Source organism: Ambystoma mexicanum, chromosome 5q (assembly GCF_040938575.1).
Source record: "Ambystoma mexicanum isolate Mex_15411 chromosome 5q, UKY_AmexF1_1, whole genome shotgun sequence".
Lineage (NCBI taxonomy): Eukaryota > Metazoa > Chordata > Amphibia > Caudata > Ambystomatidae > Ambystoma > Ambystoma mexicanum.
In genome coordinates, this window is record NC_090933.1 from 696,699,783 (window position 1) to 696,843,961 (window position 144,179).

The window sequence follows — 144,179 nt, forward strand, 5'->3', positions numbered from 1 at the left end:
TTAGTGAGGTTTGGTCCAGGGGGGGCAAAGTTATACAGGGGGTCAATTTTTTTTGTGTCCATTATGACATAATGGGAAAAAACTTTGCACATGCCTACAGCTCAAACTGCTGAACGGATTTCCACCAAATTTGCAGCAGGAGCGGTGGCTTAGTCCCAAAAGCGTGCTTTTGTTAATTTGGTGTAAATCCGTTCAGTAGGCTCCACGGACACACTTCCCTGTTTGCTCCGTGGACAGGACACTGATTGGCTAATCGGCTTGTGTCATGTCCGCAGACAAGCACCGTGTTCTCTGATTGGCTGGGATGAGGCGTGATGTGTGTCACGTTGTTTTGACATTTCCTATGCTGCCAAGAGGTTTACGGCGCAGTTTGTGCCATAAGGTTTTAAAAATAGATTTAGCTTTCACTTGTGTCAATTGAAGAAGATCTCTGAAAACAACATCCAAAAAGATGTTTGTAGTCTGTTTTGAGGACCCCTTGCAATCTGAGGTGAATCAAAGCCAACATTAGGTTGGAGACCATGCTTACCTCATCTTTTAGCAGCATTTTCATTTGTTTGAAAACTCTGCATTTTCCATTGCAGCTTCAGTGGAAAGTTTGTAGTAGTCTAATTTGTTTTGGTGTTCTACTGGAAGGAGTAGTAATTGGTGTAAAGTGACAGCGCCTATGTTGTAGGCAGCTAAACCTGTGAGGGCAGTTACAACAGCTGACAGTTTGTTGTTTGTCAATTGTTGAAGGAACTTGCTGATGATTGTGATTAAGAATGTTTTGCCTGAACCAGCTTCACCACTCACGTATAGCAGTATAGGTTTGTAGTCTTGGCAGGTACAGTTTTTATTTTCATGTTCCACACCATGTTCAATTTGTTTTGTTATTTCTTGGGAAATGCTACACTGCTCAATGTTCAGTTGTGATTTTAGTACAGCAAAGTCTTCTGTAGCTTGTTCATACTGACAGATGGTGTTTTCTACTTCTATCATGGCTATTTCTGCCTCATTTGCTATTAGTGGCTGTCCAAGTGGTTCTTGGCTTCCTTTTATAGAAGGGTGACTACTGTCGGGCATGTCCACTTGTAGTTGGGCCTGGAGTTCTTCTTCGTGTTGCTGTTCATTGTGCAACATAGTTTGGTACTGTGTATAGTTTATGTCTGTTATAGTGCTTTCATTTGCTTTGAAAGCGTTTTCATAGGAGTCATAGTATCCAGTAACTATTCTTCTTTTCTCCATGGTTTAAAAAGTTGTAGCAGGGACATGTACTACAGTTCTTTATGGTGAGGAGTTTTTAATGACAATTTGATATGATTAATTAAGCTGCATTTAGTAAGTTTCACTGAGCTGCCTTCACAATTTACCACACTGTATCTACTTTCTTTTCATCTGGTTTAACATTATTTTTGTATGTGAAGATTTGGGCTACATGGTAGAGACACATGGTTTCCAAAGTGGTACTCCTGTTTGGGTAGTATGTGTCTAGTAAAATGTCTTGGCTGTTGGGATCATTTTTGGCTATTGTTTCTATGTTCGCATATGATTTGTAACTCTTTTTCAAGATTTAGCAGGACCAAGACTTAGCCATACTATATTGTCAGATTTTCCATACAAGGCAATACCGGTTAAATGGTCTGCAGCGTCATAGCAGACACATTCTCTATGAGAGAGCATTTTTATGCCTAAGCTGTACAATTTCTGTAATAGTGTTTTGTCAGATGATATGTCATCCCAGAGGTCCTGAAGCTCTGTTTTCTCTGCTTTGGTTAAGTAGGCTGTGACATATCGTGCAACTGCAGTGGAATTGTCTGCAATGCAATGCACATCTATGTTTGCATTCCATAGGAGGGCAATGATTGTATTGTAATCATTGATGTATTTTGATTCTTCTGTTCTTTTAATGTAATATATGTTCTTTGGTGATTCACCTTTGACACTATGTCTGACCGAAGACATGAAGTTGTTTACTTGACCTGATGCTGAAACTGTTCTAGGGAAACCAAAGCGACATTTGGTGTAGTATTTTCCTTTTTTTAATATTTACGTCGGCACTATTTCCCACATTTTTGTGTCTTTAAAATTGTTGTTTGTGAAGGGATTTGACATGTGACATATTTTTGGATGTACTGCAAAACAGTTGCATCACTGTCCTGACCAAATTTAGGAGCATCTTTCATCCATAATAGCATGAGGATTTGTGGTGCTCCTCTGGCTTGGTATTCTTTTCTCCAAAAGAAGTGTAGACCTTCTCTGAGGAGAAGAAGAGTCTTATTACAAATAAAGTGTAGCATAGCAATGAAGTGATGAGGGAAATATCTTGATACATATACAGGATTTAGAGTGCAGAGTTCTCCTGGTGTTTTTATATCTATGTTTGTTTTATTTTTGTTTGCTATGCGTAGGAAATCGTGTAAATCTTCCCACGCATATACTGCACAACTTAATGTAACAAACCAAGTGGGTGGGCCAAGGTTTCTTATCATGCAGCGTGCATCTCTGTGATGTCGGAACCAGTATTCTTTTGTACCACACATGTTTGCTAAAATATTTGTTCTACTTCACTGTAAAACCTCATCTTTTTCTTGCACTTTTTGTAATAATTGCGTAGCTGACATATTTTGAAAATGGGTACCTGATTTTAATGTGTGTGCAACTCTGTAGCATAGAGTTGCTAGTTCACTTTCAAAGAGAAGGTGGAATATGTATTCCACATTTTGTCTGAATCTGGGGTCGTCAGAATACATTTGTAGAGACTGATATTCGGATGCTGTTATCTGTGTGGGTCTATCATCGTACCTTCCTCCGTTTGCAGTAGGAAAGAGTAGAGGAAAGGCCCGTGCTTCTATACGTTTTTCCCATATGCTGATTGGAGAACCTTTGGCTTGTCGCATTGGGTCGTTTTCAGTGCATCATCTATAGTGTCTTTAGAGTGTAAAGGATGAATTGTATAATGGTCTAAAATATTGGATTCTGTAGCAGGATTTAGAAGTTCAAATTGACCAGTTTCTGGTTTCTTTTGAATTTTTTCAATGCTTTCTCTCAGGATTTCTTCAATATGAACTTCTCTGTAGTATTCATTGTTGTTTTTTTAGATATTGCAGGGCTTGTCTAACTTTATGTAAGTCCACGAGTTGTTCCCAAATTGTTTGGTCTTTTGTAGGTATGCCATTTACTAAGACAATTAAAGAGTGATCTAGTGGCCGTTGCACTCCTAGAGTGTGTACGTTTTCTTTGAGATCTAATGGTAAATAAACTACATTCCCACAAATGCCTTTGACTAATTCAGAGGGTGGTTATTTTGCTGTTTTTGGTTGGAGGCGTATTATTGCTTGAAATGGGTAGACTGTTTGAATTATGATGCTCTCATATGAATTTCGTTGTTGCAGGGGTTTTGGTAGTGGGAATAATTCCAAGTTATTTGTGATAGCACGTGAAGGTGTTTGGTTGTTGTCAGGTTTTGCAGTGCAGTAATTGCAAAGTATTAAGAGGTCAGTAATGTCGTATTTGTTTTCTGCTACAAGGTAGAGAGGTAAGTGCAATCATTTGAAATCTTCATTGTCTTCTTTTTTGTACATTATGTCTATAGTTTTAGTGGTACTTTTATAAGAAGTCCTGTGGCAACACACACACACATGGTTTGGTACTTCAGCGGAGGTACTTTTAAACTTTAGTATTTCTTTTTTGTAAGTGTTTAATAGAAGGTTGCTATTTCTACAGTAGTTGCTAGTTTGTTGTACATCTATTTCATTTTGTAAGTGGCTTTTAATTGCAAAACATTTTTTCTGGATATGCTACATTTCTTCGAGTAGTTGCTTGGCTGTACCATGTAAAAGATTATTTACATTTGCTAGTGCTAAAGCAGAACCTATAGCATAGTAGAGTTTTTGGACTAGATTTCTTATAGTTGAATGATGTGTTGATATCATTTTGAAATGATGGAAGGTGCTTTTGCAAATAGGTCCTGAAATGCAGGCTAATGAATATCCTTGTAGTCCTGTGTATTTGCGCAGCATCCATATTTTGTAGTAGTTTCATTTTGATTTTATCTTTGCTTTTTACATACTGATTGAGGAACTGGCGTAAAGATTTGAAAGACCTTTTGGCAATGTTACACATTGATGTGCACTGCCATTTGTATACTGGACGTTTTGGTTGACTAGAATGGGGAGGTGATTCTGCGTTTTCTGGGGATATTTTTGTGAGCAGAGCTTCTTGTTCCATAATGATGTTATTAAGTTTTTCATACCCTCGTCCACTGCTATGTATGGCGTTTGGGTTTGTTTGCTTTTGTTTATATGCTTCTTCATTAAAATATGGTTCTGTGGTCATGGTGTGACTCCATTCACCTACACAGATGTTTAAGAAGCTATTTTTGTTGATATTCTGTTTATTGAGAAGTCTTTTTTGTAGTTTATTAGTTAGTTTTGTTAGTGGTTTCATCCTGTTTAAAACTAAAATAAATAACTTTCTTTTGAGAAGGATTGCACTGTCTACGAGAGCTTCTAGGATTCATTTTCTACAGTAGGTTTTAAGGGTTGTGCATGATTTCTCTCCTGTTTTTAAAAGGTTCTGAAGGACTCTGTGGCGGAACATTTTTTGTAAGAAAAATGTTTAGGTATGCTTACTTGTCAAGATTCATAGGTGCACTGTTAGAGGAGGGAACGTTTCTGTACTGGAAGCTTGTTTTGTTTTGCTTAATGACAGTACAAAATCTGCTAGAGATGGGTGCTTATTTTTGACACTTTTATTTTGATTTGCTCTACTTCTGCATTGCTTTCTACGGAGTTGCTTTTTGGTAGGCATTCTTTGGGGTCTGTTGGAGAAATAAAAAGTGTGGGTTGGGCTGTTGTGCAGTGTATGCATGCTTTGTGCATGAGTGTCTGAGTATGACGGTAAGTATGATTGTGGAGGTGTGTGATGGTGCAATAGACAGCTACATCAAGTTGGGAAGGCTATTCTTGTATTTGTGTGTTACTATACTGGGCTTCAGTTGACAATATAAAGTATGCAACTAGTAAGGGGAAGCACTTATACTACATCTAATGGTAAAGGGTTAATATATTTGTTTCTTCTACAATACTAAAATGCTAGTCTGTTTGCGGAACAGTTAGAACATTATGTTATTTTTGTACTTAATTTTTTGTATGGAACGAGTACGTTTCTTCTAAGTCCTTGTTCATACTTCAGATGCTGCTGCTTTTCAGGAGAGTGGTCTTCACTGAAATTTTAAAAGAAAGAAGTTAGTGAATATGTGTGTTTATAGCACATTTGTTAATGTACACAATTGTTTTGCACTTTCCTTTGCCTATGTGCATCCTGTATATTTTATTTAGAATCTCTTAGTTGAATATGTTTTTCAAATGAGTATAATAGTAAATGTATAGAGCACACTTGTTTTTTTATGTTATGTAAATGGATGTTAGAGACAGAAGAAAGAATCATATGCAAGTTTTGCTATTTTTACACAGTAAATGGCATAGATTGTACATAAAAGCATTCAATGTATGGCTTTGTGAAGGTATGGGAAATAAAGCAGAAGTATTTCATATAGAGGCAGTGGTGTTGTTTGATCTGGGAGCCTTTCTAATGATATTGTCTGTGTGTGTGCTTGAATGAAGATGCATGCACTCATCCTGGCTGCATGTAATTTTGTAATACACTGGACAGTCTTTTTGATAATTATACTGTTATTTTTCCCATCTTATAATATGAAACAATATTTTTTTAGATAGGTGTGTGTGTGTAAACAAACATTTGGAGAGCTGAAAGGTTTGCAATTGACACTTCATCATAGCAAATGGGAGAAATGACAGTAAGTTCATTTTTACAGTTTATACAGGGTAAGTGGCAGTTACACTGTTCATATTTTTATTTATATTATTTTACATTTTCAAAGCACTTACGCAGCCCACGGGCATCAAGACACTGATACCGGAATTGTTTGTTTTTTAGTTGACTAATTATTTTGTCTTACTTGTGTATTTCTAACATGCTTAAACACCCAGAGGTTTCTAAGCGCAGACCCGGAGATCGAATCTGTTTTGCTTCAAGTCGTTTTGCTTCCAAGGCACGCATGTTGCAGCTGAGCTATGCTCTCGGGATGTATTGTATTACTGGACAAGGTGTACATGTACTGTGTAAGAAATATTCATACCTGTAGTCTGTGTTCATGCATGTGGATGTGCATGACTCTGCAAGTAGAAATATTGGGGAGTTTTATAGTAGTTGTTGCTGTAGTGCCTTTGCAGTCACAGCCATATTGTTCTGAGAGTGATCAATAGTACATCTAAAGTGCTGATCTGTGATGACAGAGATAGATGTAGAGTTCTTGGATGTGATTGGTGGATGATTGTGTGACTGCTTAACAGTAGCCAATGAGGAAGCGGTGAAGAGAGTGTACTGGAAAGGGTAGAAGGGCTGCCCTAGTGTTACTTACACGCTCTGCGGACAGCACGGTTGTTCGCAGAAGGGACATGCCACATCTGGGGTTTCCGAGAATGAAGTGGGAGTGTATTTTGAGGATTAGCCAATCAAGTGGTGAGGTTCTGTTTCGTATTGAGAGGGGCTGTGTGTAGTGAAGATGGTGGAGGTGCAGAAAGTCAGGGTGTTGGTGGTTGGAGATATGTTTGTGAATGGTTTGGAGCAGTATGCTAAATCTAGGAATGTGGCAAACCATATTGACTAGGAATGTGGCTAACCATTTTGACACACAGGAAGTGGATGTGATGTGGAACACTGTGCCCGATTTGAATTTGCAGGCAATTCTGGTAGTTTGTCAGGATATGGCTAGGTTGCATAGTCCACATGTAGTTGTCCTACACTGTGGTTCTGTGCTGTTGGGCTATGTCAGCGCCCCTACTTTGTTGCAAGATCTGAGAACCTTGGTTCAGGCAATCATGAAAGTCCTTCCAAATGCCAAGGTTATGTGTTCTGCTTTGTTACCTAGAGCAGTATGGGACAATAGTTGTGTGTTTTATTCTCAGCAAAATGCAAAAGGTGTGCAATCAACCAAGGCATGTTTGCTTTCATGCTTAGAGCTAGTATGTTCTTTTGTAATAATGAGAACATTGATTCTGGTAATGTTGTTTATTTTAAGGAAGATGGCATTTCTTTATCTTTTATGAGAAATGCCATGCTGTTTTGGAACATAAGGGTTGATTTGGAGAAGCTAATGTGAAGATTTTTGTAGGAAAATAAGGAAAAAAAGAACAAAATACAAAATAATTTCAGAGCCAACCTCAAAGGGGAAATGGGGCACACTATTTACATTTTCATTCCCTACGCTCACATTTTTTGATTTGTCCGCAGACATTGCGGTTGTTTGCAGGCAGCGCGTATTACATACAGGGATTTTGGGGTTGCGAGGCATGCAAATGAGACTGAGCAGAGAAGGGATTGGTCAATAAGGTTTTCTGGGTGTGTTGTGTAAGGAGAGAGTTTGTCAGTAGGTGTTTTCCTCAGAGAAGAGCAGATAGCTATGGCTGTGTGTTTCAGAAAGAAGATTGTTTGGATTTTGGGAGATTTGTGGATAAATTGGTTGGAGGTGCATGCAGATCGCTGTGGAGTGGCTGCACATCTTGGATTCTCTGATCTAGAAGTGCACTGGCAAGGAGTGTGTGGAATGAAGTGGGTGGATTTGGTACCTCTCTGTGCTTCTTTGGTGACACAGTGCCATCCAGACATTATTATTATTCATCGTGAAGGGAACAGTTTAGGACATGTGTCTGGAATCTCTTAGCAATTTGCAATGAAAGAAGGATTTGTATCAAAACTCCAGAGTAATGTTTTCCCGTATTGCGCAGAGATAAATGTGGCTGCGTTCTTTTTCATTTGGTCCACAAATAGAGAAAGCAAGTCGCAATGTTAACAAGGCTGTTTGTGCCTTTTTGAGAGATGTTGGTATGTCCTCTTTTCAGAATGAAAATATTATGTTTTGTAGCACACACATTTTTCGCAGAGATGGAGTACATCTTACTTATGCTGGCAATCAGATTTTTCTGCAAAATATACAAAATGCATTGCGACCTTTTTTGGAATTACAGCAATTCATTTTGAGTAGGTGTTCACCATTTGAAGATTTTGAAACACAAAAGCCACAAAAAGGCTCTTTTCAGAGCCACCACTTCCTCCTAGAGAAAAATGCAATGGTTGTGACAGAGCAGAACTGCACAGTTTTTAGATGTCCGCGGACTTTTAAAAAATGGACAGGACCCTGCACTATTTATTTGTCCCTTCTGTTTTTTAACTGTGAAAGGCGGCTCTGAAAAAGAGCCTTTGTTTTTCTTTTTTTATTTTTTTATTTATTTATTTATATTTATATAGCGCGCAAGTAACCCACAGGCATTGAGGCGCTGTTACTTGCAAAAATCTTAGTTACAGGCATATAGTCATTCATAGGTACAGTATGAGTTCGACAAAGCATAGAGCTGACATTTTGGTTGGTACAGTATGTCATTACAGTACAGTTTATGCATTAGGAATATATGAGATGTATTCGACTAGTGCAACGCATCTTATGTGAATAAGATTGTTTTCAAGGTTTTGCGGAAGGTGCTGAGGGAGGACTCGCCTCTGATTGTGGGAGGTAGGGCGTTCCAGTGCGTGGGTGCGAGATATGGGAAGCTTTTTTCTTTTTTTTAAACACAACACACAAGGAAAGGAGTGGAAAGGAGGGTAAGGAAGGGACACCAACTACGGGGATAAGAAAGGGCAGGTGGAGAGTAGTGTGGGCCTTATTCAGGTAGTTCGCAGACCTTCTGATGCTCCTTGAGCGCAGTCTCGAAAGCAGTCCGAAGGTTCTCGCCCCTGCAGAGTACTGCGTAGCAGTACATGCACAATATTGTGACCCTTGAAAGGTAATGGTCAACAGCATCATGAATGGCCTGTGAGGCAGCTGTGGGGATGCACTGTCCCTCAGGAGTGTCTTTTGTGGTGACAGGAGTGGAAACGGAGGATGCTGCAGAGGAACTCAAGCTACTACGTTTATTGCAAAGTACAACCTTACGAATAGCCCCACTGTGGAATGACTTTAGGTGTCGCTTCATTGATGTAGTACCAAAGCTATATGATCCAGCCTTGCCATGACTCAGCACCATGTGGCACTGAGTGCAGATCACCTTGTTCGCTTGAGCTTTTCACTTTCCATCAACTGTGGTAAATAACCGCCACACCCAAGACTCACGATGAGTGCTAGTAGTAGGGACTTCCACTACCTCATCCTCTTCATCCTCTTCATCCGTCTCCTCTGCATCCTCACGCCTGTTCCCCTCTGCAGGCCCTTGGGTATGTGGTGCTGGTGGAGCGGGTTGGGGGTGCTGATGCCGAGGCAGTAGCAGCCGAAGCAATTTGGGATGCCATCTGGAAGGTTAAAAATCAGGAACTAGGAACGCAGAACCAAGAACAGCAACCGGCACAAATGTCCTGCTCTAAATCTAGGAAATCCAAAAGCAGAATGAGGATCAGCTCTGGGGTGTGGTCTTTTATAGGGGTGCTGGTGCGCGCTTCGTGGACACCCGCGCCGTCCCCAAACACTTCGAACACCAAGAACGGGCTCAAAAAGTTCCACAAAGTATGTAGATCGGCACGGACATTCGGGGTCATTACGATCTGGGTGGTAAGGGATACCAGTCACCGGTAAGGAGACCAGTGCCGGTAATCCCATACTGTCCTATTCCAAGGTCCCTCGGTGGGGACCGTAATGAACGTGCGGTCTGACCACATGTCCCATACGGGTCCCGCTAAGGGACCAGGGCGCTAATAACGGACTTGCAAGTCACAAGCCCGTTATTAGCGCCCTCCCCATTCCCATGGAGCCCTATGGGGGCTCAAATGGGAATGGGAATGGTTTGTTCAATGGGGATTTACCGGTCCCACCAAGGTCGGACTACATCGGTAAGTACCCATTGAACAACACCAGACACGGGCACGGTATGGGAGGCAGCCATGGAGACCACCCATCTCGTAATGAGGCCCATTATCTGTGATATGTGCAATGGAGAACTTTTGCTGTAAAATACCTTGGATTGCTCAAAAAAAGCAGTTTTTATATGTTCGGGGGCCCGGACAGTGTTCGCAAATAAAGACACACGCTCAGCGTGCGTGCGGTCACATGATGACAATACGGACACGTTCCCAAATGGGACGGCTGTCCACAGGACACCAAATGTGCAGTGACAGTTGTGCGCATGTGCGGGGGTATTCTACGGACAGTGTTCGGGTCCCCGAAGTAATAAAAAGTGCAACACAATCGAGGTGGACAGTTGCAGGGATGTGCTCTGTTCCGAGATTTTGCCCTGGCCCCAATGGCACAAATGTCAATTTTATTTGGAGTTGAATTACTCTCTATGTTCAGTAAGCAAGAGAATGCTAAGTCCACTTACCGTGCTGATGATGCGTTGGGACGCCATGTGCTCAGAGCACCCGATTAGGTGTTGAAAGGCCACTGCTGGACAGAGTGATTGAGGATGGCGCTACATGGTCCCTGGCATGAACAGTCGCTGCAGCGGGTGGTCCCCCGGAGCTCTGTTGCTTGCTCCATTTCGGGTCCAACTGGTGATGTCATCCATATGGAGTGGTTGATGGCGATTGTCAGTGTTTGAGTTCCTTGACACAACGTTGTTATGTCAGCAAGACTGGGACTAGTAGAGAGGCTGCAACAACGTTCCCAGTGTAGTGACATATTTCTTTTACTGTTCGTTATTCTGAGGAAGTGTCTCATCTGGTCAGAGGCCTGCGCACCTCATCTGATGCCATTGTACAGATCGTTTTGGGACATCTTGTGGAGAAGTCCTGTTGGTCTATTCAATTTTGGAGGAAGATGATCTTTATTTATTTTCGTCACCAATTTGCCCCACGCATATAAAGGGTGTCCTGTGACTGTGTCCAACCTGCAGATGGCTTGTCGATCTGGGTGCTCTGCAGGCCAGCACAGTGGTCTGGCACTGCCGATGAGTCGCCATGGTTGGGAAGCTATGTTCACAGTGGAAAATAAATTAAGTGCAACTATTTTTGCGCGTGCTGTTGTGTGAGTGGGAATTTCACAAAAATGGTACTTTCATTTTCATTGAGGAATTCTAGGTTGTCTGATGCGGTTTGTTTTGATGTGTCATTGAGGAAGTTTAGGTTTACTGATACGGTGGCCTGTGCTGATGTGCCATATGGATGTCTTGCAATTGTTAGTTTAACATGTATTGAGGAATTTCAGGACTGACAGATGCTGCCTGTTACAGCATGGACCTACATCGACTGGACTTGTAAAAAAATTGTATTGTTTACAGTAATGTTGTGTGGTCTGGATGAGTGTTAAGGCTGTCTAAAATAGATTTAATGTTTTGAGGATTTGCAGGTTGCCATTACAGAGACAGTTTTAGTGAAGTTCCCTACATAAAGTATTTTAAAGACTTTTACGTAAAGTTCTAGATGGAATGCATTTTTTACCGGATGTGTTGATTATCAAAGTTGTGTGCATTCATTGTGTGCTTAAGGATGTGTTGACTTCACGGTCTACTTATTATTTGGGTGTTCATTTTAGCGATCATTCCGCACTTCATTATTCTGTGCCCTACACTTTATGTGTTTTTTGACAGAGATGTGATTATTAAAGGTGCGAGTTGGACTGGTCCCAGTGGTAAAAAGCTTGCCATGGGCTTGCAGGTTTTATGGTTAGAGTAGTTCCACTGGTAAAAGGCACTCATTGTATTGCTTACTGGAGTTTTAGGGATTTTGCTGGGCTTTTTGATAGGCTTGCTTAAACCCAGGTTTATGGTTTGACTGGTGTGGGGTCGTAGACCAGCTGTCCGATGGTGGAGGTTTTGTGTTGCCAATGTAACGGCAAACCTATCCATTTACAAATGTTATCATCGGCAGCAAGGTATGGTACTAACATACCGATGGTGCCTGCCCTGAGAACATCCAGGTGTTGAGCAGTGGCACTCAACACCTCTTTGACAGCTTTTCGCATCTGGGAAGTAGTTTTGCTCTTGTTGGTTGCGTGTTTGTCTGGCCAACAAACTTGCACTGGTTGTGGTATAGATTGGCTGTCCTGGGGGGCACAGTGGTGGTTGCAATGTTGCATGGGTCATGCCATTGTTTTTTGTGGTATTTGTTTCAATTTCTGTTGGTGTGTCTGGAGTTATTGTTGGGTGTTGCATGTTATCTGTTTGTTGTTCTGGAAAGTTGATTGACAAGCAACGACCCTGCCATGTGTTGGGATTCCGGTGAATTGCTAGTTACGTCCTGGTTGATTTGCTGGTTTAGTGGCTTGCTTTTGTGTCAGTGCCCGCTGTGGGCCGTCGTGCTTAGGGGTGGCAGCCTGAAGACCTGTCAGTGGCAGCGAGGGGTAAAAGGTGGTCAGTGTCTCAGGTGGTCTGGAGTGTTCGTCTGGTTGCCCTTGGTGGGCAGGTTAGTACTTGGGGGTGGCAGCCCCAAGATTCATCAGTGGCAGTGATAGAAGTCGTTGGGTGTCTGTTCTGTGGATTGGAATGTTGCATTGTTGGCCCAGCCAAGCCACCAGTTAGTTAGCTACGTCCCCTTGGTCGGTTTCTCTTCTGTGGTCGGCCGATTAGTTGTGTTGGTTTGGATAGCACATATGTGGTTGTGTGCAGACTGCCACATGTGCTTTGGTGAATGAAGGAGAGGAGGTGTATTAATTCCTGCCTCTGTGTGTGTCTGTGAGTGAAGGAGAGGCGATGTGTTATTTCTTGTCTTGTTTGAATGATGTCTTGTCTGAATGATGTCACATGTAGAATGTTGTTCTGTGAGTGAGTGTTTCACCCATTGCAGTTGAAACCATGTAGCCTGTGTGGTGGGAGCTAGTGGGCTACCCTCTCTGCTCCTGTACTAGTTCCTACATATGAAATGTAACCTGAAGTAACGTAATAAAGGAACTTGTCTACGTTACCTGTGCTGCCACATGAAGTCTCAATCTTAACATCACGTCCTCCCCAAGTCCTTCAGGGCCAATTAATTAATAATCTTCTTATATACAGAGAATACCATTCCCATGATACCAAATTCCAAACGTATAAAGACCACTGTTATAGATTTAAGCAGTCTAAACAACATTTAAAAATTCTCCACTCTAAAATCTTAATTTTCTTTAAATGTGTGTCTGCCCATATTTCCATAATGTAATTTTTTACAGGTGCTATTTTAGTGTGTTATAATAAAACAGTTGTCTTTGGCGCATAACCTCATTGCCGACCAATAAATGCACTCAATATAAGAGCTTGCTGAAAGGTCTTACTTTCAACATATTCATAATGTTTGGTCTATGTTCATTTATCATCTATAAATACTCCGAAGTATTTATACACAGCAACTTGTTCTAAATTTATTCCATCTAGGTTCAATACATACTTCTTCAATGCACCACTACATCGATTAAAAACCATCGTTTTTGTTTTATTTATGTTGATACAAAGACCTGAGGGGTACTTGCCAAGGGCATCTAACTGCACTTGCAGGCCATGAAGAGTGTAATCTAAAAACATGCAGGTAATTGCCATATCCCAGCCAACTCACCTTTGAACCACCATACTTGGCTTGGCATGCTTTATAACCTGATAAAGCCTCATTTAGAGCAGCCAAGTAAAGGTTAAAAAGAGCGGGTGCCAGGATACAGCCCTGCTTCACTCCCCTTGTTGTCCCACTCCAGTCATTGACCTGGCTCCTTCCATCTAACCAAATTCTTACTCGGTGGCTGAGTAAAATGTATTATCACTGAGAGTAGGCCTTTTGGTATTGCCCACATCTCGAATTTGCCCCAAAGACTGGTCCGTATCACAGTGTCGAATGCTGTTGTAAAGTTTACGTAAACCATGTACACCGATTGCTTCCTGAATTTCCAGGCAAATTCCAACAGGGAAACAAGAACGAGTATATTATGAACTGTGTTCGCTTTCCTTCTAAATGCAGTTTGGGCACCAGGCAAAGTGTTTTTAGTCTCTGCCCACACTCTCAGGTCATCCATTAATATTCTGGCAAATAATTTAGCCGGGTTGTCTAACGTGGATAAAAGCCGATAATTTCCTGGATCACTCCAACACCCCCTTTCTATGCACCAGTAGGATGTAACTATCTTTCCATGTCTCCAGAACTACTCCACTACAGCCAATACCAGTAAATACCCTATGTAATGCTATAGCCATTGAAAAGGGTGCCGCTTGATCAAGACCTTACAGCTCCCGCCGGGATTGGCTGCACGCAAGCTTTTTAGCTTACTTATCCATCTGGCTAGTTTATTAATACTCACAGTACAGTTTTGCGTACATCCGTCACCTATGGAGAAAGTCTCATTAGTGCCTGGGTTGCCCAAACTTGCCTAAATAAACTTAGTCCAGGCCCCCTCCTATTCGTCAATCAAAGGAATGACACAGCTCTTAGCTCTGTTAATCACTTCCCACACTCCCTGGAAATTGTTATCTGTTAGATCATCTGCTAGTTACTTCTGCCTACTATTAGCCTGCTGATTATAATATCTTCTCATTCACTTCCAAAAGCTCCAAAATCTCTATCCCTACGGTATCCCTACTTTGGGAATTCGCTGTTTCTGCCATCACTTTGCTGGTGTTATAACACATCTTAATTTAAGCTTTTTGTATATTTCTATCAAAGCTTCCATTGTTGCGCCTAACCCCGTGATGTCTCTCCTCTTGTGACTTATAATGTCTTTGCTCTAGTAGACCATTAGTAATCAAACTGACCATGTTCCCAAAATCTTCAATAAGATCTGTATATCCTTGTGCAGAGTTATCAGCACTCTCTCAATTAACTTACTTTTTAGTTCTAATCTCCATCATCTCTGAACCCTCATGCCCGGTCTGATGCCTACTACCTTCGATAGTATCACTCCTACCATATTTTTCTTTAGGAATGTTTACCACTGCACATACAAACCCTCTCCTAAAGACATTGTTCTTATATCTCAGGACAAGATCAATAACTTCATCAGAATCAAAACACATGTTAACCGTTGGCACCGCTACATTTTCCATCACATCCGCTAATCTGATATCCTCAACATGTATTACTCTAAGGGGTACCACGCTATGAGCACCTCTAGTACCACTCTCCTTTTTAATGGCGAATGCCTCTTCAACTCTGAAACCACCTTTAACTGCAAGGCCCTAAAACTGTTAGCCCACACTTCTTTGTCTGCCTTTTTTGGCCCAATTGTTAAGACATGCCTTAGTTTTTATACATTCACAACTGCTAACATAAGTTTTTTATTTTTTATTTTCCATGATCACGTCCATCATTTTGAATACAAATACCTCCCACATCCACAAGATATCATTGTGTACACCCAACTGTGCTCTCAGCTCATTCTTTTTTCATGCCACCCTTTTCTCTTCATCCGGACACTGACCATTCTTAACCTTGTCTTGGCACTCAAGAATGACATTATATCCCCTGGTGAAGACTCCCCCTCCATTTGAATAACCCCAGCTTTATTTAGAGATGTGTCTACTATGCAAAATGGTGCATCTGCCATGCTACCCAGGCCTATGACTTTGTTCTTCTTCTTATTGTATTATTCCTTTAACCAATGTGTTCTTATCAATTCCACTCTGCTGAGCTGCCCCAGTATCAGGTTGCACATTTGATTCCTAAAGCCCTTAGTTAGCTTGGCTCGATACTTTCTCCTAAAGATCTACTCTTCGATTACGTCTGCCATACATCACCTCTTAAGATAAAAGTTTACGTTACATTTTTGCACCTTTCTTTTTCCTGCTGTGCCCACCTCGGCACAAAGGAATTGCATCCATAATGTTAGTTGACGAACCCACAAATACTACATCATGCTTGGTTTTAGTGATCCCTTCAATACCAATATTAGTGCTGCTCCCTTATTCTAGTAGTCCTCAGGTGCTAAGACACAGGAAAAAACAATAACTCTCTCCACCAGCTATGGTAATAATATCTGCTGCTTCAGTGCACCTCCTGACGACTTTCATGCTTGGAGGCACAAATGGCCCTTAGGAGAATTGCTTCTGGGTCCAGTTCACCACATCACTTTACTGGGTTGAACCAGATGCCGACAGCGTTTCACTTCTACTACCATATGTGGTTTGACGAAGAATAAAAGCGTGAATGGGAGATTTGGCTGAATTTCGGCCTTTCGAAAATTCTGAACAGCCAAAAAGTTCTATCAAATCCCCCATTCGATGCTAAGGGCTGCGGGTGCTGCGGGGGTGTCCCCTGCACCCTTGTTCACGATATTGTGTGAGGGGGTGTCCCACGCAGGCGATCCCAAAAAGGTAAAAAAAAAAAAAGGTAAAGGACCCTGCAATGCTGGTTCCCGATCACAAAAGTGAAAGAGAACAGGCGTTGCAGGGACACAGTGAGTCGGCAGCACACAGGGAAGTGTGCTGCCACAAGGTAATTAGGGGGATGGGGATGATGGGGATGGGGTTGGAGGTGTGGGTGGGGGCCAAGTCAGAAATGTTCAGGGGAGAAAAGACTGAAGGTTATTTCTAAAATATTATCTTTGGTCTTTTCTCCCTCGAACGTTTCCGTCACGGCCATCCAACCCTGATCCTTTGGGTTATCTACATCCCCATACTGTGACCATGCACTGCATCCATTTCTTGCAATTTGAGACATGAGCAATTCTATACTATTATGAACAAAGTGGTGGTTATATGCTGTTGCACACACTGTTAATCTTTAAATCATCTGTCTAAGCACTGCCATATGCAGCCTTTCCTTGATTACCCACAAAAAGGTGGAGCCACATTGCGCCATTCATGTATTCTAAAAATGCTCACCCTGAGGAAAGCGGACTGCATCTTTATGTGCTGCCAAAACTAGTTGGTGTTGGTTTTGTATGAGGACTTTTGTACTAAAATCCTAAACATTGACGGCCATTTATACCTAATGTTTTGTGCATTGGACACAATTTCAGCTTGTTTGTACCTGTTGTGAGGGGTCAGAAATGTGAAGCAGAAAACCTTGTGAAGGTTGTGAAGGTTTTTCAAAGATGCATTTTATTAACTCAAAAGGTTGGATACACGCCTCAGTATCGCTACCCTGACAAGGATGTCCCTGCCTAAAACATACTAAAAGAAACACTCCAGTCTCTCCATATAATCTGGGTGAAATCCCCTTCCCCAGAGTCAAGCAGAATGCTGCTCCACAGTTCCAAAAAGAAACAAGGAAATCCTGGTTTACAACAAAGTTCTGACACAGTTCTTTGTAACTCCAACTTGACAACAGAAAGTTACAACACTCCAGTGGTTCAACAAAGAACGTTCTTTCTCTTCCTCTTCTAATAATAAGATTCAAAGTAATCTTCTTCACTTATGCACAGACTAGTTCCTCAGTTCAACAATGACAACGTAATTTGTCTTTGTCAGGATGCATTGCAAGAAACTATTATTTCTGACAGTAAATAACACCTCTTGTAGCAGCTTTATGCAGTTCTTGCTTCAACGGTAACAGTTCATCAAAATGATTTGTTAACACCACTTAATAGCACTTCATCAACTTCTAAATGGTTTACTTCCATCCAAAGCCAACTACTTCTATCACACCTGGTTTACGCTCAGGCCAAGCCTACTACTTCGGGTATACACCCTTGCTCAAATGCTAATGTACAACCAGCAAGTGTCTCTGGGCTTAATGTCAGTTTACATCAGCTTTGCAGTGTTCATCACTTTACAACATCAAACTTTAAGCCATTGTTCATGGAAGGCATGATTCGCATTGATGCTATTTAGTACTCGATAGTACTTTTCAAGATCTCTGCAAGTTATGCTCCTCTCCTTCTGAACAACCATTTCCAGAAGGGCTGCAATGTCAACCTAATACTGATAAGGATATGATTTTATTCTTCTTCCTCCTTGGCTTTGGTAATGTGGGTTTATATCAATCTTTTTTATATGCTTCTTCAAATGTGGGCAATATACCTTACAACATTTGGAAATATTATGAGTTCCCTCCTGCCTTTTGCAATATCTGTTAGTTTCGGGCAATGGTTGTCTGCATTCGGTTTCAAAGGTATTTCCCCCGCTTGTTGCTGGATTCTTGGTAAACACCCTTACTTAAAGACACAGGGGGTCATTATGAGGTTGGAGGTAATGGAAAAACGATGCCGGTAAAGCATTACTGGCATCGCATACCACTATGGGCTATTGTGACCTAAGACCTCGGTATTAACGGCACTGTTAATAACGGTGCCGCTAATAGCAACAAGTGCACGGGCATGTGGCCCATCATCCCGACAATACCCGTTTGCCGCAAATGGGTGGATATCACAAGTCAGGCAGACATGCAAAGACTGGCATCATGAAGGCGCTAATTGGGGATACCGGCATGCCGGTAATACCGGCATCGCAAACCAACCGTTAAATGCTATGTGCAGTGTTCCCAACTGCCACAGGTGCACACAATCAGCACAGGTGGAGGCAATGGAGTCTGAGCCAGCACAAAAGGAGCACACCCAAACACCACACCCCTTCCCAAACCAAAATGATTCCACTAGTAGTAGCAATACTGGGGCTGGAGGACGTGCTTGCATTGGAACACCAGCTACCACAACAACAACAACAACAGCAGGCACCACAGAAGAGACGCAGGAGGAGAAGGAGGGTGAGACAGGCTCAGCATGCCCCACCAATGCAGCCCCCAATCCCTCGCATCAGAGACAGTCCATTCAACCTAACCCCTGAGCAGATCCACACCCTGTACCGTCTTGACCGGACACCATCACCACCATCGTGGACATGATACACAATGACATTGTCAGCCTCACTGAAATACGCACCTCCATCCTCCCTCTACTCAAGGTAGTGTTGGTGCTCCACTTCCTTGCCACAGGCACCTACCAGCACACAGTGGGGCACATGCATGGCATATCAGAACCCTTATTTTATCGCATCCTTAACCAAGTGCTGGATGCCCTCCTCAAGCACACAAGGGACTACATATCCCTACCACGGACTCCCCAGGAGAGCTATGACACAAAGTTGCCTTCCATGCACTGGCAGGCATGAAGAATTGCATAGGTTCCCTCGACTGCACCCACATGGAGTTGGTGGTCCCGCATGCCATGGAGGTGGTGTACCGCAACCGCAAGCAATACCACTCCATCAATGTGCATATGGTATGTGAAACCAGCCAGATCATCACACATTGTTGTGCCCGATATCCCGGATCAACTCATGACTCAATGGTCCTGCACAACTCCACACTACCACGCTACATGGAGCGACATGCAGGACGACGTGCCTGGCTGCTTGGTAAGTAGCATGACAGGAACATGGCAGTGAAATGGGGGGTGAGATGCAGACACCACCATGGTGTCGATGTTGGTGTGACAGCACAATTTGCACATCTGTAAACACTGTGCCCCAAAGCATCCCAAACAGAACATGACAATCTAATCCCATAGGACTGAAGTAAATTCAACACCTATCACAACATGCCAAACAGTAATCCACCCCACATCCTACAACACGTGCACCACTCATCAGCGGACCTCAACCTCCGTAACACCATCTAGCAACATGCATGGCATGTGCACTATTTTGCAGTCTCCAACGAATCACCACACCGGATAAGCCTCCATGGGAGTGCATTGAACAAAACCACCAAGGGAATCCACTGCCTGTCACAGGGCCACCACAACCAAAGGAGTGCAGCACGTCACAAGGTGAAATATCAGCACTGAATGCCCAATATTGCAGAGCCTACTGCCAACACTACCAGTCAGTTAAACTCACAGAACACAACACATCACTTATTTGACACAAACAAACCTGTATACATCCACAATGCATGAGCAACATCAAGGGAGTGCACACCGTGTATCATCTTGAAGATGCAACCCACACCATTATTCCATGGCACAGGAAACATTGAGGGCATAAAAATGGCGTGCATACAACCAGGGACATGTGCATGTGACTAATGATAATTTGCAGGCATGTGTGACTAGTATAGCTGTCTGTCATGAATCGACTGACATATACCTTTTTTTGCCTCTCATGCAGGTGATAGTGGCTATCCCTTGAAGCCGTGGCTCCTCACCCCTGTCTGAAACCCACAGAACAGGCATGAGGAGGACTACAATCGTTCCCACATCCGTACCCGTACCCGTGTGGTCATTGAGCAGACCTTTGGCCTGTTGAAGGCACGGTTTTGCTGCCTTAGCCGGTCGGGTGGGGCACGTTTACAGACATGAGAAGGTGACCAAGATCATCATGGCATGTGTCATGCTGCACAACATGTGTATCCGATGGAATGTTCCCCAGCCCCCTGACATTGAACTGCTACCACCTGGTGATGATGAAGGGGATGAAGAAGATGTGGCTGCACATCATCGCGGTGCCGATGCACAGGAGGGACATGTTGTGTGTCAGTCAGTGATTGCACAATATTTCTGACACACATGGCTACAGAGGCTGTCATGATGGTTGGACAGAGGGCACTGGTTTTGGGACTACATGTACACTATGCACTATGCACTGCATATGAATAAATGACACATGCACAATGAGAAATGTCCACTCAAGATATTTGTTTTAACACAACAGGTGTATTCAACTGTGCAACAAAGATGAAAGTGCTCTAACCCTCCACCACACACACTCCCCTCCCACTCCCCCCACATCTCCCCCACACACCCTCACCCCTCTCCCCCTCCCCCCACATCTCCCCCACACACCTCACCCCTCTCCCCCTCCCCCCGGAACTCCCCCACACACCTCACCCCTCTCCCCCTCCCCCCGCAACTCCCCCACACACCCTCACCCCCTCCCCTCCCCCCACAACTCCCCCACACACACCCTCACTCTCCTCGCCCTCCCCCCACAACTCCCCCACACACCCTCACTCCCCTCCCCCTCCCCCCACAACTCCCCCACACATGGGGCCTCATTATGAGTCAGGCGGAATGGGTTAATGTGGTCCGCTAATGGATGCAGGCCCGTTATTCCCATTCCGCCTGATTACGAGGTCCCCTCGCAGGACCCGGTAACGACGCCTGGTAAAACCAGGCATCGTTGCCAGTCCCGCGAGGGGACCAGGGAGCTAACAACGGGCCGGTCGTAATGAGCCCATTGTTAGCTCCCTCTCCCATTCCCATTGAGCCCTATAGGGGCTCGAATGGGGATGGGGAAGGTCCGGCCCGGGTTTCCTGAGTGAGGAATTACCGGGCCCGCCTAACTCGGAATGGCCCGGTAATTCCCCATTCAGGGAACCCAGACCCGGTTTTGGAGGCAGCCATACCGCCAATAGTGGCATGGCTACCGCCAATCCTGTAATGAGGCCCATGGTGTCCAAACAATTGTCTTGTGCCTTCATCAGGCTGGCCAGTCTACATTCTGCCACTCCCAGCACCTGGTGGTGGCATATCCGGCCGACGCAGGGTGCGCGCCGATCTGCGTAGTGGGCTGGTCTGTGTGGAGCTTGAGGACGATGGAATGGCCACCTGATCCATATGAGGGGCTGGACATTCAGCCTCCATTGCATCAGAAATGCGACTGAGGGGCCGCAGGGATGATACCTTCTCGCACAGTCTACCGGTGCAATCGGCAACGATTTTATCAAGAGAGGCGGTATTATCGCACCACTACTGCCTTGCTTGGGCATTGTCAGAAACAAATTGCCGCACCAGGGCAGTCAGCTCCTCCTGCCGCTGTGAAGAATGCCCTGCCTGCTGCTCCCCCGCCGGTACACCAGTGAAGGTGGAATGTGCTTGCATGTCTTCCTCAATTTCAATTGGGTGCCCTATGGGATTCATGGTCCCTTGTATGAACTCCTCCACAGACTGCTCCTGGGTGGTGCCGTGGTCGGAGTCGACCGATGTGAGCTGGGGGGAAGGTGCCAGACTTGGTGTGCCAGGCAGGTTGGAGGAGTCGTCCTCCACGGGCACCCACACCTGTACCCGCACCTCGTCATCAGTCCGGGGTGTGGTAGCTGCTGCCTCCCCGAAAGAACTGTTGTCTGCAGAGAGTACACCTTCTACTAACTCCTGTGCCAGTGTCACTGGAGTTGTAGGTACGATGTTGAAGGGCGTTGGCAGCACCAGGGCCGTGGCATCCTGAGGCGGTTTGCTCTTCGGAGCCTGCCGTGGCTTTTGTGGGGCTTTGGAGGTGGAGGGCCTGTTGACCTCATCCCGGGCCCTCTTCCAGGGTATGGACGGCTTTGGGGTTGAGTCCTGGGCCTCGCTGTCAGGATCTGACCCTGTGGGGGTTGAAGAGAAGGACATCATGAGTGATGGTTTGAGAAGCATCATGCATACATTTGTATAATTGATCATCTACACATTTGAGGGGAATAGACAGTGGAGTTTGGATGATCACGTTGCTTGCTATATGGGTGGGTAATGCAGGCATCTGTCAGGGTCACTCATGTTGGGGCGGACGTATGGCATGCAACATGCATATCTGTTGTGGCCTGCATGCAGTGTGACTCTTGCCATTGACATCTTAGTGTGGTTTGTGTTAGGTATGGCATTGCCTTGCTGCAGGCATCTGAATGTGACTGTGCTGCGGACAACAAGTAGGCTTGGAATGTGTGTGTATTAGGGCATGGCTTGCCTCTTCAGACAGACACATTGGTGGACTATCATCAGACTATGCATCACAGTGTTTTCTGAGGACACTCGCCTCCTTCCGCCGATGATGTTGCGCCGCACTCCATATCACCCACGCCTTCAATGGCCTCTACGCCAATCATGCTGGCAGAAATCTCCTCCCACCAGTACAGCTTTATTGGAGAACTTGCTCCTCCGCCAGTTGCCATGGCCTGGCTCCTGTTTGCGGCCAGGATATTCCTGACGCGCAGGCGCAGGTCATCCCACCTCTTCCTCACATCCTTAGTTGTGCGTGGGGTGTTGCCAACAGCGCTGACCCTTTGTGCAACTAGTGCCCAGGTCTCCTTCTTACGGATGACTGCCTCCCTCTTGAGGCTCTGAGCAAAAACAACGTCCGCATTCTCGGACAATGTCTCGGCCAGCATGGTGAGCTCTTCTTCGTCGAAGCACTCCTTGCGCAGGCAGGAGGCGCCTTTGTTAACTGCCTTGGGCATTATATACCTGTTGTGGATTGATGTGGTTCCACAACAATATACTCCTGCTGCTGGGCGCTGAGGATGGCAATAGATTGTGTTTTTAAAGATGGCCGCCGTGCTCTTTCCCGTTCCTGTGCGATGACGCTACTTCCGGTTCTGCTTATTAGCGGTCACCACTAATAGCGGTCACCGCCAATTCCGTTTTGATTCATGCCAGTAGTGCTATCTGCGGTTTGGATGATGCTGCTAAGGGCCAATTTCGGGACTTTAGCGGCATGCCATTTATGTCGTTAGCGGCATGGCGCAAAGCTCGTGCTCGCGAAGTCATAATAGCCCTCTATTAGCGGGCTCTTACCTACATGGACAAGGTATTAGCTCCATGCCAGTAAGGACAGTTACTTGCCTCCAAACTCATAATGTCCCCCACAGTCACATGGCTTTAGAAAATAATGTTTTCTTTGTTTTCTTATAGTTCAATATTCACAATTGCCTTTAATGTTACTTTCATTTGTATGTGAAAGCTTTCTATGCTGAAAATCCCTGTGTCTAGCAGGTGTGCTGTCTCGGAGCATTCGGGTGTCACTTTCAGCTAGTGAACTCAGCGGGTAAGGTGTGAACATCCAATCCCCTTGCTGCTCACAGGTATTCGGCATCAGTGGCTCCTTGCAACCTGGGATTCTGCTACTTTTGATCACCGCCACCCGTGCAACTTGTAAACAGAGCTCTCCTTGCTCTGGAGGCTTCCTGGTGCTAGCCAGCTACCGGGGAGAGCCCCTTGGGAAGAAAGCTTTCCATACATTTGCTTCCCGCTGCGCAGCATCTGCAAGTATGACTTCTGGAGGCAGCCTCCCATTACCTGAATAGCTTTTCCATTGTTTTTTCACAGCATTTGTCTTACTCTCACTCCCCCTTTCAAATGAGGATTGCACGCTCCAGTTGCTTTACGCTCTTCTAACCTGGAAAGTTGTCCCAGTCATTAGTTACACTGCTTGTTTATCTCTCAATCCACTATTCATGGGGGTTTTCCACTCTTGGATTTCTCAGGCTCCCATAACCTTAATAAGCTTTCCAACATAATTTACAATGTTCACACCTTGCAGTCGTAGGGTTTCCATCAGTTTTCTCAGGTTCTGAAACCTGGTTGGCTTTCCCCATGGCTACATATCTCTGCAACCATGGCCTGATGTGCGCAGAGCTTGGGGATCATAGCCAACACAGCCTGTTTGTGGTCACGCCACCAGACAGAATGGAGATCCCTCCATCTCTGCCCCTGTTCCGACCTGGGATTCTCGGTCGAGTAGAATGTCAACCCACAGATGTTGGTTAGTTCTTCTTCCTTTTTGTTGCTTCCACTGCCTCGGGCCCTCCAGGACGTGAATATTGCATAGGCTCATATAAACATAGCAGTCCGCCTACCACCGCTGGAGAACGCCTCTGCTTTAATCTGCCCTTTTCTGATGCATGTCACAGGAATAGCTCAAAAGGTATTCTTTTTTATTGTCCAGGTCAATCAGACTGTGTTCAGCATTGCCTACAGCCAAGAGAGGTAAAGAAGGAGTCTTGTGAAATCCTGTTTTTGTGGGAGATATAAAAGTCTTTTCTATATCCCTATACACAGACAAGGCGGTTTGTACTGGGATTTCTACTCTGGAGTCCTTATCCCCAAGAGGGGAGCCACACCCAGTGAGGTCCACTTGTCCAGATCCCTAGGGAGGGTGCTGCATAGCCGCTCACCTCATTAGCCTCAAAGAGGGTGGCTCCCCTGTAGGGAAAACGGACAATTTTTTCCAGATTATTCATAGTGGTTAATGCATGTGAAGGGTGAATTTATTTTTGTTGTGTGCAGCTGTAGTGGTGAATTAATATAATACATCTTCAGAAGTAAATAGTATGCAGAATAGAACTGAAGACATTTCCAAGTGTGTCTTCTTATTCTGTGCAGTTGTGAACGACATTGCTGCTTAGGACATGCTATTTTGGCCTTTTTCCAATAATGTATGTTGAACAGTATACCATCTGCACATACATGGACATTACTTCTCTGGATTAAAAAAAAAGGTTAAGAGAATATTCAAAAGCACAAACATGCAGGCTAAAAAACGCATGCTGAATATTTTGGCTCTCTAAACTTCCATGTATACACATGAATGAACCAACTGGGAAATTATGTCCAGGATTTCTGAAATTTAGATAATTCTGAGATCCGAATTCCTGGGGGGCATTGTATTGATCTAGTTCTGGGTCACTCCTTGCCTTGTGTCAGATCTGCCTATTGCTTCCTGTCCCTTGGGCCTGTCTTTTTCATTAATCACCACCTACAGATAGTCTCCAGCTGGTTGTTTTTAGGTTTCTCAAGCTTGTATGATGATAGAGTAAACCGAAAGGTAGGCGTGGTAACACAATTTACCTTAATCCCACACCGTGTAATCCCAAGTGATACTGGGAGAATCCTGAGTGTCAGCCCAAATGGAAGGAAAGGACAACGACCAGAATGCAAACTCCCGGGCAGACACACAAGGATAGAGATGAGTATATAGCAGGAACCAAATGTACAAAACAAAACATGCAATGGTGTATACATCCACCTAGGGCAATAAGGAACTAGTCGGGAAAACCTAGTTGGTGACTGAATCTGTTTCCCCCTAAGCACTGAGTCCATAGAGCAGAAATCCTGCACGAATGACACGAGTCACAAAAAAAGGAAAATGAGGAACACAGGGCGTTAACCCGCTGGCACAAGGGCGAAACTAAGGACGGAATGAGAAAGGAGGTCCAATCCAAGACATCCAGGAGTAGGCAGAAGTCAACACACATCACATGCTGAGATACAATACAGACGGAATCCAAATACAGTCCAAAAAACCAAACCATGTCAGAGCATGAGTAATCCAGATCGGGTAAGGAACAGGCAGGAACAGGAGAGCTCAGGTAAGTAAGGAGGAAGGAAGTGGGACAAGTAGAGACAAGAAGCAAGAAGCATAGCAAAATAGGAGCAGGTATGAACACAGGCACCACTTACTCTTTAAGGAGCACTGTGGCACGTTCCTTGTTCCCTCTATTACAGCTAGAGCATCTGCAATAGCGCGGATCCATCCTGGATCTTTGATCCAGTGTAGCATCGGTCAGCTGACTCGATGCTATGTGCCGACGTCGCCACAGAGCACTCCGGGACACGTAATCCCTCCAATCACGGAGTCTCTATGGAAGTACCCTGCAGCACTACATGAGTGTGTTGCTGACAGCACTCCCCTTAAAGGCTGATCGCAGGATGGCCTTAAACCAGAAATATGGAAAAGCCTGGTCACCAAAAGAGGAGTGTGAACAGCAGGTGCGACCTTCAGGCCCATAAACCTTCCATTCCACAAATAAATACAGCTGTCCATGACTGATTTTAGCGTCCAACATAGCTCTAACCTCATATTCAATGGATCCGTTGATCTCTATCAGGGCTGGTTTAACTGGGACACGAGTATGAGACATACAAGGCATCAGTAATGACACATGGAAACAGGGTGGGTCCTCTTTTATTGGGGTAGGATTAGGCGAACAGCTGCCGGGTTGATATCTTTGGCAACCAAGTACAGACCGACGTACTTTGGTAATAGTTTACAGTATCCACGTAAATGTAGGTGTTGAGTGGATAACCAAACCTTATCTCCAACATCATACTCAGGGACTTGGTCCCATGTGTGTCTGTCCATTTCTTTTGAACCACCTTGGATGTTAATAGATTGTCTGATACATTTGTTTGCACAACACACAAGGAAGGAACGAGTTCAGAAGCAGCTGCATCCTTGGTGCTAAAAGGAAGACTTTCAGGAAGCATTCTAAGATTATAGCCATGGAATGTGAAAAATGGCAAGGATCCAATAGAAGCAAGTGACGCATTGTTGTATCCAAATTCTTCTGTGTTAAGGATGCTCAAAAAGTTGTTCTGTTTTTCTAGGGAGAATTTCATTGTGCAAATTAATTTATGTTCAGAAATTCAATTTAAGGTGACATCAAACCAATATGACTGCATTTAAGAGCCTCACATAAATCAGTGAGGATTGTTACAAACTCTTTCAAAGCACCCATCACAAAGAAGACATAAATAGCATGGCAAAAGCTCTCACTCTTGCATGAAATCAAACCCTTCATTCCAAGAATTCAGATGAGTCATCCAGGTTGTGATGCTCTACCACCTGGATGACCACGTCACCCTTACTGGAAGGTGCCCCAACCATTCCACTGGACCCTCTGAAGGCTGTCCAGCATGCTGCAACATAGCTCTGCAGGACTTATGAAATTCAGCCACATTTCCCCCACACTCAAAGAACCACTCTTATTACGTATTCAAGTTTGTACCACAGCCTGCATCGCCTACAAAGCTCAAATTTCCAAGACGCCATCGTACCGATCTGAAAAGATCACCATCTCGGGAGATTAACACAACACTAGGAGCAAATACATTGCCTGATTGGAATCAAATAAGGGCACGAAGTAAGAACACCAGAAAACAAGCATTCACCTGCTATACTCACACACTCTGGAACAAATGTCTGGCTAACATCAGGATGGCTCCCTGCCTCCAGTGATTCAGGAAAGAACTGAAAGTCCTGCTGTCCAAGGAACAGTCCACCTATACATGCAGACCATAGAACCAGGCAATGCCATCCCTCCTCCATATTCCACTGCCTTTATTGTTCAGCACTCTGTTGATTTGAATCTAGGCTTGCACTATATAAATAACCTAGATTCAAAGATGTGTATATGAATTATGTCCACATTGTGTAAAGGTTACTAGAGCAGATCTGAACAATTAGGGTTTGTCAAAGGCTTTCTCCACACATTCATGCAAGTGCATAATTATTTATTTCATATTGGATTCACAGCTTCCTTAACTAAATCATGGAGGAAAGTCATTGTCTCTCCCTCCCAGGAGTCATTCCCCTCTTTTTCCTCATTAACAGAAATCTCCTCCTTTCTGTGGTTCTCAGTCAGCTTGATATTGTGTTGTAAGCTCTCTACCTGCTCCTATTTCCTTTAGAGATAGTAGTGCCTTCAGTGACAGATTTAATGCAAAGTGTCCCATGTGTGCAGGTCATAGAGGTGGAGGATGAGGTGGAATTAATTGTTAATTGAGTGCACAATGATGAACTTTAGGGCAAATGTTATCTTTTTTACAGGTATCTGTGTGTAAGGGTCTGACTTTAGCAGGAAACAGCTTCCCGCTAACCCCAGCCATCCCATCAGGTTTTTTCTCTCAATGGTGGTAATATTGGATGATCAAGCCTGAAACTAATGTTGGCAATGTAGATGCTTCAAGGCAAAGGGCAAGAGAGAAATACGACTTTTCAAGATCAAATAACTTCCTAGAAAAATGGGTCTGAGAAGGTTTTCTGGATCCAACGTTTCTAATTTGTTATGTCATGTTATGTTACTTTGCATTTATATAGCGCCTTATGTATATAGCGCCTTATGTACCATTGGTATGATCTGAAGGCGCTGGTAGGTTGAACGCCTTTGGAAACCATAGTTGAGAGAGAGAGAGAGAGAGAGAGCCATAAGGTGCGTGTGTGTACCGGATATGTGTGCAGCAGGTGTGGCACTCATATGATAGCTGCTTCTTAGCGGTAGGTGTGGTGGCTGGGAGATCAGGAGTATGTGTTCGTTCTGGCAGGGTAATACCAGACTGATTCTGGCTGCGTTAGGCCACAGGAGTACGCCTAGGTTGGTGGGTTTGCAGCCAGCTGTGTTTAGTTAGGATGATGGGAAGTATGTGGCAGGTGTTGGTATGAGAACAGCTATACCGAATGTGTCATAGTATTGCTGTGTTCTAGTTGAGTGGTGGTGTATAGAAGAGAGTAAGCGTGGTGATGTGATATGGTAGTTTTCAGTAGGTGCTTGAGATCGAGCGCCTTCATGCTCCATGCACTCCTACCGTTTCATGCACACCAACCGTTTCATGCACACCAACCGTTCCATGCACTCTAACCGTTCCATGCACTCCAACCATTCTTGCACAATGTCCATTCCATGCCCTCTATTTGTCCATGAATTCCATCTGTCGCATGTACTCAATCAGTTCTATGCACTCCATCTGTTCAATCAGTTCCATGCATTCCTTCTGATCCACGCACTTCGTCTGATCCATGCATTCCATCTGTTCCACCTACTTCATCTGTTACACCCTCTTTATCCGTTCCATCCACTTCATCCATTCCACCCACTTCTTCCATGCCACCCACTTATTCCATAAACCCACTTCATTCGTTCCATGCACTCCAACCGTTCCATGCACTCCACCGTTCCATGCACTCTAACCGTTCCATGCACTCCAACCGTTCCATGCACCTCAACCGTTCCATGCACTCCAACCATTCCATGAGGCCCAATTGTTCCATGTAGTCCAACCGTTCCATGCACACCAACCGTTTCATGCACACCAACTGTTCCATGCACGCTAAACGTTCCATGAACTCCAACCATTCTTGCACAATGTCCATTCCATGCCCTCTCTTTGTCCATGCATTCTGTCCGTCGCATGTACTCACTCAGTTCTATGCACTCCATCTGTTCAATCAGCTCCATGCATTCCTTCTGATCCATGCACTTCGTCTGATCCATCCATTCCTTCCGTTCCACCTACTTCATCTGTTACACCCTCTTCATCCGTTCCACCCACTTCATCCGTTCCACCGACTTCTTCCATGCCACCCACTTATTCCGTGCCACCCACTTCTTCCGTGTCACCCACTTTCTTCCGCATCACCCACTTTCTTCCACTCCACACACTTTGTCCGCTCCACACACTCCATCCTTTCCACACACTTCCTCCTTTCCACATACTTCATCCTTTCCGCACACTTCATCCTTTCTGCACACTTCATCCTTTCCACACACTTCATCCTTTCCGCACATGATTGAATTACATGTACTGAAGTGTTTCAGTGAAATGTAAAAAATCAAACACCTTGTAGGAATATGCTTCAAGATGTGCACATTTCACAGTAAAATATATGCAATATTGTTGTGCAAATAAGCATTTCTTTGTGCGATATGGGAAGTGAACAAAAAAAATAATTTGTCAGATAAGGTGGTTTGCAAGCATTAAACCAATGCCCAGGGCATAAATGGAAGACAAAAACAATATTAGAAGTAAAAAGAAATGCCACCACCTGCCAATGGTCTTCATTAGTTATGGGAACACAATGCATCTTCCTGCGTTTGCATTTGCAGCTTACAGCAGTTTCTAATAATCTAACTGATATATACAGAATCTTAACCAATTGCCAGAAGTGTCAAGTCACTTAGACACTGTTGTGCCATTGTAGAGTGCATGTAGCCTCAAAGTCCTCATCCGCACTTCCAATCCCTATTGGCAGGGTCAAAAACGTCCCGTTGAGCAAGGACATGAACTGAAGATAGCTGAACGCTGCACGAGTGGACCCTACACTTCCTGTTATGTTATGTTCTGTGAACACATTTATAATGGGCCAAAGCCCGAAGGCATCCAGGCACCCTGTTTCCTCCCCACATAAAAAAGGGTCCCTCAAAGGGTAAAGCCTCGGGTGGCTGGAACAGCAAGTGTAGACTATATCTTCTCGTCCGCTGTTCCAGCCACCTGATTGGTTAATGACTCGTCCCCAGGTGAGAATACTGCTTACGAAGACGTTAACAAAAAGGCAAAATAAGAGAGAATGCATTGACATCCAAAGACACACAATCACACACACAACACACACACGTACTCTAAAACTGAAGCACAGTCACACAAAAAACCATGCTGACTGACCTCAAACGTAATTCTTTCTGCTATGCACTTTATCCCAACACAGAATATTTTGTATCCACTCCAACCACAACAATGGTTTAGAAGAGGATGCATTTTCTGAAATAACATCTATAAAATAAATGGGACGACATGTGCAGTTGTCTTGGATAAACAATCAATTTTATAATGCACATTTGTCTCCAAGTTGCTGATTCTTGCAGGTGTCTCTCTCAAAGTAACAGCTGATCCTCCCGAACAGATGTGTTTAGTTAGTTTGACTCATCTTTCCAATGTATCTTCTTACAAGTGTTCCTAAACACTGTACGTTATCACAGCATAAAGTGTTTGAGAACTTTACAACATGTTAGGATTCGTATTGTATTCTGTCACACACACTTTCCTCTATGTAACGCAAAGGGTCGCAAAGAGGTTTCAAGTGGCCACTTTTATCAGTGTATAAATATGGTCTTTAAACAAAATTCTGCTAAAAGATTGGTCAAAATACTTGGACATGTCTTATTGAGGACAATAATAGGTATTGGTACTGTGGGAACATTTTACAAATAATAAATACCAGCACCACACTTACTCCATGAAACATATCCTTTTCCATTTGCTGAAAAGTCACTAAGGTGAGGGTGGTATTATTTATTTATCTCTTTCATCAATGTTTTCATTTCAATTAATAAACATTGATCGTCAAAGACCTTAGCAGGTGGCTTGAACTTGAAGCCCCACTATTGAGCACTTCTCACGGGCTGGACACAGTCTGCCTGTACCTGAAAGGCTTTCTAAACGTGTTTAGAGGATTCAATTGCAGTATTATATATATAACAAGTATTAAAGGCATGTTTTGCATTATTTTGCAAACTGGTCCATTCCAATGTGCAATTTCAATAGTTTCTGTGAAAACCAACATCATTTTCAAGCATGAAGGCAACACAGGAAGCTTCAAATTTCCGGTTTCTCCCACATAACCAGAATCCAGGGGTGGAGAACGCCATTCCAAACCCATTGATTCACTGGCACAGAAAGCTCTGCAAAGAATGTATCTTTATTATCGCTGAGGTGTCTGGTCTGGGCCGAGAGATGGGTCACCGGGGAGCCGCAGCAGGAGGGCACCAGAACATTGCATTATGGTAAAAAAAGGAGCAGCAACGCGGGACGGCAAAACGGCCAGACCATCTGGGATGCCACCACAGATATAGGTCCATGGAAATAGGGAGTGACAGCATGGGCTACATTGGTGGCAGTGGTGGGTGGGTTTAGGGATGGAGAGATGGTCAGTGGTGGCTGTGAATGTACAGCCTCTTAAGAAGGAGAGAATGGGTGTGGAGTGCCCCATTAAGAAGAGGTGGAGGCAAGGGAGTTACGAGAGCAAGAGGTGACAGGTAGCAGGCAGGCATGGATTGGTAGAAGAACGGAGCATGCGGCAGAGCCCCCATTAATGTGGAATGAGGTAAAAAAAAGAAAAAAGAGGTGGTGGGGTTTAGAGCCACATTTGTAAAAACCGATTTGGTGAAGTGGGAACAATGCAAGTGTCCATGAGTGGGTTTTGGTGGGATGCATTTGGCAGGGCAAACACTGTGAGGCGCACTTCAGAGGAAGAACATCCATCCCATATTTCCTTATTCAAGTTAATTGTATTGTTGGTTTTTCTTAAAGACATCAATTTAACAACTCCTTAAATGGTATGAACAAAGCACAATAGGAAAACAGCAGACAGCCAGTATTGGATAAGTGGCCTACAATACTTGATCAGTAATTGCATTCTGGGTAGAAATTCTGCATCTTTACTGCATGTCTGAAGATTAAGATACCAGAAAGGGAGGAGCAAACTCAGATATTCTGGATTGCCTGAAAGACATACTTACAAGGGTGACACCTTCTTTAGTGTCTACCTCTCCCAGTCCTTTCCAGTCCTCAAATTCTGTGTTATCTATTCCATTTACCCTTTTAACCCAACCACTGTCTTTTTTATCTGCCCCTTCCAGTGCTTCACTTTCCTCTACCTCTGTCCTAGCTCTTTCTTTTCCAGTTTCACTCTAGCCCCATTTCCGTCCTCCAATCACCTCCATCTATCACAGTCCAAATCTGAACTCCAGCTTTATTTCTGGCTTCCTTTAACCTCTACATGTATCATGGTAAAGCTTAACTAAATGTATTTTCTCTCTCCATCTTTCTCAGTTTATATCTCAACTCTGGCCCCTCCCTCGCACTGATAGCTCACTTAGTTTTCTTCTCACCTCATCCTCTCATTCTCGCACACATATTTCTGACAGTTGTGCCGTTATTTCCGAATTCGATTGTCTTGTCAATACCAGACTTGCTCGAGCCTGCCAGTCTATGCCAATGCTCCTTTTACATCCACCTTGCACATTGTAGACTAAAGTCTTGCAGCCCTTTGCTTAGTGCTACACAAACTGCTTGGTTTGTACAATAGAAAACATGTTCACCCGTTCACTGCTAAACCGTAGCCTAGAAGCACAGGCTCAACCTGGTTTTCACGAAAATAGGAAGGAGGCACCTTCAAAATTGATGGTTGCCTCTTTCAACATCTAAGCTGACAGTTGTATGGACAGAAGAGAAACAGTGGTAGAAGAGGAGAAAGAGAGGGAGTTCTGCCACCAATGGAGAGAAACTCTGGTAAATATTGAAAACTGAAGGTGCAACAGGACCATTTGGCTGCTTGGGAACCTGAAGAAGTACTCCTGATTATGTTTACATTCTGAAGAAATCAGGACATTGCACCTGACCAGTCAGATTGCAAATGTAACTCCCTGGCCCAAAATGGGCCCACTAAGTATGCGGTTACCATCATTCCTGTGGTTGGTGAATGCACACATTCATGAAGCTTGGTGGCTCTGCTGGGGCTTGGATGCTACCATGCTCTCTTATACCTGGGCCAGGGTAGGGACCACTACTAACCAACCCTCCTCCCCTAGTCCAGCTGCAAGGCAAATGTTAGGCAATCTGAAATATGTAATATGTTACAATTAAACAGGAGATGGGGTAAAGTCCTGAGTTCGTTGATGTTATTCCTCTGTAGCCCCTGTTTTGCAGCCCTTGTCCAGGCAAGGGTGTACACCTCCCTCACCTCAGACCAGGGACTGTCCCCATGCAAACATCTTACCACGAGCCCCAGACCAGCTGAATAGGTAGGGTAACTTCTCCTGTAAAAAATAATTGCTGTTAACAGGAGATGGGCTACGCCCTGAGTTATTATCTTATTTACCAAACGCAGACACTAAGCTGTATTTCATAGAGATCCCAATTGGGACTCCTCTTTGTTTAAAAAAAAGACATATTCACTTAGTTAACCATCCCTTATTCCCTTCCAGAAATCCCCCTAGCATGAGTTCCATCTAAATGGGGATCTGCTCTGCCAGCCCACCCTTCCTTGGAGGGGTCTCAGGGAGACCCGTAAGGGGAGTCTAATGCAACAGACCCCTTAACCAATGCCTGGTATCACACACTGGAGCATGTGGCCAGAGGATGGCCTCCGTGGGTGGACCCACCACCATGACAGCCCCAGGCATGCAGTCACTTCCTCCTCCTTAACACACACAAGGGTATAGCTCCTCTACTCCCATTCATTAACTCATAGAAACCTATACCTACTTAACACAATCTACTATATATAAATATATACAGTACACTACTTAACATTTACTATACAATTAACTACATAACACAAACAATAACCTACAGCATATAAAACATATAAACACCTTATGTCACAATGGATTGATTGATTGATTGATTGATTTGTTTATGTATAGAGCGCTTTGTGGTTCCTGCAGTCAACCAGCCCCATTGAGTACCTTAATGGATCTGTCCTTCTAGTGGTGTGGTCCTGGTTCTGTCCCCTGATGTAACTAGGGCCTGGCCCCCACACATTCCTTCTTCTGGGTGCCCCATGACTTTGACAGTACCCTGCTCACCTGGGATGCTTTGAGGGACAACCCAGGACGTATCTTCACCACTTCGCATCCTTCCCCTCCTTGGCCTCCTGCCACGCGTGGCGCATGAGTATTTTCAGTTTTGGGCCTGCTGCACTGGCCACAAAGCAGGCTGACTTGGGGCACGGCTGGGCTGCCTGGTGCTGGCCGCCCCTCTTATATGATCCGGACTGGGTGGTTCTTTATCTTTGATCTGGGCAGCCTCAAGCATGCCGTTCGGGCCAGTTGCCCGTACTGGCCCTGTCTGGTCTGGCCCCTGGATGGCCTGACACCATCTAGGGCACCGCGGTACACTCGCTTGGTTGTTCCCCTCATGTGGATCGGCACAACAATGCTGTTCCCCTCCCCCAGGGGGTTATTTTTTTCTTTTTATCCCCTCTGGTTTCTCTTTCTTTTTCCTTCTATCCTTTTCTTCTCCTGGCTTACACTTATTTCTCTGGCCTCCCTATTTAAATCCTCTTTGGATTCTATTGGATTCTTTTCCGCCTTTGTGCTATTTTATTATTTCCTTTCAACATTCCATCCAGCCCCATGGTGGGCGGGATGGAAAAGTCCACACACACATACATAACATTTAATAAACTGTTTTCTAACCCCAGGTGTCTGTGTCTTCATTGCTAGGATTTTCCCTTGGGGCAAGTATGCAGCCCTTTCTAGTGGGACTCATTTGGGTCATGGGCTACACCTCTGCTTTGTCAAAAATCGCATAACACCTGAACGGGGTTTTTAAGTCCCAACGGGGACCCTATATTTTGCATTTGTATTTGTATATATTGGGATTTATAAAGTGCTTTCTCCAAAGCGCTGTAATGCAATGACAAAAACAGTACTATGAATTTGAAGATGCAGTTCGTTAGATCAGCATTGTTTGATAGAGACATGCATTCATTCTGTTACAACAAGTGACTCTAATTGTGAACGAAAGATATGCAGAGTAACAGAGGAACGAAAAGAGAGAGGAAGGGACTTCCAGAATTAAGGAGCAAGTAAATCTAATGATTTGGAGCGAAGAGTGCGGGTAGGAGAGTTTAAAGAAATGAAGGCCCAGAGATAGGGCAAGACCGTGAAGGCATTTATATGAAATACAGAGAAAATGATGAACTATCCGAGTGTCACATGGAAGGATGCGGTTTGAGGGGTAGGAGAGGCAGAAAAAGAAGTGCAATGGGGTAAGGAGAGCAGGAGATGAAAATAATCATTCTAGACCGAATGGAGGGTAGCAAGATGGCAACCAGGAAGTCCAATCGGGAGGGCAGAACAGTAGTCATGGCAAGAAAAGATGTGATTAGGAGTTTGACAGCACAAAAAAGAGAAAAAGTCACGAGCATTGCGAATATTAGAAAGATGAGAACGACAGAAATGAGCATTGTTGGAGAAGAGTCAAAGGCAAAACCTAGATTATGTGGAGTTTGACAGCACAAAAAAGAGAAAAAGTCACGAGCATTGCGAATATTAGAAAGATGAGAACGACAGAAATGAGCATTGTTGGAGAAGAGTCAAAGGCAAAACCTAGATTATGTGCAAAAGTGTTAAAGAAAAGGGCGTAGTAGGTAAGAGACGTCCAGTCCAGGGTGTGTAAGAGAGGCAGAAAAAAAGATGACTTTCTGTTTTAAGGATTGAGATGGAGAAAGTGTTTGTGCATCCATACTTTACAGCTGAGAGGCAGGCAGCATAAGTGAAGTGGTGAGAGTCAGTAAAAGAGGAAAAGGACATGGAACAAAAATATGCTGGAAGCCTTTGCTTAGCTATATATACTCCTACTCGATACACCGAGTCCTAGGACTCATTACAAGTTTGCTGGTATCCCTTAAAAGTGCCGGTACTACCCTGTACCAGCACTTTTATAGGACCTTCATAGTAGGGTTACATGGAACGCACTTGCCAGAATTACCAGCACCTCTAACACTTGTCATGGAATTAACAGAGCCGGTAAATCAGGCAATGTAAATACAGGCAATACCGGAAACATGTGCCAGTAATACCAGCACAATGGTATTACCGGCACATTATGAGCATGGACTTGCCGGTAATACAGGGAGATATTTGCAGGTATTACTGTCAAATCCATGCCTGAGAAACCACCACTGAGAGCTGCCAGCAAATGGACCCAGGTTGAGGAACTAATGCCACAGGTGCGTCAAATCCACCCAGGTGCACCCAATGCACACAGGGACAGTACTGAAGGGCCATAACCACCCCAAGAACACTTCCCAACGCAACCATGCTGCCACTAATTGTCGCTACCATGGACCTGGAGGTGCTGCATGCTGATGTGCAGCTGATGATGCTGGACCAGCATCACTGGCGACAGGAGGCCAGGGAAAGAAGGAGGAGGAGGATGAGGATGGGGACACAGGGGATGCAGGTGGCGAGGCGGAGACGTGCCATGATCCCTCGTACAAAGGCCATACCCTGGGCCCTCACAGACAGCCAGATACACACCCTGTACCAGCTAGACAGGGAGACCATACATGACCTCTTGAACCTCATTCAGGATGACAATGGGAGGCGGATCGGCATCACAACAGCCATACCACCATTGTTAAAGCTGGTGTTGATCCTGTACTTCCTGGGAAGAGGCACATTCCAGCACTCTGTGAGCCAGCTGCATGGCATTTGGCAGCCTGCCTACTCCAAAATGCTGGAACAGGTATCACAGGTCCTCCTGCACCATATGGGCCAGCACAACACCCTCCCAACCACCCAGGCACAGATAAATGCCACCAAAGCCCACTTCTATGCAATTAGACGCATGCCCATTGTGTTGGCAGCATTGGACTGCATGCACGTAGAGCTGGTGCCCCCCCCGCCTAAGAGGAGGTCTACAGGAACCGGAAGCAGTACCAGTCCCTCACTGGCCAGGAGACCTGTGAGGATGACGTGACCATCACGTACTGCTGTGCCCATTTCCCAGGGTCAACCCACGACTCCATGGTCCTGTGGAACAGCACTCTGCTGGCTTACATGGCCCATCACAGGGGACAAAGGACCTGGATGTTGGGTGAGTGTATATAAAATTACACCTACATTGCAGCATGGGTCATAGGCAAATGGGGGGACAATCTCATAAATGCATGTCCGGCAAGCATCCTGCACATGCAGGACCAACCAACAAACGCCTCAATTGACAGGACACAACACAGAGGAGTAGCATATGACTGGCGATGTAGCAGTCACTGACCAGACCATTACAAATCCAAAAGGACATCCATGTGCAATGCACTACAAGTACCAGAATGCAACACTGCTACCCCAAAAAATGAAGTAAATCTGTAGACTGGGCCAACTAGGGCCATGGGATCTATGTCCTGATGGGGGCATGCATGCACAGAGTGACTGTTGAGATTCTGCTGTCACAGGCAACACCACTGCTAAGCATCATTACTCACACATGTAATTGTCAATGTCAATGGGTCCTGTACCACACACTTTTGCCACTTGCGTAGTGTCTTGGCACTCTGGTGGGGCTGCAATGGAAGCAGTGTTGGGGCAGATTGTTAGTGGTATTGAGAAGGTTAATGCTGTTGGCAGCATCAGTTTCGCTGAACCGGTCTCTGAGAGTTGGGGACTTTTGTGCTTTGTAGACATCATGTGGTGTTGATGCATGATTGTGTATGGTTTGTTATCTTTGCGGGTGTTGTGCAGTCTGTGGTGCGGTAGAGGCATGGTTGTGTTCAGTTCAGACTATGAGGTTGCATATGCAGACTGGTGAGTTCACATTATGTCCATTTAGTGACAATACATTTACTGCAGGGAGCATAAGGCTCAGTTAAACCAGATGCATGATGTGGCTAACTGACACATACAGGCTAAGTGGAAGACAAGTGGAAGTAAAAATCAGCCTCTACATGTCAATAAGATGTGCATCAGGTAGATGTGAACAAATAAGGGATAGTCAAAAATAAGGTATTATGCAAATTGGTTGTTTTAAATTGACCGAATGGTACAATTGGTCGAATTCGTCCAGTACCATTTGGTCGTTTCAAAACGACCAATTTGGGAAATTACTACCAAACATGGGGAGCAGGGGTTGTTGGGGTTCTGGGGGTGTCCCCCGCAACCTATGTTTGGTAGTGATTGCTTTTGCGGGCAGTGGGGGTGTCCCCCACTTCCAGAGGTATGGAGGCGGGGGACAAAAAAATCAAATAAAAAAGCAGAGCGGACCCTCCAGCGTCGGATCTGACCCACGTAGGAGGGGACGATCCTACGCTGTAGGATCAGTAAAGGCCTGGATGGTGAAAAGGTATGTAGGGGGTGTGTGTGGGAGTGGGTGAGGGTTCTTAAACAGGGCAGATTTGGCCACAGCAAAATTGGCTTTGCGGATGAATTGACCACGGTCAATTCGGCCACGACCAATTGTGCCACGTCCAAAACATATACATCCAAAAATAATGCAAACACTCAACACTTAAGCATATGACATGAAGATATACAGTATCAGTGATAAAACTCTGATGGGTCGGTCTGCCAAAAAGCATATTATATTGTCAGGGGGAAATTCTGCCGGGGTCGGCCGGGCCGTCCGTAGACCTCCGGGCAAGGAGGCCCCAACTCCTCCCGTATATCCCAAAAGAGATAGAGTATGAGACACACGCAAGAAGCAAGGTGATTCTGCTGTTTATTAGACAAAACGGCAGGGATGGGTCAAGGATCGTACGCGTCCGTCCTGACACACACACAATCGTGGGGCTCGCAGGCCCTTTTTACCTTAGTATGACGCGCTACTTGCGCCACCTTAGAAAGTTTAGCAAAAAACCTATTTCCACTCTGGATTGGTTACTCGAGTGGTAGGGTTAGTATAGCATACATATAGAGAACGGTGTTAGTGGTTGAGGGTTAGTCAGGTGATATACTTGGGCTGTCCCTTCAATTTGATACATGAAAATTGTTACATGAAGACCTCTGAGGATTGGTCAATGTTAATGGCGTCAGTGATAAGAGCCCCATGTTCTGATTGGTCCACTTGCGAGCCTTCCAGTCTGGGACTATCGCTGTTCCCAGCTCGCGGTGCACCTGTCATTTGCAACAATGTTTTACTGTGGGTAGGTGTAAACAATGTGAGGATTTATTCATATGATGGGAGGTCGACTACTCCCACTGCTGCAGATGTCCAATGAGTCTTTTAATTGTATCTGCCTGTGTCTTGAAACGTGGGATTCAGGTGTCTCCTTCCTCCTGGGCTTGGCATCCTGTCAGGTTTGGCTTTGTCACGTGAGGTGGGACCGTGTTTGAGGCAAAATTCAGCGGAATTAATATTGTTTTTCCCACTGTGTGCCTGGTTTATCTTGCAGGTGCGACCTTGGCGTCGGCTTGCGGCGTGCGAGATTGCAACATCGTGCCCTTGGCTGTGTGCTTTCGCCGAGCTCATTCTGCAGGGTCAGCAACCGAGCTCTTGCTCATTCAATGTTCATGGAAGCTTTTGCTTGCGGCCTACTTGGGCCTGGTGCATAGGTGGAACCGTTTGATGCAGAGCGCTTTAGGTTACGGTATCATATTGCTCTATCCTCAGTATCGTGTCTCCGTTATATTCTTCATTATGGTAGATGGTTCTTAGAAGAAGCGTGAGCAAGCCTTTTTAGATAAGTTCATTATGCGTCTTGCGTTTCTGCATTTTGAGAGCCTATGTGGAAAATAATAAAGATGCACGTCCATGGGTATGTCTGTCGCCTACGTCATAGCACTGAGTATGTTCTTCGTGTGGATTGGTGTGGGAGTGTCCGGTGTGCATGTTTGCACAGGTGTGCTGACCGTTGGCTAGGTCGTCATGGCATCTCTAACGACGTGTAGGTTTAGTCGAGTTGATCCATGCCGCAGGTATCGGCATGGGCAGGGCGGGCTGCTGGGCAGGTAGGTGGGCACATCCGTATGTTCCTGTACCAGGGTATTTGGTCGTCTGGTAGATAGGCAAACTCCTCTCGTGGCGGGTGTCTAGGCCGTGATCCCCTAGGCCAAGCGCGAGAGGGGAAGGGCGGGAGCCTGTTCTTCCATTCTCCCACTTCAGTCCCCCCTCTGGTCGACTTGTCGACCACAAACATATCCTTTTCTTTATCTCCTCTTACTCTCCATATTTTAGTTATTCCTCCCAAATGTCTATAGTGGTTAACATGGTCTTCAAATGACCAATACATATATGCACAGGTTCCTCCAGGAGTGCAGTATACCCATTTCCCTATGTAGCTCCTTGGGTTTCTTGGGTTTTCGAGCTTCACAGATGGTGGGTCCAGGTGGTTGGTGATGATCTGGTTGCGCAACTTCTCTCTCTCCTTTATGATTGTGCCTGTGTGTTGGCCGTCATCTGTTGGCATCAAGAGGTGCATACCAACCATTTCGATCATCTCGTCTGTGGTGCGTGCCTTCCGGGCCTTCCAAAATCTTATTATGATCAGTGTAGCTCCAGCCAAAATAGTACATCCAACTATAATCTTCAGTCCTTATGACAGCCAAGATGGCATCCACGACCATAATATTGAACCAGCTCTCATCCTTTTTCACACCTTTACTTTCATCCATCATTTTTGAGTGCATCTGGGCCAATTGTAAAACTGCTTCTGTCAGTGTACCATTGTCAGCATCGTTGGCAGGGATGAATGTGCAGCATGATTGTCCTATCTTAGCGCAAACTCCTCCTTCCATTGCTGTGAGGAGGTCCAGTACATATCTGTTCTGAAGTGCTACCATCCTCACAGCTCGCAGTTCCTCTTTTATTGTGTTGAATCCATTTACCGTAGAATTAATAGTCATCATTAGTTCCCATCGAGTTATCTGGAGCCATTTTGCGTTTGCGTAAGCCTGTAGTCCTGGATGTATTATTGAGGAGAAGAACATTGCTGCTCTGCTGAATAGTCTGTGTTCTGGTGGAATTGAAGTGAGTGCTGTTTCCGACCTTCCCCATAGGTAATTTCCCGTCAGAGGTTCTCCTTGTCTTTTCTTTCTCTTCAGGACAGTATTATTGCCGTCGGTTTTGCTCTCTGGCCCCTTCTGAGGTTGTACAGATCTCTTCTTCCTCTTGTTCCCTTCATCCATTTTGGGGAAGTTCGCCACATTGACATGTTTCTGGGGTACCACTAGTGATGGTACATTAACGTGCACCATTGTGCATATACCATTCCACAGAGGGGGCAGTGTGTGGTATGCCTTTTTTCCACAGGCCCAGTAATGGTCCATTACTACTTCTGTTCCTGCTCCCCCCTCAGGTAACTCCATCACGCTTTCACAGTTGGTGTTGTATCCTACGTCCACCTCCCCTTTATGTTGGTAGCATACCTTAGGCGCAGTTAGCGGCAGTATTGTTATTGGGTCTTCATCCTTCTCCATCCACGTGAGCATGGGTACGTACTTGACCTAAGTCGTCCAACATCTATGGTTGTGTCCATCAATAGTTGAAATATTTTCTCTTGTTACCATGTTGCTGCCAACCACTCCTATGTCCCATTTGTTGTTCATGTACACCTTTCCTGTTATTATCACCAGTGGTCTTTCCCAACATCCGTTTTTACCAGGGACTTCAGTGGCGTACCAATCACATGGTAGGTACTGTAGTGTTACTTTCTTTGTTTCTCCTTTTTCGGACCACTTGCTATGTATCTGAATCCCTCAGCATGTAAACTGCTCTTGTGGTAACTCAAATAAGTCTTGAGGAAGTTGTTTTCATATGGATATGTATCTCGTGTTTTCCACACCAGTTGCACCACTGTCCCTTGAAATCTTCCTTTCGTCTGGAACAGTGCCAGGTATATTATACATCGTGCTATTTTTTCATCTATCTCCGTGGCAACAAATGTTCGAGAAGCGCTCATGGCGTATGGGATTAATGAGCAAATGTAGCAGCTGTCTTCTGTTGTCTGCTTGCCTATGCGGGTCATGTGTTGGTACCATATGTTGTTTGAGATGTGTGCTGAATCTTGTATGTAGTTGTCAATACCTTTATTATCTGAGTATGTGCTGCGTTTAACTCTATTTTCCTTGTGTGGGATTTTACTAGTACCACCTGACGTAACACCTGTTGCAGCTGGGGGTGGGGGTGTATTAGGTTTGGGTACAGCAATAATATTGATAGCATAGCTGTACTGCCATACAGAGGCAGCCAAGAACCCGGTGGTCATTAAAATCCCTATCAATTTTATTACAGATGCTAATTTCACCGGCATTTTGCTCTTACCTTGCTGCAGTCCGGCAGCTTATTCTTGCGACGTTACAGTTGCCCGCCTGAAAATTCTTAATATGCTTGTTATTAGTGTTAGTTTAAGCTCTCCCTATCAAATAGTCATTCAGTGCCCAGGCGAAGAGCTGTTCCCACGCCAATCTAAGCGATCTATCTCTTAGGGCAGGCAAGTATGGTTGGAGGTGGGGCATTGAATGTTCTATGGCCAAGAGGAATGCTATGTAGTAGACACGCACCCTCCTTCTTTTCAGGTACGTTGGCCTTTTTATTTCATATACAAATTGGTGTGACAATTCTTCCGGGTAATTATCGTCTGAGGGTACCATCTACTCCTGGGCAGTGAATTTGTTAGTTATTTACCTTCTTAGTAGTACAATAATATGCTGTACCTGCATGTGCGAGAGAAAAGAAAGAGAACATTCAGGTGTTTACATGTGTATATGTGCAAGACAATGTCCTTCAGTTCAGTTATTACTGCAGTGGGTAGGGGGTCAATGGGCAGAGGGTTTGGGGCTCAACTGGCGGAAGTCTCTTTACTCTTTAATCGTGTAACCATGGGGTGGGCGGTATGGGGATCACCCCTTTCTTTTCTAGTAGTTGTCTCTGGGGAATCTGAGGGGTGGCAGGGTATGGGGACACTTAGGCCGTTAGTTGTGGTAGAAGTCTCTTCCTCCATTGGTGACGCTGTTGTTGTTCTTCCAGTGGTCCTGTCGGTGGCGCTGGGGCGGGTCTGGAGTTTGTAGATCTTTACGTCGTGTAAGTGGTTCCAGGCACGTTTGTCCTGTAGCTTTACTGCTCTCGTTGATACCTCCTCTACCAGATGGGGGCCAGTGAAGCGTGGGCTGTTCCACTTTCTGTTGAAATTGTGAAGTAGTACGTGGTCACCTTTAGCAACTTTGCACAGTCTTTCCTTTTCCAATTCTTTATCCGCGTCTTCTTGTTGATCGCTGTTAGACCCGCCCCGCGTGCGCTCGAGCTGTTGAGACACAAACACTACACTAGTAATCAAAGAAGACATATTGGTACATTTCATCACCAAGGACATTTGCAGTACTCTCGTGGTCGGTAAATGCTCTTGATGTTGGCATTAGGGGAAGGCGCATTTGACGTCCGGTAACCACCTCGTGAGGGGTGAGGTGGTGGTCGGAACCTGGTCTATTCCTTAGCTCAAATAGGGCTAGTGGAAGGCAATACAACCAACTCTTCTTTGTTTTTTGCTGTATTTTTGCAATTGCCTCCTTTAATAGGCCATTCAGGCGTTCACATATACCATTGGCCTGTGGGTGGTATGCACATGCAAATTTATGCTTGATGTTCAGTAAGGATGTGATGTGCTGGAACATTTCGTTTGCGAAATGTGGGCCATTATCTGACCGCAGTACCTCGCACACTCCCCACCTGGGGAAGACCTCCCTCACTAGGAATTTAGCTGCTCTGAATGCATCTGGGTGTGAACAGGGCCCTGCTTCAATCCACCTCGAGAATGGGCATACTACTACAATCATATACCTATTTCCTTGACATACGTTGATCATATCAACATAGTCAATATGGAGATGTCGGAAGGGTCCCTCTGGCCGGGGTATAGTACCTCTTATCACCTTCAGAGTGTGACCGGCCGTAAACTGTTGACATGTGAGACAATTGCTGATAAAATTTGACACATGAGAATTTAACTCGGGGCAGAACCAGTCTTCTCTAATTCGTGCTGCAATTACTTCTTTGCCTGTGTGGGCTGGGTGGTGTAGTTGGCTCAGGGCGGTGTTCAATAGTGCCAGTGGTATTACAATCTTTCCAGTGTCACCCTGGCGCCATAGTGCGTCAGTTGGTGACATTGTGCATCCTCTTTTTACCCATATTTCTTTTTCTGCCATTGGTGCAGCCGCTTGTAGCTCCATGATCTGTGTGGCTGGGAGATGGGTGTACCCTTCTCTTATCAACATCTCCTTAGCCATTCCCCTCCCTCTCCCTCTCTTTGACTCTGGGGGGTTCCATATCTCACCAAAATATGCAGCATACTTCGCATGTGCGTCTGCTGCTGCATTCCCTTTTGAAATGTGGTCTTCACCATTGGTGTGTGCGGTGCATTTGACCAAAGCTAATTCTTGGGGGTCATTTATTGCTTCAATTAGTTCAGCCAATAGGAGGGCATGTTGCACTGGAGTGCCATCAGCTCTCCTAAACCCTCTTCTTCTCCATTTCGACAGCCCTGAGTGGACAGTGGACGTAACATATGCGCTGTCGGAATATATGGTCACTCGTTTGTGAAAGCTTTCCTTCAATGCCAAAATTAGTGCAATTAATTCTGCTGCTTGAGCGGAATAATGCTGTGGTAGTTGTACACATTTCATTGCCACACACACCGGTACCTCCATCATTTTTACCACTGCTGCCCCAGCCTTCCTTATACCATCCCTTTGGTCGATAGTTGATGACCCATCAATGAACAGGAGCTCACCTCCCTCTAGTGCGTTCTCTTCAATCTTTCTAGTAAATGAGTACATTTCAGTGATTTGCGTACAATCGTGTGCATAATCTCCTTCCTCAATTACTTCTACTAGGAACCTTGCAGGGTTGACCGTGCTACATCTAACAATTGATAGTTCAGCTCTGGATAAGATGATCTCATAACCTGATGCCCTTTGCGTGGTTAGGGTGGACTTAGGTTTATTCAATATTGCAAATAGTGCATGTTCCACAAACAGTGTAGTTGGGCACCCCCTGGTGATTGCTGATGCTTTCTCTATCGCAAAAGCAGCTGCGGCGAGACCTTGTTCGCAAGGGAAATGACCTAACATCACAGGATCTAAGTGGCCGCTGTAAAATGCTACTGGTTTGTAGCCCATGCTTGTTTTTTGAGCCAACACTGCTTTCATTACTGCTGAGTCGCAATGTGAAAATATAAAGAATTGTCGCTCATAGTCTGGGGTTGCCAGTACTGGAGCAGTTGATATCGCATCTTTTAGTTCATCAAAAGCCTCTTTCATTTCCATTGTCCACCCCAACTTTTTCTCCCCTTTATTAGCTTCCTTTAACGCCTCAAGCAGGGGTCCTATGTATGAGCTGTAATCAAATACCCATGCTCTACAGTAGTTGCACAGACCCAGGAACTGCTGCAGTTCCCTCACTGTTTGTGGCACTGGCGTTTTTGAAATGGCCTGTGCTCTTTGTGGTGCAATCTTTCTTCCATGTTGGGATATGAGCTGAACAATGTAAAGTACCTGTTCTTGACAGTACTGTAACTTTTCCATGTCTACCTTGTAACCTTTTTCAGCCAATATTGTCAGCATCTTTAATGAGTCCTCTCTGCATATTCTTTCGTTTGTACTGCAAATTATTATGTCGTCGACATACTGCAACACTGTGCTTTCCACTTCAATGTTTCCCAAATCCATCTGTATTATTCTGTTGAAGATTGAGGGTGATTCGCAGTACCCTTGTGGCAATCTGGTGTGTTTCCACTTTGTGTTTCTGTAAGTGAAGCTTGTCAGATCTTGTGAGTCTGGGTGCAATGGTATTGAGAAAAAAGCATTTTTAAGGTTGATCACTGTAAATCGTGATGCTTCTGCTGGAATGCCACACAATATTGTGGCCGGGTTTGCGGCTATGGGGTATTCTGCTTCTACTATGTTGTTCAAGGGCCTGAGATCCTGTATGAAGCGCCAAGACCCCCCTCTAGCCTTGCGCACTGGGTATACAGCCGTGTTACATGGTGATTCTGAGGGGACCAATATGCCATTATCTATAAGGGCCGTTATGGTTTCATATATGCCCTCATCTGCCTCTTTTGATAGTGGGTACTGTTTTACTCTGGGGAGTATTGCACCTTTTTTCAATTTTATCCTTACTACCCCTATGCTTTTTATGCACCCCACGTCATAGGGACTAGTAGTCCATAATGACGTGGGTACTTTTGTCATATCCTCCTCAAAGAAGGGAACTGGGGTGGATGTGGGTGCCTCAAATGCCATTGCAATTTTCTGCGCCACTTGTTTGTACGCCACTCTTAGCCATATTTCCACACTCATCATAAACACCATTTCACCTTCCTCCTTTTCTTCTGAGAACAGCTCCTCATCTGACACCTGGGTGAGTCTACATCCTTCTGCTAGTGCTATTACTGCCCTCCATGCTCTTCCTTCTCTGTCTTGGGCATGTACCGCAATGTAATCAGCTGTTGCTATAATGCTCTCAATGTCCACTGGAACCCCCTTTCCTTCTGGTTCATTGGCTGGTGTTTCTGGTCTGAACAAATAGGCTGCTGGCCTCCTCCAGATCTTTCCCTCTATCCCTGGCATCCATGCAAATGCCATGTCTGTCCCGTACTGGAATAGTTCGCCATCTACTGGCTCAGCCCTAATCGCTGTCTGTCCGCAGTATGCTTGCATAATCTGTCGTGCTGTGAGCATGTTAATTCTTGGAGTAGAGCAAATTATGCCGTCCTCCGTAAAGGAGATCGTCATATTCAACCTGTTCATGATGTCTCTCCCCAGTATATTTACTTCTGAGGCACTATAATATAAAAGTGGGACTGACATGTCATAATCTCCTATAGATAAGGAAATGTTATCAGTAAAGGGAACCAACCCTCTAGCCCCAGAGAATCCTTGGGTGTTCATGGCTTCGCCCGACATCTTAAATTTACCTTCCCTTATGCAAGACCGGGTCGCCCCGGTGTCAACAAGGAATGATAATTTTTTGTCACCTATCGTTACCTCTATGCGTGGTTCCTCCGCACTATTAGCTGTTACTGACAGGATGGGACACACCAAGGCCATCTGTGGGCTGTCCTATTGAGGGTACAACGATTGACCATTTCCTGTGTAAGGGTTGTGTCCCAGGACTGTCACCCTACCCAGTTGTGTTTGTTGTGCTTGGGGTTGTTGTGTTATCGCTACCTGTTGTTGTGGCAGTGAATACGTCTGTGGCTGTTGTTGTGTTATTAGTTGTTGCTGTTCATTTCCCTGTTGCAACGTCTGCTGTTGCTGTATGCCCTGCTGTTCCTGTGTGGGCCTTGGTTGTCCCTGTTCGCTCCATGATGGTGTTCCTGGTCTTACTCTACACGTGCGTGACATGTGCCCTACTAATCCACAACTCCAACACACCGGTGGTTCCCTACTCTGCCATGGAAAGCTTCCTGTGTTGTCCTGGTATACTGGTTGCCCGGTGGGGTAGGAATTTCTAAGTCCTCCCACCTGCTGTTGTGTGTTATATCCGTATCCTCTCCCTCTCATAATTCCTCCTCTTCCCCTGTTATAATTATAATACCCAGCTCCTGGCATTGAGTATCCTCCTCACATGTTGGTCGTGTATGGTTGGAGTGGCGGCACCTGTTGTGTTATAGTCTGTGAGGGTGGTATTTGGGAGGGATTTTGTGCAGCCACTACTTGTGTGGGGCTTTGGGTCATTGTTGTAGGTGTAGTTATTAGTGCCCCTTCCATTGTGTATTTAGTAAGTTTTTTCTGTACTAGTTTAGCCTCTTCCGTTTTCCTGTCCTCTTCCTTTTGTTTCATTTTTCCTTGCCATGTCCTGCAATGATGCACTATTGTCAGTTGTATTTCTGGCCATGCTTTTGCTTCCATTCCCACTACTTTCTTCAGTTGTTTCTGAACTCCCTCTGGGAGCCCTTGTACTAGTATATGATAAAATATTGCTGGTGTTTTGTCCCATTGTTCTCTAGTTTCCATGCGCCACTTCTCAACAGGATCTTCGTCCTCACGCATCTTGCGTGAGGTAATTGCTCCTATGTCTGATGTGTCTGGGTACTGTACCCTCAGTGCCTGCCATAGTGCATGTCTGCAGTTTGCGAATGGTGCCCCATCGTGCGATGTGTTTGCTATTGTTACCCCAGTGAATCCCGCTCTCTTCCAAATGTCATCCGCTGCATCCCCTAATATTGATATTAGAAGGCCCTTTACATCTCCTACTGCCAGTTTCTGTCCTGCGGTGTGTTTTTCCATTTCATATATCCATTTACCCGCACCTCCACTTAATGATGGGAGCCTGCACTTTATATTTTCTTTGTCTGTATGCTTCCAAGGGACGTATTGTGGTCTAACCCCTCCCCTCTCCAGAAGTGGCATTAAGTTGTGTCTCGTTTTACCCCTTGGGTTCCATAAAATCGAGTCCTCACACCCCTCCTCTTCTTCCCTCTCTCCTACATCATCAATTTCGTCCGTATTTCCCCTGCTCGTAACTCTTTCTTCTCCATCTTTTCCACTTCTTCCATCATTTCCTGTATTTAATGTGGGCGTGTGTATTCGTCCTTCCTGCCTGCGTCTAGGGAGGTCTCTAAGCCTACCTGCATAGGGTGTCAGTTCGTTTGTGAAGGGCGCGAGTTTTATTGTACGTAATGAGCGTGAGGTGGTTGAGCATGTAGGGTGGAATGGGAGAGGGTGTGATGGTGACGGTGTGGCTTCATGTGTCTGTCTTTCCGCTATTCCTTGCTCTTCCTCCTCACTTCTCTCCATTTCATCCTTTCTCCTACAGATCCATGGTGAGTCTGTATTGGTCCGGGTGGTGTATAGTTTATCTAGGCTTTCCCTTTCACTGTTTCTTCCTTCCTTCTCCGTTCCTTCTTCTTCCTCACTACAAAAGTCATTCGTAAATGGCAGCCCCCACTCTGTCTTTTTCCCCTTTATTGTTACTGTTTTTAAGTCTATTAGGTCCAGTTCTCCCTTTTCTCCTTTACTTACCGTTCCCCTTTGCGCTGATGTTGCTACCTCTGTGTCTCTATATACATACCCCCTTACTTCACTCTCCCCTCTCCTACCTTCTCTTTCCCCTTCATTTCTCTCCTCCATCTCTCTACCAATTTCCTCCCTTTTCCTTTTTAATTCCTCCATTACTTCACTACTCATCTTTTCCAATATCCTTTCATCCTCTTTCTTCCTTTCCCATCTCACCCTCTCCCTTCCTAATATACACTCTATCACCCTCCCTTCTTCGTATTTCCTAGTCGTTTCTGATAGTAATCTCTTCTTCCATATTGACATTTCTTTTTCTTTCTCTTCCTCTTCCTTTTTCCTCTCTCGTAGTACTGCTCCTGATACCCTTTCTGCTGCTGCTTTTACCCTTTCAGCTTCTCTCCTTTGCTCCTCAGTTCGTTCCCTTATTTTTTCCAATTCGTTCTTACCTTCTTTCCTTTCCCTCGCTCTTTCTCTTTCCTACCTCTCGATCTGTTTGATCAGTTCATTCTGCTCATCCCTTAACTCTGCTAGTCGTTCCTCCAAAATCTCTTCCTTTTGTCGTAACAGCTCTTCCCCTCTCATTCCACTTTCCCTGGTATTATCCTCGTCTATTTTCCTCACTACCTCCTTCTCTTCTCCTGTTAATGAACCTCGTAATTTTAATAGTATCTGCGCAGCCACCCACTCATCATGTCCTATTTCCACAGTTTGTTCTTCTCCAGTCCTCCCCTCCCCTGCTGGCATCTTCCTATGAGCCACATATGGTGGCGGGCTGTATGCCGGGTTCGAGTACTCCTCAGCCGCCCTTAACTGTCCTCTTTCTATTTCTCCTAATTCTCTTAAAGGGTACAACCCCCCTCCCTCTGTTTTCACTACCTTTGCTAGGGGTATATTGTTGCTCTGTTCCTTTTTTATTTCATTTTCTTTTGAGTTATTATTCTTTTCTCCTCTCTCTTGTCCGTTCCCCGTGTTCTTTGGGTCTTCACTCCCCTTTTCCCCATTCTCTCCTTCCTCCTTAATCTCTTTTTCTTCCGGTATTTCCCCCACAGTGAACATTCCCTTTGGTCCTGGTCGGGACCCTTGGAACATCCTCCATAAGTTAAACACCTCCACGTGGTGTGTCAACTTCTTCCCTTTGTATGTATTATGCAGAGGGTTTAATAGTGAATGTTGGGTATATGGATTGAAGCTACCATTAGGCGGCCATGGTGTTATCATTTTGTTGTCCGTCCCCTGTGTCCATTCTATGCTATACTTGATCAGTTTCTCCCTATGGGGTGACAGTGTTGTACATATGTGTTGCAGTGGGGTAGTGAGGGTGTTCCCCCACCCTCCCGATCCTGTCCCGTATGACATAGTAGTGCTTCACTTGTTATCCTTCCCCTATTTGGTAGCTATTATCTTACTAACACTTACAATACACAGCCTTATACCTTTACCTGGCCCCGTAAATTTGGGGACTTGCGATAGTCCGCTAAGGAAAATTATTAAAATATAGTATTTACATTTGTATATTTTCTTCTTTCTTTCTTCCTTTACACAACACCCTTACGGCCCCCTGCGGCTGGGGCGCACGTAGCCCCCTGCGGCTGCGTACCCCTTGTGACGTTCTTATACAGTCGTCCTATTTTCATTTGCTCCTCCTCCTTCTTCTACACTTGCCGTGGCCGGCGTTCTCCGTGCGCAGCCACGTCCCCCGTTTCGCCTTTCCCCGATCAACTCATTACCGTTTATCTCCGTTTCCACTCCCTTACCACTCCCTTACCACAGTTCTCTTCCCCACCACTCTCAGAAAGAAAGATACCTTGTGCTCGGGATATCCTATGAAAGCCCTACTGGTGACGTCACCGATCTCTTCGAACTACTGGTAAGTTCTTCATATAAATTCCAAAATACACTTGTAATCTACCCCCGTTAACCTCACAGCTGTCTTCCTGTCACTCCTGGAACAAGGTAATCAATAATATAATCGGACTGCGCACGCTGCGTCGCCTCGCGTGTGATACGCCCCTCGACAGGAGGGCTTAACCAGCCAATTATCTTCCATATTGAGCAACTAACTAGCTACCGCCTACAGGGAAACGTCATCTACCTATCGAGTTTCTTGCTCGAACAATAGGGATCCTGTCTACTCATTGATCAATATCGTAGGAAACCACACACACACACCCTTACACGTAGTCGTGACCTAGGCCAATCAGTGTCTACGAGCGGCCGCACGTGATGTTTTCGTGCTCCACCCCCTCTCTCGCGTAACGTAGCCGACTGCTCTTGCACTCGTTCGGCTACCATTCATTTCATTGCCAACACTAAATTGTCAAACCTTCGCCGCGCACCTGTGTAACACCTCCCACCTCCCGTATTTAATTCCTCCCGCCTCCCTCACAATTTCACATTGCTTGTTGTGCGTGGCATGCTCACCAAGTTCTCTTGATGCGGGGCCGCTCGACTGCGTGCACCCCTCCAAGCGGCTCGCCACCTCCCCTCGTCGGGACCACGTCTGGACACTCGCCAACCGCGGGCGGGATACTTCTCAACCGGCTCCCGAAGGCCAATATCCGGATTGCGCTGTCCGGTCTTCTCGCAGTTCCGCGATGGTCCTGTAGTCCTCAGAAAGGGCAACGGCAGAGGGGGCCGCGCTGCCGGGCCTCCTCGCAACAGGAGCACCTGGAAACATAAAAATAAAAAGCAGATCTTAAACAGATCTCAGCAGTGCCTCCAACTTGTCGGGGGGAAATTCTGCCGGGGTCGGCCGGGCCGTCCGTAGACCTCCGGGCAGGGAGGCCCCAACTCCTCCCGTATATCCCAAAAGAGATAGAGTATGAGACACACGCAAGAAGCAAGGTGATTCTGCTGTTTATTAGACAAAACGGCAGGGATGGGTCAAGGATCGTACGCGTCCGTCCTGACACACACACAATCGTGGGGCTCGCAGGCCCTTTTTACCTTAGAATGCGCGCTACTTGCGTCACCTTAGAAAGTTTAGCAAAAAACCTATTTCCACTCTGGATTGGTTACTCGAGTGGTAGGCTTAGTATAGCATACATATAGAGAACGGTGTTAGTGGTTGAGGGTTAGTCAGGTGATATACTTGGGCTGTCCTTTCAATTTGATACATGAAAATTGTTACATGAAGACCTCTGAGGATTGGTCAATGTTAATGGCGTCAGTGATAAGAGCCCCATGTTCTGATTGGTCCACTCGCGAGCCTCCCAGTCTGGGACTATCGCTGTTCCCAGCTCGCGGTGCACCTGTCATTTGCAACAATGTTTTACTGTGGGTAGGTGTAAACAATGTGAGGATTTATTCATATGATGGGAGGTCGACTACTCCCACTGCTGCAGATGTCCAATGAGTCTTTTAATTGTATCTGCCTGTGTCTTGAAACGTGGGATTCAGGCGTCTCCTTCCTCCTGGGCTTGGCATCCTGTCAGGTTTGGCTTTGTCACGTGAGGTGGGACCGTGTTTGAGGCAAAATTCAGCGCAATTAATATTGTTTTTCCCACTGTGTGCCTGGTTTATCTTGCAGGTGCGACCTTGGCGTCGGCTTGCGGCGTGCGAGATTGCAACATCGTGCCCTTGGCTGTGTGCTTTTGCCGGGCTCATTCTGCAGGGTCAGCAACCGAGCTCTTGCTCATTCAATGTTCATGGAAGCTTTTGCTTGCGGCCTACTTGGGCCTGGTGCATAGGTGGACGGGTTTGATGCAGAGTGCTTTAGGTTACGGTATCATATTGCTCTATCCTCAGTATCGTGTCTCCGTTATATTCTTCATTATGGTACATGGTTCTTAGAAGAAGCGTGAGCAAGCCTTTTTAGATAAGTTCATTATGCGTCTTGCGTTTCTGCATTTTGAGAGCCTATGTGGAAAATAATAAAGATGCACGTCCGTGGGTATGTCTGTCGCCTACGTCATAGCACTGAGTATGTTCTTCGTGTGGATTGGTGTGGGAGTGTCCGGTGTGCATGTTTGCACAGGTGTGCTGACCGTTGGCTAGGTCGTCATGGCATCTCTAACGACGTGTAGGTTTAGTCGAGTTGATCCATGCCGCAGGTGTCGGCATGGGCAGGGCGGGCTGCTGGGCAGGTAGGTGGGCACATCCGTATGTTCCTGTACCAGGGTATTTGGTCGTCTGGTAGATAGGCAAACTCCTCTCGTGGCGGGTGTTTAGGCCGTGATCCTCTAGGCCAAGCACGAGAGGGGAAGGGCGGGAGCCTGTTCTTCCATTCTCCCACTTCAATATGCTTACAAAGATGTGTCTAGGGCTTAAGAGATCTTTACACATCTTCACATATTACAGCTCCGAAGTGCACTTCCTTCACTTCCTTTGGGCACCCTAAAGGAATGCTTGGTGTTGGGAAGGCTGAGTGGCCCAGGATAGATTCCATTTGAGGACAGGGCTTTGCTCTCTCTGAGGCAAATTAGGCCCTATCCTAGACTAAAGGAAAAACCATTGGTTACCTCAAGCTTTGCCTGACTTGGCCATTGCTTGTCTGGTCATAGAGACAAAGGAGAATACATTGGTTGAGGCTAAGGTGTCCATAGAGAGGGCCAAAGCTGATTAGATTAATCTCCAGAACTCTGGGAAGTTTAAAACCTGGAAGCACCACTTTTCAGCAACCCCCTCCATCTTCTGGATTGACATTGAAGGGATAAGAGCTGATGGCTTCTGCAAACATTTCCAAAATTAGACACTCTCCTTACCTTCGTCACACTCCCTCCTCCTCCTACATTTTATACTCTGCCTACTTTACCATCATCCTCTGCCTCTATCATCCACTTTAGTCACACTAAAAATGACAAAGTGCTATCTCTATTGATGAAGGTTAACCCCTCTTGTGCCCCATCAGACCCTCTTGGTCCTCAGCTAGTCAAGTCCCACCTTGCTGTACTCTTCAACCTGTCCTTCATCTCTGCTTGCTTTCCCTCTGTTTTCAAAATAGCCACTACATCCCTCTCTTAAAAAATCAAGGGGCTACCCCGAACCTACCGGCTAACCTTTGCCCTGTGTCTCTCTTTGCAAACTATTCTAAAGTACTCAAAAGGGTTGTGTTCAACTGTCTTACCGATTTCTGAGACATCCACAACCTTCTATACCTCCTACACACAGGTTTCCACTCCTGTCACTCCAGAGAAACTGCTCTCATGAATGTATCCAACTTCATCGCTTCTCCCAAGCACTGAAACCTGTCCTCTGTCCTTAGTCTCCTTCATCTGTCTGCTGCCTTTGAAAATGTCAATCACTCTAATCTCCTTAATACTCTCTTTCTTCTTGGAATTCACAATCAAGCACTTGCCTAGATTGAATCCTACCGTGCACCTCGCACATTCTCTGTCTCCAGGAGCAACAACACCTCTCAACTCACTCATTTAACTGTTGCTGTTTCACTAGGCTCTGTCTTGGGTCCGCTCCTCTTTACTTTACACTTCTGCTCTTGGGCCCCTAATGTCCTCCTTTGGTGTCTCGTAACAACACTTTTCAGACAACACCAAATCTTCTTCTCTTTTCTTGAACTCTCCTCTGATGCATCTATCAAAATTTAGAACTGTCTCTCTCCTATTAAATATTGGATGGTGTTGCACTCTCTGATGTTAAACTCTGCCAAAACAGAGGTACCCTTTTCCCCTTCTAAAAGCCTTCTCTCATCCCTTCCTCTGTCTAACCAGTTCTCACCTGACACTAACCCCTACTCTTCTTCAGCTACAAACCTTGGCATCATCTATTCCCCTTCTCAAACCTTCTCTACTTTCATCTCCAAAACTGGAACAGCAGCTCTTCTCAACCTCCTAAATACTAGGAAAATCAGGCACCTCCTTCCTTTCAAGCCCGCCAAGCATGTCTTAACCACTCTTGTCTTCTCTAAACTGGACTACTGTGCCAGCATCCTCTTTGGTTGCCCCAAGTATGTTTTCTGTCCTCTTGACAAGATCATTAATTTCACCACCAGGACTCTCTTTGAACTCCCTCACTTCACACCTACTTCTGTGTACTGTCACCAGACTGAATGGTTGATGATGCAAAACAGGGATAGATTTTAATTATTTCTTCTCCTGCTTCACAAACCTATCTATATTAAGGCACCACTGTATCTATCCAACTCTATCCAATTATAAGCCTTCTCGTAATTTCTGCTCTGCCTCCTTGACAACCCTTGGGGCTCCTTGCCCTCCCTGTGCTTCCCCTCGCTTCCACTCTTTCTATATTCTTGCTCCGCTTGCATGGAATTCTCTTCACTTGGACATCCGAGAAACAGTCCACATGGAATTTTTCAAAACCAAACTTAAAGCCTACCTCCTCGCCTCTGAGTTAACCTCTTATCCTACTTCTCATCTAGCTGCTAACTAAAATTGTTCCCTTGCCTCTATCCTGCCTCTATCTCTCACTTCCACTGTTTCCATTCTAGCACTTCAACCATCATTGTCACATCCCCAGCACAGCTCGCCGTACCGCCTACCTGCACTTAAAAATTGTCCAATGTTGATTGTCCTTAATCTATGTATGTTCACTTATGTATTGTCCCCGGTGATAGCTCAGTTTACTCCCCTCCACAACCTGTTCAGAATGTCCCTCAAGCTTACCTCATTGTAAAAAGCTCAATGCTTCCCCTCAAATTTGATTTCTTATCTATTGTATGTTCTTTTATGATCCATAGAGCATTGTTCCTCCTGTATATAAATAAATGATATTAAAAAAAGAAAATGAATGCGGCTGGGAACAGAAACAGGAACCAATCCTAAAATATGATCTGCTCATAGGCACATAAAGAGGCTTATAGGTAGGAATAGACATAAACCCAAATGGCTCACCATTCATCCGGGGGCTCAGAAATAGTAATGCAGATCACCTTTCTCGCAGATGAAATTAAATGGAAAGGAGCAACCTTCCGTGGGCGACTAGTCCCTTGTCCAGAGTATGGACTCTGGTAGGTCATAATACTAATCTCTGACATTATGTGAATTCCTAGAAACTTTGCTTGCCACCAGACTATTTTCCCCATCCAAATCCTTCTTGGTGATGTAAATCTGTGTAATGTGCTCTCTCGGAGGCCCTGTGACTTCCAGGGTATGGTACCCCTTACTCAACTGGCTTTGTTATTCAGTAGCAAGCTGTGGATTTGTGTGCTTTTACATAGTTGAACAATCCGGCAGCCATTTTATCTTAATAACTTGTTCCATCCATGCCTTCTTAAATATCGGCTGTGTTTTAGAAGTGCAGTGAAACTCCAAGCTGAGGCTTTGTTTACCCTGTCTCATGTAGAAGGGATGAGACCAAGCAGTTTGGGAGTTTGGGCTGGACTACCCCTGCTGGGGCCCAAGTCTGATCTGCTTATGGTCTTTCCCCTTTTGTAATGGCTTGGCAGATGAAGAACGATGGTCTGGAGGGTTGCCTAGAGCAATACCAAAAGTTACCATTCATTTTAAACCTTCCAGCCATCACCTCTTTGGTTTTGCTTCAGTCACCCTGTATGGGACGGGTGTGCCATGACGTGTGTCCCATGCCTAATAGGCCGAGAGACCCAAGCTACTCCTCACCGATGAGGCCCAGTGAGGCCAAAACATGTTTTGAGATGCTTGTGGTTTAGTGCAGAAGGGATGTGACCAAGCAGTTCGGGCTGGACTGCCCCTCTTGGGGTGGGACCAGGCCTTATTTGCATATGGTCTTTCCCATTTTGTAATGGTTTGGCAGGCTAAGAACTATGGTCTGGAGTGTTGCCCAGAGCAATGACGGAGGTTACGATTCATTTGAAACCTTCCCACTATCACTACATTTTTTCTGTTTTAGTCACCCCGAGTGGGATTGGTATGCCCAGACATGGGTCCCATGCCTGCTTGGCCTAGAGACACAATCTACTCCTCACTGATGACACCCAGTGAGGCCGAAACATGTCTGGGGATGCTTGTGGTGTTGTGCAGAAGGGATGTGACCAAGCAGTTCGGGCTGGATTGCCCCTCTTGGGATTGGACCAAGCCTTATTTGCATATATTCTTTCCCTTTTTTTAATGTCTTGGCAGGCAAAGAACGATGGTCTGGAGGGTTGTAAACAGCAATGTCAGAGGTTAAGATTAATTCTAAACCTTCCAGCCATCACCTCTTTTGATTTGCTATGTTTACCCTGCACACATTTAAAATAGGAACTAGCTTACCATGTCAGTTTACGTGGTGGGTTGTCCCACCTTCCATCCCAGCTCCCACAAACCCACTGCACACCCCTACACTATGATTAGGCAAGAGAGTCATGTGACCGTCACCTCTGAGGTTCATCATCATCAGATCCCGGGCTAGCAAAATAAAGCAGCAGTAAATTAGTGTGAGGAGCTCTCACTAACAAAACTCAATCTGCTTTTCCTGCAGATCTTTAAGCTGCAGGAAACCATCCAAATGGCAGCAGTATGATACATAGAATCCAGTATTAAAACATAATGAAATGTAATAACATCACATACAAATTTGACATAGTGTTGTGATTTCAATTCTTGATTCCATCTTCTCCCCTTTCTTTCACACTCTCCTTACCTGAGCTGCTGGAGTCGTTGTCCGTGGATTGCAGGTGCTGCCTGGTTAGGTAGTCTTTCTCCTTTCTTTGGTGGATATGCTTGTCACGGAAGGAAGCCACAGTGACGGCTTGGGAGACAGCAGTCCTTTGATTCCTTTTCCGGAAGCAAGCCGGAGTAAGGGAAAAACCCAATAAGGTAAAAAAGCCTTTGTGGCACGTAAACTCTTCCTCAATCCTCACAGACGAGATCTTGGCGCAGAATGAGATGACAATGTTGAGTAGATGGCATGGAGGAGCCGTGAAGTAGACAACAATGGAAGGTGAAGATGCCAGGAGAAACTCCGCCAGGCGTAAGGTGTGGTTAAATCCGCACACCCGGAGAGAACACAGAAAACACAGCCAGGTAAGTGTAAGGAAAAGGATGTTAGCACCGGAGGACCGGTATCAAAGCAGGAAGACTGAAAGAAGAGAAAACCAGGGAGAGCAGAGTGAAAGCGGAGCCGGGTCCAGGAAGACGTGGACCGAGAAAATTATGAGATGCAGAAAGACTGCCGTGAAGCAGCGGAAAAGGGGAAAAGAAAATACTTTGCGAGGGCAGCGCAGTCCAAGAGACAAGGTAAACAAGACTGAAAGTTCCAAGGGTGGAGCGACAGTCTCAAGGGAGCGTTAGACCCAGAGCCGGAAACATCCAAAGTGGGTTGCAACGCAATGTCCACCGGGGAGGAGGAGGAATATTTAATCACCGCGCCTAAAAAGACTAGAGCAGCGTCTTAGACTATGAACATAGAGAGGGGACTAAAACTCTCTACCTCTATGCCGCCAACGCCAACACGGAACAATCTGCCAATCTCGGCAGCGGCGGGTGACACATAGCCTCTCACAATACCCCCTCTTTTCACAGTATCGCTCTAGACCCACAATCTCCCCACTTAATTTGCAGGCAATGATACTACCACCAGACTAGCTAGTCACACTTCCACCCAGCCTCTTATATGATGTCCACTGAGGCAAATGTACCCCCATGTTCACTCCTTCCCAAAATTCTCAAAGCACCAACCAAAGCCACACAAATGTAACTAGTCCCTATGTTGTATTACCGAGCCATTTAGCTCAGCATTGTGCTTAATAACACCACCAACATTTACATTACCATGGGCTCTATCACTCACACCACTGCCATTGATAAGTGCTCCCAACAACACTGTACATAGCAACTCATACCACAACCTTTAACAACTTAAGATATTACTGCACCACTACCCTTCCAAACATATGCACTACCAACAGTAATGTAAATCACCACTTTTGCAAAGTTACTCACACTACCATCTCACAGTCACTTACATCACCAGATCATCCACTTGAACCACCAAAGATGACAACTAGGCTTCCACTTCCACCAGTCACTCTCACATGACCCGGCTACTCACACTACCTCAATCATTCACAACACTCAAAGCAATTCACACCAACATTAGTCACAACAGCCCACAGGATCTCACATCATCTCCATCCTCTCATATCTCCCAAAACAGAATGAGAGTACAATCTGGCCTACATTTTTACATCTTCTACCCCAACATCTCACCCAACCACCACAAGGCCCAACATAATCCACTGACAACATCACATCTCAGTCACTCCCACAACCACTACCTCAGTGACTCATACATACAAAACAGCTACTTAAACAACGATTTCATAAAATAAAACACAATATTTGCATAAAATTGTTGGAAAGGATTGTTTTATTTGGCATTTTCATTGTGCTGCCATTTTCTGAGCTTTTTAATACCTGGGGCTGCCTTGCTATTTTGAAAGCACAAGTTTTTCCCACTACTGCCTGCTTATTTGACTGTTTTTGGCCCTTCCAAGATGGCTGCCGTGGTTTTCTTTGTTGTGTAGGCCGGCTGTGCTGAACCACCTCTCCCTGTGCTGTACTCCCATTGGTTGCTGAGTGTTTTCTTCCATACAATCAGGCACCGGCAGCTTAACTGGCCCTCTCAGCAAAAGGCCCCTGTCTGCTCCCTGTCCACTTCCGTAACGCTAATTGGGGTCCTCCCTGCACCGTAACCACAATGATGCTGCCACCTCACTCCTCTAAGAAATCCGGACTGCCTTGACTTGGCCTCCTCCAGAACTATGGGTTAGTTCCCCCCTTATGTACTCACTCCTACCGCCTTTGACGATCACTGTTCTTTCTGCTTGTTACTCCCATGTTGTCATTCTGATGTGCAGTGCTCCCTAAAACCCTTTGCTAACATCTGATTCCAAGATTGAAATGTCAAATCTTGCTGTTTTTGCTTTGTTCTAAAAAGTCAAATCGTGCTGTTTTTGCTTTGTGCTAAAAAGTAAAATCTTGATGTTTTTGCTTTGTGCTAAAACGTCTAATCTTGCATCCCATTGCAAAACTCTGTATTTTTCTTGTATACTCTTGCTTCTCTGTAACTTGCCAGCCCAGTGACCTCACCACCCTCTTTTGTTCCACACCTACCTGCCTTAGCCCCGCCCCCAGTATCTCCATCCTCTCACCGCTTCCAGCCCCATGGCGCTTTCTGTTTCTCTAATCTTTTCCAACTGCTCCTCCATTGACTATCCTTCCCTTCTGGTAGGAAGAAGTTCAAAAAGGATATCTTGGCCTCTAACCCTGGTCTTCCTATCGCCGACACCAACTCCAATGCTTCCTCCGGACAGACCCTTAACGACATCCTCTTTGTCGTTCCTTCGCCAGATCTATGGACTCCTCATATGATCTCTGTGTTCTGCCCTATCTCCTCCTCTCCCATTAATGGTGGCACTCGCTGGAAAGTTCTCATGGCTTCCCTCGACTCCTCAAAAGTCATCATTAATGTCTATCTAAATGGCACTGTCATGGTCGAAGGCGCTCAGGCCAATCTCCTCCTCTTTGATAGGTGCTTCCCTCGTCTAATCAATTTCCTCTCTTCTCCTGCTATCCCCTCCTCTCCCCCCCTTGGCTACCTTGCCCTCTCTCTCCTCCTCCTCCCCTGCCCCTCCTAGGGCTATTTCTCCTCCGCAGGGCATACCTCTGATCTCTACCCCTTCCCGGAAGGTCTTTAAGGCTGGCTACCTTCTTCATGTTGCCACTCTCAACTCTCACTCTGATGTCAAACACTCCTCTGACATCTGCCACCTCATTGCAGAACTAGACCTTGATGTCCTTGGTCTTACTGAAACATGGTTCACGGCCAGCTCTGTCACAAGCTATGATACTCTCCTTCCTGATGGCTACAAGATCCTCCCAGCACCGAGATACTCCCGGTCCAGTGGGGGGGGGGGTAGCCCTGATCTTTCCTGAGTGGATTCCTTCCTCTATCATTCCCACTCAGACCTACTCCTCTTTTGAATGCCTTGTCTGTAGGCTTTCTCTCTCGCCTACCCATTCTCTTACTGTAGCTACCATCTACCGGCCTTCTGGTCAAATCACCTCAATTCTCTATGTGTAGGCGGCCCACTCCTCCTGCCTCCTGGCCTCTACCACTCAACTCCTCCTCCTCGGTGACCTCAATATACATTTAGACTCTCCTTGCTCCTCCTGTGTACTCTTCCTTGACCTCTGCGACTCCCTCCCCCTGTCCTTCCTCCCCTCTGGCCCAACTCACTCTGCAGGGCACACACTCAATGTCTTGATCTCCTCTGACCTCTCCCTCTCCATCCCTCTGACCACTCCTCTCTCCTGGAGCGATCACTCCCTCCTCTCCTCTCATCTCTCCCTCTCTTCCCCTCAAGCCAAGCCTACCCCAACACTGCCACCAACCTTCTCGGACATCCGGCCCATGAAGCATGTGTCAGTTGAGGCTTTTGCTACCACTTTCTCCCCCCCTCCACCTTTGGCTGTCTCACATCCTGACACAGCCCTGTCTCTGCTCTACTCTTCAATTTCTGATACTCTTGTTGCTCTTGTCCCTTTCATGAGGATCCATTTGAAGTCCAAAGCCAAGTGCAATTCCTGGTATGACACTGACCTAGCTAAACTTAAACGTAAGTGTAGGGCGGCTGAGAGGAAATGGAGGACTTCCAGTTCATCCTCTGACAAACTGGCCTCTCACCTGCTACAAAGGCAATACCGACTCTCTGTCCTCACCAAGAAGAGAGTCCACATTCAAACTTGTTTCTCTGTGGAATCTAATAACTCGGCCAAACTCTTTAAAATCTGCAAGATGCTGGCCAACCCTGCTGCAGTCTCTACCCCTCCTGTTGCCTCCCAAGCTCTTTGCAATGCCCTTGCCTCTCACTTCATTTAAAAAACCCAGGACATCCTGTCCACCCTCTCCACCTACACCCCTCCTCTTCCTTCTCCCTCTGTGCTTGCTGACTCTCCTTTAGCCACCCCCCCACCATACTTCTCGTCCTTTCCTCTTTTCTCCTTGACGAGGTCGCTAGACAAATCCAATCTATGAAAGCTTTGTCAACACAGGTTCATCCCTGTTCCTCTAAAACCATCAAGGACGACATTGACACCCTCACTCCGGCCCTTGCTGATTTTTGCAACTACTCCTTTGCCTCAGGATCCTTCCACTCCACACTGAAGCACTCCCTTGTGCATCCTCTTCTCAAGAAACCCACAGCTGATCCTTCTTGTCCTTCTGGTCCAGCTAAATATCGCCAAATATCCATTACTCCCTTTCTGGGCAAACTCCTGGATAAGTTGGCCATCTCTCAGCTTAAACTTAATTCCAATTCTTTTGATTGGATGCCGCCAATGATCTTTGTATGAATATCAGCAAGACGGAGATCCTCCACATCGGCACACCTTCACCATCCTTTCCCCTCACTCTCTGGCTGGCCTCCCTTGGCCCCCCTCCTACCTCCACCTGCGAGGCTAAGAACCTCGGGATCATCTTTGACTCCACCCTTTGCTTCTCCGCCCACATCTCTGAGGTCTCTAAAAAGTCAAACTTCCTACTGCACCTCCTCAGAGATACTCTGCCTTTCCTCTCCTTCCCCCAGAAGCTCATGGTATCCCAAGCTCTGGTTCTCTCTAGGTTGGACTATTGTAACAGCCTCGTTCCGAATCTACCTGCCTCTATTCTCCACCCTCTGCAACTAATCCAGAAAAGGACTGTGAGACTTGTCCTTGGCCTCAAGCCACGGGATTGTATCTCTCCAGCTCTGAAATCTCTCAGTTGGCTCCCAGTGGATGGAAGGATTAAATTCAAAACCCTCTGCATTGTCCACAAGGCTTTCTGGGGCCTGGGTCCAAGATACCTTCAGCTATCCCTCCGCAAATACCTCCCCTCTCGAGCTCTTCGCTCCTCTACCTCCAACTTCCTCAGGGTCCATTGTTTTTCAAAGAAACGAGCGGGGGGTAGATCTCTGTCTTCGGCTGGGTCCTCCCTCTGGAACAGCCTCCCTGCCACTCTAAAACTTGAGGAGAACCATCTCCGGTTCTGGAAGCACATCAAGACCTTCCTCTTTTCTTCTGCCTTCGCTCCCCCTCTCCCCTGCTGATCTGTTCTGTCTTGGCATCATGCACCTGGCTACCTTCTGTCCGCCGGGCCTAGGTACTCTGCTAGCATGTGCAGCTCCTCGCACAACCATCAGAGCAAGCCACTCACTCTGCCATGACTGCATGCACTAACATGACTAAAACTACCACTTCTTACATGATTACCATACTGAATCACTCACACCATCCCTACCAGTAACTTGCACCACAAACATCTCAGCCTATCACCCCAACCATTCATCACACCAGACTGAGACACTCATATCAACACCACCGTCCTCTCACAACACTACTGCCCCTCTCTAGTTACACTGCCACCATCATGCCCAACCAGTCACAACACCAACACTCCAAAACAGTCACCACCCTGAACCAATCGCACAATCCCCCATCACAATAGCACACACCATCAAAACCCCAACAAAGCCCTCACACCACCATGACACTAAAGCTATCACACAAGCACTGCTGACAAAGCATATGGCTACTGCCACCAGCCAGTGATACCACCATTAAAGCCACTTATACTTCCATCACCATTAGTCATTCACACCCCTATAATAATTCACACCAGTAGGAGTCTAGCAATACCATTCCCATGCCAACTACTCAGCCAAACATCATAGTCATAGCCACAGGAAACTCAAAGTGCAAAGTCTGTGGTACACACCACAACAGTAGAATCACATCATCACTGCTCACCAAAAACGCATACCACTTTCACTAACGATAGCCACGGCCAACCCCAATCATATCATTTTCTCTCTCTCACCACCACCTGTGTCCTCTTGTATTGCTCACACTACAAACTTCCCACAGAGCTTCAGCCATGCGCCAACTGGTTCATTGAAAGCCCCCCACCACACTATGCACTAAAGGCCACTCCTAGTCCACAGTCACCCACACCACTAAAAAAACACAAAACATATTCACAAACCACAACCAACATGCACAACCACCCACAAACACTCACCATCCCACCAGTGCCACAGCACCACTTACCCACATATAGGCTCAGCACCACTTGCCAAATACAACACACCCATAGGTCACTGTGCCACCCACAACACCTCTCAACCTTATCAACACTCACCAGCAAACACCTTTAACATTAATCATCACAATGTGTGTGCAGGGAAAAAGGGATAGTTAGAGAGGAGCGTGTTAGGACAGTTTTTCTGAGGTTCTACCAAACTTCATCAAAACCATTCAACTGAGACAGTACAGGACTCCACTCTTAGTATACAGCTGTAATACTTGAGTTAATTGGTAGCATAGATAGAGCAGCCAGGCTTATTTTAGGAGGTCGAGAGGGCTGTAGACAGGTACAAAGAATCTATAACACACAAATGAATCAATTGAAACACTGACAACCAGAGGTATTATACAAAATAAAGGTTTATTTTAAATACAATTAGGCCAAGAAGTCTTGGGGTAAGTACTGGTTAAAGTCATAAACACATTATAAAAAGAAACACAACACTATGCTTAAAGGTACACAGACCAAAGCATATAACCTTATTTGGAACACCTAACAGTAGTTCTAGTGAAGTCAAACCTTTTTAAACACTTTCAGTATAGGACACACCTATTCTTGGGGAGTAAAACCAATGATTACATTGAGACTACATTCAGTAATACCAGGGTAGTAGACCCTAACATTTGTAGTGTAATGCTTATCAACACATCACATAATCAGTCAACTGAAAAATATAGTTTTCTTGAATAGTGGAGCCCTTATTCTAGGTACAGTAAAAACCTATAATTCATTTTGTGATAACACACTGTTATACTAGGTGAGTAAAACCCAAGTATGTAATATTCAATTACAGGTGCTTTTGAGATCAATGAAACACAGATTGAGATAAGCAGTAACTCTGGTAACTTAGTTTAGAATGGCACACAGCTAACTGAAGGCACACAGCTAACTCAAGGCAGACTTATTCTGGACAGGCTAACAGCAAGTCAGGGGAAGCAAGGCTGAGTTGGGGGACACTCATACAATTATCCTAACAGGAATAATAAAGTGAAAGCAACAGGATTACTTTTGGGGAAGAGGCACAATCAATTCACAGGTGAGTAATATATCCTTACATCTACTGTCTGTCAGAATGGTGAAACAGTTTCTAAGGCAAGAAAAAAGTTACATATACTTTTCAGAATGGCACAACATTTTTAAGGTAATTAAAACAACCTTATATCTACTTTTCAGAATGGCAAAATATTTCTTAGGTAAGTAGTAACTTTTGTAACTGCTCATTCTCAGAGTTACAGTTACCAACCAACTCTTTTACAAGTAAGTGACTTTTAAACACACATTCACTTTTCTAGGCAAAAGGCCCAATCCCTTGAAGGTCTTTCCCTTATTCTTGGATCATGAGTTTTCTCAGTGGCAGAAGGGGGATTACTAGGGTCTAGTGCCCAATGGGCAGTGTCAGGATCGGTTATTAAGTAGCAAAAGCCAGAGTTCCTAGCGAAGACTGTTCAAACAGGTGAGTATTCTACTTTAGAGTTAATTGAGGATCCAGGGGCTACACAGAAGACACCCTGTGAGGATTCCAGCAGTGAGCCTGGATGAGAGGCCTCCCAATCACAGAAAACACCATAAAACTAAACAGGAATCACAAGAGACTTACGGTAAGTAAATATCCAAGCCAGCACAGTACCTCAGCACAGAAGAAGATTTTGCAGCAGGAGGACTTCAGGATCTGCAGCCAAAAATCCAGTCGGTGGATTCCTGGTTGTGGTGAGCAAAAACAAGACCTTGGAAGGGACTTTGTAGCAGGGATCAATGGGGAAGCTCCTAGGCAAGGTTTTCCTTGTGGCTGGATGCGGCTCTGTGGATTTGGCACCTTTTCAGGAGATCAGAAGAAGATAGATTATTGCCAGTCGGATTCTCGTTGTTACAAAGGTCCAGCACTCTGGTGAGGGGACTTTTTGGACTTGATTTGTGTCTCTGGAGAACCAGCAGGATGCCCATGAAGTTCCAGTGAGATTCAGAATTCAGAATACTGTGCACCTCACAATGGTTTGAGGTCCCAGGCTATTTGTGTATTGCAGCCCCACAAGGTCGCAGCAGAGTGTGGGATGGCCCAAAAAGCAGGTTTTCTTAAGTCTGGTGGGTCTCATTAGGCTCTGGGTTGGAAACATAATTTTCTTAGTCCCCAGGTCGATTGGAAGGAAGGGCTACAGCAGGCTCCCTGGTTGCTGGGAATCATCTCAGCTGCTTTTCCTTCATCATCCTCTTTGGTTTTGGTTCCAGTGGTCGACTTGTCTTCAGTTTCCGGGTTCAGAGTATTTAACAAGAACTACAGCACAATGGGCCTCATTACGACCCAGGCGGTAAGTTACCGCCTGGGTCGTACCTTTACCACCATGGCGTAAACTATGTTTACGCCATGGTGGTTGGCGGACTTACCGCCCCATTCCGAGGTTGGCGGGGCGGTAAGTCCCCATTAACCCATTTACCCTTCCCCATTCCCATTTTTGCCCCATAGGGCATAATGGGAGTGGGGAAGGCGTTAATTACGCCACCGTAAATTACAGTGGCGTAATTAACAACAAGGTCCCTTAGCGCCATGGATTTTAACACCTGCTAAAAGCAGGTGTTAAATCCTCCATGGCGCTAAGGGACCTCGGAATCAGGCGGTAAGGGTCGGCGCTGTTTACGCTGCCGTAAACCCCTTACCGCCTGGGTCCTAATGAGGCCCAATGTCTGCAATCTCTCCCTGCATTTTACAACAAGAGGCGGTCTGGTTGTTCAATCAGGGCAGCCAGTCCCCCACTGGGATTTTTCTCCATTCAGGCAAGGACGAAGACAAAGGGCTGTGGAGTTTTGGACTCCTCCCTCACTTCCTGCCTTCACAGAAAGACTGAAATTTCCCACCCTGGATGTTAGGGGAAGGAACAAGGAAGGAGAAGAAACACTAAAATGGTGAAAAAACAAGACCAGGACCATTTTGGTAAAATGAGCACCCATGGGTGCCTTTACCAGGGCTGTGCTCACACCCCTTGTTTCCTGTAACCGAAATGTTACAGTTTTAGTGAGAAAGTGGATACATTGTATCTCCCCATCACTCCACATAAAGTGGGGTGCGCTCGTTTCACTAAATAAAATGTAAAAGAGATCTAAAGATCCTTTCTACCCTTAGGAACTTTAGTACTTTCAAGGTTTGCCAGACAAAGTTAAAAGGGGAGCCTAAAGAGCAACCCAGCAAAACAGCACTTATTGCCAAAAGCTGTGAAAGAGGATAGAATTAAAAAGACACTATGGAGAGTCTAAGAAATGACACCCATAAAAAGAGTAAAAGACGCTGTGAGTGTGGAAAAAGATTCCCACTCACTGAGGTAAAGGAAAAATAATCCACCAGAAAAGCAAAATGTTCTGGGGTTGACACAAGTCTGGAAGATTTATCAGTTCTATAAAAATCTTAACTTAACCAAGAGCTGAAGGCAGGGGCATATTTAGCAGCTTTACATAACAGGTTCAGGCATTTGGTCTGTTTGCCACTGTTTATTTGCCTACAAAGACTACACTGTCCTTAAATTCTACGTGACAGGCATTAATAGGTGGAAGCAATCATAGAAGATGTTCTGAAGAAGTACAAACTGGCTCATCCTGGAGCAGAGGTGTGCAAACTGTGGCTATACAGAGGTTTGTTGGACTACAATCCGCATTAAACCTCGCCCCCAAAGTCTCTGCTGAGGAATCATGGGAGTCGTAGGACAAAATAGCTGGAGAGTTGCCTGATGGAGGAACACACATCTCTTATTTTGTGATCTCCAGATCATCTTGAAGCAATACATGTCAGCGCTAAAGATGATGTTGAACTATTTGGCAATGGTCCATCACGTATTTTCCAATTAAATGACAACCCTAACATTATGGAGTAGCTATTAATACCCTAAAGTGATAGATCACTTAAATAATTTGCCAAACACACACAGCCCAGGATGGATTTGAAGACAAAGCCAGAGGATCCCAGTCCCAGCTAAGATTGCAATAAGGTTGGGGAATACATGACTTCAGGATCATTCCAGTAATGCAATCTCATTTAAGATGGGGGGGACAGAGCTCGATTTAGCAGCCTAGTGAACACCCAGCCCTACCTTACAGAAATGAGCCAAATGTCCCAGATGCAGATGATCTGATTTACAATAAAACCTGCCTTTAAGATGCTAGGAACCTCCAGAATTCTGCTTTGTTTTTTTGAAGCTAATCACCTTTACCTTAAATATGGACCCACCTCTCCACAGCCAATGTATCTAATAAGTGATTTTCCTTTTGCTTTGCTCTTAACCAGTGTGTCCCATCACTTACAGACTTGTTCATTTTACAACAATGCCAATCATCTTATTTTACCAAATGGTCCAACTGCAAAACTGCCTTCAAACGTTTACCAAAGAATCATATTATTTAGTACTATTTAGGCTCTTCATATGATATAATGGGGCCTTTTGTTAGCTCACATACTCGTTCTCACAGGTACGGCTGGGGAAATTAAACACAGAGTAACTATCTCCTTATGTCTTCTCCCCATCTGCACATTTCTTTAAATTTGAGAGCACTGGTATGCCATGTTACCACAGGACCATATGCATTCAGATACACTGCATGTGACACATTACCTGCCACACTCCTCTACGACAACCATTTGTGAGGCACATATGATCTATAAAAATTGTTCTTATAGGAGATATCGGAATTTGGGTGGTGCATATGTAGTCTCGAGGGTGTCGGAGAGGGGCTTACAGTCATGCGTCTTCGTTTCTCTGCACTGTACCCATGTTCCAAACATTGCACACGAAAGGGATAGAGAGAAAGAAAGAGACAGACAAAAAAAGCGAGAAAGAGAGAAAGATTGAGGCGGGGAGAGAGAGCAGTGGCTCACATAATTTCCAACTGCATAGGTGTGGTGACTCCTCATTATCAATCTGTGGAGTGCGGATTACGAGAACAATTCTCAAGGATTAGCACTAAGGGACGTCCTCGGCCAGCATCCTTCAGGTCATATTTGAGCTGAAGTTCAGCCATCCCACTCTTGATTTGCCAGTAATAAGAGTTGATAGCGAGATAGTTGGCCATCTAGGGCCCCCATCATGAGGTTGCCGGTAGGGCTACCGGCAACCTCGGTTTACCGTTTTCCCGCCACCTAATATCCCGGTAATGCTGGGATATTACGGACGGCGGAGGAACGGTAAGTTCCATAGGACTCCACTGGAATGGGAACAGTGAAGAAGCACTGCTGTAAATGGTGCCGGTGCTTCAGTGATTTATCTGCAGGTATGGACCTGAACTACCAGCAGATCAGGCCTGCAAGTAGTTCACAGCACCTACTGGCGGACTCAGAGTGAGCCGGTCCAGAAAAGGTGCCAGTAACATTGTTACCATCACCTTATTTCCAGACCAGCTCACTTGTAATGAGGGCCTAGGTCTACGTCTTTATACCAAGGGTAAAGTTCTGGCCTCTGTTTCTCTTCTGGCCTCCATGGGTAACAAACAGGTGAGCTTAGCTTTTAGAAAAGAATGTCCATGTTCTATGACATAGGCCACAGAGTACTAAGGGTTTCTGTCTGATATGTTGAAGGGATTAAACTAGTTTATGATTATTGCTGGACTGCCGTCCTGTTCCCTTGCTATTAGGTAAGCTTGTTTGAAAATGTCACCACATAAATGGAAAGACCAGAATATTGCAAATGTTTAAGGAATTGTGTTGTTCCAAGCGTTATCAGTGGATTGGGTAAGATGAGTCAGGTTGTTCATTCCACAATATTACAAATTGGAAAGGAGCAGTTCCATTTTGGTATCAGTCGTGGTCGGCAAAGAAAGAAGGATGCCGAAGCAATTGAGGGGCAACAGCCACCATCCCTTCCTCATACCCACTAATACCTTTGTTTGATATATTGGAGCTAAGATGTATGATAATTCGAAATCTGCTTTTGTCATGGCTGGTTTGATTTCTGACTCCAACTATCCCCAGCCCTCCTGGGAGAGTGCAGAAAGCGAGTAGACCACCCCTCTGAAGGAGCATCAGTTAAAGAACCAATAAGGAGCGCTGGAAGAAGCCTGTGAAGTTCAAGTAAGTCATAAGGCATGGAGGAGGTGGAGCCAGGTAGAGGGAGAGCACACCAGACTCAGTGTCTTGACCCACAGTCTGCCCTGCAAGAAGGCAGCAGCGCCTACCGGATGAGTACCGGAAGGATCCGGCTCTGAGAAGCAAAACAGAATGAGGAAAATCAGAACTCTGAGGCACAGGCACACGGTGAAGGCACAGTTGAATCACAGCACAAAGTAGGCAAGAGCTGAGAAGTCACAGCGGTTGACACAGAACTCAGTGGACTACTCTCGTAAGCAGATCCGCGTTGGACAGACTTGACATCCCGCTGTAGGAGCACCACACAGCAGAAGAAAGTACGTTGTGGCTCCAAATGGGGAGAGCACTAAAAAGTCCCTCAGTGCTGAAAGAGAAGGAGCTGACCCTAGAGTGTTGAGAGCACAGAGAATACCCAATGCGGGGAGAGCACAGAGACGCCTCAAGGTGGAGAGAGCATGGAAATCACCAAGAAGCACCAGAGAGGGGAAGGAGCAAGCGACCAACCCCAGAGTGGGGAGAGGACTGAAAAGCCCCAGGTAGTGGAGAGAGAAGGAAACTAACCCGGGAAAGGGGGAAGACTAGAAAAACCCTGGAGTGGAAAGGCAGAGTGGAGAGAGAAGGAGAAAACCCCTTGTGGGTAGTGAGAAGGACGAGAGCCCCAGAGTGTGGGACAAGAAGGGCAGGAGACTGGGAAAAATACAGACTGAGAGAACAAGAAAGATGGAAGCCCCTACCACCCCCTTCTTAAAGGGGAAAAAACTGTGAGACTGATACTTTTTGACAAGGAAAGGAGAGACCTGGATGGAGCCTCAGGCAGCATTTAAGCAGTGCCTGAACACGGTACGAACTCGATCTGTGAACTTAGGCAAGGACCTATGGTGACAAGCTCAAAAGAGTTGGGGTTCACAAGCCACCAACATGTCATTATTGTTTTTGTGGTTGTCTTTTCTAGGGACAGGTAAAGAAACTTGGTTAGGATTTCCAGACAGAGGACTGTATATATGTTGAGCACCTTTTTATTCTGTTTCTGATTTGAACCGTTTTAGCGTCCCCAGATATAGCAAAGTGTAGGCTATATGTCTCTGTGTCCGGTCTCCTGCTCTTGACCTGCCACACAAGTTTGAGTGCAACATTTCCTGAGCACCATTAAGTGCCAAAGGAGAGGGAGGCATGTGAAGGATAACCCACTGTAATTAGGGCAAAAGAGAGGCCTGCATTTACAGATTGTATCTAATAATGAGCTGGGAGGGACACGTGCCGAGGTGCAGTCCCTGTCTCCTCGATCTCCACCCCCACCCACCAATGAGGAGCCGAAGCGAATAATGGTAAGCATGACAACCAAGATAAAGGTGGTGATGAAACTCGGTTCGGGGGCCTGCAATGCATGGTTATGGAGACCAGTGATACAAGATAGGAGAAGAAGGACGATAATGCCAAAGTGATTAAGGTAGCAGTGAAGGGAAAAACTGCTCTGCCACAGTTTTACAGGGTCTTTCAAAGACAGCCTTTAAGATCTGTACTTCTGCAATTTAAGCCTTTGGAAGACAGCCAACTCAGGAGCACCTCCACAGCCAGAATAGCATAGGAAGGCGTGTCTCCTGTTCCAGCAAGAATGTCTAAAGTGCACTTGATCTTCATGCTATAGGAAAAGGAATGCCACCATTTCTCCACCTGCACTCTGTGCAATACAGCTTTGCGGTGCCATATCACATGCTACCATAAATAGGCATGGGATGAACCCAACCAGAGGATTTCTGCTGCCGCATTCCCACCACCAGTAGACAGCCACCATGCTTGCACTGTCACCCCAGACAATGTTACTACGGCAGTGCCATAGCTCTAGTGATCGAATGCAATGGGCCCGACCGACTAGTTATAGATAGTAATAGCATCTGTGCTACTACTGTCATGTATGATCACAGATGTTACAACCACAATATTATACAAGTAGCCACCTTTGAATGGGACAAGCCAAATGTTCAGTGCTCCTTGTAAGACGTTTTCAGCAGCAGCAATTTGCTATGGTGAATTTCAATGTTCTACGAATAGCATTAACTAGGTACTTGTGTTTTTTTTTTTTCAAATTGATAATTTCTAAGCAGTTGCTTTAGATAATGCACCACCAGCCCCAGGCCATCAATGTCAACAAGATGGCAAATTGGTGCAACTAACTAATTGGGATAGTTTGCAAAAAGCCTGTCTCACTAGTCTGCTGTATAATATCAACAGATCACAACATCTTGAAAGTCTAACATTTTGGCTTCTACTTCATTCGCCCCATGCTAAACATTGGCATTGATTTTCAGGGAGGCTTCATGCGTTTTCGTTATAACTCTAACATGTCAAATATACCCTGTCCTTTATTCCATTCGTGAAAAGGGATTGACTGAAACAAGTGACCCTTTCCCCACTGGACGTGCTTTGCTGGCTGAGGAAGAACAATGCAAATAAATGCCATGAGAAGTAGAACAGGTGGAACATAATGTGTTGAATTTCTGCTTTCTGAACATTTGATAAGTATCCCAGCAATACAGATTTGCAGTTCGTAACCAGGCGCACTGACATTCAGTCCATTCATTTAATTCCATTCTTGACAAGTTCTTTTCACTCAGGTTAACTCATGGCCTCATTTGTCAACTTTGTCAACTTCCTTTTCAACTCTGCAGACGGTGATCTAACTAAGCAACTCTTCAGAGAGCAACTCTCGAAATATCTGGGGAATATCCTACTTGCACTGAGGGCAGTCACTCCAACTGCACCTTTCCTATCCGCTTGCCCAAAACCTAGACATTCACCTACAAGAGGTAGAGCTGTTCTGGACCATCAAACTATCCATGTGATCCACCACTGTCATGTTGTTCAGCTGTGCACCTACAGGACAGGGGGTGCTGAAGGACCACCCCATCCATTCCATCCACCACTGTGTTGTTCTGCTTTCCGGACTGCTGATTGATGGTCATTTGTCAACACAGGCAGTACGTGCAAGCATGATGCATCACCCAGTCCCTTTAAACCTGCCAAAATAGCAGCACATGCAGGGCTAAAAACAACAATCTGAGGTTGTGATTTTGGTAGTCTTGGAGTTCGGATGAAGGTCCTGCGGTGAATGTGCTACTGGCAAAGTATGTAGGGAGGGCAGAGGTGCTTGGGCGGGCTGAGAGAGTGATGAAAAAAGGACTGCTTGGGCTCGTGTCTCAGGGGCCAGCAATGCACTGATGTGTTCTCAGTGCAGAACCCAAACCTGGGGGATTTGTTAGGAGAGTGGTCACTAGAAGCTGGTCTATAAACAATGTCTGAGATGCGAGACGTCAACGACCGTGGCAGAAAACACACTACGAACGAGCCACATGCCGCAGTAGTTCATCATAGGGTAAAGGTGATATGGATTGGTGTAAATTTACCAAACAGGTTCCCACAACACAGCAGTGAGGTAGAATGAATATCCATCAGCCTTATTTTGACACATCCAAAGAAAACAATTTTAGGCAAGTATGCCCTGAAGAAGAGGCTAATTTTGATGTTGAGAAACAATTGTGCAAACTAGTTGCCGAATATTAGACGCAGCCAAACAAAGTAATATGTCTTAGTCAGAACTAGTAGAGAAATAAGTAATGGTTAGAAGCTCTAAGGTGCAAATGGCATGAGATTGAGAACGATTTGTTTTATCCACGTATATGTAAAGTATATGTAAATTATATCACAGAGTGGTTCACGTTGTGTTCAATAGCAAAGTGATTGATGTTGTCTTGCATTGTGTATTACGTTTTAGAGCACGCTATATGTGTTCTGCATATGAAAGATATTTTTATTTTGTATTGTCTGTTAGTGAATACTGTATGTCAAAAATAAATCTTGTACATATTATAGCAGTATATGTTTTTATATATAAGTGATATTTTAAAGAAAGACCACACGTTTTTCATGAATTTTTTGGATCACTTTTCTAATATCTACATAGGATTGTCGTGCAAAATAAAATGCTAATGAAAACCAAGTATACTATTGTCTCAGACTCCATACACCGCTATATATAGATTGATTCTAAATATAACTGTAGATTTATCCCATGTGACAAAACTTTCTTATTTTGCCACAGTATGTAGGGAGGGCAGAAGTGCTTGGGCAGGCTGACCGACGGATGAACACATGGCTGCTTATGCTGGTGTCTCAAGGACCCGCAATGCACAGATGTGTTCTCAGTGCAGACCCCAATGCTGGGGGATTTGTTAGGAGAGTGGTCACTAGAAGCTGGTCTATAAACAAAGCAACTCTGGGAATTCTTCTGTTCTATGTGATTGTACATCGCTTTGGTCACCAAAGAGCAATGCTTCTTTTGTAAAGCCTACTTCACCGGTGTGTTGCACAAGGCTGAGATTTACTGACTCCTCACAATCTTCTCCTCTGGCAACCTAAAACTCTGGAAGATCCATGAAGAGGTGGGCACCGTGTGTTGTCTGTCCATGTGACACTTTACAAGGTACACCTGTGCTTGGCATTTTCCTTCTGCAAGAGCAAGCACAGTTGTAGACAACACAGATTCATTTTTATTTAATTGTAATTGTGTTTTTATAACGTGCCTACTAATACCATACCTGAGTTTGGTTTCTAAGCTTGGATCCGTGATTGGAACCTGTGTTGCTCTGCGTGCTCTTTATTCCAAGACCAACGCATTGCCCCTGTGCTATCCTTCGTTCGTCCTCCTGAACATCTATTGTGGGACCACCTCTGACTCACCCACCTTTTTGCTTTTCCTCCTCCTGAACCTCCACCACCCTCGTGTGTCCTGGCTTTGGGTAGCTCAATATCTCTGATGTACCTTTCCCATCTCCTTTATAAGGCAATAATGTGTTAATGCATTGTTCAGAAATTACTCTAGTGGATCCACAACACGCCCCTCACTGCATCAAGTCAGAATTGAATGCCAACCTTCCCAAAGCATATCTGACAACTCTGGCCTGAAGACTCATTGCACAGGCACTTCCTTCCCCACCTCACCCTTTGTCATCTCCTCCTGTGGCAGTGGAAACCTTTATTTTGCTGTCAGCTCTTCCTCCTCCTTCTCCATCATTTGCCCATGTTGCACTAGCAAACCCTCCAACACCCCGTCTCTTCCTCCTCCATCTCCCTCCCTGTAGTTATGGCAAAATAGGTAATCCCCTGCCGCAGTGACAAATCCTCTATGATCCTTACCTCCTCATCTCTTCCTGAGATGTCCCACAATAACGTAATCACCTTAGGCAAGGCCTGCACAGGCTGTGAGTGGCTGTCACCAAAAGGAACCAGAACCACAAGATGCACACCATTCTCCTCTGAGACCTCCACCTAGTAATCAACATCCTTACACCAAAAGAAGCTAACTCACAACTTCTCCAAAAACAATTTCCTGACCTACTTCATCATTGCAACTGCTTTCTTCTTTGAAAGAATGTATTGACTTGACAATAACAACAAAGACATGTCACTGAATTCAAAGACAACATCCTGAATACTCACAAGGCATAGTAGGATCACCCCACTCCCTCTTCCCCCTCTGTTCTTAAATATTGTGTTGTAATGTATTTCCCACTCTCCCTCCCTCCCTCCCTGCCCTGTGGGCACTTTGAAACAGTATATTCTTATTGCATAAGTGCCTAACAAGCAAACAATAAATACATTAAATAAATAAATTAGTGATGCCAACAAATGGATTCACAAGATTGCCGGTCCGGGAACTACGGAACTACGGTACCAGTAAGCATGCCAGTACCGTAGTTCCTGGACCGGCAAACTACGAGTTCTGCTCGCGGATGCCATTGCGGCCACCAGGTCTGACCTGACAATGTCGTATTGTGTTAAATGTCCCCAATTTTGCACCAGTGGAATTTAAATGTCTGACATCCTTAATCAATAGGCCTGTTATATTTCTGATACTTGGATTTTCAAATCCCTTTTAAACTGTGTGTGGATGCTGGTAATTAGTGTAGGAAATCGAGGCTTAAAATATATATATACATTGGTATTCCAAAGACACATTATTGATGTCGGCCATTGCGAATGTGGACTACCATTGCACTCACTTGTAAAATGCGCTGGTCATGTGGACAGATGATGCATTCGGGATGCATCTAATGCTTTATTAGGAGCTCCACGCCTTTCTTCTGGAATGTGCCCTGCAATTGCTTTAAAAACTAAAAATCTAAGAAATACTTGTTGCATCAACTCGACAATTCAGCTGGAAAGAGAGATGTCATTTTTTGCAGCCCTCTCGATTTTAACGAGATTATTTTTTCAAGACCCTCATTAAAATGCTTTATCGCTGCTTCAGTGGCTGCATTGAAAGAGCAAGGGCTGTAAGCGCGCTGCGAATATTTATGTTAAATAACAAGTGAGTCTGGACTGGAGCGCAGGTTGAATCGCAGGCGCGCGATATAAAATCTGCCAGAGAGGAATTGCTCCCAGGTGACCGGGCAACACATCTGGAAGGTGACACTACGTCAATAAATAACCACGAGGACTATGGTTCGAGCGGCCATCAACAGGCAATCGAATCGCCCTGATAAATGAGTCTGAGAGAAGTTATTATTGCGTCTGCTTTTTACGAAAACAGTAGACACGTATTGCAGATGTGGGGCTGCGCGCTTCAGCCATCGTTGTTCGTCAGGCATTGGCAGGAGCGTTACGAATGCTGCTTTGACTGAGATGGAATGGACACGACTGTTCCAGGCGGAATATTATCCACACCGCGCCCTTAAACACGTGAACTGATGCGTGCATGGGCCCGGGGCGTTACAGGACGGTGAAGCCCACAGCTGCGGGCATTAAGCAGTGTTGGTGAGCCCTGGGCTTCTTTTACTCACGCCAAACTGTTTTGCTTCTTGAGCTATGCTTCCCAAGTACACAGGCCAATGTAACGCATGAAACACATTGTGAAAGGATTACCACACCTCCAAATGACCTTTCCCACATCAAACGAAACAGCAGGGTAAGCATTAAGAAGTCCACTTCTCCGAGTCCTACGGGAAAGCCAGGAGGCGAGTGGAGATTCCATTCAATTGCACAAACAGATGGCAACACGTGTGTTTCATCATGGCAAAGGTGACACTATCAAACGAAAGACTGACGGACTGATTTAAAACGCGTTTTTTCAATGGGAATGTGACTTCTATGGGAATGTTACTTAAACGCCTAGATGCCTACGGCCGTGGTGCGCTATACAAATGTCAAAATAAATAAACTAATAATATAGCGTGTAAAAACCTATGGATTGAGTTACCTATTTCACCTTTATTACACAGTGTTGTGATATTGAATACGAGCCACGGTAAATCACTAGGACCTGTTTTGTTTTTCTCCTACCTATGCCAATTTTGGGCTATTTACAGTGCACCTTGAGTTTGGGCATGCATGTCAAACACAATCCCATTATTTGTTTAATGTATTAAATAAACATTAGGGGTTAATGTTCTAAGTCCCCAGACATTGACAGGGGGAGAAAATATGTGCACGTATGTGCACTCAGTGCCCTCCATGCAATTTTAATTGTTAATACTGTGAGGTGCAAACATGCAAGGACATTCAAGCCGTCCCGGTTTCTTGATGCTGCTCTTAATCTCTCCACCATGCAATTGGCCTGGGCCACAGGGGAGTCATTTCTCTATGACAAATCCCCATGTATTGCATAAATCGTGCCAATTTCAGTCCACTGTCAGACTTGAGCACATCTGGAATCCCCCATGCTGAGAAAATATTGTCCAGCTCTGGTATTATTGTGCTGGCTGCACTAGATGAAACCATCTTCACAATGGGAAACGAGAGTACTTGTCCATGACCACTAGGTAGTTCTTGCCGTCTCTGAAAGGTCCAAAGAAGTCAGCCGCTATGTTACTCCACACAGCACTTGGTAGTTCCGACATTTGAAAAAGATCTGGAATGTCCAGCCGCAATGTGCTCTAATACAAATGACATGATATGATGGTGCGTTCGACAAGTAGAACAATCCCGGGAAAACCACATGGTGTCCCTGATTTGTTGTTTTGTGGCTACAACCCCTCGATGACCTTCATGTGCAAGGTCAACAATATGCTGTCAAAGCTCTGATGGAATGACCATGTGATTTCCTCTAATGACACGCCCTTCTGTGGACACAGAAAGTTCCTCTTTCACCTGTTTGAATGCAGTCAGAGTAGCCACTGAAAAACCTCTCTCCTGAATCCCTCCAGGAAATATGGATCTCCATCTCCTGGACACTATCACCTACTGTAACTTCCACAAGGTGGCACCATGCTGAGTACACTCACCAATGATAGCAGGAGTTATCGGCCCAGAAGGAATAGCTTGAGTAAGAAAAGTGACATATTCCTCCACCAGATAGACATCAACAGACAACTGTGGATGCCTTGGCATAACGTTCCCGGTTTATATACTTTGTCTGGCTTGTGAACCATCTTGACGTCAAAATCCTTAACCCTCACGCCCATCTTTCTATTCTCAGTGGCATCTTCTGCTGGGGGCTCCCATATATGGTGACTGGAGCTTGATGGTCTGTATTTATTGTGAATGGTTTGCCAAGCAGGAACATGTTGATAAAACATCCTGGGAAACCCCAAAATTATGCAGAACATGAGGAGCCAGAAAACACGTACTCAACGGAACTAAACGAAGTGAAAGGAAAAACCCAGCTTCATTAACACTCAAAAATAAAGCAGGGACAGAATCCAAGCAAAGGGGTTGCAGCCCTCAACAAGCTCATAAAAAGCAACAGGTATTAAGGTAAACTTTCATCACCTCTGAAGTCATACTGGATCAAAACCGATAAGTTGAAGGTATTGCTTAGTAGGGATATCTATATACACATTCCAAAGGGGATACATTTCTGATTGGTTAATACTTATCTACTGGCTTCTCTTGGGCCACCTCTAAATTTTAATGTTAAAAATACATAATCTCTACAGTAAATCATTGATTGTCTTAATCCATACTGGGTGGCCTAGCATTAGGGATTTCCATTGGTTGGCAATCTACTGACCAACCTTGAGCAACTGACAGGTCGCCAAGACTCGTGCCAGACAATAGTTGGGGAAGAGAGGTCCACGGGCTATCTTCCTTCAATTAAAGAAACTACCATCCCTTATCTCTAGGTCATGAGTCAGGTTTGTCGTCTTTGTAGTTGCCATTGTGTGGCACCTCATATCTGGGAATATGCATTAGGCCGGTTTTCTATCTGTATTTGTTGCTAATGAATAGACAGTGTTCTCCAATTATGGGTCAAGTTTGACGAGACCACGTTTGGGATTACTCTACCCTGCCTTTATTAATATTTTAGCTAATATTAATGGAAGTGTTATGTTTCCTCTCACCATTGAGGATGCTCTTGAGTTATTCATTGTGGGGTCTTCTTAGATTTATGGTTCATTCGCACCTGGCTCCCAATGGTCAGCTGTCCTTTTCCAAGTTTTATTTAAACAGGGAGTATTCATCTGAAACGTTGATGATAACAAATTAATTCCTTTTCTGTGGTGCTCGGACCCTCCCTAATTTCTTAAGAACCCTGGCTTAAGCTACATGCTACTGTCTGAGCTCTGCAACAATCTGCACTTTGTTATTTCAGTGTTTTGAATTCTCATGAAACCTTGAGGCCTTTCATTTATTTAGAAGCATGATACAGCTTCCATTTTGGAAAATATTACTGGTGCATTTCTATGTTAGTAAGCTACATCCACATGTTGATTGTGTTGCATTTGGCATATGTGCTTGTGTTAGTATTATTCATGTATTTATGGTTGCAATGTTAATATTCTTCATGTATTGATGCACATTAAACCTAACACGTTTTCTTCATGTTGAATGCATATATGCTTCCTGTCTAGTGGATGCACATGTGTTGTTTCACTGCGAGTTTGTTTATTCTTGCCATCTTTAGCTTATATCGTGTTCATGTCTTTTTGTACGGGCCTGGAATATGGGCGGTACAGTGGCCTTAGTGACTAGCGCTTCTCACCTATATGGTATTGGGCCGGGGGAGGGGCAGAAGCTAAGGCTTATTTATCTGTCTCTCAAAATTGTTGAAGTGTTTGCAGGCCCAGACTACAGCCAGTCCTTCCTTCTCTGGTTGTGAGAACTATCTTTCTGCAACTGAAAGACTTTTGCTAGTATAGGCACTTACTGATCTCAGGAACTCTCTCCTGGGACAATGTTGAGCTAGAATCGCTTCCATCCCCAAAGGGCTAACAACCACCATCAACTCCATGCACAGAAACAGATCAAGTACCCCATGTATTCAGCCGATGCAATGTCCTGAGTGTTCAGATGAAATGCTATCTCACACTGCCTGGACCACTGAAACACAACATCTTACATGGTGAGTTCTCTCTGCGGTTTGCTCATGGTAGCGAAGTCCCTGTTATACCTGCCGCAATAACTGTACATACCTAAGAATAATCAAACATTACTGACTTCTTCAGGGGATGAGATTTCTGAGATGGCTTTAACCTTGCCAGGATCAAGACTGTTTTCATTTTGAGGGAACACATGTCTAAAGAACTTTAGGTGCGTTTTGTGAAACATACATTTGTCACGCGCCTTGAAACACTTGTGTATAGGCACGTTACAAATGCCATATCATATCATATCATGATTGAGGATTAACCCTGCACCCATCCGCACACCACCAGTGCTTGGTCGTGTTATTGAGTTGTGGAATCAAATACAAGGCTATTGTCACTGTAGTTCAAACAGTTCTCTTTATGGCATATCACCCTGCAAATACTCTTGGAATATCTCTGCAGCCAAAGAGATTCCAAAGCTCAATTGTTTGTGCAAAATAAGCCCATATGCGGAGCAAATCTTTTTATATATCGGGAATGTGTGTCCAACTCAATCCGGTGGTATCCTTAGTTCAAATCGAGTTTTGAACTCCATTCAGTAAACTCATCATATCATCCATGTGCATACCGGGATGTCTCTTCCTTCTAATCGCTTTGTCGGCCTGCCACATGTCAGCACAGATGGGTGGGTTTGTCCCCAAAGTGGCTTTCTTAGGTACTGTTACAATTTGAGATACGCAGGGAGTAGGACCAGATGCTAGCTTGATAATGTTACTGTCCAATAGGCACTTTATTTCCTTCTCAACTTGTGGCTTAAGGCGGATGGGTTTGTTGTTGGTGTTGTTGTGCTACCGAGGTGACCGACTCATCAATGTGAAGTGTCACTAGATTTCCTTTGAGACGTCCCAAGTTATAAAACAGAGAGGGAAATCGATGCACCATTGGATGAGTGTACTGAATGCGTACACCATGGTTGAGATGCTCATTGCAGTGGCAGTCACTCATCCTGAAAGGTTGCTTCCTGTTACTTCACCTTGGACAACATGAATTTGGGAAGTTACATACTTTTCCTTGTATTAAAATTTCCCATGATTTATCATGGGACCCTTTGAGGCCCACTGGAAATCATTTAATTCAGATGGTACCAGCTTTGGAGGATGAGTCATCCTTTTGAACTCTGAGATACACAAAATGTTCAGCATACCTGTATCGACAGCAAATTTAGCTTCATGGTCACCCAGCTACAAGTCAACATCACTAACAGGGAGGCGTAACCAGATCCGTCCTTGTGTAGGTGTAGTCTTCTATGTCCCCACGTCTCGGAGGAGGAGGCGATGTGGAGTGCCCCGTTACTTGCCGAACGTGACCCACCAGGTCTCTCTGTGCTTTTATGTCCCTTCTCGCTGGAGTAGACCTGTATTCACAAGCATTTTATGTTTTACCCGATGGGGCTGCTCGTACCTGATTTTGATGGTATTGATTTGCAAACGGCTGCTAAGTGATTCTCCCTGTCACAATTGCTGCCTTTTTGACCCAGTGTTAGATACCTCATTCCTTCCTCATGTGAAAAGGTAGACCTCCGCAATAGCATCTTCCTGTCAGCGAATATCTCCTTGGTGGAATGATACTTGTGTATGTGTTCCTGATCCCATGTGTAACTTGGTATACCAAGAAATTAGTAAGGAACCCTCGAATGAGCAAGTATACTTGCTCATTCGAGGGTTCCTTACTAATTTCTATTTGAGTTGCTGAGCCTCTGCCCTGGCATCCGTTCTGGTCATTAGTAGTATTGTAGCAAGGGGAAGAGGCTCCTGAACACATTTCTTTATGAATGACGACAGCAAACATCCTCCTAAGATTCGGAGCCAAATGACTTCTTCATTTGTAATGTTGTTAACTAGCCACTAGCTTGCGCAGACAGGTCGCAAATGCATCCATGGATTCACCCGTCATTTTGTAGGCATTGTTGCAGGTGTGTCGCTCGTGATTGATGTTACGTTGCTGCTCAAAATATGCACTTTGTGCTTCTTTTAGCCCGTTGTAGGAGTCAATTTGGTCTGGTGGGAAAGTGGGAATGAGGTCTTCCACTTCATCATCATTATTATTATTATTATTATTATTATTATTATTATTATTATTATTATTATTATTATTATTATTATTATTATTATTATTATGGTATTTATTGAGCGCAGACCTAGCTTCGAGAAGCAACAGAGCGCTTTACATAGGTATACAACATTACAGATGCATAACAGAGCACTGTTCATAACAGACCAGAAATACAGCAGGGGATAGGATACAGAGGGGGACAGAGGAAGGGTACAACGGTACCGGGTGGCGGTGAGTTAGAGGGGCGGGTGGCATCTAGCGAGTCAGGTGGCACGAGGGCCTAGGTGTTGAGGAGGGGAGACTCCTTGAAGAGGTGGACCTTGAGTTCTTTTCTGAATTGTAGGAGCATGGGGGCGAGTCTGATGTCGACTGTATCTCCCACTGAGTTAATCAGAGGCCTTTGGGTAAACTTGTCTGATGCATTCTCATTGTAGAACACAAGATAGTTCTCAAAGTGTCTGAACCAGCGCTCCCACCGCGGGCCCAGATACTGTTGATCGCTCATGTCGAAGGGCACAGGACAACGAAATGCAGCAGCATTGGCTGCATCTTCTCCTGCATTTTCAGTGTCCAACATCTCGATGGACTCGCTATGCTACACAGCCTTGCCAAGCTGAGCATGTGGGATTCAGCTGTTGCGTGCAGGCTCAGGAAGAACACCAAATCACGGCCTTCCTCAGTCAGCTTCAGACACTTTCATGTGAAGCGCAGCACCTACCGACGTAGTGCTGCTGGTGCCATTAAGGGAGGAATCACACCTTCGTTGCCAATGTAGAGTAGGCCCTCAATACAGTCACTACGCAGTGAAGGGAAATTAATACATGGAGCAGTGACAGTGTAGTGAAACTTTTTTATTGGCAGCATGCCCAGAACTGCCTGTGCGTGTCCGTTCTTATTGTGCCTGCGCACCACAGGGGGAGCCTTTTGGATATTGCGTCGTGACGCAGATTCACAGGACACACTCGTCCTAACCACGCAGCTTTATGCAGCCTCTCCTTTTCTTTCACCCACCATTGACACCTCTTAAGGAACAATCCCAGTACTATAGCCACTGACACACCCCTCCCATTACCTGCAAACACTGCTGCGACAACAGTAATTTGCAGATCGCTGACCACTTGGGCTTTTTGCCTTCTTGGAAATGTGTTCCAAGCAGTCTATTGAAATAAACAGAAACAATCCAGCACATGCGAGATAGCGCAATGAGAGGTGAAACTGGATTGTTACTGGCAGTGCCTCGTTTCAAATCCCCAGCAGGGTAAAAGTAAAAACTAAACTAAACTACAAAAACAAAGTCGGCCTGTCCTATCATCATGGCACGGCACTCCAGGTCAGAGAAGTAAATGCATACCCTTTAGTTCCCTCTCACTTTGACCTCTGCTACTCACGAATCAAGTAAATTGGTTCTGCTGATGGCAAGGTTTGACAGGCCAAAATAGACAGCTGTCACTTGACATGATAAACCAAAGGATGGAGATGGTAGCGAATAGAGGAAACTTCCCGAAAGCACCTAACCCCACTGCAGCATAAAAGTAGCGGTGCTCGTCACCAACTCTAGCGTCCATGCGCGGTATGCAAGTAGTAGCTTTTCATGAAGGGCATTCTTGCCGTCCATACCTAACTAGGCAAGTGTCAACAAACAGTTCCAGGTCATATGACTTGTATTTCTCTTTACTTAACTTCTGTAGTAAAGGGGAGTGGTGCAATGTGTAAGCTAACGCCAAAGGAAGGCAAAGCAGATCTTCATAGTATGTTTTTTAGGTACACGTTTGTATGCACGTCAAACAAGCTGACACAGAAAACGTGAAGCAAGGAAACGTAGAGAGTCATTACAGGATTCTATAATGTGGAATTCAACAACGAAATAACTGTATTCATTGGAATCTAGTACACTTGGGCACGGGGAGCTACTCAAATTATCCAGCCTGTATTTGAAACGGTGATAGAACCTGTTGGGTGTCTTGACCCGCGTTCAAGTTATTAGGCTACAACATTTGTGCTGTGGGCTTAGGAAATCCAAGAGGGCGGAAAAACCCACATTTGCGCCAGAATCCTGGAGAACCGCGCAGTCTTTGCGCACAGCAAAATGGCCCCCTGACCTGCCACCCACCAGTGTGAGCGTGAGGGGCCAGAAGCGCCATGAGCGAAATCAGTGCTAAGGAATATGGTGCTGTTCAAAATCTGTTGTTATTAATGTCAAAAATAGGTGCAATACTGGTGCTCACCACTACCGGAAAGCCGGCGTTTTAAAACCACCAGACACTTGTGTAAAACTGAACAAATGAACCAAACCAGGCCAAAGAAAGACTTACTAAGAGGTGGATACAATGTAAAACTATATTCTGAAATGACGGGAAGGAAGTAATTGTCTGATGTATGTATTGAAAATAGCTGGGGATGTCAGCAGCTGAAGTGAATGTGGGTTTAAAGCCACATAAAATCGAAATGTTTAGAATAAATGAGTGACCTACTTTTGAGTGTCGCATAGGTTGCAATTGTTTAAATGTCATAGTTTTGAACTTAGAATCAGTATTCTAGCTGCTTGTGTAAAAATTGCAAGTTTGGTTTGAATGTAGAAAACTGGGAACCAAAGTGACATTTAGCTGAAGCCTGGCTTAAAGAGATTGAATTCTGCCTGACAACTACCCCCGACAGGAGTTGAAACTTGATCAGCAGCTGTGTTCCCAGGCCTGGCTGCATTCTGCTGCCCCTGCCAAAAGGAGATGACACCTCTCTGATTGAATTAGGGGAGTGGCACCTGGGGACTGCAGGAAACTAGAAACAATGAACACATATGCACTCCTATTATTGTCCTGGAGAAACCTATTTGTTGGTTTTAAGATTGGTAGTGAGGTGCTGAGGAGTGTAACACAACCTTGACTGTTCCCTTCTCAAATCAGGTCAAAGAGAAATCCTTGGCTTATCAAATCGTGAGTGGGTTGGGCAAAGAAAGTTAGCATCCACACCCATTTTCAAAAGACATAAAAAGAGCCACTGGAAGCCAGACAGGGACATTCACTTTCCACTTTCTTGCGGGACACTTTGCCGGGAGACTCCAGACTTCAAATCCATCAATCTCCAGAGATCAGAGAGACCAGAGATCCAGAGAGACCAGATCGCTGTGCAGTGCTGAGAGCTGACCCAGATCGCTGTGAGCAGAACCAGAGAACCAGTACCCAGTGACGAGAGAACCGCAGCCAATCCTGACCCGATCCGTGAAGTCGCATTCCTGTCCAAAATATAGTGTGAGTACTCAGCCAGAACTGTGCAAAACCAATCTCTTAGTTTAAAATAATCTAATTCAAACTATTTTAACCTATCTAGAACTACATCATAGAATTGTGTGTCCTTCTGTGACTTTAAAGCTGCAAAACTGTCATCTGTCATTCTGAAACTTTAAAATTTCATTTCTGAAAATCTACCTTCACTAAATCGTCCGTATCTCTTGAACCGTTTGTGCTAGAAGCAAGATTTAACCTATATTTTAAAGCTGAGATTCTAAGCTTTCCAACAAGCTCTAAGCCGACTTGCTTATATTTCCTTCGTAATTGCACTCGAAACACGCGACTAAATTGCCGCGATTTGACATTTTGCTTCATTCCAGCCACGTGTAAAAACATTTGTCTTTTGCTTCCATTACGAAATTCCGTTTTCAACCTGGTAACCATCCGTGAATCATTGATAGGGCTGGCCTGAACTGATTTAAAGTATCTCTCACTCACCCTGAACCTCTAGAGGGAATTAAAATCATTTTTAGCATATTTTTCCCTTCTTTGCATACCACCTTTAAAGTACTTTGCCTGTGTTTAAAATCATCCCTGTTTCTCTAAGCTTGCTGGGGGGGAACGGAATTCGTATTGTACTGGGATTGTATTCCTGAAGACTGTGTGGGTTACTTCCACCTCCTTACATTGCATAGAGGGGGGGTGAATTGCCAAAAGGGGAAAAGTGATTATATTATGTTTTGCTGAAATCATATCAAGTTTATTCCTGTGTTGCTTCTTTTCCACCTTGCATTTCCTTGTACCATATAAAGCATTCTCAGCTACCTTATCCTCTATACTACTTCTAAGTAATTAAACCAGTGTGCTAGCATAACATCATCCATTGTTGATCACTCACTGTCATATGTCTAAGTGTGATATCAAATATTAATTTATTATAAAAGTGTGATATATATCTATTGTTTAATTTTTCAAATAAACCTTTTTAATTTGCAAAACAAACCAACTTCTTGGCTCAGTGTGGTCAGGCGGATTCTAAGAGAGGGGCGGTATATAAGGGTTTATCATCCCGAGTATAACGTGTCATAAAAATATATAAATAAGGGCTTACCTTGAGCAATCCCAGACAAGGCACTGACCTAGTGGGAATGCTTGATTGGAGTCATTAACAAACCCCGATATTGAGCAATAGGGTGCACCATTTGCATCAGGGCAACTATTCCAACCAAAGCTGATGGAAACATATCAAGAATCCCTATCTGTGTTACGACAACCTGGCTTTAGGTCCACATGCTGACACAAGTATCTATCCACTGCCCCAGTCAGATCCACTAAACACTGGCAACGCAGGCCGAGTGGACAACAAAGTGTCAGGTAACCTGTCAAAAATCGAAACAGGGTTACCATTTTGACAGAGGTTAGACATATGGATATTTTCACCTGGAACTCGGTCTACCTTTTTCTTTGCCTTAACTGGCCATTCTATCCCTGCCCCTTCTGTGGATGCTCCAGTGAGAAAATTGGGGGAACCAGTGTAGCGTTGATCCCTGCCAATCGTGAACAGTCTTTGCTGTGTAATGCTGAGTTTCCTAGCTTGCTTATTAATCAATAGCAGCACTGGACTTCTGTAAGTGATGACACATCCAGCAATTGATCTCTGGATCCCACAAGTCACGTGTTCTTCATGAACTCCTTCTTGAACCAGCAATCCTCCCACTGATCTGCTATTCAATTCTATTACTTCCTTAATTCATTGCTTCTTAAAAAATGCATTATCTGTATTGTCCTCTTTTATACGTGTGTGTGATTTTGACCTGCCTTGCCTGACTCCCACCTCCATTGATTGCCTGGGCCTTCATTGCCCAATCGGAGCAACCAGGAGGCGGGAGCCGGAACCATCTGCAGGGCCCACAAAGAGGCCTTCTGTTTCACTCTTCCTGTGCCTCCCTGGGCTGATCCTCACCATCCAGGTATCCTGAATACATTCTCCTTCGTGTCCACATGCTCCGGAGAGTAGACACAATGGCAGGGTAAGCCCTGAGGTCAGCTGGAAGTTTTGCGCATTTAGCGCAAATTTCCTTTAAATAAAAAAAAAGATTGTACATTTCGGATTTGTCTCCTGGGTGATGGCGGACTCCACCTCGTTGCTATTAAGATCAAATTTTGCTCATTTTTTGGGTTTCTGCCTGTGTGCCTGCTGAGATGCCATTGTGAAACACTGTTTTTGTGGCCTTTCCAAGATGGCCTCATTCTCCTCATGTGTGTGATTTTGACCTGCCTTGCCTGACTCCCATGCCCATTGGTTGCCTGGGCCTTCATTGCCCATTTGAGGCAACCAGGAGGCGGGAGCCGGCACCATCTGCAGGGCCCACAAGGAGGCCTTATGTTTCACTCTTCCTGTGCCTCTCTGGGCTGATCCTCGCCATGCAGGGTTCCTGAAGACTTTCTCATTTGTGTCCACATGCTCCGGAGAGCAGACAGACACAATTGCAGGGTAAGCTCTGAGGTCAGCTGGCAGTTTTGCGCATTTAGCGTGATTTTTCTTTGAAAAAAAGATTGTACATTTCAAATTTGTCTCCTGGGTGATGGCGGACTGCACCTCGTTGCAATTAAGATCAAATGTTGCCCATTTTGTGGGTTTCTGCCTATGTGCCTGCTGAGAAGCCATTGGGAAACACTGTTTTTGTGCCCTTTCCAAGATAGCCTCCTTGTCCTCGTGTGTGTGATTTTGACCTGCCTTGCCCGGCTCCCACGCCCATTGGTTGCCTGGCCTTCATTGCCCAATCAGAGCAACCAGGAGGTGGGAGCCGGCACCATCTGCAAAGGCCCACTTCTAAGGACCCTGTCAATGACAGGCCGCAAGATCAGACATCTGCCACAGCCCAACTCTCCCTGTGGCTGCGACCCCTGAACTATTGGACTACCATGACTCTCTTACCATATTCTAGATGGGTTAGTTCCTCCTGATTTCCCTGTACTTCCTTTCTCGGTGGGTACTCTCAGCTCTCCCTGTTATGTACTCATTTGAAGCTGTTTCTGTACTCACCTTTACCACCTCACTCCCACGTTCAATTCCTTAACTATTGGGCCCTCGTTTAACTTTAAAGTCAAACTTGGGTGTATTTTGCATTTAACTTTAAAGTCAAACTTGGGTGTATTTTGCATTTAACTTGAAAGTCAAACTTGAGTGTATTCTGCATTTAACATTAAAGTCAAACTTGGCTGTATTTTGCCTTTAACTTGAAAGTCAAACTTGGGTGTATTTTGCATTTAACTTGAAGGTCAAACTTGGGTATGTTTTGCATTTAACTTTGGCCATTGGTTGTAACCTGCTAGCCCAGTGACGGTTCTCTACCGCTGTACTTGCTTACTCCTCCCTCTGCCTCTTCTCTTCACACTCATGCACTTTCTGTTTCTCCCATCTATTCCAACTGCTTCTCTATCAACTATCCTTCCCTTCTCACTAAGTCTGGAAAGAAGACGTTCAAAAAGGATATCTTGACCTCCAACCCTGGTCTCCCTATCTCTGATACCTATACCAGTGCCTCTTCCAGACAGACCCTTACTGACATCACTTTTTTGTTTCTTCGCCAGATCTATGGACCACCCATATGACCTCTGTTCTCTGTCCTGTCTCCTCCTCTCCCATTAATGGTGGCACTCACTGGGAAGTCCTCATGGCTTCTTTCGACTCCTTCAGAGTCATCATTAATGTCTACCTAAATGGCACTGTCATGGTCCAAGGTCCTCAGGCCAATTTCCTCCTCTTTGATATGCGGTTCCCTCGCCTCATCAACTTCCTTTCATCTCCAGCTGTCCGCTCCTCTCATTCCTTAGCTACCTTGCCCACTCTTCCCTCCTCTGCCCTTCTTCAGGCTACCTCCACAACTCCACAGACCGTACCTCTGATTTATACCCCTCCCCAGAAGGTCTTAGGCTGGCAACCTTCTTCATCTTGCCACTCTCAACTCTCGCACTGCTGTCAAACACTGATCTGACATCTGCCACCTCCTTGAAGAACTGGACATTGATGTCCTTGGTCTTACTGAGACATGGTTCATGGCCATCTCTGTCATGAGTGTTGACACTCTCCTCCCTGATGGCTACAAGATCCTCTCTGCACCCAGATTCACTCGTCCTCGAGGGGGCATAGCCCTGATCTTTACTGAGTGGATTACTGCCACTATCATTCCCACTCAGAATTAATCCTCTTTTGAATGCCTTGTCTGCAGGCTCTCAATCTCTCCTGCCATTCTCTCACTGTTGCTACTCTCTACCAGCCCCCTGGTCAAGTCACCTCTTTTCTCTCTCAGGGGGCTGACGTCTCCTCCTCCCTCCTGCCCTCAACCACTCAACTCCTCCTCCTTCTTGACTTCAACAACCACCTCGATTCTCCCTGTCCCTCATCTCTGCTCTTTCGTGACCTCTGCGATTCACTCTCCCTCTCTATCCTCCCCTCTGGCCCAACGCACTCTGCAGGACACACACTTGATGTCTTGATCTCCTCGGGCCTCCCCCTCTCTATCTCTCTGATAACTCCTCTCTCCAGGAGTGACAACTGCTTCTCTCCTCTCATCTCTCACTCTCTTCCCCCCAAGCCAAGCCCACCCAAACACTGCCACATACCTCCTCAGACATCCGACCTATGAAGCCTGTGTCAGTGGAGGCTTTCGTTGACACCTTCTCTACCCCCTCTCCTCCTCTGGCTGACTCACACCCGGACACAGCCCTGTCCCTTCTCTACTCATCTATTTCTGATACTCTTGATGCTCTTGCCCCTGTCATGAGCATCCGCTTCCCAAAGCTAAGTGCAATTCCTGGTATGACTCCGAACTAGTTACACTTAAACGGAAGTGTAGGACGGCTGAGAGGAAATGGAGGGCTTCTTGCTCATCCTCTGACAAACTGGCTTCTTACCTGCTCCAAAGGCAATACCGGCTCTCTGTCTGCACTGAGAGTTCACATTCAAGCCTGTGTATCTGCGGCATCTTTCCAAGGAGCTTGCCAACCCTGCTGCAGTCTCTACCCCTCCTCTTGCCTCCCAGGCTCTCTGCAATGCCCTTCCCTCTCACTTTATCTAAAAAAAACAGGACATCCTGTCCACCCTCTCCTCCCCTCACCCTCCTTTTCCCTCCTAGTCTGTAACCCTCACCCTCCTTCTCGTCCTTTCCTCTTTTCTCCCCTGATGAGATTGCCAGACAAGTCTGATCTATGAAAACCTTGTCAAAACAGGTTCATCCATGTTCCTCTAAAACCATCAAGAACCACATTGACCCCCTCGCTCTGGCCCTTGCTGATTTTTGCAACCACTCCTTTGCCTCAGGATCCTTACCCTCCCCTCTGAAGCACTCCCTTGTGCATCCTCTTCTCAAGAAACCCACTGCTGTTCCTTCCTGCCCGGCTAACTATCACCCAAATTCCATTACTCCCTTTCTGGGCAAACTCCTGGAAAAGCTGGCCATCTCTCAGCTTAACCTTCATTCCGATTCTGTTGGCTGTCTCCATGACCATCGGTCTGGTTTCGGAGCTGCCAGAAGCATGGAAACTGCTCTCCTGAACATCTGTGAAGATCTGTTCTGCAACCTTGACTCTAACATTCCCTCTGTCCTCATCCTACTCGATCTCTCTTCTGCCTTCTACACGGTCAACCATACCATCGTCGTGATAACCTGGGTATCACTGATCAGGCTCTGGCCTGGCTGATCTCTTTCCTCTCTGATGGACCCTCCCAGGTCCAACTTGTGTCCTTCCTATCATCTATCTTCCTCTCTACATGTGCTGTTCCCCAGGGGTCTAACATCTCGCCCTGGCTTTTCAACCAATACCTGGCAACTCTTGCCCACTGTATTGCCATTTTCTGCTCAAATTTCCAGTTCTGACGACACTCAACTAATTTTCAGGCTGCCCTCGGCCACCTCCTCTCCGTCTCTCATCTCTAATTGCCTAACTTCCATATAAGATTGGTGTGCCGCCAATGATCTTTGTCTACATGCCAGCAAGACAGAGATCCTCCTCATCGGCACACCTTCACCATCCTTTCCCCTCACTCTCGCGCCGGCCTCCCTTGGCCCTCCTCCTACCCCCACCTGCGAGGCTAAGAACCTTGAGGTCATCTTTGACTCCACACTTTCCTTCTCTGCCCACATCTCTGAGGTCTCTAAAAAGTCAAACTTCCTTCTGCACCTCCTCAGAGGTACTCTGCCTGTCCTCTCCTTCCCCCAGAAGCTTGCTGTCTCCCAAGCTCTGATTCTCTCTAGGTTGGACTATTGTAACAGCCTCTTTCTAAATATACCTTCCTCTACTCTCTGCCCTTTACAACTAATCCAGAACAGGACTGTAAGACTTGTCCTTGGCCTGCAAGGATCACATTTAAAACCCTCTGCATTGTCCACAAGGTCTTCTGGGGCCTGGGTCCAAAATACCTTCAGCTATCCCTCTGCAAATCCCTCCCCTCTCAAGCTCTTCGCTCCGCTACCTCTAACGCTCTCAGGGTAAGTCTAAGTCGTTTTTCAAAAAAACGAGCTGTGGCTAGATCTCTGTCTTCTGCTGGGGCCTCCCTCTGAAATAGCATCCCTGCCACTCTAAAACTTGGAAGCACCTCAAGACCTTCCTCTTTGCTTTTGCCTTCTCTCCCCCTCTCCCCTGCTGATCTGCTCTCTCTTGGCACTGTGCACCTGGCCACCTTCTGTCCCCTAGGCCCAGATACCTGCTCACCCTCCTGCACTGCCTCCTGGTCACCCCTTGCACTGGGGACTGGTTCTGTACCAATACAGTCCCCTACCCCCCCATTTTCTTCTTTTTCTGCACTTATTCAGACTTTCCCAGTAGTCTGCTGCCATAAAAACAGCACTTGCCACTTGCTGACTGCATTACCACATTTATTGCCTCTATTATCTATTTATTTGTATTTATTATTATTTATCTGTTCTCCTCTGCTCTGCACTTTCCACTCTCCCCTTTCCATGCACGTTTTCCCCTTTCCCTTTCCCATGCACTTGCGCGTTCTCAATGTCACTGGGCCTAGTAAGATCGCTGTTTTGTTCTCCCCTGTTTCCCCTCCCTTGCCTTGTCGCGCTCTGAAACACTTGTGTACGAGCATGATACAAATACATTATCATATCATATCAATGCAATTATCTTTTGCATACTAGCAATAATATTATATATTCTATAATTTAACTAAAACACTAACTTCCTGATATATAGATACATACATTATAGGTCATGATACTAAAATATGAGGTGCTTAAGCGTAACATACATGTACACAACAATGTTATATAATAACTTGATAAAGAATCCAAGATGGAGTGTTAAACATAAACTATTCCTCATCCTCATCTCAGATCAGCAATATACTTAGCCATTCAAACAACAAATGCATGACATTATATAATAAAGTAAACCAGTGTTGAAACAAGTTTGCAAAACTTGTCAAATCATTTTACAATAGACTAGCGATTGTTTTTAGAATCTCTTTAACTCAACATGTCAACGCTATTGCTTCTTCCGCTGCCCACACTACTAAAATCATCTATGTCTGCAGAAAGTTCCTAATCCCAGACAGAATATTTTCAAAATAAGATAATAGGCTAGATAAAGGAGGCAGACACACACTAGCAAAATATGAAGGAGCCTAACGCCGTTGGGTCTTGCTTTATTCAATGTAAAACCATCTATTTTCTCAGGGCATGTCAACGAGCCTTCTAAAGTGTAGAATCTGTCCTGAATAGAGGTAGCAGCTCTTCTCTCCTAGGACCCATTATTGACAATCATTTTCTCTCTACATCGGCACTCTTGATTGGACACAGGACCAACTAAAGGAAAATCCTACAAAAATAAAAGAGATGACACTAGCTGGAATAGAACACAAGTGACAATCCCACAAGGACAGAAATGTATCATACATGCCCAAAACCACAAACAACCTTGCCCAATCAGAAAGGACATAGGGCACGGGCGCAGCTCGCAAGTAAATCAATCCAAACCTAGGTTACAGCAAAAAACGGGATAGCTGACTACAAAGATGGAAACATGAAAGTAGCATAATGACAGAGATGAGACAGCCTTATCACGCTGAAACTTAACCACCAAAAGGAAACAACCTTCTCGAAATCACAAAGGAGACTCAATAGGAATATGCATCTCTCCTAACAACGATACTAACCAACCCCAAAAACGAGTAAAAACCTCTCCACTCCTCACACAACTCTCACACTCTCACCAAACACAACCACACCTCTTAAAGCTCCAGCAGCCCGCACGCACTTTACCACACCGCAACAACAACCACACCCCACAGACTCCCAAACAACAGCACATGACAGACTCAGAACCGAATAACACACCAATATGCTCGGCGAACGGTGTTAACAGAACTGAAGCTGCCAACAGTACTTCACGGCATCCTTGATCGTTTACAAACTGTGTCCTACTAAGCCCCCTAACCTATCCCCCCTTTGTTACAGATCCGCCAGAGCGCCACGGGACCACTCCGGTGGTGATAGTGCACAGTACAAATATCCTTTAACATAACAGGGCTCCCCAGACCACAGCAGTATGAAGAAACCTGATAAAACGCTTGTCTACATTATGAGAACTAAGGACAAAGCAATTGAATCGCATGATCTCCATAAAATATAGCTCAATACATCATTGGCATTAAATCTAATATGACACTTTTGACAAATTAAATGGCTTTTATTAGCAACAGAGTGGATGCTGTAGAAAGCAGAGAGAGACAGCAATAGAAAACTGGACAGGAGCTTTCAAAAAGATAGCTCTCAAGTCTCCCATGGCCGTGCTGAGAAGGCCATCTATTCGTGATTTTGCTTTGAATTATGGGACTTGTAGTTTTGCTAAACTTCAAATAGACAAAATCCCTGCAGGTCCTATAATCTAAAGGGAAATAAGCAGGACTGGGTGGCTTTAGCACTCATGGCCCCTGGAAACTTGAGAGCTTTGCGTGAAAGAGGTATCAGAGTTGTGAGGAAAGGAGCAGTATAAGGTACATGCAGACAGATTCTGACAACCTTTCTGCAATCCTTCAACAGGCAATAAAACAAAAATATCCCCCTTGGAAAAGTCATGCACTTTTAATCCAGCAGGATTATTCCCCAGAAGCGACGGAGAACAGAAAAAAAAAACATTTACTGAGGCCAGACTTTATTGAAGAGCATGGGATTCAAGGCAACCCTAAGAGCTCCGTCTGCCTTACATCTTCCCTCCCAAAGGGCGTGTGTGCCGGAGGACTCGAACGCAGCCTTGGTGAGTATCAAAAAGAGTGAACTTCACCACAAGTTTGCCACTTTTGATGTATTGTTTGTGTGCTCTTCTTCTTGGGTATGTGTGTTAGTAGACGGCTGTTCTGTTCCTTAGATAAGTCATACTGTTAGCCTAATCATAAAGTATTTGTATTATATTTATGGCGTTTATTGAGCACGAGTGAAGCCTCAGCAAGCACCGGGTGACTGTATATAGGAGGCGTTACAGCTATACAGTAGACGTTTACAGTGGGAAGAGTGCTTACAATATAGCGTTTAATACCCTGAAGCAAAAGTGATGTGCTCTGTGATGTCGTAGTTCGGTAATATATGCCTGTGTGAGCTCGGTAAGCCGATGTCTAACATCTGGCCTCACTTACCCAGGTACAGCTGAAGGAATACAAGGCTGTCAGTTTCCGCCTTTTCCAAAGTTAATGTTTACACGTGTAGATTGGACAGTGATTAATATGTGAATATTGTAAGCGTTGACACAACTGTACTTTGATTATTTGGAATAGCTTCATCAGAAGCATCGAGCTCGTGCCCCGCATGCGAGGCCAGGCGTGCGCTCTGTCACGTGGTTACGTGAGATGCACTGTAATGAAGATGAGGAGGGAGCAGAACATCGGTGTCCCTGTGGAGGGGCAAAGAGGGACAATTTCCCCTCCTTTTCTGCTTTGCCACCTCTAATTGGTGTCGTGCCCCCCTTCCCCGTCAAAGAACGCTTTCGGGAGTCTTAAAAGTGCGTATTTGATCAGCTCTCAATCATGTGCTTATAGTCCCTTTCTTTGCTTAGTCTGTTCTTTCCCATGGCCTGAAGCAGACACCACATGAATAGATGGGCCATGAATATCTTTGAGGTGGGGCCCTCCATGTTAAAAACAGGATTCCCTCATGCTGTGCACACTATTGGTTTCTAAATGTGCAGCTTACAATGTCATAGAAACAACAGAAAAGACATTTCCAAACAAAATGAAACATGCTCCTTAAACTCACATGCACTAGTTTACTTTGAACTGTATTTAGTTTTTTTTTTTTTTTATAGAACTACCACACAAATGCCCTGTGATTGCAGTGCTCCTTCCGTCGTGTTTTATCACAGGATATACTTCTAAAGATGTCATTTGTTTGTCAAGCTGCATACTCACAACGAAATGCTTCTATTGTGCTGACAGCAGTTATTAGGAAACTGACTGTGGGTTCAGGGGTGCCACAACGAGGGCACACATTTCCACCAACTGTCCTAAATATAAGCACAAGACTACCCCAACCCATCCCCTGGAAGAACACATTTTACAGCGTTCGGCCAGGGCACTTTTCTCTCTAAGGAATTGCAAAAAAGCCATCAAATGTGCAAACACCTTTACACATGCAACATCTCAGCAAAGGTTTCGCAACCTGCAGAGCTTCCCTGGTAACTTTCTCCTGTCGGACCTGTCTGTGGTTCCATGATTGTGCTCAAAGTCGCTGCATCACCAACAGGGCAGTTCGTGTGCATGACATTAAAGCCAACAGTAGTTCACCTCCAGCCGCACTGACACTGCAGGCAGATTATTTGAGGATGTGCAGCCAGGCACTGAAAACTGCAAAAATTTCCATGGGGGAAAAGTGAAGGTCCTGCACCCATTGCCAAAGAACTATGGGAACATTTTCTTCATTTGTCCTCTGTATTTGGGGTCATTCGGTGATATCTCATCTATTAAACTAAGTGATTTTGACAGAATATTGAATCTGAAGTAGGACTGATGCCTCTTCTGCTAAACAACATCTCTAGCTACTTATATAAAGCTGGGTTGGGAGAGGTGTCTGTTTTAGTTAAAAGCACTCAGTGGGCCTCATTACAATTCCGGCGGTAACCCTGCCGGTGCTACCGGTGGGTTGCCACTGGACTTGCAAGATTTACCAGCGCCTGGCTTGCCGGTAACACCGGGGGATTACAACCCTGGCGTTCTGGAAAGTCAGGTGTTGAATGGGGACTCAGCAGGCGGGTGCTGTTCCGCCCGCCAGGTCTGAACCTGGCGGGCGGGACGGCACCCGTCCGCAGAGTCGTACTGTGCCGGTCTGGTAACAACGGTGCCGATAGCCTTACCAGAACGGTTACCGGACCGGCACAGTCATAATGAGGCCCAGTATCTTGCTGGGCACATACTGTTAAGTGGTCAAACTATGAGTGATGTCTTCTCATTAAAGGTATGCTTATTATTATTCCTCATTTCTTTTTACACGCAAATCGACCATAGGTCTGAGTGCACGCATAGCAACAAGCTGCATGCCTTCCTCAAAGAACAGCTATTTGCAGCTGAGTATCACATGTATAACCCAGTAGGAAGATGAAAGACATCTCTAGTTAACGCATGTCTGGTGTGAGATGGTAAACTAGTTCTTATCATCATGTAACATTCTGGCACTTACGAACCTGGCTTTAAAACTAAAACTACAATTACGGTACAATAATACAGAAAAAGTGTGCTGAGGGCAAATACTTGCAAATCTGAGCCTTTACGGGAAAAACTCGTGAGCTTTTCTCCAACAGCAGTGGGTTAGTCCTGTGCATCCATAGCCAGCGCTCCACACTATCACACTATTGGGACATTTTCAGGACTAAACATGGGGGGACAGAATGTGTCTCAGTGATATGTAGTTATGTGGTCACTCTAGTTGAACCCCGCCTCCCAACTGACACACAACTACAAATCTGTTATAGCAATCAATATGTACATTAAAAGTAAGCTAAAACCTTTAAGGGTAGTCTGGGCCTAGAAGTGCCAGGCTAACAAAAGGTAAAGTTCATTGCTGCACAGGCAGGAGTATTATGATACCCCCTCAAATGGTGGACAACAGAAAAATTGAGATTCAGCATGGACAGTAGAAGTGAAGGCTTCTCTCGTACAGAATAGGTACCGACATACCAAGCTACACATAAACCTATACCTTTCCCTTCTCACCCACTCTACCCGTGCTGAACTCACTCACCCCACCTACCCACCTCTCTTGCAATTTCAATTTTTAGCAACATTTATTTTCCATGCCGCACAACCACCTACACCCAAGACTTAGGGCCTCATTACAACTCTGGCGGTAGCCTTGCCAGTAAAACCATCAGGCTGCCGCCAGAGTTGTCATTTTTTCTGGTGCCTTACTTTCCAGATTTACCAGGGAATTAGAGCCCCGGCGGTCCGGGAAGTCAGGCGGCAGAAAAGGTAAATCCTGAGGACTCAATGGGAATGGGGATGAGGGAAGCACAGGCACTGTTAATAACGGGGCTGGTGCTTCCCAGAAAATCTGCGAGCGGGTGCCGTCCTGCCCGCCAGGTCAGGCCTTGTGGGCAAGACGGCAACCGCTCGCAGAATCGGAGTATGCCGGTCTGGTAACAACAGTGCCGATAGGCTTACCGGCACCGTTGTTACCGGACTGGCACACTCGTAATGAGGCCCTTAGACTCCTAAATGTTTATGCTGGAATGATGCCAGAGTTCGTTTTACTTCCAAGGTTGACCTAAGTATTGCCTGTGAGTTAATTGAGCCCAGAGTGTGAAAGATGACCCGTTGTTCAGTAGTTACACATAAGAAACTGACACCACAATCATCATATAATGGAAACCAGAACAATAACACCACCTCAATAAAATGAATAAGAACACAACTTGAACTGTACCAGTTTAGTATAACCGAAACATTCTTATAGGACTTCTTAAGAGCCCCAATCACCAACCCCTTCGCACACCTCGTAATCTAATCTCACCTTGAAAGTACACACGAGGACTATAATACACACAGCAGCAAATAGAACCATAAAACCACTCATAAGCACTTCATGTATAGTACCTGCCTCTCCCTTATACGAACCTCTGTTTTGTTTTGGTAAAACCACACACCAAAAGTCCACCAAACATTTCAGAGATGCGCTACAGAAGACCATTCTACATTTCATGACTTTACCATTAGTAGTTTTGATAATAATATTTCTTATTACAGCATTTAGATGAGGGAGGTATCTGCCATGAAGCTCTAGGCACAATTGTGATATTATTAATATTAATTGTTGTTATACTTGGTAGAATGGCACAGGGTTAGATGGAACGTTGCTATGAGAGTGTGACCTTTAAGTAAGACAATTGAACTGTCATGTTTCAGTTGTAATATGCAATTTTGGCTGGCTGGCTGGTGTTCATGTGCAGTGAAGGAACTTGATGAACGAGAGAGTGGGTGTAAATTGCAGACTTTTAATTTCTTTTAATATGTAATTGGTCATTAATTGTTTTAAGGCTAGAGCAACACATGGTGAAATGTGCTCAATTAGAATCACACATTAAATTACTTGTGAGGCTAAATGCTTTTGGAAGTTTTTTAGGGCAGTTATGCAACTGTTGAACATGAGATAACATTTTAGGATATTTATTAACTTGATATCAATTGTATTTGTCTGAAACCTACTCTGAACATGTCATGTTTTTTCAAACTGCTTGTTAAAATATAGGATTATATAGATTTAAAGGTGTATGGTACATCTACTATTCAACCACTACCTGGCGGATATTTTTATTCATCAAAATATCTGGAAACAGTGGATTCTGGTCCACCTAAATTAGGTGATATTAAAATATCCTGGCTCGTTATGCAGAGGACTTGCAAGGTTTACTTAATCAACTATCTGTATTTGCAGTTTTACATGATCCTCATATCAATATTGCCAAAACCGAGATCACAGCGTTTGATTGCAAAAAGGGAAACTCCAGTAAAAATAGATCTGCTGCCCAATTTAGCATGCCCAATCAAATTGCGGAATAGAGAAGTGCCTTGCCAAAGGCCGGATCTTGCCCCCTGATGGAATCGAGGGAATAGTGACGTACAAAAGTATGTATTGAAGCCCAGGTGGCTGCATCACAGATGTGACGAATAGGATCTCCCCTCTGCAGGGCAGTAGACGCAGCCACTCCTCTGGTAGAATGGGCCCGCAAGCCAGCCGAAGGGTCCTTACCCGTCAAGCGGTAACACTCGGAGATAGCTAAAATAATCTGAGACAAAGTCTGTTTCGTCACAGCTTGTCCCAAACGCTTTCCAGCGTAACCAATGAAAAGTTGATCGTCCGCTCTGACCCGGGACATGCGCGAGATATAAAAGCTCAACGCTCTCCTAGGATCAAGCCTATGGAGCCTCTCCTCTTACTTACCAGGATGTGGAGGAGGATAGAACGCCAGAAGAACAACCTTCTGGCTCAAATGAAATTCCGAAACTACCTTCGGAAGAAAAGAAGGACGAACTCTAAGGACAACCCTGTCCTTGTGAAATACAGTGAAGGGTGGCTTAACTGAAAGTGCCTGTAACTCACTCACTCTGCGAGTGGAAGTAACCGCAACTAAAAACACAGTTTTCAGAGTTAACAGCCTCAAAGGGAAAGAATGTAAAGGCTCAAATGGAGCACCCATAAGAAACTTAAGAACAAGATTCAAATCCCAACCTGGCACCAAAAAAGGTGACGGAGGGAATACATTAGTGATCCCTTTCAAAAACTGCGAAATTAAAGGAATCTTAAAATAGGAACACTCTTCCGACGAGCGCTTAAATATGGACAGCGCCGCCAGGTAACCTTTAATCATCCCCACTTGCAAGCCCCTGTGGGTCAAAGAAAGCAAAAAAGACAAAACCATGGGAATGTCGCATTCACATTCTGAACTCTGCACCAGTCGCAGAACTTTCTCCAACGGCAAAGGTACAGAGACTTAGTTGCCGGCCGCCTGGCCGAGAGCAACACCTCCATCACGTCTTCAGGGAGGTCCCAATCCTTATACCTCAACCTTTCAGAAGCCAAGCGTGAAGATTGAGGGATCTGACCTCTGGATGGAGAACCTGACCCCCCTCCCGTGAGAGCAGATCGTCTCGGTAGGGAAGACGATGTGGAGGGCAGATGGACAAGTCGAGAAGGTCCGGGTACCAAGTCCTCCGGGCCCACGCCAGAGCAATGAGGATCGTCCAGGAACTGAACCTCCGTAACCTCTGCAACACTTGCAGGATGACGGGGACTGAAGGAAACGCGTACAGCAGTGGGAATGACCACTCCACCACAAACGCGTCTCCTAAGGCTCCTTTTGGAGGAAATTCCCGCGAGCAAAACCTTTCGCACTTCCGGTTGACACTGGAGGCGAAGACATCCACTTGAGGGGTCCCCCAAAGGGCGAAGATCTCCAAGAGAATCTCCTGAGCCAGCTCCCACTCGTGAGAGATCGTGCTCTGCCTGCTCAGAGTGTCCGCCGTCTCGTTGTCGTCTCCGGCCAGATGAACTGCCGAAATCGAAACTTCCTGCTGGATAGCCCAGAACTCAAGCTGCATTGCCTCCCTGCACAGCGGAAGTGACCCTGCCCCCCACTTTTTGTTGAGGTAGTGCATGGCCACCGTGTTGTCCGTCAGAATCAGGACACTCTTCCGGCGCACAGTCGGCAGAAAAGCCAACAGATTGATATGGAGTCTGGACTCCCACGGAGACCAACGACCGCTGACTGTCAGCTCGTTGGCATGAGCTCCCCATCCCGTGAGGGATGCGTCCGTCATGATCGTCACCTCTGGCCAGGGCAGCCAAAATGGGGCACCCTTCATCAGATTGCCCTCGACGGCCCACCACAGAAGGTCCTGGGCTACCGAGGGCGGCACCTAAACAGGGTCTGACAGCCTGCCGGAGGACTGAGACCACTGGAGCTTGAGCGCCCACTGCAAAGATCTCATCCGCAGACGAGCCTCTGGCACCAGAAGAATGCAGGATGCCATGAGGCCGAGCAGTCTCAAGAACTCGGAATTTGGGAGAGTCTGGGCAAACTGGAACTTGTGCAGCATCTGCAGAATGTGAAGAGCACTCACCTGAGGAGGAAAACACTGCCCCAGGGACGTGTCGAGCACTGCTCCGATGTACTGGAGCCGCTGCGTTGGTGTCAAATGGGACTTCTTTAAATTGAGGGAGAAGCCCAGCCTGGGAAGGGAGTGGCAGGTGACGGACAGATGATCCAGGACTTGCTCGGGAGAGCTCCCCCTGATCAACCAATCATCCAGGTAGGGGTAGACGTGAATCCCCCCTTTCCTGAGATGGGCTGCCACCACCACCATGAGCTTGGTGAAAACCCTTGGTTCGGAGGTCAATCCTAACGGCAGGACCCGAAACTGCAAGTGCGAGTCACCAACCGCGAACCTCAGGTACTTCTTGTGCTTGGGATGGATCGGCACATGGAAGTAAGCATCCTTGAGGTCGAGAGACACCAACCAGTCCTGAAGTTGAAGGGCCTGGAGGACTTGAGAAAGAGTCACCATCTTGAACTTGTTCTTCCTGAGGAGTTTGTTCAAACCGCGCAAGTCCATGATGGGTCTCAATCCCCCGTCTTTCTTTGAAATCAAAAAATAAGGGGAATACCATCCCTTGTTCCTCTACGCTACAGGCACCAGTTCTATGGCGCCTTTCTCCAGCAGGCCTTGAATTTCCTGCACAACGAGCGGATCCGGACTCTTCAAAGAGAGGTTCCGTGGTGGATTGTCGTGAGGCCTGTGCCAAAAAGGAAGACAGTAGCCGTGGGTTATGATCTCCAGAACCCACACATCTGAAGTAATGGCTTGCCACTCTACAAGATGCTGCGCCAGCCTTCCCCCAACTGGCGAACCATGGGACCTGGCCTCATGACTGAGTGGTAGCGGCTGCGGCGTTGCCTGAGGGCAAAGAGGCAACTGCCCGAGCGGCCTTGGCACCTCGAGTACCTTTGTTTCCACCTCTGGCACTCTTACGATGTCCTCTTTGACTGCTAGCTCCTCTCACTTTACTGAAGGACCAGTGATAGCGAAAGGAACCTCCCCTCCATTGCTGTCCCCTAGGACGAAAAGGCAGAGGTTGTCTAACTGCAGTGCCCAACGACTTCGCTGCAGCTTTGGAGGTCTGCAACCTCTCAAGGCTCTCGTCAGCCTTGCTGCCAAAAAGGTGTTCACTGTCAAAGGGCATGTTGATGAGCCAGGGCTGCACATCAGGAGCGAACCCAGACTTCCTCAACCACACAAACGTGCGCATTACGGTGCTCGCCGCCATGGACCGGCTGACACAATCCGCTATGTCCAAACCCGACTGAACGGCCTCACACATGGCATCCTTGCCATCCTGAACCATAGCAAGGAAACCATCCCGTTTGTCCCCTTCGGGAATATGATCAGCCGCTAATGCAACACAGTTCCACAGAGTGTGAGTGAAACGAGACAAGGCACATATGGAGTTGGCCGCCTGAAGTGCCATACCCCCAGAAGAAAACACTTTCTTCGCCCAGCTGTCAAAACGTTTGTCGTCCCTATCTGGAGCGATGGTAGGATACGACACCTGCTTTGCCGGGGCCGTAGCCGCCTGCACTACCAAACTCTCCTGGGTGGGGTGCCTAGACAAGTAGCAGGGGTCGCTACTGGCTGGACGGTATTTTCGCGACAAAGACTTGCCCACTGCTGGGAGACTCTCCGGACCAGTCCAAGTCACCGCCACCCTTCTCTGCAAAGCCATATGAAAAGGCAAAACAGGGTCAGTGGGTGGACCGAGATCAAGGATGTCCGTGAGATCATCCTGAACGAACTCCCCTGGGGGAGCCGACCAACCCAAGTACTCGGTAACCCGAGACATAAGGCGCCGATATGACGAATCGGCATGAGTGCCAGGCTCCGGCCGACAAAACTCAACCTCCAGAGAGGTGTCCAATCCACTGGCATTATGCAGTGACTGCCTCAGGTCATCAAACTGACTATGGCCTGAGATAAGTTCATCCGTAACCGTAACCGGAACCAGACCGCCATCAGAGCCTTCATCACCCTCTGAAATGTACGCCAGGCAGGCAGGCAGGGAGAGGAAGACCTCTGTGGACCAAAGCAGTGCCGTACCTTAGCCATAGCCTTTTTAGGGGCAAACCCCATGCCACGGGGCCCCTCCGACACCACCGCCTCGAAAGGCGTCGAGGGTGCCGAGCGAGTCGGCGCCGGCGTCGAAAGAAAAGGCGTCGATGTCGAGTGAATCGGCATCAACGTCAGCTGCAATGACTCCAGCATCGGCAGCGTCGACACAGTCCTCGAAGCCGGTTCTCCGAGCGTGTCTCTCGACAGCCTGGGCGCCAACGGTGTCGACGACCGCCTCGAAGACGGAACCTCGAGAGTAATCGTTGACAACCTCGGCGCCACAGGCATCGACGTCTTCTTCGAAGATGCACAGGATCACGCGGTCTCGAGCGCGTTGAGGACCGGGACCTGGAACGGGCATGGCGAAAACGGCTAACCTTGTCCGAGCGGGACCTCTCCCGCGATCCGTGCCGACCACCCGAGCCTGAAGGCGTGCGGGCGGTGTCTTTCGACCGGTGCCGACCGACCCCACTCGGAGGCGCAGACAGACCGGTGCCCTGTGATTCCAGAATCGCTAACATCTGCTTCCCGAAGGAAGCCCATTCCTTCGGTGTAGCTTGCATGGAGGGATGAGCGACCCGCCGACGGGCGGAGTCCTCAGAAGAGGACGGGGAAGGCGACCTATGCCGGCGCTTCCTGGAATGCCTAGAAGAGGCGGAGTAGTGGCGAGACCGACTCCTGGAAGGAGACCCACCGGACTTCCGACGACGACGCGGAGAGTCACCCCTCGAGTCATCGGTCGAAAGCCCTGCAGACCTCGACTTCCGAGGCTTAGACACCCGACCTACCGACAGTTTCTTCTTGCGTTCTCGCAAGGACTTTGCAGTGAGCGACTGACAGTCGACACAGTCGTCCGTATCGTGGGCCTCCCCGAGGCACCAGAGGCAGGCGTCGTGCGAGTCCGTGACTGACATCTTGGACCCACAGTCCCCGCAGTTCTTGAAGCCCGGACGCAGGGTCGAAGATGAGAAAGACATCGCCACAAACAACCGAACAGGTTCAACGAACCGAGAAAGAAAACAGTAACTCCAACGAGTCGAGGCGTACCGAGATTCACGAAGCGAACACGTTCGTGGAAAAAACGGAACTGAGGCTATGGGCGTTGTGTGTCCTACTTATCACATCGGGTGACGTCGGCCGTCGGAGGAGGTCCTCGGCGACGGCGCATCGACATCATCGATGCAGGACGAAGACGCCAAAGATTTTCCGAAGCAGCACAGCTGTGGACATTACCTGTCATAGATATGGAATACGTCGCAGGACCCAATCCCCTTGAAATATAGGTTTGAGAAATCAGCTTAACCTGTTTACCCTTATTTGATGTGCCCCCTCACCCGTTTTATATTTCTCCCCATGCTTCAACATGCCCTCTTACACCCACTTTCATTAGAGATGTGTGTAGTGTGGTGTGGGGTCCACCTGTGTATTGCTCATGCATTGTAGGGTCTTGTACCTGAGTTGTGATATCTCTTCATACTTCCACATGTGTCCCTTACCCCCAGTTTCATTAGGGAAGTGTGTAGTGTGGCGTGGGGTCCACTTGTGTATTGCTCATACTTTGTGGGGGGCTTGCACTTGAGTTATGTTGTCTCCTCATACTTCCAAATGTCCCCTTTACCCCCACTTTCATTAGGTCTGTGTGCAATGTAGTGGGGATTCCACTTGTGCATTGCTCGTGCATTGTGAGGCTTGTACTTCAGTTGTGTTGTATCCCCATGCTTCCACATGTCAACCTTATCCCCACTTTCATTAGGCACATGTCTAATGTGACTGGGGTCCACTTTTTGTATTGCTCATGCATTGTAGTGGTGCTTGTACTTGAATTGTGTTGTCTCCTCATGTATCTACATGCCCCTCCTACACCCACTTTCTTTAAGGGACATCTGTACGGTGGTGAGGGGGTCCACTTGTATATTGCTCATGCATGGTTGGGTCTTGTTCTTGTGTTGCATTGTCTCCTCATGCTTCCATGTGTCCCTCTCATCTTTTTTTTAAATTTATTTAGCTGAAATGAATCAACTTTTCAATATCGTTGTACATACAGTGATAAACAATACAGAAATAAACCAACTTGTGATACATTTAAAACCTAAGGAACCTAATATATCATGATGCATGACACTAAGAGCATAACAGATGAAAGTTTAATAACAATTGAGTATTATTCGTCAGCTATCATAAGTCAAGAAGATGGATTATCATGCTGTTGACACAGTTAAATTCAAGTAATAAAAACGTACTGACTAAAAGTTAGTATCCTAAAAAGAAACCACTAACAAAGGTATTCTTGGTATAAATTCACATTGAGTACGTATCCCAGGATTGCGTTAGAGACAACACACAATACATCACAGTTGTAAATCAATATGTTGCCAATTGAAAATGGAAAGTTCATGCAGTGAAGCCTGTCCTATTTACCAAAAACCAGCCAAGTTAGTGAAAGTTGTTTCTTCAAAAAGAGCTTTGATGGATAAACAAGAGTGCACGTTACATAGATTATCATGCATGCCCACAAATTGACATTGATGCAGATCTCTACTGTATTGCGGTAGCATTGTCCAAATCCATTGCTGTCAAAAAGTTTACAGTGGCAAGTTGAATACTCATAGAAGGTGTGGATCGCCAGCCACCTAATGTCAGGTTTCAGATCACTGATGTATTTAAAGTGCTTAGTAAAAAACGTCTGTCTGTTCGAGGAGAGGGCTGCACAGTGAACAATCAAGGGTTCAAGTGTTTCTTTACATGTGCGGACACCACAGAACCGGTAGAAGTTTTCATCTGGCATAATGATTGTACGTTCCGCCAATAAGTCTTCAGTTGGCCAAAGATTCAGCCACAGTCGAAAAAAATAGAGGATCTGATGAATGGAGACGGTGATCTATAAAGATAATATCCAAGACTGTAAGCTTTTTTTCTCCATATGTATTGCTTGCAAAGTGTTTGTAATTCAAGGACACTCTCTATGTCCCAATCCAATCAAATAGATACATTTTCTGTTTGGCTCTGTCAGGGACCGTCACAAGCACTTAAACAGAGACATCTGCGAGGGCCAAAATGCATTGAATACCTCTTCTCCATGTTTGTACAAATGCGTGCTCAGAAGAGAGCACATAGGTGGATAACACTTGTAGGACTATATTTAGGTCTGTGGAAATTAGACATTTTCTAAAAAAGTGCGCAAAAAAAAAAGCCAATGATATAATGCGTTGAGCGAAATAGCCCAAGCTCAAATCGCAGCCATGAGAATGGGATGCAGTGTGGAAGATGTAATACTTGTCTCCAAAACTTTCCTTCGAGTTTATTAAAAAAAAGTTATTGTCAAGATTGTTCTTGTTTCCATCCCGTATAAAAGGCCTGGAATTACTTTTTGATTCCAATATGTCAATGCCAGCATTAGGGAGAACTTGTCATATCTACTCAAAATGATCTTGTTCTGCGATATAGCTGTGGCTAGCTTACTCTCCAAGCCCCACACATGACTATCATTGTGCGGCATTCCCTCAAACATCATGCCCAAGTACATGTATCGTGGGGTGACCTCTAATTGTACATTTTTAATGGTCCACTTCATTTTGCCTCTACTTGACTGGTTTGGAGTATATACTAAGATTTTGGTTTTTTGAAGGATAATTCTTAGCAAATTTCCGTCAATATATTGTGTTAGTGCAGTAAGACGTTTCTGGAGACCAGATGGAGTGCTTGAAATGAGGACGAGATTGTCCGCATACAATAAGGCTTGTATTATAACCCCTTTCAGTTTGGTGGAATCCGAGCTGATGTTTTCAAAAAGTTAAAGAGTGCTGAAGCAAGGATACACACCTGCTTCAGCCCTCTAGAGGTACAAATGGAGGTTGAGAGCAAACCCTCCATTATCAGTCTGATCTGCATTGATGTGTTCAAGTGCAGCACATCAATAATGTCAGTCAGAATAGAAGGACAACCAGCCTTCAGCAATTTAGAGATATGTGTGACTCGAGAAATAGAGTCAAACGCAGAGTGGAAGTCCACGAAAGAAAAATAAATGGGTTGCTTAGATGAATGTGCCTTAGCTTTTATGGCGTTGAGACACAACAGGTTAATTGCTGTCCCCATGCCTGCCACAAAGCCTGTTTGATTAGGATCGCTTTGCTGATGCACCCGGTCCATGCATTGAAATCCCGAAGGACTAACCGAGCAAAAATATTCCCGCGATGGGCCTGTAGTTGTTTGGGGATGAGCGGTCATCCTTCTTAAAAATAGGAACAGTTAATAATTTGCACCAGGAGGTCGGGACGGAACATGTAGTTATAATGTCACGGGAGATATTATTCAGTATAATGGCCCAGTACCTAGAGTGTGTCTTGAGCATGAAGTTATTTAGTCCGTCCGGGCCAGCTGCTCTTGAAGCGCTGGATTTTTTTATCACGTCTTCTATAATTTATACTGTGAAAGATATCGCCCATGAATTTTCAGTTTGTTTTACATATATGAATTTAACAAAATCAGGGTCAACATAAAGAGATGAGAAGTGTTCAAGCCACTGGTGCTCCATGACACCATTGATTTGACTGCTACCCTGTCTGTTGTGATCAACATGATTTAGCAAGTTCCAATTTGGGCAGTATTTTTATTTAGTGATGTGCTCAGGAATGCCTCGCTGTCTTGTTGGAAGAATGTGGCCTTCCTGGCTCATCTCCCGTTTTTTGATACCTGCATTTTGAAGACTTGAGCGCTCTGTCTCTATCAATAATGGGCAGTCCTAGAATGTCTTTCTTTACTTTTCTAAAGATGGCTTGCCTTTGTTTTAACTCAGGGCCAAAACTGTTTTATGTATAAATGCTGAGGGCCCCAAGGCCATCCTAGAGAATTTAAATAGACATAAGGCTCCTGTATATTGAGAGATGTGACTACAGGCTTGTCGATGGAGAATTGTGGTGTTTAGAGTATTTAAATTGGATACAGACCACCGCAAGCAGGTTTTGGCATTATTGATAGTTAGCAGCTGACGTGACCATTGTGAGGGTGGCATGGGCTTACTATGGTTCCAAGAACAGCATATGATGGCCACTCTGTGGTTGCTTGATGATTTCAAACCGGTCAGCTACCGTGAAAAGATAATCATCTAGGAAGGTATAATCAATGATGCTAGCTGATGTCCGTCTACTCCAAATATGCTGAGGGGGGACATCACCCGGAAGGGAGCCATTCACCATTCTGAAATTTCTTTCAGCCATGAACGCGATCCACCAGCCAGCATCCAACTCTTTAGTCTTAGCATTTGGAGGTATACAGTTAAGGTTGAGGTCACCTGTAATCACAGTGCCAGTGATGTCAGATGACATAGAGATGATATCAAGGAGGTGAGCTAGGGCACGATACAAGGAATCTTCCGAAATGCCGGCCAGGTTACGATATATGTTTAGCAATTCTATAATTTGATCATGATGTGTGATTCTGACCAGTTGTAGAAAATTATTCGGAGCCACCCACGCTTGGATGGTTAGACCGGGACTGCTTTTAACTGCGACAAGTAGGCCTGATGTAGGCCTGCCTCTTATCGAAGTTTTGGCTGGGAGCAGAATGATGTCATGGTCTTCCCATATGGGTGTCTCGGTCAGCACGTTTCCTGGAAATCCAAAATGTCAAATTTGTTAATGTGGTTGTCTTTGGACAATTGTAAGTGAGAGTGACCAAGGGTGTTCCAACTGGCCAGAGATGTAAATTTCAATACTATTTTTGATAATGGTTATGCATCACTATACTGCTGTCCAGCTGACTCTTTAGAGTCTGTATTAAGGCAATGTGGACAGTTAGAGGATTGTGAGATGATCTTATCATTCAGCGGCCAAGTTTCTTTCTTTTCAGGGTCTCGGGCTATCAAGAATCCTAGTTTAAATAAATCCAGTTTGGCCTTCCAGATACAATTTAGGACCACGCCCAACGAGATCCAAAGACTAACCATAGACAAGTCATCTTCACACAAAAATTCCACTTGGTCAACATCACCAGTTGAGATGTCTTCAAGTGCATGAACATCGGACAAGATGTTCAGAATGCTAGTTCTGCTCAAGTCATATTTTGTAAATGGTGCATCACGACACTTCATGATCAAGGTATGAAGGGGCGGAATGGATTTCTTATTATTATTGGCCGCTTTATGGAGCTCAACATTCTGAATAAAACGATGGTCAGATTTAGCATGTGGATTAGCCCCACTTAAGCACTGCACTTGGGTGACCTGAGCAACTGAAGACCGCTGTCTATCATGGGAAGGGCCAGATAGATGTTCTTGAGTGCCAGTGGACTGGTGTGCCTTGACAACATGTATAGAGTTATGATGTACACTGTCATTTGTGTCTGTAGTGCTTGAAGGGGGATTTGTTGTTACTTTGATACAGGACTCAAGATATACATCAACTGCTTTTTTGTATTTCTCTGGTTCCGGCTTCAAGTTCTATTGCGTGGGAATCTTCCACCCCATTAGCTGTGGCTTTTACTTCAGACATGCCCTATGGGTGTTCCGGCATTGGTTTTAGTTGCGTTATTTTAGCATTGTGCTCTATTATCTCAACTAGATAATTCAAAGGTGAATGGGTTAGCGTTTGACCCTAGATCACTTGACCAACGAATTTGACAGGGACCTCTGAGTTAGATGCTTGAGCAGACAATCTGGGCTCAGTGATTTTGACTGAATTGTGAGCAAGATTGATGGCTCGGAAAAATGGTTTTAGGCTCTTCGTGGTGGGGCGACTTCGTTGGACAAGTTAAATGGATCAACACTTAACCACGAGTCATTACGGGCAGCAACCGTGCTGGTACTTCAGCAACAGGGCATATCACATGTTCAAAAAAGGCGAGCGTTGATGGTGGATTGGCAGGTACAGCAGGGTGGGAACACTGTTCAGTTGAAACGCCAACAGCAGAACAGTTGAGCGCTTGGCAGCAGTGGTAATTAATTGGATTGCTTACTGTTTTCTTGGCAATCCATATGGAAATTTGCTTAATTTGGGCTGACTGTAAAGTAATTTTGGCGTCAAGGGACTCAAAGAGTTTGCATAAGCTACTAATGGTCATGTTGACTGCTGCTAGGGTTATTTCAATCAATGAGCTTTGATTAAGATTTTGTTTTTGTGCTTGAGATGGCATTAGTTTTTGTGGTGTAGGTCGCGTATACGAAACAGCCACCAAGCACATCGAAGAGTCCATAGAGCCTTCTGCGTGATAATCAGGTGAATCGGTGTTATTAGATATTAAAGATGATTCCAGTACGCTGGTGCGGATGGAAATATCTGAAAACACTAGGATCATGCCGAGGTGCTCATCTACTGTGATTATGGGCAAGCTACCGATGACGTGAGGCCCTTTACTGGGCGATTGGGCTGTGTTCAGTATAGTTTGGTCTGAAATGGTATGAGACACACTAACAGCTGAGGCAGCCTTTGTCGGGACAGTGCTACTGACAGTCATGCCTGTCAGGTTACGTTCATTAGGCAGTTCTGATGCAATCTGGCAATTGTTAATGTTACTCGTCTGATTACCAGACTGAATTTCGTGCCGCAATGAGCAAAAACTATGGATATCTTTATTTTTTTGATTGAGGCCTTGTTAAAAGGACAGGTGTGGGGGTGATTGCCTTGTGGGAGGTCTGACTTGGGTGGCTGCGATCAACAGGCGTCATATTCGCAGATATGTTTAAATGATAAGACATGCAGGTCATCAAGGAATAAAATTTAATCAGAATGAAGGGTCTGTCTGCTTACCAAAGAAAACCTACTGTAAAGTGTACCAACAGATACTATTGTACTTCAACGTTACACTCCGGACCAATCAAGTACCGTCAGAGCTGCTTTCCGCACTGTGGCGGCAAAGTAGCAAAGCAGTACTTAATCCGGCACTTGCTTCTGGTGCACGTGTGCTGGTGTGCGCACGTTCCCAATAAGTAGGAGTGGCTCACCAAGGGGCGTGGCTAAAACAGGTACCTGCAGCAGACCTAAATATAAACAATAAATCACTGTGAATATATAAACACGGCTCAGCTAATGTTGTATACAAGTCCGGGTATAATATCACCTTGTAAAAGGACCAAAAAAAATTCTACATTGAAAGAAGGAATGTGAAAGATTATCCAACGAGGTCACAAGCAGAGAGAAAAGTTGGCAAAGTAGTACTTAATCTGGTACTTGCTTTTGGTGTGCGCGTGCTGGTGCACGCACATTCCCAATAAGTAGGGGTGGCTCAACAAGGGGCGTGGCTAAAGCAAGTAATTGCAGCAGACCTAAATATAAACAATAAATCACTGTGAATACATAAACACAGCTCAGCTGATGTTGTATACACGTCTGGGTATAATATCACCTTGTAAAAGGACCAAAAGGAATTCAATGTTGAATGCAGGAATACGAAAGTGTCTTCCAACGAGGTCACAAGCAGAGAGTAACGCGGCAAAGCAGTACTTAATCGGTACTTGCTTCTGGTGCACATCCCTCTTATCCCTACTTTCATTAGGGACATGTGTGGTGAGGTGGGGGTCCACTTGTGTATTGATCATGCATTTTGGTGTGGGCTTGTACTTTACTTATGTTGTCTCCTAATGCTTCCACATGCCCTCTTACACCCAGTTTCATTAGGGACATGTGTAGTGTAGTGGGGTTCCACTTGTGTAATGCTCATGGATTGTGGGGGATTGTACTTGAGCCATGTTGTCTCCTTATGCTTTCACATGTCTCCCTTACCCCACTTTCATTAGGGGCATGTGTAGTGTGGTGGGGTGTACTTGTGTATGGCTTGTGCATTGTGGTGGGGGCTTGTAATTGAGTTGAGTTGTCTCATGCATCCACATGCCCCTCTTACACCCACTTTCATTAGGGACATGTGTAGTGTGGTGGGGTACCCACTTGGTGATTGCTCCGGCATTGTAGGGCATGCACTTGAGTTGTGTTGTCGCCACATGCTTCCACATGTCTCCCATACCAACACTTTAATTAAGGCACATCTGTAGGGTGGTGAGGGGGTCCACTTGTGTATTGCTCATGCATTGTTGGGGCTCGTACCTGAGTTGTATTGCCTTCTCATGCTTCCACATGTTCCCCTTAGCCCCTCTTTCATTAAAGAACATATGTAGGGCAGTAAGGGGGTCCACTTGTTTATTGCTCATGCACTGTGTGGGGCTTCAATCAATAAGGTACTACTACTACCAGCCTTGCCCAGGCTAGATTAAATATTTGCTTTTTCTGGAGTGTTCATAGTTGTAGTTGGCTTACTTTCTCACTGACATCTACATGGTTGGCTTGGGTACATGACAACCAGGGCAACCAAGTCGGCCAACGCAATCAAGGCAGCCCGGGTGCCACACGACGACCACGCTGCACTTGTACAGCTGTTCCACCACGTTTCATTGGTTATGGCAGGTTTAACATATCTGATTTGAGGGAAGGATTTCAGGCACCTAGGTAATGGCCTCAACCAGCCTATTCTAATTAAGTGTGCATTTTTCTGTCGTGTTCATATTCTCATCAGTAGAAGTAGACTTCCTCTGCCACTGACGATGACTACATGGCTGGCTTCACTATCTACTTGGGATCTATGGACCTGAGCAGGGCTTTTGACAAGGTGTATTGTGCCAAGTTACGGGAAGTGCTCAGGTCCCTGTTCTTCCCCCCGTCTTTGATAAGTCTTTTGGCCAGACTGCATGAATCCGTGCAGGTGAGCATACGAAGTGGCGCTAACAGTGATTGCACATTTTTTTTGCAGTTGAACTGGGGGTGTGCCAGGGCTGTATCCTATCCTGGTGCCTCTCCTTTTCTGCCTGAATATTAATGGCCTCTATAAGAATTTTCTAAACTCCTCTCCTGATGTGCCCAGGATAGGTAGTCAATCTCCCCTGGTTCTTGTAAACGCAGATAACTCTGTCTTGTTGGCGCGTACATCAAGAGCTCTGCAGCCCCTTATCCCTGACTATAATGTTTTTATGGACAGCTTAGACCTAGTGGTGAATGCAGCAAAGTCGTCTGTAATGGCCTGTTGAAAGGGAAGGTTCAAGGTTACATTTAGGGCCATACACTGTAAGAGCAGAATAATCCCCAGGGTCGATCATTTTCACTATCTGGGGGTCAGATTTCCCACCTGCTTTTGTGCCACTGCCCACATATTAAAACAGGCCTGGTGGTGTACAGGAGCAGCTGTGCACATCTGCAGGAGATCCCACCCCCCTACATGCCCTGTTTTCAGATTTTGCCTTGCCTAACATCAGCTAATGTAGCAATACCGCAACAAGTATTTGAAAGAAGATACCCAACTAATGACGAAGTAAGAACCAAGTGTACTCTCAAGTGTAAAAAAAAGGAAGATTACAAGTGCACACAATGTTGCAGCAAACAAAAGTTCAATTAATGTACAGATGCTGAAACGCAAGGTAGATGAAGTCATCATAGAAGCTAGCTATTAGCGGTGAATAGAATGCTGGCACAGCTTCCATTGTACAGAAACTGGAAATTGGTATAATGTATGAATTAAGCAAGAAATCATGAAGAAAGAATTGAAAACTGTGTTGCAGAAGAATAATAGGCTCATGGAGCTGCGTGGTGAGGTTGTCTGGCCTGAAGTCAAGATCCTACAAATCGAGGCCAGCCTTCTACACTGAGGAAGAATGAGTGTGCAGAGGATGAATCTTCTCACGTTAAGGTTATAAGAAGAACACGAAGGATGGCACGTTTTAATTCATTTAGAGCATTTAAATGCTGCAAAATGGACCAGATCATGGTCTCCTATCATGTGAGCCAAGGATGGACTAAGAGCTTCAACTTGAAGTCCCAGACACGATAGCCCTCACTCCTGTGCATTCCCAAAGACAAGAATACTCTAGAAGGCCAAGTACAAAGAGAATTACATGTCAGAAGGCATGGGTGATGAGATATGCAAGACTAATTGGGTATGAGGAATCCCCATTGATCTTTAACAGGGTCCTACAGATGGATTTATGCAACATTGAACTTAAGAGTGCAGTGATTCAATGCCTAGATGACATATTGATTTGCAGGGCAACAGAGGATGAATGTGACAAGACTCTGTTCAATTAATGGCTATATTGTCAAACAAGGGATACAAGGTGGACAAGGGGAAATTACAGTATTGTCAGGAAGAAGTGGTCAGTTAATTTCACATGAAGGAAAGAAAGTGACACCTGAAAGAGCTGAGGCTATTATGAAAACACCAAAACCAAACACAGTGAGGCAAATGCAGCAGTTTCTGTGCTTGTACAATTTTTGCAGAGCCTGGGTTTTCGACTGCAGCCCATATACCAAGCCACTTTTTCAAGCGCTAAAGAAAGTTCAAGTTGGTAAGGAAAAGATAGAATGTACTGAAGAAATGGTGGAAGGATTTGAGTAATTAAAAAGAGCTATCTGTACAGCTTCAATTTTGGAAATCCCTAATTATGGTGAATACTTTTATTTATTTTCACATGCCAAAGGGGCAGTGATGACAGCAGTACTCACACAAAGGACAACATTACGGTACAAATCTTTGGCATACTTCAGTGGCATTTTATATCCAGTTATGATGGGGCATTTCCCATGCGAACAATCTTTGGCTGCTTCTGCATTTCCAATTGAGAAGTCCATAAGTATTACCATGGGCGGTTCCACAACTCTTTACGTGGTACACTCCTTATTTTCAATTTTAGTGAAACCCAGGGGCACATTAACATTACAGAGAGCTTCAGCTAACAGGGTAATGATTTCCAATCCAGTCATTAAGGTAGTGAGGTGTAAAATAGTGAACCCATCTACGTTTGTAGCTGAAACTGTAGAAGAAGGTGATCATGCGCATGCCATTTCAAATTATGTTTAATTCTATGATATACCTTGTGTGAAAGAAAATGCTATAGTGGGAGGGGAAATTCTCTTTATTGATGGTTCTTCAAAAATGTATCAAACAAGCGGGGAGAAGCATTCAGGCTCTGCAGTTGTAAGACACAGATTAAAAGGTGTATTTGAGGTATTGGAGAGCACAAGATTACCGTCCCACTTTTCAGCACAAGCGGCAAAATTAGCAGTGCTTATTGTTGCGCTCGAGTAAAAGGAAGGGCAGGAAGTAACGGTGTACAGTGATTCTGCCTAGGTGACGTCAACCGTGCACGTAGGGCTGTCATGCTGGAAAAGGAGCTGTTACCTCCATGCAGACAGCACTCCAGTGCAACTTGCGTCCCTATTGGACATGCTCATTAAGGCACTACAACTCCCAGTACCCATAGTGGTCGTAAAATACGCAACACATACTGAGCAAACAGACTTTATCTCTTGCAAAAATGAAGCCACAGACATAGAAGCCAAACAAGTTGTATATTCTTCAGAAATTGTGAGTTTTGATACTGAAGATACTAAGAAGCTTTGACTAGAATCATGCTAGTGCAAGAGGGGTTTACTATGCTGTCAATTACGTAATTAATAGAGATTCAGGGTAGAGCCCCACAAGAAGAGCAAGAGCTATGGAATCGTAGGGGTTGTTCTTTATCCCCACAGAAGCATTATGGAGACATTAAAGCTCTGGAAAGCCAGTAATGCCAGTGGAATTGTTGAAAGTCGCACTTGAGCAGCTGCATTAACCCGCGCGTATAACCAGAGAAAGTCTTGCTGCCACAATTGCAGAAGACTGGTTTATTCCCATTGCATTGGAACACGATGCACAGTTCATGGTGAATTGCATCGTGTGTCAAAGGTTTGCTGCTGGGCATACACTGAGAATCATCAGAGGAGTAATACCTCGACTGAATGGTCCATTTCAGAATTTACATATTGATTATGTTGATATGCTGAAAACATGTAATGGGTACAGGTATCTATCAGTGTTAGTGTGTCCATTCTCCAGGTGGAATGAAGCCGGTCCATGTACACACTCTGATTCGACTTGCGCAGCAAAGTTTTTAGATCACAAAGTATTTCCCAGATGGGGTGTGTGTGAAGTGCTAAGATCTGATAACATTTTGTTAATGAGCTATTTCAACAAATAGGACTTCTATTGAGCATAAAACATATGTTTTCTTCTGCTTATCATCCACAAGCAAACAGCATATGTGAGAGACTCAACCGTCTACTCAAGAAGAGGATGGCCAAGATCAAATTAACTCTAAAAAAGGGATGGCTATATTGCCTACCCCTACCCTTATATGCCCTTTGGACTCAGCCAGGTTCTGACCACCACCTTACCCCCCATGAGTTAGTGACAGGGCATCACATGAGAACGCCTCTTACACCTCCGTCTAGAGTCAGGAGTGATGCCCACAGTGTAGAGAAGGCTTTAGGTGATGAAATGCACAGTTATTTGACATGTATGACTACCAATGTTTCTTTCATTGCAGATCAAGTCAAGCATCGGAGTGAGGAGTCAAAGAACACGGAAGAGGACAGTCCGGTAACCGATCCAAGTGAACTATTGCCAAAGCCGAAATTATATGTTGGTGATTTGATCTGTATCAATAATTTTACCCTCAAGTGGCACGTGCCTTGGGTTAATGGTCCCTTTAGTGTTGAGGAAAATTTACAAAGGTGAGACCCTCCCTCCAGCACCCAATGACCAAGAAGCAAGACAAGAAGAAGAATTTCGACATGTGCAGACTCGATCGATGACCAAGAAGAAGGACTATAAAACAGCATGTGATTAGCACATATTTCGTTTGGACTGGAATTCATTGGACACTACTTAAACTTGTAGCGGGAAGTGCATAGACTTGCAGAGAATTCTAATGGCTGAAAACATACTTTTTTGAGATTCCTTGAAAACGTACAAATTGCATCAGTATTATGCTGACCCATCAATTCCTGATTAGAAATTGGAAGCAAGATATTGCTATTGATATTTTATTTATACCGCGCTCATACACATGTGTTTCAGAGCGTGACAAGGCAAGGGAGGGGAACAGTGGAGAACAAAACAATGATCTTACTAGGCCCAGTGACATTGAGAATGTGCAAGTGCATGGGAGGGGTGGAGAAGTGGAAAGTGCGGATCAAAGGAGAAAAAAGATAAATAATAAATAATTAACAATAAAGGCAACAAACAGTGGTAGTACAGACTCCAGTGCAAGGGGTGGTCCAGAGGCAGTGCAGGAGGGTTGCAGGGTGAGCAGGTACCTGGGCCCGGAAGACAGAGGGTAGGCCAGATGCATGGTGCCGAGAGAGCATAGATCCACAGGGGAGGGGGGGTGAAAGCAGAAGCAAAGAGGAAGGTCTTGAGGTGCTTCTGGAACCGAAGATGATTCTCCTCAAGTTTCAGAGTGGCAGAGAGTGTGTTCCAGAGGGAGGCTCCAGCCATTGATCATTACCCAGCTTCATTTGTAGGAGAATATCTGTTTTAGGGATACATATATGATACCCGTCGACAGTGACTCACACATCGGTTTGTTGTTGCTATTTTTGTGTTTGTACTCCAGTTGTACCCTGTCCTTGTTAGAAAAGATGTCAATATTCATACCTTTCTACATGACCCCAAAAATGGTCCTGTAATACAAAGACTCTTAACCATGATTATTGAGCAGATTATGCAACTACAAATGCAAAATTCAACTCCTGTATCAAAATGATTCATCAAGAGGATAATGTGATTATAGAGAGAGCACGAGTTGAACAAGTATTGGGATGGCACACCAAATGTTTTTACAGACTACTATGAATGATATATATATGATTGTGCATTCTTTTCATTTTTCTGTATCTTACATTTCGAAGTCTTTATTATCCTAATGGTTGCATTGAAAAAAGAGCTCCTATGATTTTTCGAATTATGAGTACAAATGATGATAATTTCTTTAACCTCTATGGGCATGTCAGACGACATAACAAGGATGCAGAAGAAGATAACTAGGGGATAAATAGCTATCTTGATAATGCAGCTCACCTGGGGAGTAATATGTGGTGCCAGCACATGAAAAAGGTGGGGGAGAGAGCATCTGATGAGAATTGCTATGTCTGTTCTCTCATCCCCTATGCCATGAACACTGTGAAGACCTTAATTTCAAAAGAGATGTCAGCACAAGATGCAAAGTGCCTCAGACATCTAGCAGCATGCACTGCTAGAGGACAGTTTCAAGGGAACTGGGCAACATTGCGATGGAGATCAAATCAGTTGTTTCCATATCAGGATGATTACATCAAGACAACACAAAAGGAGAAGGAACCTGAATTGACAGACAGAATGCTTGTGTATCCTGCTGCAGGACAAGACAAGGTGATTGTTGAAGAAATTAAAAGCATAGACTGTTCTGACATGATAGAGAAGACAGGAATGCATGGATGCTGGGAACATTCACATCTGCTGATCTATGGATGAGTGCATACAAATAAAGGCTGGGAAGATGGAATGATGTCCCGTGCAGCTTATCTGCTGAGGAAGGAAGCAGTGCAAGGAGTACAGAAGGTGAATGATGACTGTTTGAAATCTTGGGCTAAGTACTCCAAACTGCTGACATGGGTGGAAGATGAGGCAGGCCCGGTGTCTGTAGTCCCACTGATTAATGCAACAATGTGCTTTCAAAGCAAAGGGAAAAATTATGTTGGACATAAAGAAGGGTGTAAAAACACCATTGACATTCCAGGAATGAGGAGAGGGGCGGCTGTCCTAATGGATCGATATTGGGCCTGCGGATCAGAGCATATATGAAGCTACCCAGGAAGCGGGGGAGGAGTGTGATCCTTGGTATATATCCATGTTCCAGCATTGGTGATTCCACAGAGTGACCTGAAGATTGAAGATTTGCCAAAAGTGGACTGTCTCCTAAGAAGGAAAAGATCAATAGAACTCTGGTGGATGAAGAGGTAGAATTATTTCTCACAAAATCACTATCTGCTTTTGAAGACATTCCTGACAAGCACAAACTGTTCGGCAGAACTGCAGTAATGTTCTCATCCATGTTCATGCCTGGAATCCAAACAGCAGTGAATGTCAAATGGCTACAGATCACCAGATGGGAGCTGCTGCAAACAATCAATTCCACTACAAAAGAATTTAATGCTACAAAAGAAGAGCTGAGGTCTATAAGGCTGATGACCCTCCAGGATAGGTATGTTCTCAATATGATTACAACAATGGAAGGAGGTGTTTGTGCCAAGATCATGCCATCATGTTGCACATTCATACCATATCATGACGGCGAGAACGGGACCTTGACGGAGGCCATATCATTGTTGACAGATCTGCACATAAAAATGGTAGACGAGACAAAGGCCATTGGAGATGACAGTTGGTTTGTACTCCTGTTCTCATGGATTCCTTATTGGATGGCCAACCTATTCAAGTTCCTTGGAGCAATATTGGTGATAATCATATTTGAGTTATGTATGATAAGGATAATAATTTGACAATGTAAGAAAACTGCCAAGAAAGAATGAAAGTATGATTGACGCAAAGGATGAACCAAAAGACAAGGTGCTGACTGATGATGTCATCAGAGAATACATAAAAGCAAGTATTGTGGCACCTGAAGGAACAACATTCTGGTATCCAAAGGATCATAAGAAATATGTGGGACAATGGGTCTATTGCACCCTGAATGGACAAAGCAGCTATATGAACTGGAGTGTGGATGAACATGTTAAAACTGCAGGCACCCTTAGTGGGTGTTGAAGATGTAGACACCAAAGAGACACTCCTTCAAAAGAGAGTACAAAGGAGCAGAAAAACGTGAGGAGTTATTTGAGGACTCGACCAAAGGGGGAATGTAGAGGAGCAGCTGTGTACAGCTGCAGATGCTCCCACCCCCAACCTCCCTTGTATTGGAGACATGAGATTGTGCCTTGTCCAACACAATCTATTGTACCAATACCACAGCAAGTATTTGAAAGTAGATACCCTTTGAGACACCTCTATAAAATGTACCCTCAAAGTGAGGACAACCTGCAGGAGGAACTCCCTGAAGAAATATGAAAGGAACTAAGCAAATGACTGATGTACACAACGTCTCGAGATATTGACTGAAGAAAATGTATGGATCCCGAAGAAACTAATGACAAAGTAAAGAACCGAGTGAACTCTCAAGTGTAAAAAAAGGAAGAATATAAGTGCACAAAATGTTGCAGATAATAAAAGTTTAATGAATGTACAGTTGCTGAAATGCAAAGTAGATCAAGTCATCATAGAAGCTAGATATGAGTAGTGAATAGAATGCAGGTGAAACTGCCATTGTACAGAAACTGGACATTGGTATCATGAATTAAGTAAGCCAGAAACCATGAAGAAAGAGTGGAAAACGGTGGGTAGCAGAATAATAGGCTCATGGAGCTGCATGGCGAGGTTGTCTGGCCTGAAGTCAAGATCCTAGAAATTGAGGTCAGCTATCTACACTGAAGAAGATTGAGTGTGCAGAGGATGAATCTTTTTACATTAAGATGCAAGAAAGAACACAAAGAATGCCAAGTTTTAATTAATTTAAAGCATTTAAAAGCTGCAAAATGAAACAGATCGTAGTCTCCTGTCATGTGAGCCACGGATGGAAATAGAGCTTGAACATAATGTTCCAGACACGATAGCAAGTGCCCTCACTCCTGTGCATTCCCAAAGACGAGAATACTCTACAATGCCAAGTACAAAGACAATTTCTTGGCAGAAGGCATGGGTGATGAAAGATACATGGCTAATTAGGTATGAGGTAGCTTCATGTACTATGTCCCTGCACTTGGGTCTGGGCTTACATGCTGCTAAATGAGCCGAATTTTCCAGACATGGCACAAGTGCTCCAACCAAGTATATTGGTCCGTATAACAAAGGACCTTATAGCTTGTAAAACCAATGAGAAACTGTTTTTCTAATCTGACATGTTTTAAGAAGCAGTCATAAGTTGTTCACATGATAAAGGACAGACAATAACAATCCTAGCTCCTATACAAATGTATATCTAGATGTTTCCCTTAGCCAATCCCGACCCTTGATAGGTTTTTCACTATTGTCACGTAGTAATACGTCACTCTGACACATATTCTAGTATAAGAATTGTATTTTTTGTGGAGATCATTGAGAGACTGAGCGCACGTCCATTGATGCTCATTGTAACCTCCCTGTTTTAGTCAATTGTTAATAAAACAGTACTTTGCCATCTTCTCGAGTTGGTTCGGTTAAGGGCCTTACGCTCAGCAGTTTAAGCACGCTCTGGGAGAGGTTACTAGGGCAATGAGCATGTTCAAAGTCAGACCAATTGATATATTGCTCAAATTGTACAAAGGCAAGACAGTCTCAGTGGCTAGATTTGGCATGGAGCTGTGGGGCTATGCGAATGTTGGCGATGTCCAAATAGTGGAGAATCATTTTTTTAAGAAACTGTCGGGCCTGCCATTGTCAGCTCATTTTGGCATATACATGGAATAGGGTAGTAGGCCAATCGGTGATGTGGTCTCCTTGCATTCTGTCCTGCACTGGCTTTGCCTTTGGGCCAATAATAGAGCTACCCCCATGCCATGACCACTGCGAGGGGCCACAAGTTGTGCCACAAGCAGGCTCCCACCAGAACCCTGAGGGCCTTAAAATCACTGCAAAAGGGCTCCTGGAGCCAGTCCTGGGTCCTTTGGCACCAGGCTCATATATAGGAAGGAAGGGCTGTTCAAACTAGGTCCAATTTATGTACATGGTCCTCTAAATCCAACATGGAAGCACCCACATAGTCTAGTTCTAAAAACCAAGCCATGCGGTCTAGTGTTTTGGTTGTGGCAGGCCTGGAACTACTTTCCCTGGTACTACTTTACCTGGACTATAAAAACCACACCCTGACTGCAGAACACGCTTCGTGTTATTCTGCAACCAGCAGCGTGATGCTCACCGTGTCCAGCTCCTTGTCTTAAGCATCTTCCTGTAATCCTGCAAGAACAAGAACATGATTATTATGTCTTACCTGAGAAAACACCATCCAGCACTCAGCATCTCAACTGGGCTGCAATCTGTGGAAATCGAGAGAAGAAGAAAATTCACTCACCACTGAGTACTAGCTTAAGGACTTCCGGCGAACCGCTACCACAGCTGCTGTTCGAACATTGCGACCTGCATTAACGCGAAAGGATAAAGAAAATATTAAAACACGCGCTTCCAAAACATCGGATTCCATCAGTCTTACCTGAATTCCATCGCGCTACGCCATGCTTCCATCCGAAGCACCACAGCAACATCTGAAATGGAAAAGAGACATATTCAGGTTTGCTTTCAATATTAAACAAACGCACAACGCTGTACTTACCTTAACGGATTCCAGGGGTCTGTTTTTCATCGCGCTCTCATCCACTCGCAGCACCACAGCGGCCTTTGAGGAGAAGAATAAGAAAACAAAGGTTAGCTTTAAAAGACAATAAAGACGTTGCGCTTCGCGATTTCTCTTACCTAGAAAACGTGCCTCTGCATCTGGCACGCCAGCATCAAGACCTTCGCACCTGAAAAGAAGGAGATAAAGACATTAACGAATTCCCATCATAAACAGAACAAAGACTTACAATTAACAAACCTAGGAAGGCGTACTGCACCAGTGAAGCAACTCGGGAAGCTCGCCAACAAACGTCAAGCGCCTCCGCACAAGAAACGCAGGATGGATAGCTCACTCTACAAATAACTAAGATTCATTATTCAGCACTGGGCAACTACGCATCCAGGGTTCCAGATCTCAGAGCCTTCTAGACGCCCCCGAGGATATCAGGTGAGCGTAACACCTCACTCATGAATTGATCACCTCTATGATTGCCAAAGATCCTGGTGGTAAGATCGCATGGCTGTGCCACATCATGAAACAACTGAGGGCAATTAATATTACCCATCTGTTCCCACCACGCAGTGTGGTTTCCCGAGGTGAGATAAAACTGTGATTCACCTGTTTCTACGAGTATGTGAGCTCTAATAGAGAAAGTTGTGAGCTCCTGCCACCCAGGAATAGAGGATTAATGATCATCATGTGCTGTGGGCAGAATTCCCTACCAATTGTGTACTATGGCATGGTTTAACTGTGTCCCATTAAGGGTGGTGTAGCGGTTTGGTCCTCAGGGGTTGTTAATCAGTCCTCCCCTCTGTGTGATGCGCCATATGAGGAATCTTGCACAATTGGAATTTATTTGCCCTGCATATGCGAAAGTGAGAGGTGCTATCCTACGGCTCTTAATGCTGGAAATGGGATTTGTGCAATATAGGCCAGCTTTAATATCCTTACTATGGGCAGGCTCGCCTTGCGTGGGATGGTCCCTGCTTACATTCCTATAAACTGCACTCTACCTGTGGAAATGTATGCTAAGAAGTATGACATTATGAGTGAATTTGTATATTTACCACTGTGCTATGCTGTGAATTGTCTCTGGGTCTTTTTTAGAGTCCTTATGGAAATGCTTCTTAATGCAACGTATTTGTATTGTATTCTGTATTTTGTACTGTTTTTATGGAATGTAATTTACACTGTATTTTGTATCTTGTATTGTTTTTATGGGATGTAATTTACATCTCCAAAAATAAACATAATATTATGAAACGCTTTTTTGTCTGTATTGTGAATTTGAGGTGTTTAAGAACAGACTAAATCAGTGACTCACCGTCTGAAGTGTGCCTGAAATAAACCTTAAATGAGTCTAGTAATTATTTTATCTAATTCCAGAAATACACATTATTTGTTATTCCTGTTCTTTCTTATTTAGGGTCACTGCTCAAAGTGTTACACTTGTGGAACCCCCTGTTTTTTTAGGATGCCTGAACAAGAAATGCAGCCACTCAAGAAACTAAGAGCCACATGGTGCTTGCCACAGCCCAGGAGTTTCAATTTAAAATTACACGGTGTAGTTATGGTTAAGTTGCTGTTTCCATAGGAAGATCACTTTTTGGGCGGTTTATAACTCTGCTCCCCCTGAATGAATCCTCATCAAACTTTGCAAAAAAAGTATATACTCTGAATTTTTGCAAAGTTTGGTGAGGTTTGGTCCAGGGGGGTAAAGTTATCGGGAGTCCCAAAACTTCTTTTTTTCCCATAGACTGAATGGTGGAAAAACTTTGAGCACGGCTACAGATCAAACCGTTGGACAGATTTTCACCAACTTTTCAGCAGGAGCAGCGGTTTGGTCCGGAAAGCGTGCTTTTGTAAATATGGTGAAAATCCGTCCAGTATTTTTTATTTAAATGATCAAAAAGTAGGTCTCAAAAAATTAGTGATATCTATGTCCGCTCCGCATACACACTTCCCTGTTCGCTCCGCGGAAGGACACCGATTGGGTAATCGGGCGCGTCATGTCCGCGGACATGTGACGCGTTTGCTCATTGGATGTTGAAGGACGTCACGTGCGTCAGATTGTTCCGATGCGTCTGCCATCTTTGATCTGTGTTTTGGTGTCCACGGACATCACTGCAAAAACATATAAAAAAACACAACATTGCACTTCTTAAACTTATTAAATACTGTCTGGGGAGGTGAGGGTTGATGAGGATGGGACAGGATGTGGCAGCAAATAGGTGGTGTTTTTTGTCACAAAAGTTATACAGTATATTTGGAGGTAGGGTGGGCAACTGTCCCGTAATTTGCAGGATGGTCCCGCAATTGGCGCCTGTGTTGCGCAGTTTGCCAATTGGCTCTGCAGGACGCGGGTTGTCCCGACTTGCTCTGTTCAAGCACAATTTGTGATCTAACAGAGTAAGTTAGGAGTCACAATTAGTCATGCTGGGGGTTGGGGCCGAGTGGGGAGGTGGTCATATACATACATTTTCCACGAATGGGAATAACAGTGGCTTGCAAGTGGCAACTAATCTGTAAATAAGAGTCCTATTGTATTGCATTGCAACCGCAGCTACTGACGTGACAGGCTTGCAGGCCAGTCATGTCAGTAGCTTCGGGTGCAATGCATTGATTCTGCCAGGTGAATGACGCAGTGACGTCATCACCACCTTTTGTCCCGCAAAGGGATGTGACAAAGTTGGCCACCCTATTTGGAGGTATTCCTCAATATATTGTGCATAAAATACCGGTGAAGTAGTAATGTGTCTGTGTTACAATGTATGTAAAATAATATTGGAGTCAGATTGGTGCCCTTAGACTTTGGCATCTGAGGCAACCACCTGCATTGTTTGATGGAAACAGCGGCCGTGCACGTGTATGACAATACGAGTTCTCATGGGTGCGTTGAGCCTGTTCTTGCAAAGTCAGAATGTATTTAGATTCTGAGTGAAGGTCAGCAACTTTGATTTTTTGGTTGCAAGCTAAGGGAGCCCACATATGGGACAGAAAGTAGAAGGGTCAATTGTTTATTGACCTTGAGAGAAAGGGATTTTTTCCTGAAGAGTCAGTGAGAGGAGGTTTGTAATAAAGAACATTTGATAAGGTTATGCATTCCAAAAGTGTGTACGGGACATGTGAATTCAGTTCATGAAGATTCTTTGATGCAATCAGATTGAGCATTACGGACTGATTTTCTCAAATAGAATGGAGACGGTGAATATTATGTAAGTTTGCTTTTGACGACTGTATACCGGAACAAGGTTTAACCTAGCATTATATGAAGATTAATTTTGGCAATGTAACTCAAGTACTATTTTTCTGTGTGGTTGTCTTTTTTATGTGGCTATGGGAAGTGCAAAATGTAGTCGTACGTCCACTATAACTAGATTTACCCAGGTTCAATGCTAATATTTCTTTAAAATGTCATGTATGACTATATGGAATTGTGTATCAGTTTCTAGGTTCTTTTTGTCTTTTTTGAGATTGTTTGATGTGTGTGCTAATCGTTAGTTTAAACTCTATGCCGAATTAAGAAAATAACACATATATTGCAATAAAGTGTAACAAAGGTCGGGTATTGATACATATTTTCTGTTATGTTTTCCAAATTGCTACATGCTGCCTTACTGCGATTGCCATGGATTCCAGATGCCAACTGATGGGTTCTTCATTCGTCAGGTGCACGTAGTCGTCAATGGCTGGATTATTGTGACTGTTCTGTGGGACGATCCGCCAGGGCCCATGTGTCCGTACGCTGCACTAGTGATTAGGAGTAACATAACATCTTTTATGGTGGTCTAGGCCCAAGTTCATGCAGACGCCCTGGAGTTCACTGTGCAAACCAAGCGGTTCCTTTATTGAAAACAAATCCTTTGTGTATGGGAAAAGAACAACGTGTGCCTCATGATTAACATTTGCGATCACGAGCGAAGAAACACATTTGCAATTTGATTGAATATGGGAATAGTCGGATGTTCTCGGAGAGGTTATTGTGAAATAAAAGTACTTTACAAATTGCACAGTGTTATTGTTTTCTTTTAAAGACCGGTTTAATATTTTGAATTGTGACGTGATATGTTGTCAGTCGATGTGTGTTGATTTTCGGGTTCTGCGTCACGGCACGTAAGTGATTATGGGCGCATTTGGCTACGCTGAAGACGAACGTCACTGAGAAAGGTGTTGAATATCACTAGGGTTGGTTATGTGAGGGTCAGCAGTGGAGCATATGATTTAGTGATGTCAGGGTAGTTTACTTAAGGCAGATGCAGCAATGGATAAGAACAGCACAAGCTGGACGCGCTCTGCTGTCAGATTTCGTATGTTTCTAAAAGAGGAAAAATGAGGTAAGGTGCAATGGAAATGTTTGCGATAGATCAAATGTATGTACAAAAATACATGGTCGAACCCTCGGGACCCTAATATTTTTTGAGCGTTGCTCTTGTGAAACTTATGAAATAATGTTTGGGGAGGTGAGGAGTAATGCCGATGGATGGAATATTTCTGACGTCATTGACGAATGAGTTTACAAAGTTTGTTGGGATTTTGTGCACACCTTATATGACGACTCATTTGTGTATTCTTTTGACAGTTTTGAAAAAATAAAACGTGGGTGGATTTCCAGCAACTTTGTGTAAGGCTCATTGGCAACGATTGAACAGCATGGTTTTGGAAATGTGGCAGTGTTTTCATATTTGGCAAGTGTCATAATGTAGTTAAAAAAAATAGCGGTATAGTTTTAGTGACTGAGGGGTAGGCTGTAACCATGGGCAGTGGCCAGAATGTCGGGGTCATGATATAAGGTCATGATCGGGACAATGTGGCTACTGGCCATGACCAGAAGGGAGAAAACATCGGATTAAAGTGGCCATGTCCACCTGGGACTGGCTTTGTGGTAAAGTTATTCGAAATTAGGATAGATTTGAAAGGGAAAAAAAATGTGCTTGTGGTAATGTGGTCACAGAGTTTTGTTTTTGCCTTTTGCAGGCTGCCATGGAAAGCCATGGAAAGCAAAGAGGGACCCTGTATAGAACCCTCGCCTTCCCTTTCCATGGTGGCCATCTTGGAAAAGGATTTTACTTACTAAACCAAAGGCGTCCCGGTATAGGACGAAAAATTCTCTTTTTTAGTAGCATGGGTTACCGCTTTGGAAACCTAGCCTGCTAATGGCATTCATCCACCATTTTAGGGGCTGGAATGGGGGGTAATGGTCCAGAGACCTCGTTATCCACTCTCACTTTGATTGGGCTGATAACTTGGGCTGCTGGCCTTTTATCCACCGTTCCAGTCCCTGGAACGGAGGTTGAATGTCACAATATTCCCATCAGCATAACACAAAATGCAAATGGAAATGTTAGAAAATCTTATTGCATCTATGTACTTTACTGAGAAATATAATGTAGATGGAGTCTATGCGTTTTTTTTTATTTCTATTTTTTAACTGTGAACGGTGGTTCCTAAAGGAACATTTATTTAGTTTTTGGATGCCTTTTTTTTGGCAGGAGAGGTAAGAACGAAAGTTGGGGAGGGAATGAAGGAAGAGGCACCAAACACTAATATGAAGGGCCAGGTGGACAGAGGAAAATGGTGCGTTATTTCTAAGGTAGGGATCAGTGTTTCTCATGCTCCTTGATTACAGCAGTGGTGATGTCTCTTGGGGAAAAGGGATAGCCTTTGCTGATGTCATATTAAGATAAATAGCAGTTTTGCTAAAAGTATGTACTGTGTACTAGATTGTTAATGGGTGAGTATGAATAGGTGTTGGAGCTGTGCAAGGGAAGTGTTGAAGTTGCAAGTTCCTACATCAGTAGAAAATGTAGTTCCACACTGTCCACGAAGCACAGATCTTATTGTGAAGTGCGTACGGGTTCTCGTACACGTCATCATGCTGTGTGCCAGCATATGGTCATGTGCATTCTCCGGAAGGTGTGCAATGAAGTCAGATGTTCGTAGACATTATGGTTACACTGCACTACTAGAAACCTATGAAATTCAGCAAAATAACTTTGTTAAAGTGACGTTATAGTTAAGTTGTGCTACTAAAAACCTATGAAATTCAGTAAAAAAAACTTTGTTAAAGGGACGTTATGGTTAAGTTGTGCTACTAAAAAACCTATGAAATTCAGTAAAAATAACTTTGGTGAAAATCCGTCCAGCGGTTTGATCTGTAGCCGTGCGCAGTTTTTCCCCAATTTAGTCTATGGGAAAAAAAGACATTTTGGGACCCCATCGCCAAACTTTGCAAAATAATTCCGAGTGGGCTATATACTTTTTTTGCAAAGTTTACTGAGGATTCGTCCAGGGTGAGCGAATTTATAAGCCGCCCAAAAAGTGCTCTATGGGACTAGCAACTTAACCATAACTACACGCTACTACCTTGGCCGTGTTATATATATATATATATATATATATATATATATATATATATATATATATATATATATATATATATATATGTATATATATATATGTATATATATATATATATATATATATATATATATATATATATATATATATATATATATATATATATATATATATATATATATATATATACACGGCCACAGATGACATTTGTGATGTCATCTTTGATGTCCTGGGTGTTAGTCTTAGCAGTGCACAGTGGTGGCGCGAGTTATGGTTGCTTTGCTTACCGTAACTGGCGAATTTCAAGGGTTTTTCGGTTTTACTTGCAACCATAACGTCCCTTTAACAAAGTTTTTTGTTGAATTTCATAGGTTTTTAGTAGCGCAACTTAACTATAACGTCCCTTTAATAAAAATGTTTTACTGATATACATATATATATATACATACATATATATATATATATCTTTTTTTTATATTTATTTTTTTTAAAAACATTATTTTAGGAGCAACCTAAGATTCAAGCTTGTCCATTGCCAGACCACTTCTTTATATTGTTTAACTTGTCAATTCCAAAATTCACACCAGAGTTTATCCGGACAGAGCTACACTAGTTAAACGCAGTATACATAAAATTAACCCCAACCATAGTAGCCCCCTTAATTGAACCACTAAATGTCATGTATGTCTTGTGTGCACATGATGCATTAGTTACCTGTTAGTCTGACTGTCTTACTGCAGCAATTGACAGTATGTCCCCAGCCAAGACCTGTAAAGTCTTGAGTGGATCCTCGAGACATCACACTTGCTTTACCACCATCATCATCATTGAACTTCTTTCCACTATAAAGCCATACAAGTTTGACAGGCATGCAATTCAACAGTGTACACATACAAAAACATCACACATTTTTTTCCCATGGGAATACAGAAGAGGTAATGACAGCGTTGTATTAGTGATAAGCCAATTTTTACTAAACAATGGCATAAGAGCTGTGTTTAAACCAACTATCTACATTAGAGCAGAAATGCTGGATGGTGTGATTGGGCGGTGAACCTTGATGTGCTTAACAGAACGATCCTCTCTTGGGGGCCTATTCCCCAATGGGGCAGCATTTGCTCCTGTGAGCACAGACCAATAGGGGATACTGTCACAGGGAGATTCACTGAGTTCTATTGCAGATTTATTTTAAAGGGGGACCACGTGGTTCATTAAAGTGTAATATACCCTTAACTAGATGGAAGTCTGTGAAATCAGTTCTGATGGAGTCATGCACATTAGATCCCTGGGAAAAAGACCTAATATAACCTATAATGTGCTCCCAGGTTGATATATGAGCAACCCCTCACCACCCGAATCCAGTGCAGACATTTATTTAGAAGTGTATCTCTGGGCTCACGGTAATTGGAAGCATGCTTAGGGACCTTGTGGAGGTAAAGTGAATGCCCTGCCTGTGAAACCAACAGCCTACTATTGTCAGTTAGTCTTTCGAAAGCGTGACCCAGCTGGGGGCCTCTCTGGTTTTTTAATTGTCCGGGTACCCTGGCTGCATTCGGGCCAGAAGGGTGCAGCAATGAAGACTGGGGGAGGCAATGGCAGGTCCCTCTATGGGCATGGGTATTAAGATCCAACTTGGGTAATGCCTCCACTCCCACTGGGCATGTTGAGGAATGGGTACTTATTTTAAGCCTATCTGAAAGTCCTTAATCTCTGTGGTTGGTGACAGTATCACCAGGACCAATGCTAGACACAGGCAGAGGCAAACCCCCCTCCTCTTGAGCCTTTTAGGTCCCTCGTTCTGCCCCCTGACCAGTCGAAGGACCCCCTTGCTTGCCCCACTGCCCACAAGGCCAATGAGATGGACAACTCATTTCTTGAGTTGGAAAATGTCAGCCAAATTAATGCTACACTGCAAATAGTAGGCACTGGGCCCCTCTCATCCAAACAAGTTCATATACTGTTGACCGCTTTCTCGCAGGGAGGTGAACATCACACTGCCTTTTGGCTGTTAGCAGATCACCAATAGCCCCTACATGATCCATCTGTGGCCCCAAACCTACGATTCCTTTGTGCACAGGCCCTCATTGTCCTCCACTGGCCCTCTAGAGCCTCCATACAACTATGTGGCTATGTTAGAACGTTTATCAGAGTGAGGAGATTCATCGGGGGCAGGTTTCTTGGGTGCTATATTTTCCTGCATCACAGTTGACAGAATTTGAGGAGCCATAACTTGGCTGTAAGGTTGGAGGGGTGCATGGTCTGAAACTGTAGCGATTGCAGGCATTGTACAGCTGGTAGAGTCTGACTTCCCAGGCTCAATGACAAGATGAGAAGTAATCACACCCCTACATCCATTCTTGAAGGGACAACCACTGATTTTGACAATGGCACAGAGACCATGTCTTCAGTTATTAGGCATAGGCTCAGGCTTCCATTGTTTTCAGCTTTGCTGAGTACAGTAGGATCAGTCATGTCAGGACTGTCCTTGGCAACTGATCTCCTCCCAACAGGATCCATGCTAGTTGGAGGGGAAGTTGGGGGGGGGGCAGATTAACCCAGGAAATTATTAATTTCAGTTATTAAAGAATGGGCTTTACCAAAAGGTCTCTTATCATTTGCTGTGCTTGGCTGTTTAAAGCATGCTGTTGGCAGTTTATCTAGTGCTGGAAGTTTCCTTTTAACTGTTATTATTTTCTGTTTAAATATGGGTGCAAACACTGGTGCCAGATTAGCAGGGTGTGCTTGCACATCAGTGGTGTCAGGAGTTAACAGTCCATTTTGAGTTCACTGGACCTTCCATTTAGCATGAGGGAGGAGGGTGGAAGGGTATACAAAATACAGGGCCACTCTCCTTATTGTTGCTTTAGTATTGTTGCTTTAGTATTTTCCCTTGGTCACTTGGGTTCCTGCATAAATCATGCATCACTCAGTTGTTTAAATAGGTGGATCTCACCTGCTAACTGTGAGGTCCTTGAAATCCGGATCCTCTTCCTAATCCTCATTTGTACCAGAGGAACTTCCACCAGCGCTGCGTAGTGACCCATGCAGTATCCAGTGTCTTTAAGAGGACTTAGATGAAGATAGATATAGCATGGCTTCCGCCCTATATAAGAAAGCTGCTATGTCAGCTAAAAAGGATCACCTTGATGGTCTTATTCGTAAAGCGTCTTCTCATTCTAAGGAAACTCTAAGGGCCTCATCACAAGTTGGGCTGTATCCCGGCAGTAAATCCACCAGAATATTACCCAATGCAATTACCATTACTGCCACAAATTCCAGTGGTATTACCACCATATTACAAGTGGCGGTAGTGGTGTAAAACGAAATTTGTTTTGAGTCCATTGGACTCAATGGGGCATTTACAGTGCAATTACTGTGGTGGTAATTGTGCTGCAGTAATTGCACCAGAAATGGGTGGAAAGTCGACAGATTTACCCCCAGCTCCGAGCTGGAGGTGAATCCTCCAGCTTTCCCCCAGCTTTTGCAATTGGTCGGTGCGGTAATGCTATCACCACCACATTTGTACTGCACTGCCCAACACGTGATTGGAAAAACCAGACATTTCTCCAGCTGGTGTTGTGGCTTAGGATAAAGACTGGTGCTCTAAGATACAACAGGCTATGTTTGAGCAAGTTGCTAACTTAAAGCTTGCAGCACAAACAAAGGTGTCTATGCTACCTATTATTATTGTTTTTTTTACTTTTCTTTATTTGCAGGATGTAGCGGCAGATACAAAAGACAGTGTGAGAGCAGTGTCACATTCACAGTTAGGTCTTACAAGACATTCAAACATTACGCAAGGGGGGGTGGGCTATCAGCCCGTTGTATTTCCCATTGTTCGGGGCTCTGGTATGTCCAGCGAGTTCGGCGGGGGGGTGGAGACAATTTCAATATCATCTTTGTTAAAATTCAGTCCACGCATTTTTGGGGCGGGAAGTCCTAGGGAGGGAGCTGATGTACTCCTCCTCGCATGTCTGTGTCCAAGTGAGGGACTTCAGCCACATCTCAAATGTAGAGGGGGATCAGCGCTTCCAACACTGCAATATACATTTTTTGGCCACCAGGGCGCTCACATTAACAAATGTCAAATTTTTTTTCACATCCTTCCCCAGCCAGATTCCAAACAACAAGACTAATGGGTCGAGGCCCACTGGGGTCCCGATTATCTCTGAGAGGGCTTCCGTCACTGCTATCCAGAATGCACTAAGGACCAGAACATGTGTACATGGTCTGCCTCTTCAGATCTGCATCTCGGGCAAGTATGGGTCTGGTTGCGTGCAAATTTCGCCACTTTGTGTGGTGTGTAATATAGTCTGTTGAGGAGTTTGTATTGTATACACCTGAATCTGGAGTTGAGGGAAACTTTGCGTGTGTGCAAGCACATTTTGCTCCACATGCCCTCAGTAATGTCCAATCCTAGCTCCCCCGCCCATTCGTTTTGTGGCCCAGAAGGTGGATCCACAGATTTTCCCAACAGAATCTTATACAGAGAGGACGTTATGCCCCTACTGCCTGCTGAGTTGGCTATGCATTGGATCTCGGGTGAGTCAGGGGGCTCATCTGGATAGGAGGGCCACAATTATCGAATTGCCACTCTAAGTTTAAAGTATTGCAGCAGTTCTAATGCCGAGCCAGAGTGTTCCGGGCGCCATGTCTGCGGGGTGATAAATTTACCGTCAGGGTATAGGTCTGTTAGTGATCGGTAACCCAGGTCTGACCAGTGCCGCAAGAGGTGTTTGTCATTGGTGGGGGCGAGACTCGGGAACTGCCAGATGGGTAGCCATTTGTAATATGAGCGATGCTCCGGGTGTGAATGCAGTAGCCGGTTCCATGCCCTGATTGTGATAGCCAAAGGATCCACTGGGGCATCGGTTCGATATGTGCGGTGAAGTATTAGGGACACAATGTTGGTTTCTTCCCCCGCTAACTTCTCGAGTTTCACGTGTGGGGGTGGCATTCGGTGTACATACCAGTGTGTGGCATGTTGTGCCTGTTCCGCAATCCAAAACAGTGTCAGATCCAGGGGCGTGAAGCACCCTTTCTCATAGGGAAAAGTCATGTGTTGCCACTTCTTACGGACCACACCAGAGTGGCAAAGGAATTGGGCGCACGCCGAGTGTAGCCTCTTAAAATATTTCTTCCCAGGCCATATCGGAACATTAGCAAAGACATAGAGAAGCTTGGGGACCGCTATAATTTTTATTAGGGATCGTTTGCCCGTAAGCGATAGTGGGAGGTTGCACCACATTTCTATTTTTGATTCTAGGAGTTGTGCTGTGGTCATGTAATTATCTGCCAGTAGGGAGGATTTGGATAATGATACTTGAACCCCCAGATATTTAATACCGCCTGGGGACCAGCAAAGGGGGAATTTGCATGATGGCTGCTGGGTTGCCACAGTAAGTGGAAATATCTCTGATTTGGAATAATTGATGGTGAAGCCCGAGTATGTGCCTATTTCAGTTATGTCACAGATAATCGGGTCTAAGTTTGTAGATGGGTTTCTGACATATAGGAGTACATCATCGGCGTATAGTGAGATTATTTCTGGTGTGTCCTGTAGGCGTATGCCCTTGCGGGTGTGCCGATCCCTGACACTGTGGGTTCGATGGCAAGCGCGAATAGGATTGGAGAGAAGGGGCTGCCCTGGCGGGTTCCCCTGTGCATCGCAAAGGGGGCAGACGTCAGAGAATTAACCAGGACTTTAGAAAGTGGCCCTGTATATAGCAATTTAATGTAAGATATCATATTTGGTCCCACCCCCATGTTCCTCAACACTGCCCACATGTACCACCAGGACACCATGTCAAATGCATACTGGGCATCTAGTGTGAACGCCACTGCATCAGCCTTTGGATCAATCTTGGACATTACGTTAAAGAGTCGACGGATATTGAGGGCTGTTGAGCAGCAGGGGACAAATCAACTTTGGTCCACGTGGACCAGGTGCGGCATGATTGGGAGGAACCTGCTTGCTATTCCCTTAGCAATATTTTTGTGTCCGTATTTATAAGTGATAGGGGCCTATAGGAACTGCATTCATCTAGGGGTTTGCCCAGCTTGGGGAGAACAGTTACTAGGGCTTCCTGTAAAGATTGGGGAAGGGCGGAGAGGCAGAGTGACTCAGCCCAGACCTTGTGTAGTATGGGTGCCAGAACGGCAACATGTTCCTGGTAGAACTCTGAGGTGAGCCCGTCCGGTCCTGGGGCCTTGCCCTTTGGGAGGTCTGAGATAGCTTGAACTATCTCCTCGAGAGTGAATGGGGCATCAAGTTGTTCTCTGGGGTTTTGGGAGATGTATGTCATAGGGATATGATCAAGCACGTCGTTCATGTCATGGATGCTGTGCTCCTGCTGAGGGCTGTACAGATTAGGATAGAATTCCACGAAGGTGTCAATTATGCTCTGATCGGCCAAGTGTCGTATGCCTTTCGGGTCTAAGATACTGTCAATGCGGGTCTTGCCCCCCTCCACGCGCACCAACCTGGCCAGGGTTCTTCCTGGCCTGTCCCCCTCACGTATGTCCGTGCCGCTAAGGGCCGCGTGTAGTACCACACCTCGCTGAGCGCATGTGACTCAAAGAGTTCAAGCTCTGATCTTATCTGTGCCAGGTTAGCCGGGGTAAGAGTAATAGTGTATTCACGTTCTAGCTCTTTGAGCTTGGTTTCAGAGCAGTGTAAGGCATGTTTTATGGCTTTTAGTACCCCCGCCTCCCTCGAAATGCACATGCCTCTGTTATAGACTTTGAATGCCTCCCAGCGGGTCCCCTCGGATGTGTCATGCCATTTGTTACAATCAAAGAAGGTGTTTATGTCCGTTAGGATCTCTGATTTGAACACCATATCGCGCACAGCTTCTGACTTGAAGCGCCAGGCAGGGCGGGTGGGGGAGTCGGGCCCAAGTTGGATCTGCATCGTCACCGGAGAATGGTCTGAAAGTGTACGCGCCAGTATCTTAATGTCTACAGTCTTGCCTATCAGGCCACCCGATATTAGAAACATATATATCCTGGAGGAGCTGTCGTGTACTGTTGAGTGAAAGGTATAATCTCTTGTGTGGGGGTGGAGTGTTCTCCATGCATCGTGTATGTTCAGGGACACCATACATGTGTGCAATCGCCGGGCTGCTCGGGACATAGCTCTGCGGGTTGCACCCGTTCTATCAAGGACATTGTCTAGTATCAGGTCATGTCCCCCCCATATGATGGGGACCTCAATATATCTCATGATCAGGGTGGCCACTTCATCAATGAATTCAGGGGCGTCAATATTCGGGCCATACGTCATTACCAGCAAGCATTCCTCATTGGCCAGCGTGCAGTGAAGTAGCACGCATCTGCCCCTATGTGGGTCGTGTGGAGTGAGAATTTTACTGATCTGTGCATCAAGGTCAGCACTTTGCTGGACTGGGTAGAGTATTGCGTATAGAACCTGCTAGGTCCCCAGGTTGGTGCCAAATTTGATGTGAGGTGCCGCAGAGAGTGCATCTCCTGCAGCAGGAATATTTTAATTCTGTGTCTCTGTGCATAAGCAGTAATCCTGCGGGCCTTCGTGAAGTTAGTTAAACCCTGAACGTTCCATGTCATCAGTTTAACAGACATGAGGTGGGATCATGGGACATCCCAACTGAAGGATCTGTCCCTGCTCCCTGCCCTATGCATCGCTGTAGCGCGACCATGCCTCGTTCCAAGTCCAGCTAGGAATATTTTAATTCAGTGTCTCTGTGCATAAGCAGTAATCCTGTGGGCCTTTGTGAAGTTAGTTAAACCCCAAAAGTTCCATATCATCAGTTTAACAGACATGAGGTGGGATCATGGGACAACCCAACTGAAGGATCTGTCCCTGCTCCCTGCCCTATGCGTCGCCGTAGCACGACCATGCCGCGATCCAAGTCCAGCCACCACTTTCCTGCCAGTTTTTCTATTACATTCCCCAACTTCTCCACCCCCCCACCCTCACCGTCCAACCCCAACCAGCAGTGTAATGGTTCCCACCCATAGATCGGACTACAGCGTGCCATCCCCACCTCAGCGACGCTAGTCCGTCTTCCCAACAGGGGCGCAAACTCTACAATTCCGCCTGATTAGTCATTGAAGCTTCAGTGGGGACCGCCGCTGCCGTGTGGCCAACAGTTGCTAATATTATAGTGATGGAACATCATTTTTCTTCTAACGGCTACTGACGTTTTAGGTTTCAAGAGTAATTCTGTTATCCAAGAGTAGAGATCTTAACAGTTAAAGTGCAAGCTATAGTGCCTACAGTGAGCCAGGTCGGCCAGGGTTCCAACCCAGTGTGTAAAGCAGTAGCAGAGAGGATCCAGGATGCCCTCCCTTTCCGCCGATGGTTTTCTTAGGGTGATACCATTGGGTGCAGTTGGCTGGAGTTGGAGTGAGGCGGGGAAAGGGATGAGAAGGGGGGAGGATTAGCGGTTGCACCCATGAGGAGATCCGCCTCAAGCATTGAGTGTCGTTTGCCTCAGTCATTGTCCATTAACTCATCCACCGGTTCCCTTAGTGGGATTTGTGCCTCTATGAACTTCACTGCTTCGTCTGGGACCGTGAAGAAGTAGAGTTTGTTGCAGTGGGTAAATTTCAAGCGAGCAGGGAAAAGCATTGCATACTCAATCTTCCTGTCTCTAAGCATTTTCTTCATGCCACCGAATTGTCGTTACTCCATTTCAACTCCTATGGATAAGTGCGGTAAGATTCTGATGATTTGCGAGTCTACCCTTAGTTCTCCTTTTTCCCTTGCCAGGTGGAGTATGTGGTCTCTGTCTTTGTAGCTTAGAAGCATCGCAATTATTGGTCTGGGAAAGTCGCTGGGCTTAGGATGAGGCGCCAGTGTGCGATGCGCTCGCTCAATAGTGAAAAACGGGGACAGCTCAGGATTGCCAAGTAAGTCTTTGAGCAGCTTCTCAACCGCAAGATCCATTCGTCCCTTGATCGCCGATTCGGGAACACCCACAATACGAATATTTTTCCTACGTGACCTAGATTCTAAGTCATCCCACTTGGCCTTGACCTGCTTCATGTCGCGGACGAGTTCCGTAACCGTATTTTGTGGAGCTTGAACCCCATCCTCACTGGCCCCCATTCTGGTTTCCTCCTCGGTAATCCTGGCCCCTTGTTGATCTAGCTTGGATTTTAGAGATGCCACATTTGCATTGATATCATCGAATTTCTCAAGGAAGGGTGCAAAATGTTTTGCCATGGTCTCCATCATTGTTGTTAGGTCAGGTTGAGAGGGATCTGGTGGCATGTCTGCATCCTCATGCCCTGTGGAGGAGGATCCCTGCTCAGGCCTATGTGCCACTTTGGCGAATTTGTCCATACCTCTGACCTTGTTAGCCCCCAGTGACCTGTTGGACATTGCAGTGATGGGCGGTGGCGCTTCGTAGGGTAGGTGAGCTGGCGTCTATAAGTTTCGGGACCCCAAGTGTCTCTGCCCCCGTGACACAGATCCATGCACCAGGGTGGTGTGGCCGTAGCTGTGTGGGTGGTCGCCCTGGCAATGTGCCGGTGTTCTCATCACAGGCTCGGGTCGATGTAGTCACTGCGTGTGATGGGCAGCGGGGGGGGGCGGCAGCTGCCGCCGAGTATTGTAGCAGGTACAGTGGGTAGATTATGATAGCAGTGTAGTTCTCAGTGGGCCCAGTGGCTTGGGGGGGCAGAGGGTTGCTATGGAATCTTCAGTTCAGACGGTGTGTTGTTCCACAGTGTTACGCCATCACACAATTGCGATTGCCGGGTGGGGTTTACCTGGGCAGTGGCTCCTGTTCGTCCCTCAGGGAGCGCCGGGCTGAGTGGTGATGCTAGGGTGGAACCAGGGTGGCCCTTTTAGGTCAAGGTGTGGAGCCCTGGCCACAGCAAATATAGAGAGTGAGGCAGATCGAGCAGCATGTTCCTCCAGATCCGCTGTGCAGGCTTGGCTCCGCGGGTCCCCCAGTAGTGTGTTGGCGAGATTAGGAGGGAGCTCCAGCACTCAAGGGGCCATGTTCCTATTCAGAGCACCTCTCACATCCAAAGGTGTTTTCCAGACATGTTTCAATTACCTCCCCCCCTTCCACATTTCTGCCACAACTGGCATGCATTGAGTTTATAGTTCATTGGGTTGGAGGCAGCTAATGTTTGCGGGATGCTTCAAGCAGTGCCCCGCAGGGGCTGGGCATGTACGCCCCACACCGGCTCCCACACGAGACACGTGGGCCGGGCCCAGCAGCCGGAGCTCCTCTCCGGATCGAGCCGGAGCACAGTTGGGCCAGAAGAAGGAGGGAACCGCAGCGTCTCAGCAGGAGTGAGAGGAGAGGGGGGCAGCCCCGCAGCCCCTCCACTTTGGCAGTCCCAAAGGGGGGCTCAGCCACGCGGGCCGCAGATCCCAACGGTAGTGCCATGCTCCCCCCGGGCGCACCTACCTTGGCCGCCCGCAGTCGGCTGCAGCCCGCGGCGGCACAGACAGAAAGCCGATGGAACTTCACTGGGGCGGCCCCGTAGTTCAGCTTGCCTGGCCCCCCCAGTGCCGCCCCCACTCCAGCAGGTCCTGTGGTTTGCAGGCAGTGCCCCTCCGTATCCCGGCAGGTCGCAGCAGCACCAGTTGCAGCACGGTGCAGAGCCACCTCGGTCCCACGCAGCACAGCAGGCAGGCCCAGTGCAGGCTCAATCAGCGGGCTGCGTTGGTGCCGTTAGCGCAGGCCAGCCTTTCTGAATTTCAGCGATGTTCGGGCTGTGGATGCCCAATGTCCATAGGAAGTTGTGGAGCTTATTTTGGAGGCTCTATAATGCAGGATCGTGCCGTTGTATGCAGATTGCTGTCAGTGGCACACAGAGCTCCCAGGCTAGGCAGCCATTTTTCAGGCTGCTCAACAGCGCCCCCAATGCTAAATATTATTGATACCTGTTCTCTTGCTATTACTATCTTACCTCCTTTTGAGTTTAAAGGGGTGAAAGAAGGGGAAATTATTGAACTTCTTAAAAGTATTAAACCTACAATTTGTCCTGGGGATATGTGTCCCTTCAGAGTAATAAATGAGTGTGCCCCATTCCTTGTACCGTCTATTTCAGCCTTTGTTAACTCTTCCATTTTAACTGCTTAGGTCCCAACCTCCAGTAAAAATGCTTGGACTACTCCTCTACTGAATAAACCATCCTTGGATCCCAATATCCTCACACATGTTAGACTCATTACTAATATCCTTTTCCTTTTCATGTTTTTAGATCAAGTAGCTTACTTGCAAATTCAAACTCATTTAGAAGCTCATAAACTATTTGGTCTCTAAGCAGTCTGGCTTTCTGGACTTCCATATTACAGGGTCTGCTCTGCTGGACCTGAGAGCCGATCTGCTGTCAAATAAGGATCAGGGACATATTTCCCTATTGCTCCTGTTAGATTCATCAGCTGCATTTGATCTGGTGGATTTTAATGTACTTTTTAATAGAATTTATTCTGAAGCTTTTTATAATCTGTCTGAAGCCTCTTGGATTTTATCTTTTTTATTCGATAGAGAGGCAAAAGGTTTTAATGAAGATGTTTGTAACACTCAAACAACAGAAGGTAACGTAATTATAGAGTTATTCCTATAGCTAAGTCCCTAGCCAAACGTTTAAATTACCCTATTTGTACATAATCTCGTACCAATTGAGTGGGGGCCCTAGTTGGTGCTGCTGGGCTGGCTACAAGTGGTGTAGAGATCTTGTCCCTAAACTCTCTAAAACACTTTCCTGGTGTCTAGTACGTGCACACAGATTGGAGGTCGATTTTTTTATTTTTTATTTGTCGCCCCAATGTGTGTGTCTTATCATAAAAACACAAGAACACAACACCCAAAGCAACTGATTAGGAGAACAGTTGTCAGTGGGAGAGATTTTTATAAAAACAAGGGGCAAATCGCATATTCCTTGCTAGCCCAAACTTTAGGTGAAAACACAATGTGTGTGGATAACAGGTTTAATTTCTTTAAACAAGCCCTTATTTTTCTCTATAAGAGGATGAAGGTCTGGGTTATCCACCAGGCCTATTGAATAGTCAACCGGTTTCAGCGGGATTCTCTAGTGGCCGCTTTCTTCAGGACGAATACTTTTTTCAATTCTTGTATTCTTTAACAATATCTTCAGCACTGTGAAGTATTAGAGGGTGTCTTCTAGGGTCCAAGACTGGATAGGGTAATCAATTCCTAGTCCTATATGGACAAAAGACAAGAAAGAAGGGGACTGGTATCAGTCTCAAGTACTAACTGGTCTATTTTAAAAAAAAATCCCTGACTGCTCCCTAAACAATTTACAGGGGCATCGAAAAATCCAAACAACAAACGGTCTGGCTGAAACACTTTGGAACATCTAGCTCCCACATGCACTACAATTCCCAAGCAACCCTTTTGCCGTGTCCATGGCATGGACGCGCCCCCTTCGAAAAATCTGATTGTCTTTCTCTTTCTAACAACACGGTACAAAATTGAACCACGTTGGCTGTTAATTCATGGACACCATAGATACGACCATACGACAAAACCGCACCTTTTCTAACGCGATTTCACAATATGATGCAATTGAGTCACGCGGCCGGCTGCAATTATAGCCCGGCTGATAGATAGGCTGAAATGAATTAGGGATGCACAGAACTCTGCACATATGATAATAAGAATGGTGATTCACTACATATCCCAGACGGCCTCAAGCCGCCGACACACGGGGAGCCGCCCACTTAGAAAAACATAGCCCTGCAGCGAATCGTTACGGGTGGGCCAGATACACGTGACGCGATTACGCGATCACGTGATACAACAGCGCTGATCACGTGCCCGTGCGCCAGGATATAAAAACACGCCAAAAACAAGATTGCGGAGTACCGGACACGCTTTGAAAACGGACAGACCAGCACTGAGAGGTAAGCCACATTCACGCGCAGTATGCTGAAAAGAAGCCATTAGAGGGTGGAGTAGACTCTGGGGATAAACAGCAGAGGCCATTTGGGAAAGAATTTAGCCATTAACCTATGGACAGCATTTTTACAAGAAAACCTAGGAGGTAGATCGCCATAGTACATAGCACAACTTGAGTTGTTTTCCTAAACAAGAAACGAGACTCCAGAAGATGATAGTGTAATGGTGTTCCAGACAAAATCAATTACAAATTTGCATATGTCTATTGTTTGACCACAGAGATTGGAGTAAGGAGAGATAACCAAATAGATCCCCTGACCGGATCAAAAGAAAAAAAGAAAAAAAGAATTTCCGCTACAGTGGAGACTATTGAAGATACACACTTCATTACTAAGCCTGGGACTCCACCACAGAGGTATGATGACCATTATCTCCCACAGGTGGTACTCCCAGAAGTTTTCGTTTTTTTTTTAAAATAGACCAGTTAGTACTTGAGACTGATATCAGTCCCCTTCGTTCTTGTCTTTTGTCCATATAGGACTAGGAATCGATTACCCTATCCAGTCTTGGACCCTAGAAGACACCCTCTAATACTTCACAGTGCTGAAGATATTGTTAAAGAATACAAGAATTGAAAAAAGTATTCGTCCTGAAGAAAGCGGCCACTAGAGAATCCCACTGAAACGGGTTGACTATTCAATAGGCCTGGGGGATAACCCAGACCTTCATCCCCTTATAAAGAAAACTAAGGGCTTGTTTAAAGAAATTAAACCTGTTATCCACACACATTGTGTTTTCACCTAAAGTTTGGGCTAGCAAGGAATATGCGATTTGCCTCTTGTTTTTATAAAAAATCTCTCCCACTGACAACTGTTCTCCTAATCAGTTGCTTTGGGTGTTGTGTTCTTGTGTTTTTATGATAAGACACACACATTGGGGGCGACAAATTAAAAATAAAAAAATCGACCTCCAATCTGTGTGCACGTACTAGACACCAGGAAAGTGTTTTAGAGAGTTTAGGGACAAGATCTCTACACCACTTGTAGCCGGCCCCGCAGCTAGGTCCCCCACTCAATTGGTACGAGATTATGCACAAATAGGGTCATTTAAATGTTTGGCTAGGGACTTAGCTATAGGAATAACTCTATAATTACTTTACCTTCTGTTGTTTGAGTGTTACAATAATTTGGCATAAGCAGGAGGGAACTGCCTTTAAACTCCCCTTTGTGGTTACTCAATTTAATGAAGATGTGTCAGCTGATCCCATTCTTCTCCACTGTAGCGTCCATCAGGGGTCGTGCCTCTCCCCCACCGTTTTTATCATTTATTTAATGCCATTATTTGAT